The sequence below is a fragment of the Rhizophagus irregularis genome, chromosome 9 (genome assembly GCF_026210795.1).
Source record: "Rhizophagus irregularis chromosome 9, complete sequence".
Taxonomy (NCBI): Eukaryota; Fungi; Glomeromycota; class Glomeromycetes; order Glomerales; family Glomeraceae; genus Rhizophagus; species Rhizophagus irregularis.
Genome location: NC_089437.1, coordinates 1,539,413 through 1,661,308, shown reverse-complemented (window position 1 = coordinate 1,661,308; position 121,896 = coordinate 1,539,413). Strand labels below are relative to the sequence as shown.

General features: G+C 27.5%; 24 protein-coding genes across 24 annotated transcripts; 10 read left to right on the top strand and 14 right to left on the bottom strand.

Annotated features, from left to right (window-relative positions):
* Positions 1-959: 959 nt before the first annotated feature.
* Positions 960-2,428, top strand: OCT59_029399 (uncharacterized protein; the record flags this gene model as incomplete). Its single annotated transcript, XM_066143708.1, has 2 exons — positions 960-1,533; positions 1,623-2,428. 2 exons carry the CDS (start codon positions 960-962, stop codon positions 2,426-2,428), a joined length of 1,380 nt encoding a protein of 459 aa, XP_065994673.1.
* A 5,948-nt stretch (positions 2,429-8,376) lies between these two features.
* OCT59_029398 (uncharacterized protein) lies at positions 8,377-8,674 on the bottom strand (the record flags this gene model as incomplete). The annotated part of the gene is made up of 2 exons (XM_066143698.1): positions 8,377-8,558; positions 8,632-8,674. The coding sequence occupies 2 exons, from the start codon at positions 8,672-8,674 to the stop codon at positions 8,377-8,379; spliced, it is 225 nt and encodes a 74-aa protein (XP_065994672.1).
* Positions 8,675-18,389: 9,715 nt separating this feature from the next.
* On the top strand, positions 18,390-18,770 carry OCT59_029397 (uncharacterized protein; the record flags this gene model as incomplete). Its single annotated transcript, XM_066143689.1, has 1 exon — positions 18,390-18,770. One exon carries the CDS (start codon positions 18,390-18,392, stop codon positions 18,768-18,770), a length of 381 nt encoding a protein of 126 aa, XP_065994671.1.
* A 10,043-nt stretch (positions 18,771-28,813) lies between these two features.
* On the bottom strand, positions 28,814-29,485 carry OCT59_029396 (uncharacterized protein; the record flags this gene model as incomplete). Its single annotated transcript, XM_066143681.1, has 1 exon — positions 28,814-29,485. The coding sequence occupies one exon, from the start codon at positions 29,483-29,485 to the stop codon at positions 28,814-28,816; it is 672 nt and encodes a 223-aa protein (XP_065994670.1).
* A 7,520-nt stretch (positions 29,486-37,005) lies between these two features.
* OCT59_029395 (uncharacterized protein) lies at positions 37,006-37,371 on the top strand (the record flags this gene model as incomplete). Its single annotated transcript, XM_025327767.1, has 1 exon — positions 37,006-37,371. The coding sequence occupies one exon, from the start codon at positions 37,006-37,008 to the stop codon at positions 37,369-37,371; it is 366 nt and encodes a 121-aa protein (XP_025169562.1).
* A 2,892-nt stretch (positions 37,372-40,263) lies between these two features.
* OCT59_029394 (uncharacterized protein) lies at positions 40,264-40,512 on the bottom strand (the record flags this gene model as incomplete). The annotated part of the gene is made up of 1 exon (XM_066143669.1): positions 40,264-40,512. One exon carries the CDS (start codon positions 40,510-40,512, stop codon positions 40,264-40,266), a length of 249 nt encoding a protein of 82 aa, XP_065994669.1.
* A 105-nt stretch (positions 40,513-40,617) lies between these two features.
* Positions 40,618-40,899, top strand: OCT59_029393 (uncharacterized protein; the record flags this gene model as incomplete). The annotated part of the gene is made up of 1 exon (XM_066143667.1): positions 40,618-40,899. One exon carries the CDS (start codon positions 40,618-40,620, stop codon positions 40,897-40,899), a length of 282 nt encoding a protein of 93 aa, XP_065994668.1.
* Positions 40,900-43,410: 2,511 nt separating this feature from the next.
* OCT59_029392 (uncharacterized protein) lies at positions 43,411-44,956 on the bottom strand (the record flags this gene model as incomplete). Its single annotated transcript, XM_025327768.2, has 6 exons — positions 43,411-43,599; positions 43,682-43,976; positions 44,052-44,161; positions 44,251-44,381; positions 44,452-44,820; positions 44,890-44,956. The coding sequence occupies 6 exons, from the start codon at positions 44,954-44,956 to the stop codon at positions 43,411-43,413; spliced, it is 1,161 nt and encodes a 386-aa protein (XP_025169563.2).
* Positions 44,957-45,498: 542 nt separating this feature from the next.
* On the bottom strand, positions 45,499-46,991 carry OCT59_029391 (uncharacterized protein; the record flags this gene model as incomplete). Its single annotated transcript, XM_025327769.1, has 2 exons — positions 45,499-45,779; positions 45,848-46,991. The coding sequence occupies 2 exons, from the start codon at positions 46,989-46,991 to the stop codon at positions 45,499-45,501; spliced, it is 1,425 nt and encodes a 474-aa protein (XP_025169564.1).
* Positions 46,992-59,039: 12,048 nt separating this feature from the next.
* On the bottom strand, positions 59,040-59,675 carry OCT59_029390 (uncharacterized protein; the record flags this gene model as incomplete). Its single annotated transcript, XM_066143649.1, has 1 exon — positions 59,040-59,675. The coding sequence occupies one exon, from the start codon at positions 59,673-59,675 to the stop codon at positions 59,040-59,042; it is 636 nt and encodes a 211-aa protein (XP_065994667.1).
* A 328-nt stretch (positions 59,676-60,003) lies between these two features.
* OCT59_029389 (uncharacterized protein) lies at positions 60,004-60,574 on the bottom strand (the record flags this gene model as incomplete). Its single annotated transcript, XM_066143642.1, has 3 exons — positions 60,004-60,037; positions 60,124-60,237; positions 60,321-60,574. 3 exons carry the CDS (start codon positions 60,572-60,574, stop codon positions 60,004-60,006), a joined length of 402 nt encoding a protein of 133 aa, XP_065994666.1.
* A 1,235-nt stretch (positions 60,575-61,809) lies between these two features.
* OCT59_029388 (uncharacterized protein) lies at positions 61,810-63,450 on the top strand (the record flags this gene model as incomplete). The annotated part of the gene is made up of 2 exons (XM_025332623.2): positions 61,810-62,060; positions 62,131-63,450. 2 exons carry the CDS (start codon positions 61,810-61,812, stop codon positions 63,326-63,328), a joined length of 1,449 nt encoding a protein of 482 aa, XP_025169566.1. The 3' UTR covers positions 63,329-63,450.
* A 1,008-nt stretch (positions 63,451-64,458) lies between these two features.
* Positions 64,459-66,075, top strand: OCT59_029387 (uncharacterized protein; the record flags this gene model as incomplete). The annotated part of the gene is made up of 1 exon (XM_025332624.2): positions 64,459-66,075. The coding sequence occupies one exon, from the start codon at positions 64,459-64,461 to the stop codon at positions 66,073-66,075; it is 1,617 nt and encodes a 538-aa protein (XP_025169567.1).
* Positions 66,076-66,595: 520 nt separating this feature from the next.
* Positions 66,596-67,728, top strand: OCT59_029386 (uncharacterized protein; the record flags this gene model as incomplete). The annotated part of the gene is made up of 4 exons (XM_066143622.1): positions 66,596-66,742; positions 67,122-67,228; positions 67,305-67,649; positions 67,716-67,728. 4 exons carry the CDS (start codon positions 66,596-66,598, stop codon positions 67,726-67,728), a joined length of 612 nt encoding a protein of 203 aa, XP_065994665.1.
* Positions 67,729-70,359: 2,631 nt separating this feature from the next.
* Positions 70,360-71,004, bottom strand: OCT59_029385 (uncharacterized protein; the record flags this gene model as incomplete). The annotated part of the gene is made up of 1 exon (XM_066143612.1): positions 70,360-71,004. One exon carries the CDS (start codon positions 71,002-71,004, stop codon positions 70,360-70,362), a length of 645 nt encoding a protein of 214 aa, XP_065994664.1.
* Positions 71,005-71,260: 256 nt separating this feature from the next.
* On the bottom strand, positions 71,261-71,897 carry OCT59_029384 (uncharacterized protein; the record flags this gene model as incomplete). Its single annotated transcript, XM_066143608.1, has 2 exons — positions 71,261-71,564; positions 71,644-71,897. The coding sequence occupies 2 exons, from the start codon at positions 71,895-71,897 to the stop codon at positions 71,261-71,263; spliced, it is 558 nt and encodes a 185-aa protein (XP_065994663.1).
* Positions 71,898-72,320: 423 nt separating this feature from the next.
* Positions 72,321-73,824, bottom strand: OCT59_029383 (uncharacterized protein; the record flags this gene model as incomplete). Its single annotated transcript, XM_025329421.2, has 2 exons — positions 72,321-73,488; positions 73,565-73,824. 2 exons carry the CDS (start codon positions 73,822-73,824, stop codon positions 72,321-72,323), a joined length of 1,428 nt encoding a protein of 475 aa, XP_025169568.2.
* A 5,350-nt stretch (positions 73,825-79,174) lies between these two features.
* Positions 79,175-84,185, bottom strand: OCT59_029382 (uncharacterized protein; the record flags this gene model as incomplete). Its single annotated transcript, XM_025332625.2, has 10 exons — positions 79,175-80,149; positions 80,241-80,426; positions 80,507-80,587; positions 80,677-81,033; positions 81,115-81,294; positions 81,437-81,691; positions 81,795-82,901; positions 82,979-83,467; positions 83,555-83,992; positions 84,177-84,185. The coding sequence occupies 10 exons, from the start codon at positions 84,183-84,185 to the stop codon at positions 79,379-79,381; spliced, it is 3,873 nt and encodes a 1,290-aa protein (XP_025169569.1). The 3' UTR covers positions 79,175-79,378.
* A 4,570-nt stretch (positions 84,186-88,755) lies between these two features.
* OCT59_029381 (uncharacterized protein) lies at positions 88,756-90,233 on the top strand (the record flags this gene model as incomplete). The annotated part of the gene is made up of 1 exon (XM_025327770.2): positions 88,756-90,233. Exon 1 carries the CDS (start codon positions 88,779-88,781, stop codon positions 90,231-90,233), a length of 1,455 nt encoding a protein of 484 aa, XP_025169570.1. The 5' UTR covers positions 88,756-88,778.
* Positions 90,234-90,980: 747 nt separating this feature from the next.
* Positions 90,981-91,654, top strand: OCT59_029380 (uncharacterized protein; the record flags this gene model as incomplete). The annotated part of the gene is made up of 2 exons (XM_066143578.1): positions 90,981-91,206; positions 91,383-91,654. 2 exons carry the CDS (start codon positions 90,981-90,983, stop codon positions 91,652-91,654), a joined length of 498 nt encoding a protein of 165 aa, XP_065994662.1.
* Positions 91,655-93,378: 1,724 nt separating this feature from the next.
* On the top strand, positions 93,379-94,848 carry OCT59_029379 (uncharacterized protein; the record flags this gene model as incomplete). The annotated part of the gene is made up of 1 exon (XM_025327771.1): positions 93,379-94,848. The coding sequence occupies one exon, from the start codon at positions 93,379-93,381 to the stop codon at positions 94,846-94,848; it is 1,470 nt and encodes a 489-aa protein (XP_025169571.1).
* Positions 94,849-96,696: 1,848 nt separating this feature from the next.
* Positions 96,697-98,102, bottom strand: OCT59_029378 (uncharacterized protein; the record flags this gene model as incomplete). Its single annotated transcript, XM_066143563.1, has 6 exons — positions 96,697-96,703; positions 96,774-96,780; positions 96,861-97,115; positions 97,551-97,662; positions 97,738-97,954; positions 98,065-98,102. 6 exons carry the CDS (start codon positions 98,100-98,102, stop codon positions 96,697-96,699), a joined length of 636 nt encoding a protein of 211 aa, XP_065994661.1.
* A 6,629-nt stretch (positions 98,103-104,731) lies between these two features.
* On the bottom strand, positions 104,732-107,775 carry OCT59_029377 (uncharacterized protein; the record flags this gene model as incomplete). Its single annotated transcript, XM_025329422.2, has 7 exons — positions 104,732-104,862; positions 104,929-105,130; positions 105,283-106,231; positions 106,300-106,757; positions 106,841-107,286; positions 107,358-107,565; positions 107,638-107,775. The coding sequence occupies 7 exons, from the start codon at positions 107,773-107,775 to the stop codon at positions 104,732-104,734; spliced, it is 2,532 nt and encodes an 843-aa protein (XP_025169573.2).
* A 1,055-nt stretch (positions 107,776-108,830) lies between these two features.
* Positions 108,831-109,940, bottom strand: OCT59_029376 (uncharacterized protein; the record flags this gene model as incomplete). The annotated part of the gene is made up of 1 exon (XM_025330753.2): positions 108,831-109,940. The coding sequence occupies one exon, from the start codon at positions 109,938-109,940 to the stop codon at positions 108,831-108,833; it is 1,110 nt and encodes a 369-aa protein (XP_025169574.2).
* Positions 109,941-121,896: the final 11,956 nt, after the last annotated feature.

The following is a 121,896-nucleotide window of genomic DNA, read 5'->3' as shown; positions in this document are numbered from 1 at the left end:
TGACTATTTCTTTGTATTTTGCACCTATGATTATTTTTACCAATTATATTATATTTTCAAAATTTAATACTCCATTCACTTTCTATGGTCAAATTCTTTAGCTCTAAATAAAAATTGATATTAGCAAAATTAATAATAATAAAAAATTATAAAATTACGCTTACTCTTTAATTACAGTCAATAAAACAGAGAATATAATGAAGAAGTTAAGTGATTACCATCAAAAATTTATAAAATTATAATAAAAAAAAAAAATTGATAGCAAATCATTCTATTTCTGCTCGAAATAATAGGAATTTGACTAACCATACCATACCAGTTTTTCAATTTCATACCGTATAAAATTTTAAGATCTATCATTTGCAAGGAATAATGGTTATATTGCGATTAATGAGGATAAAAATCAATTATTATTCCAGGATTAAATAAGGGGTCATCTCATGAGAAGCGTTAAGAAAATGTAATTTAACTTTCTAATAAAACAACAGAAATGAAAAAATAAATAATAGTCATATTTTTTCCACTAACATGTGTTGCACAATATTAGGCTTATCATATGATTCAATATGAATAAGTTTAATACCAAGTATTCTGGAGACGGATGTAAGATTTCCCGAATTGAATATACCTTCTTCTGCCCATTTCACGAACTGTATCATTTCCTGAAACTCCAGTCTTCTGAACACCAATTTCCCGATTTCAATTTTTGGGAATAATATGAAACACCCAATTTTCCAATAACTTGAAATGTTTGAAACTGTTTATAGGGGAAGGAGTATGAATAACCAAAAGTGGGGTACGATGATCGTACAAACTAAATTTTTTGTTACACGAATAAAAATTAATACAACGTAAACATCCGAAAAATTCCGTATTTATTACACAATAAGACAATGGACAATTAATTTTTTTTTCATTTTTAAATTCTCTTGAATTTTAATTTTCTCTTTTTAAAAAAAATGGCTTGTCAAATTCCAAATGAATGTTTAAGTGAAATTCTTGAATATTTAGAAAAAGATGAACCCACTTTGTATTCATGTTTGCTAGTTAATCGTCTTTGGTGTAAAATAGCTGTTAGAATTTTGTGGAGTAATGTTTGGGATTTTAAAAGCTCCTATCAACGACGTCCAGTATCAAAAGCATCATCAATTCTTGATACATTAATTGCTTGCCTTCCCAGTGAATCAAAAGAACTTTTAATTAAAAATAAGTTTTACATTTCTGCGTCGGATCTAAAACCAACTTTATTTAATTATGTAGAATTTTGTAAAGTCCTTTCAATTAATGAGATCAATATTATAGTTGATAATGTCCTTAGAATTAAGAAATCCATTAAGCCATCAGATTTTAGAAACAGTTTAGTTGCAAATGAAGTTTGTAAGATGTTTATAAGTCAAATTTCATCTTTGAAAAAATTTACTTGTAACTATATGAGTTATTTACATAGTAATAATATTGATATTTCTAGTTTTCCACATGTTAATTGGGCTAAAGATCTTGCAGAATTATGTTGTAGTTCAAATCTTTCTTCAAGTTTTTTCTATCAACTATCTCAAATATGTCATAATTTGCAATCAATTTCTATATCATTTGTGGGGTTGATGTTTCAAATGAATTAAAAGAATTAATTTCTTCACAAAATAATTTAAAAAATATAACTTTATCAGCTTATGATGGATGTAATTGGGCATGTATTATACCTACTATAATAGAGCATTCTCACACAATAACAAAATTACAACTTTATGGTGATGATGAGAATTTACCATTTACATTTGTCAGTTCATTCACAAATTTAAAAGAATTAATATTTTCATTTGAATGTGGAATATATTTTGAAGAATTTGAAAAGTTAGAAAATGTTAATTTTTCAAAGTTAGAAATTTTAAAAATTCCTTATAAACGTCCAAAGACTGAGTATATAGTGAATTTTTTAAGAAATAATGGAAGTAACCTTAAAAAATTTTATGTGGGTGAAATGAATGCATCTTTAAATTTATCTATTGCTAATCATTGTCCAAATATCAAAAGTTTCCTTATAAGACTTGATAAAGAAATGGCTATATTAAGAGTTATATTTAATTGTTGTCCATACTTAGAAAGTATCATAATTTGGTGTGGATATGATCTTAATGAAAAGGAAGTATTAGATACTATTGTAAATTATTCACCAAATAAATTTCATGAATTAAAAATGTATATTAGATCAAATATTTGTGCTTCTCCAGAAGATTGGGAATCATTTTTTATAAGCTGGAAATATAGAACACCTAAAAAATTACTTAATTTAGTATTTCTTGGTAATTCTATAATAGATAAAGAATACTTGGAGATAATTGAAAAATATGAAAATCTAGGTATTATTAAATTTTACAATAAACGGTATGAAGAAGAACAACTGGAGGAAGGATTTTCACATTATTATTAACTTATATTAAAAGCTGGTAATAATTATAATATTATTTTAAATATTCTAGAATACTAGTATGATAGGATTTTAATAATATATTTGTAATAATTATATATTTTATTTAATAAAGTATTTATCCATTTTATTCTTGAATGTTGTATTTTGAATGAAGATTTACTAATAAAAACTGGCAGTTCAAACTGTGTCCACTCCACCCTTTATTATACAGTATAAATAACGAAATTTTAATAATATTGATGGAAGAATACTACAAGACACTCAGACAAGGCGGACAAAAGCAATCAATTAGAAGTCAAATAGTGTTTTTTTAAGAATAGGGCCTTTTATAACATAATTAACAATAACCAAGTAAAATGGAATACAAGAAGAATCTGGAACGTGGATAATATTCAAATATGAAAGTGGGTTAGACAGTTCATTAAATCAAGTATTATAACAGTTAAAATAGAAAAAGTACAATCGCACAGAGCAATCAGGAGTAATAAATTACAGAATTAGGAAGAATGAGCGAAACTTCAAGTTATACTATAATGGTTGAAAATACAGCATGGGAATATAGCTTGTTCTGGAAAGGAAAAAACTAAAAAATAATCAGAGAAAATGCTAGAGGTGCAATTAAGAAGAAATAATCTTACACGAATTTTCGAAAGTTGATCATATTGGAACAGATAACAGATTACAGCATACAAAATTATATAAAATTAAAAACTTTTTAGTTTTTAGAAATATTACCAACAATATATCAATCACATAAAAGATACTCGGATATTTATGAGAATAAGGTATGTGTCAGATGTCACGATTATTTATGTGAAATTAATTCATTTATTTAATTTTTAGATATTAAAACAGATGAAAATTAATTATACACCCAAATATAAAATGTTCTTTATTTTATTCTTAAAATATTTTACACAAGTTTCTTAAATAATTTCTCTTTTATTATAGCTTCTTATTTTACTTAGAATTATTTAAACACTAAGGTTAGAGTAGTAATATTTTACATATTTCTTAAAATAAATCTTTTTTGCCAATTATTAAACATAGGTTATCAAATTTAATTTATTTACAATATCATTAAAAGTTACAATATATATATTTGAATGAAAAAGTTTCACTATGATATCACTTAACTACTAAACAATAAAAAATGCATTAAACAAAATAGTGTAAACATATAAAACACAATGTTGAAATTTAAATAAATAAAATACATGCTAGTCAGAATTATGCGTCAATATGCTAATGATTGGCATAGTGTGATTAAGATTATTAATAAGGCATTATGTGAGCAAAAATTCATTATTTTCTATCTAACTGTACTTGGCGAGCATTCACATAGGATACACTTGGTTGGGATGAAGTTTGGAAAAAAGTGCCTCAACTAATGAGTAGAATTTTTTTAGGTACTAACGATGAAATTTATATTTTTTCCTGGTTTCTAGATCATGTTCAGATTCACTACACCTCTTTTCCTTTCATAAGTGTTAGAATACATTTCTGGCTTTATAGTCACATCACTATACTTCGTTTTGAGAAGGATCTGATCAACAAAAGCGATAATTTTTCTATTTTTAGTAGAAATAATGTCCTTCAGATGCCGGCATTTATTCTCTAACAGGTCAATGGACTTTTCAGCTGATGCAATGGTTTTTCTTGTATCAGAAATTATACTTTTAAAAAAGCTACCGAATCTGATAATTGGATGACTTTCCCATCACTCTTCTCCAAAGACCTGGTTATGACTACCTCACGAGACTTATATTGCTTTTGCAAGTCGAGAAGCTTTTCAATCTTTTTTTCCAATATCTGCTTTGATATACACAACTCCTCATTTTTTTGCCTTAATGAAATTTCACAGTTGCTAGTAATAGGCTTCATCTTCTGATGCTCCTTTTTCTTAATATAATTTTCAACTGCCTTATTTAACAAATTTTCCACTTCTGGGTGAATACTACTTGCCTGTTCTAGCAATAACAGATATTTTTGAGATGTAAGGCATCACCATATATTTATTTTGATGGAGCGAGGAAGCTGGTTAAGTTGCTTCAAGTAATATATGTGAAAAAAATGGTGTCAGTATATTATTAGTCATTTTATACAGATAATAAAAAATTCTGAAAATCTAAGAATTGTGATGAAGCATTCAGTACATTCAGTACATTCACAGAATTTGAAAAATAAATTTACGCATCAAGTTCATGAGAGATCTGCTAGAAATACAACTACAATCAAGAAAAATCACATGTGCATTACAAATTGTAATGCTAATCAATTTTGCCAGCATTAATACATGATCACATTTTTTGTGATACAGATAATAAATTTTTTACTAATTCATTTTGTGATTGCTTATCTTCCAATTTCACAATTCTGGCTTAAGCTCAATATTTTTGGCCTTAATTTTATTATTCTCAGCTAGGGATGCCAACGGTCGGTTCGGTTCGGTTTCGGTTTTAAAACTGCGGTTTTCAGCTGAAACCGAACCGACCGCAAAACCGACCGATAAAACCGAATTGCAAAACCGATCGCAAAACTACTGCAAATTGAATGAACTAATGTTAGAAAGTATTAATTATAATTTTATTTGATAATATTTCTTAAAGTTATAATTTTTTTTACGATAGTAATGTCAATTTTGCGATTTTTTTCAGCGGAACAAAAAATCACGTGATCGACGCGTAAAATATAAATTTTCTTATTATTTCAAAAACAAGAATACTATATATATATATACAACTAAATCATAATTTTTAATAGTATTCTCAATAAAATTAATAAAACAAACATTTTTTTCTTTTGAAATATATGATTAACTGATCGGTTTTTTTGTCAGTTTTTTTTATATATAAAACCGACGGTTAACCGGTCGGTCTTGGACTGAAACCGAACCGTAACCGAACTGGTAAAAACCAGTTATAATCGGTTATAACCGAAACTTTTGGCATCCCTATTCTCAGCCTCAAGCTTGCTAATGTATTGTTTTAATGTATTAGTCTCACTGGAACTATCTATTTTAGATTGCATGCTTGTGTAATGTAATATCAGTATGTTAATAATATTCAAAAATAAAAAATCATGTGATTTTGGTGAACTCAGTTTGCTGAAATTTGTCAAGAAAAAATTTTTATTAATGATAGCATGTCATACCACATGAAAATCTATAAAATTACATATATGAGATTGATTTCTATTCTATGAATTTTTTGGAGTTGAAACAGGACCCCAGAAAATACTTATATAAGTAAGGTCACAAAAATTTTTTTATTAGTAGCTCTAAGCATAAATTTTTACTATGATCACTAAGCATTGTTGATATCTAACCTTAAAAATTATATAAAAATAAGCAAATCAATCTTCTAACCTAATTAAATTTTTATTATAACACATATAATTTATAAAATATATTTATTAATTAATATATTTTATTAAATCTAATTTTAAATATGTTGTGAAGCTAAACTAAACATAATATACAAGTAGATTAACAATATTCAATTAATAAAGTTAATAAACAGTAAAAGAAAAATCCAAAATTAATACCATTACAAAAAATGTATATTTCTCCATAAGTATTATACTTACACCCATAAATATTAATATGTAGGTAGTTTCGACCTTGCTTAACAATTATCAATTAATTTAGAAAGTTGATTTCATTTGACCAAAGGGGTGTAATTACGCTCTGAAGTTGTAAACAAAGAAATGAAAAATTCGGAAGTTAGTACTGTTATGAAAAATGCACGTTTCTCCATAAGTATTATACTCACACTCATGAAAATTAATATATAGTAAGTAGTTTCGACCTTGCTGAACAACTATCAATTAATTTAGAAAGTCGATTTCATTTGACCAAAGTGGTGTAAATACGCTCTGAAGTTGTAAACGAAAAAGTGAAAATTTAAAAGTTAGCCTTATGAAAATTAAAATACAAGTAGATTTAACTTGCTGAACAACCTTACTTAAGCATAAAAGATAATTTGATATAACCAAAATGGTGAGTAGTAAAATTATATTTTAAAGTAAAACATATTTACAGTAATTTTATTTATTGCAGTTTTCAGAATTCTGTGTACATTGTAATGATTGAGTGATTATGATTGCAGGACGATTACAGGATGATTACAGGATAACATTGTACAATTTTTGTCCAGTAATCATCCTGTAATCTAATAATTTTTTTATTAGATAGTCTATAGGGGTAGCACAATTTTGAAAAGTGCAATAACAAAATAAACATGTACAATATAGTAATTTTATATTAAAAATAATATACCGAGTTTAATAAAAATTAAAAAGATACTATTGAAAGATAATTAATAAAATATTGAAAAAAAAACTGAAATTTCATCAAAAAAAATTTTTTTTATATAAAATTGTGAAATGTAGTACAAAATTAATACTTACCATTAGTGAAAATTAAAATAAAAATTAAATATATAATATTTTAAAAAGTTCTATAAATATGAAAAATAAGCAATAGTCAACACAAGTTGATTGATCTGACAATCCCATTTCATGACCAGCCTAAATTTTGGATTATAAAAACCATTTCCTCAGGAAACGATCAGTCATATGATTTTTTTGATTTGGATTATGATTTGTAATAATATACGCTTCTTCAATATCTAATCATTACCCCACATAAATAACAGTAGTTATAGATTGGTCATAATTGCTTACATTGCTATCACAAAAAAAAGAATTGCAATTACATTTATATTTTTATTACAACCATACTACATTGAATGTATGTACAGTATACACACATTAAAACAAAGGACAGATTAATAAATGCTTTATTAAGTTTTATTGTTTTTTTTTATTGATATAAAAGGCTGGCTAAAATAAATGCATCATTTATTTTGAAATAATAAAACCTAATAGACATAAATTATCATTGATTTCTCTGCTTTTCCCACAAATATAATTATTTATAATACTTTTATCCTTACTTACTTTCCATTTCTTCAAACGCAATCATTAATTGGGAATAAACATTTTTTTTTTTGTGTCCACCATGAATCATGGATAAAATTTGATTTGTAATGCAATAATCTATTGACAATCTTGACATTGAAGACATGATTGAGTAAATTATACCCATGGTCTAGTTTATAAAGCATGCTATCAACTAATGGTGCTGCCCGAAACTGGGAGGTTTTACCATGTGCTGAAACTGAAATGGTAAAACCAGTTTCGGAAAAATCAATCAAGTCCAAAATACTGAAACTCACCTGAAATATACAAAATTTTCTGAAACTTATAATCTACATCTTGATAATCAAAATTACATTTTTTACAATCAAACGAAAATATTTAAAGTTTTGTTTATTTTTATGTATAATTTCATCTTAAACAATAAAAAACAATAAAATTCTTACACCAAATTTATTTTATTTCATAATTCATATTTCATACTACATATGGCAATTGCCAGCATATAATATTCACAATTTTACAATTTATAATCATGGCAATATTTAGATTTCTAAATTCTAATACTCTTAGTTATAAATTTCATCTTCTTCCTCCTCTTCATTATTCAAAAATATTGCATTAGTCAAATCAACGTTATCCTCAATAAGCACATAAACTTCATGATTTGGTATTTGAGTTTCAAATATTTCTTCATAACCATCTTCATTATTATTATCTTCATTATAATCAACTTCATCAAAAAAGAAAGATTCATTTACCATCTTTTGGACTTCATTATCGGTATGTGTTTTCTCTGAAGAAATCAGTTTGGAATTATTCTGATAAAAATGACGAATCTTAGCCATTGTTTCAACTGTATTAATGTCCAAAGTTGTTCTTTTTTTCCCATAAAGCCATCCTAGTGCGGAAAACATTCTTTCACATGAAGCACTGTGCGGAACTACTGAAAACATCTTTAATGCCAGTTGTTTCAAATAGGGAGGTTGATCATCACATGACATCCACTATATACGTGGCGTAACATGTTTTTTAACAAAAGGTATTGCGTAAGTACCTTGTTTATCTTTGAAATTTAACATTTGAGCAATTAGGATTTCTTGATCATTAATGTCATATCCCATATTCTTCCAGATGTCTTGTGCATAAGCCAAAATTTTTGTCCACATGCCTTGTTTTAATCCCTCACCTAAATTAAATAGACAAACCATAAGTTAATGACCAAAAAAAAAAAACTTTTCTAAACTATTAAATTAACTTACCCTGATAATCAGGATGAAGAAAATAAGTTAATATGAATGGCATATTATCAAAAGATTCCCAACGCCTATTAATAGAATCTATTGCGTGATTTCAAAAGCCAACTAAACCTCGTTCAACTGGAATTTGTTTAATAGCATTTGCTAGGCGAATCAAAGCAATAAAACAATCTGCATAATTGGTATTAGATGCCTCAACAGACAAAACTGTCTTCTTTAATAGGTCTAACACTTTTAATAATAAGTTGACATCGTGAAAAAAACCTCGAGCATTAATGCTTTTCAATACACTCTTGCTGGTAATAATATTACTGTTTTCATTTGCAACCTATTAAATTATTATTATGTTAAAAAAATTAATAATTTAATAAAAATAATTTTTAAATTTTACAATAGTGTGGTACCTTTTCTAGTGCTAATTTTAGATGCCAAATAGAGTCTGCAGATTCAAACATTGTCATCCATCGCGTCTCAACCCAAGACTTTAATCCTCCGCCTTCAATTTTAAGATCTTTAGTGTATTTTTCTAATAAAGCCTTTCCTTGATGCGATTTTTTGAAAAATTTCACTATTTCATTATTTGCAATTAAAATCCGTCTTGAAAAATTGTAATCTATTTAAATGTAAAAAAACAAAAATTGAATTTACAATCATCATAATGCATATTCGGGCGTATTACTTTTAAATAAATAATACCTAGTATATCTTTAGTAATTAAATTTACACAATGTGCAACACAACGGGTATTAAATATAAAAGGATATTTTTCACTAATAATATTTCAAGCTGCAGCACAATTAGCCACATTATCTGTAACGATGGCTACAAACTTGTTAGGTCCAATATCTTTAAGTACTTTTTCAATTTCTTCAGCTATAAGTTGAGCTGTATGCTTTACAATTGAAAGATCTCGAAGTTGATAGAGAAATTCTCAACAATCATATGTCATTATTATAAAATTATAAATAGAATGGCCTGCAGGGTTCGTCCAGCCATCCAAACCTATAACAGGAATGAAAGTAAATAAGTAATATTATTTATAAATTAATAAATCCACTAAATATATAAAAAAAATTATTAATATAATTAATATAATGTATTTAATGTTACCTAACGTTAAATTTGTTGTATTTTTAAATATAGTATCGATTTTGTCTTCAATTTTGACTGCCAAATGTGAAAGCATTATTCCTGACAGTATATCACGGGAAGGTAAAGTATAACTGGGACAAGCTTTCTTAAACATCTCTATGAAAAATGGATGTTCAACAACACTAAAGGGAATACCGCAGCATACAAACATTTTAATTAAAGATTGATCCATCGAGTCTTGTCTTGGTTTTGATAATGCTTCGTTATGTTCATTATCCCAAAATTGGTAATGTTAAGCTGATCAAGTTTCTGATATTTGTTACTTTCATCATCTATGATATCATTATCGTCATCACATAAACGCAAAATATTTCTAACAAAAACCCTTCTTATTTCATCATCAACATTAAGACAATCTTTAGCAAGATGAACCTGAAGGTCTTGTGGTCATCCTCTTGGCCATTTTTTTCCACAATAAAGACATTCAGCTGCAAAATGACCAGCTGTTGCTAAAGGAGTCTGAATAAAATGTGTCCAGACAGGGTCTTGTGGGCGTCCACCTTTACTTCTGAGAACTGGTTCTGACCGTTCTATTAATGTTAATTGTATAGCTTTTCTTTTAGGTGGCATATTATTATACTATTAATCTTTTTTTAAAAAATGAACGTATAAAATAAAAAAAAGATTATCAATTTTATGACGTTAGATTTTATAATTTATACCAATTGTCTGCTAAATATGGATATATTAATTACGTTGTCACCCCCGTCTGCCACCCGGCGGTAAACAAGCTTCCCTGCTTTAATGTATATTCGTTCTCCACGAAACATTAATATTCTTGCTTGGTTTAGTTTTATTACTACTTAACTTTCAAATTGCGATAGCTCTCGCTACGATATTTCATCCATTATCTTCTTTCAAAATACGATAGTTCTCTTTACAAAAGTTTATATTTTATTCATTTCATAATTCTTGTTATGACATTAAATTCACCATGAATTTGTCCAATTAAAATTAATTAAGCGAACATTACAATAAAGTTTAGGGCGAACCTATTACCTTTAAAATAACATTACGCTTTACTAACAATTAATTAAACAAAATTACTTTTTCATCATAAGAAAATAGTAACAAAAACAATCGAAACAATTAATTTTCATATAAAGGGTATTTTATTTATTCTTCATAAAATTCACAATTAACTAATTTACTTAAAGTTTTACATCGTATCTGACGACTGTGGAATTCACTTCCCATTCCGCTCCTATTTAAACCAACTTTCTTATTCTTTCTTTTCCTAATTCTTATTTCTTTCTACTATTTCATACGTTATCTTTTATGCGCTATCTTATATGCTATTTTATATGTTATCTTTTCTAATATATTATACTATTTTAATATGCTATCTTTTCTTTAAAATAATCTTTCGCATGTTATGTCGTAAAGATATAATCCATCTTTTGTGGCTGTGCTATCTTTTCTTTAAAATAAAGTAATCTTTCAAATATTATATCGTAAAGATCCATCTTTTGTGGCTGTGCTATCTTTTCTTTAAAATAAAGTAATCTTTCAAATATTATATCGTAAAGATCCATCTTTTGTGGCTATGCTATCTTTTCTTTAAAATAAAGTAATCTTTCAAATATTATATCGTAAAGATCCATCTTTTGTGGCTGTGCTATCTTTTCTACTGCGTCTCGTCCGCTATTCTTCTACTGCGGCTGCAGTTCATCAATATTTTACATGTTCCTATTTTTTTGTTCCTTCAATTCGCTATCCTTCCTTTTTATATGATTTATCATTTGTGGCTTATGATTACTCCTCCTAATTGCTCTTATTGTTGAACTTGATAAACTGGTTACTAAGCCACATCGATCAACTCCCTACTTGATCTATTGGTTCTCCGCTAATCATTTAATAAACATTACATCATGTAGATCATTCCTTCTCCTAAAAGTTTATCCTTTCCGGTTAATTTTATCCAATCATGTGACTTTCTATTGTTTGATCTTTTATTTTATATTATTCCTCCATATTATGCGATTACTTCAGTATCTATGGCTACAGTTTGCCCCCACCTAAAATTTGAGTCCCATCAAATTCGAACTATTATTTCAAAATTTGTCCTATCAATATATTCTTTCAGTAATTCACCATTTACTGGTGTTTTCAATATCTTCCCTTCCATAGTTTTAATTCTGTATGATCCTTTAGAAATTATCTCATGTACATAATAAGGTCCTTTCCATTTTTCTTCTAACTTTCCAGACCATTGTTTCTCTTTTGCTGCGTCATAATATAGTACTTTATCTCCGATTTGTAATTTCTGCTTTATTCTATTCTTTTTATCATGGTATGATTTTTGTTTTTCCTGAGATTTCCTGACATTTTCTTTAGCTTGATTCCTAATGTTTGGTAATTCTTCGATCAACCCATTAATTCTCTCTGCCATGGTAATTTCCTTATCTTCTAAATCTAATAATGTCTTCATTTGTCTTCCATATATTAAATATCCTGGTTCCATTTTCGTTGAATCATTTCTTTTAGTTCGATACGCGAACAATACTCCTGGTACTTTTAAATCCCAATCTTCAATATTACTTAGCTTTGCTAATGATTCACATAATGTCTTATTAAATCTTTCAATCAACCCATTAGTTTTTGGATGATAAGGCATCGAAAAGTTATGTTTTATCTGAAATTCCTCCATTAATGATTTCACTAATTTATTATTGAAATGACTCCCTCTATCACTCAATATCTTCTTTGGACATCCATGCCTACATATTATATCTTCATAAATAAATCTTGCAATTTCCTTAGCATCTGCTGTTTCCAATGCCTTTGCTTCAGGCCATTTTGTAAAATAATCCATCGCTGTAACTATATATCTATTATTTCTCTTTGTTACTGGTAATGGTCCCACTACATCAATCCCAATTTGATAAAATGGTTCTATAACTTTGATTACATTCAGTTCATGTTTTCCTATTGGTTTTCCTCTTCTCTGACAATTATTACATGATTTGACATAAGCTTCCACATCTTTTCTCATCCCTTTCCAATAATATCCATCTTTGATCCTATTATACGTTGCATCTATTCCAAAATGTCCTGATAATTCATGATCGTGAGCTATGTACATTAATCCTTCAAATTCGTATTTTCTTATCACTCTTAGTCTTTTCTCATCTTTTATTTTGTAAATTAATCCTCCTATAATTTTATATTCCCGTTCGTTGTTGATATTTCTCGCTATCTTATTATATTCTTCCTCTTCCATGTCTATGTTGTAATTCTAAAAGCTAAAGGGTTGTAAAAGGTTGAAATGTTGTAAAGGGTTGAAGTGTTGTAAAAATTAAGGTGTTGTAAAAATAAAGCGTCGTGATAACTGTTCCATATATATTTTTTAATTTCTATCTCTCGATTTATTTTTGATCCTTGGTATTCCTATCCTTCTTATATATTTTTCATTTCCTATAATCAATTTAGATCGTACCCAACCTAATCCTTTTTCCATTAATCTTTCTTCTATTATCATATTGTCTTTATCTTCCATAATCAATTTCACCTTTTTCTCTTTTAGTCTTATTATAATGTGTACATCTACTAGTATGAAGTTTTCTCCCTCTTCAATCCTTAAACGGATAATTGTTTTGTTCCCTTCTTCTTTTATAGTTACTTTCCATATCTTATCGACCTTTACTCGATAGGTAAGAAAACAATTCTCATAACGATTTACTAATACCATTTTGGAAATATAATTCTAAGCTCTTTGGTGTCTTTCTAACTCCTTATATACTTTTCTCCAACTACTATCGTCGTTCCTAACTTCAATTTGACTGTATCTTTTGGTATCTTTGTATACATCCTGGTTTTCTTTAAACATTTTAACCATGTCCAAATATTCATTTTTCTTTAATGTTGGGTATGACGATTTCTCCATTTTCTTCGTTTCTCTTCCAATATAATTTTCCCAACATACATCGCCATCTTTTTCCAAAAATATCACTATTGATTCATCTATTGTTTCTTTTAATCTGAATATTTCTTTTTCCATCTCATGGTTCCCATGTGGAGTAATTAATCCTCTGTTGAAACTTTTCGTCTTCTGATAATAATATTCGCAATATGGCGATTTGTCTAGAATTATTATATCCGTATCTTCATCATATTCTAACATTCTTCTGTTTATTTGTTCTACTACTTCCTTTCTAAATTTCCATTCTGTTTCTAATTTTGATTCGTGAAATTCACCTTTGTCTTTTCTTCTCCTTTTGAATGTATTAAATCTTACTTTTAATCCTTGCTTTTCCCACTCTTTAATCAAATTTTGTACTATACTTGTTTTTCCTAATCCATCCACTCCATCGATTATAATAACTTGTGGCTTATTTTCTCTTCCCAATTTCTTTAATAATTCTTTTTCTGTCTTTTCCTCCAAATTTAAAAGTATTGCTTCTTTATCGGTAAAATATTTTTCATCATCCCATCTCCCTTTAAATCTTTTAGCATTATACCATTTATTCCTAAATTTGATATATCTCAATTTCCCCTTATTACTTTCTATTTTTGTTATTTCTTGATTCTCGTTCCTTTCTGTTTCTTTTTCTTTAAATCTCAATCTTGATAATCCATCTGCATTTTTAATTTTCTTTCCACTTCTATGTACTATTTTAAAGTCAAATTGTTGTAATTTCATTACCCATCTTGCTCTCCTTCCCGTTTGTTCCTTTCCATCTGTTAATCCTTTTAATGCTGCGTGATCTGTTATCACTATAAATTTCCTTCCTACTAAATATTTCTGAAAATGTTGTATTCCCCAAAATACCGCTAAGCATTCCAATTCTGTTGGTGGATAATTCTTCTCTGCTCCAACTGTACTCCTACTTGCGTAAGCTATTACAACCTCTTTATTTTCTTCATTCATTTGAGCTAACACTGCTCCTAATCCTATCTTAGATCCATCAGTTATCAATATAAATTCTCTACTGAAGTCCGGATATACTAAAATTGGATTTTTTGTCAATTTTGTCCTCAATACGTCAAATGCTTCTTGTTGTTCTTCTTTCCATTCAAACTTTTCATTCTTTCTTGTTAAGTTAAGCAAAGGTTTTGCTATCTTCGAAAAACCTTTTATAAATCTCCTATAATATGAACATAATCCTAAAAATGATCTTACTTCTGTAACAGTTTTCGGCCTCCTCATATTTTCTATTTTCTCAACTTTCTCTTTATCCGGTCGCAATCCATCTCTTCCTACTATATGTCCTAAGAAATTTATATTTCTCAATCCAAACTGACATTTCTTCAATTTTACAATCATATTATTCTCTCTCAATTTACTCAATACTTTATCTACATGTTCTATATGTTCCTCAAAATCTTCTGAATAAATCATTATATCATCTAAATACACTGTAACAAATTCTCCTATATATTCTTTTAATATTTTATCCATTAATCTCTGAAATGTTCCTGGTGCATTCTTCAATCCAAATGGCATAACATTGTATTCATATAATCCTTGTGAACAAATGAATGCTGTTTTCTCTTTATCTTCTTCTGCCATTTCCACTTGATGATATCCCGCTGCTAAGTCCAAACTTGTGAACCAACTTCCCTTTCTAAATTTTTCCAACAATTCGTCTATCCGGGGTAAAGGATATTCATCTGACTTTGTCACATTATTTAGCTTTCTATAATCTATACAAAATCTATAATTTCCAGTTTTCTTTCCTGCTAACGTTACTGGAGATGCCCAATTACTCCATGATTCTCTTATCTTTCCCATCTTAACAATTGTTCAATTTCTTTCTTTATAAACTTTCCTTTTTCATCAGTTTCTTTATATCTCTTTTGTGCTATTGGTCCTTGATTTTCTCCGATTATTATTTCATGTTTAACTGTATTTATCCTCCCTAGTTTCTCTTCATCATATTCAAATATATCCTCATATTTCCTTATCAATTCCTTAAATACTGTTCTCTCTTCATTGCTCATTTCTCCCAGATGTGTTTTCTCTTCAAATTTTTCTTCTTTGCTCTCATTTAGCATCTTTACCGTCTCTCCTTCATTCAGAAAACCATGACCATTCATTTTTCCTCATCTCTCTTTTCTCTATCAGTTTTTACAATCGATAACAATTCTTCTTTTTCCATCTCCTCATATTCATCTTCACCCTCTGACTCTTCACTAGAATTACTATCTATATCATCCATATTCTTTGGATCTTCATCAAATTCACCCCTATTCTCTGACTCCTCAAATTCAACATTTTTCTTTCCTCTAAAATCAATTGGTATTTCATATATTCCATTATCCCATTCTATTGTTAACAGACCTTCTTTCATATTTATTATCCCATATCTTAATAAATCAGTTCCTAATATCAAATCTTTTCTTCTCGAGTCAATTACTTCGAACTCTAAAGGTATTTCTAAATTTTCATCAATTTCTATTCTAATTTCCACTCTTCCTAATGAAGCTATGTTATTTCCATCTGCTATTGTTAATACGACATTACTTTTCTTCGTTATTGGTATATTTAATTCTTTTCTCAGTTCATTCGTTATTACTGAAGGTCCTGCTCCTGTATCAACTAATGCTCTAATCATTTTTCCTTCAATTATTATATTACATCTTGTTGCTTGTGATTTTTCTTCTTTCTGATTAATATTCTTCAATTCCCCCGAGTGTAGTCAATATCTCAAACCATTTAATAATTTCTTCCTTACTTCTGGTCTTTCATTTATCATTTGTCCCCAATTAATTGGTACGCTTGAATTTACAAATTGCTCAAATGGATCAAAATCTCCAACATTTGGTATATTTCGATTTAACTTCACTTTCTCGTTTGTACATTCTCTAGCAAAATGTCCTTGTTGTCCACAATTGTGACACCTATTATTATTCTTTCTAGTTTCATATCCTTTCTGTAATTGTTCTTTTGTAAAACCCCTCTTATTATTCCCCTGTGCTTTTTGCTGTTGTCCTTGCCATTGTGCATTTCTTCTTCTATCTCTTTCATCATTCATAACCTTGTCTTTATTTCTTTCACTCTTTCTAGGTGGTACTGGGAACATATCGTATCTTTCCTCATCTCCATAGTTATTCACTTCGTATCCATCGAATCCATTATTATAGTTATCATATCCATCACCCTCATTATATCCATCATATTCATCATTATATTCCATATTATACACATTATATCCTTCACCATAATATTCTTCATCAAAGTAATTAACTTGATTATTTTGGCTATATGACCCTTTATTATTTCCTCCATATGATCTTCTTTGACCTTCCCTACAAACTCTAGAAGTATGTCCTTTTCTTCCACATGTATAGCAAGTCATTCTATCCCAGTTCATATTATTTCTTTGGACATTATTATTTCCGATCGGTCTCCTATCATTCCCATTCCTTTGCATTACATATGCTTCATTTCTCTGCATTACATGTGCTTCCAACCTTTTCATTCCATTAATTAACTCATCCCATTCATCACTTTTAACTTCTTTATTTTGTAACTCTTTCGCAATTGGATTCATTCCTTTATACTTATTTGTCTCTTCTTTCAAAATTTCTTTCATGTTTTTCTCTTGTCCTACTCGTTTCATATCCAACCCTGTTGTTTTCATTAACAATTCATCTTTTGCTTCCTCTTCTCTTTTTGCTTCGTTAACTGCATCATTCAGATTCGTCAGATTACTTCTCCTAACATGATAACCTAGCATGGCATCTAACCCTTGAATAAAATAATTCACTTGATATAAATCATCTAATGCATGACCTCTAGTTGCAACTCTTAATATTGACCTAAATCTTCTAGTATATTCCTCAACACTTTCATTTGTTCCCTGTTTAATTCTTGTTAATTCTAACATCTTTCTTCTTTAAACATCATTCCTAGTAAATCTGTCGATTAATCTTCTTTTTAAATTCCTATCCTCATTATAATCACACCAATTCACTAAATTAGCTGCTACCCTTTCTTTTTCCTCATTATACCATTGTAATGCAATTCCTCTCAAACAAGTTATGGCTATATTTGCCTTATTTTGTCTACATGCACCTCCTCCAACATTTCCTCCTGGTCGTCCACTTACTGTAAATGCTATCTCATATTGAGTAGTATGAAAACCCCAATTCTGGCTCACTCCCACCATATAATCTAAAATACTACCACTTTATATAATCTAATTACCACCATCATATAACTTAATTACCATCATATAATCCACCTACCACTTTTACTATAATTTAACTACCACTTTATATAATCTAGTTACCACCATCATATAATTTTAATTACCACCATATAATCCACCTACCACTTTTCATATAATCTAGTTACCATCATATAGTTTTATTACCACCATACAACTCTATTACCACCACACAATCTGAAAAAATTAACCGAACAAGAAATAGGATTTCAAAGCCAACGGAGCCAAAAAAGGTAAGGAATATTAACCCATCCAGGAAACCAGCCATGGAGTCAATAGAGCGGAATAGCAAGGCAAGCAATTACCCTTATACCGAGAAAAAATGTAATTGAATAAAAGGTAGGTACCAAGTAACTATACAGATAAATAGTACATAACATGGTATATACCGCAGAAAAGTTAGCAACAATCTTCGGCTGCACAGTCTCCGATCTTATGGCTATCAATAGGGAAATCCTAAAAAGCCACCAAACCCCGTACGCAGTATCAGTAATCCCTGAACTTGTGGGCCATATCCTGGAATACATTCCAAGTAGAAATTTCGGGACACATCTTCTAGAAGTCAGCCCAATCTGGAGAGCCGAAGCTGAACGAATACTCTGGAAGCGGCATAAAGAAGCCGAGGAGGTATACGACAGGGCAGTAGAAAAGAAGGAAAAAGCAAATGATGCTCTTGGCCAATCATTGGAGGAGGAGGGTATCCTCCGTGAACTTGAATGGGAGGCATATCAAAAGGCTTGTAAAGAGAGAACAAATGCCGCAGTAAAGCATATTATAGTAAAAGAAGCTATTCGCCGTTGTAATTTACAACTATAAGTTACTTAAGGATAGAGAATACATCGGGATGAGGATGTGTTCGGTGACTCGGATGATGATGACTCAGATGGTGACGAATAGTTTAGGAAGACAGTACTAATCTGTCTCCCTTTTTTTTACCCTCATAGGGTAGGCAGACAATTAATTTTTATTTTCAGAAAAAATCTAATTGAATAAAAGAGGAGTATAAAAAGTTTACAAGATGTCAACACATCAAGCAAGAAGTGCCCAACACAGACAAGTCACCCGATCAGTTCTAGCTGAACTCAAGCAGGTACCTGTCAAGTCCATCCCATATCCCCGCTCAAATGCAAAATTGCAGGAATATGAGGATGAGATCCGCCAAATCCGTGAAGCACAAGCGGCAGTAACCAATGAAGAGATAACCCGCATGATGCAAATTGATCCAGACCCACATTATGAGGTAGTCTTTGAACGTCGTGATCAGGTACGTATAGGAAAGGAGTTAACAGACTCAAACTTTACGGCTGATATTGCTATATGAACACCTGGAAAGGAGTTAACGGACTCAAACTTTACGGCTGATATTGCTATAGGAACACCTGGAGAGCATGACTATGCTTCATTTCTTACAGCACACAGTCAAACAATCCAGAATATTCTTCAGGATGAAAGAAATCGATTGGGATCAATAAAAGTAAGAATTGGAATATTTGCCACAATAAGACGTTTAGATTCTTACCTTGAGGGATTATTCGGAGATGGTAACTTTAGTGAAGATGATGGAGTAGAGTATATCTACAGATATAACATACCATTTAAAACTCGCAATATGCCAATCCTACCATCAACAGATATTAATGGTACATTTAACTTTGCATTAGCAAGAATCATGCAGAAAGTAGAAGACTATGTAAATTACGGATCAGGTTGGGAATTCTATCGTGTAGAAAAAATATTTATAGAAATCTCGCAATTCCAACCACCCACAGGAGCAGGACATATACCACTCCCAAAAGATCTTGCCACGAAAAAGGGAGTAGTAAATCCAGCTAATGATGATGACAAATGCTTCCAGTGGGCAATCCTAGCAGCATTACATCCAGTAGAAAAGAACGCAGAAAGAATTTCCAAGTATAAGGAGTATGTAAATGAGTTAAACTTTGAAGGTATCGAATTTCCAGTACAAGCTGATGAGGTAATTCTAAGAAGATTTGAGCGACAGAATCCAACTATTGCCCTCTGCATCTGTGAATGGCGTGACCACCGCCTATGCCCAATATATGTTACTGATAGGGATGATGCAGAGGGCCGTAAAATAATAGATTTAGTACTTATCAGTAACGGGGAAAAGCAGCACTATTGCTGGATTAAGAATATGAGCCGTTTAGTAAATAAACGTACAAAAGATGGACATGCAACATTTGTCTGCCGATGGTGTATCTCCCACTTCACACATCAACAAGAAATCCATGACAAACATGTAGCAATATGTCGAGGATTAAAGAAAACCCCACAAGCAGACCGAATGCCATCAGTAAAGAAAGGAAATGATATATATGAATTCAAAAACTGGAAACGCCGCATGCAAGTTCCATATTACTTTGTTGCAGACTTTGAAGCCCTAGTAATGGACATACCACCCACAGATGAAGACAAAGATAAGAAAACCAAGAAAGTACAAGAGCAAATCCCCTGCTCATACTCGTATATTAAGGTAAGATATGATGGTGTAAGTGAATCACAGAAGATATTTACAGGAGAAAATGCAGCACAAAAATTTGTAATCGAAATGCTAAATGAGGCTGAAGCAATCCGTAATGAATTCAGAAACCCAATGGAAATGATGCCGTTAACAACCCAAGAGCAAGCAAGTTATGATAATGCAATAAACTGCTGGATATGTCGTAACCCCTTAGATGGAAATAAAGTAAGAGACCACTGCCATATTACAGGAAGGTATCGAGGTGCAGCACATAGAGGATGTAATCTTGACTTATCCATAAAACCTCGTGAAATGCATATCCCAGTAATCTTTCACAATTTATCAGGATATGATGGACACATAATTATGCAAGGAATTGGTGCAATGGAATGTGAGGATGATATTGATCCTATCCCTTATAACATGGAAAAGTATATGGCATTCAAGTTAGGTTCCCTCCGATTTATAGACAGCTTACAATTCATGAAATCAAGTCTCGACAAATTAGCATCCAATCTAGGTGCAGAAAAATGTAGAGCACAAGAATGTAGTAATTCACAACACTTATGGCGAATTGATGCAGGTAGATGCTTTGCACATCCCGAAAACTTTAAGATAACACGAAGTCAAATACCACCTGAATTACTCGAGATTTATCTTAAGAAAGGTGTCTACCCGTATGAATATATGGATGACTGGAAAAAGTTCGAGAAAACTAGTTTACCACCTAAAGGAGCATTTTATAGCAAACTTAATGAAACCCACATTAGTGATAAAGAATATGAATATGCACAGTATGTATGGGAAAAAGCAGGATGTAAAACAATGCAAGATTATCATGACATTTATCTCAAAACTGACGTCCTCCTACTAGCCGATATATTTCAGAATTTCCGAGAAATGGCCTTGAAAAAATATGGGTTAGATCCTCTCTGGTATTATTCAACACCAGGCTTCGCATGGGATGCACTATTCTTAATGACAGGGCAAAGATTGGATCTTATAACTGACCAGGACATGTACATGATGGTAGAACAAGGATTACGTGGTGGAATCTCTATGGTAAGTAAACGATATGCTCGTGCAAATAATCCAGGTATGGGAGAAGGTAAATGGACCACAGATAAGCCCAAGTCATCTATTCTATACTTAGACGCAAATAACCTATATGGATGGGCCATGTTGCAATACTTACCTACAGGTAACTTCCACTGGATAAAGGAGGAAAACGAGTTATCTAACATTCAAAGGCAAATAGAAAGTAATGAAATACCAGACAATTCTTCTGAAGGATATATCCTTAAAGTTAAACTGGAGTACCCTCAAGTCCTCCATTCACAACACACAGATTACCCCCTTGCACCAGAACGAATGAAGGTTAAGAAGGAATGGCTTAGTAAAAAGCAGCAGGAAATAATAGCACGCTCAGGACAACGATACACACCCACAGATAAGCTCATCCCTAACCTATTTGATAAGGATGAATATGTAGTTCATTATAGAAATCTCCAGTATTATGTTAGCCAGGGCTTAGTAATCAAGAAGGTCTATGAAGCTATAAAATTCGAGCAGGCTCCATGGATGAAACCATATATAGAATTTAACACCGCCGAACGTGCTAAGGCTAAGAATGATTTTGAGAAGGACTTCTATAAACTCATGAATAATAGTGTATTTGGTAAAACTATGGAAAATCTCAGGAAACGTGTACGTGTCTCAGTAGTACAACCCCAAACCCATCCCAAGAAATATAAAAAGCTTACCTCAGATCCTGCATTCAAGGGTCGTAAAATATTCTCAGAAAATCTTGTTGCAATCCACCGACGAAAAGTGGAGGTAATGCTTAACCGTCCAACATATGTGGGTATGAGTGTGCTTGACCTCTCGAAGCTCTGTATGTATCAATTCTACTATGATACTCTTAAAGTACGATATGGTGAAAAAATCCAGTTATGTTATACAGACACAGACTCACTTCTTGTACAAATCCAAACTGAGGATATTAATGCAGACCTCATAGATATGGCAGACCAATTTGACTTCAGTGATTATCCTAAAGATCATCCTGTACGAAAAGCATTAGGTGATAAGACTGACATAAATATGAAAATCCCAGGGAAATTTAAGGATGAATGTAATGGAGCAGTTATAGCAGAATTTATTGGCCTCCGTCCCAAAATGTATTCCATTCTCAAGGTAGGGGATGAGACCACCAATCCAAAACATGGTATCCGTAAGGCTAAAGGTGTCCCCTCAAAGGTAGTTAAAAAAGAGTTCCACCATGAGCGGTATAATAAGGCACTCTTTGATCCTAAACATAATGATACAGTCACCTTTAGAGCAATCCGATCTGATAGACATGCCATAAATGTTATAGAAATGTCGAAGGTAGGATTATCCCCTATGGATGATAAAAAATGGATTGCACAAGATAATATCACAATGTATGCACATGGAGATTATAGGATACCACAACTTGAAAATTAATATAATATATGAGTAGGAGGCAGCATAGTATCAGATGGCACAACTAATAATTCTTCTCAAGTAAATATTTTTTTAGGTCCATCAGATAACCTATATATAACCGGCTGCCCATCAACAACTGTGGAAGATTCAATTGTATAAACTTTAGTAGACCATATTGGATCAGTTGCACGTCTCCTACCTTGGTAATCTGAGTTATCAAGTAAGTATCTCACAAGAGAACCAGCTGGTAAACGTATTTCTTCTGCACCTACAGGTCTATCCTTCCAAATTTTTGAAGGTAGTGCATACACTTGATCTTTCTGGATTGCCTCAACTGGAGACATACCTAGTAGACGAGTATTAGAATTATTTAGCTCATTCACAATATCAGAAAGGTTCTTAACCCAGGCAGTATTCACACCTTCTGTAAGGAGTTCCTTTGCATCCTGTATTTTGAAAAGTCTCTCTGCTAAAGTTCGATTATACCGTTCAACAATAGCCTGACTCTTATGAGTAGTACCCACCCGAATACGCACACCTTTTTCATCCATTAATCGGATAACTTCATCCTTAAATTCTGATCCCCCATCTACTTGTAAAACTCTTGGCCAAATAAGCGGGCAGTCTGCTTTACCATAAATCTTTTTAAATGCCTTAGCAACACGTGCAGAGCTGCGATCTTCTAGAGGTACTGAAGCTTTATATCGGCTAGCAACATCTACAATATTCAGACAGTATTTATACAGCTTTCTATCTACAGTATCATAGGGCATATATAAGATATCTGCTTGATGATACATATTTGGTCGAGTAATCTTATTAAAAGAAACCTGTGGAACATACTTGGGTATAGGTGAGTGTATTTGCCATATAGCCTGTTTATGCAACCACTCTGTAATATCAGATATATTAAAATCATGGCCTTCAGCTTGCACTTTAGCCCAAAGTTTTTCAGGAGTACGATAATATCCACATGGATGGTAATAGATTTGTTGAAGGATATAATTTTGTTCGATTTGTTTATTAAATGTAGGGTCTATAAAAATCTGTGGAACTGGCAATGGAAGATACATCGTTAAAGACACAGATTACAAAGCTTGCACATACATTGCAATCACAAGAGCAATATATAAAATACCTGTATGGTGTAATCGAGGGTCATGAATCTGAGATAGAAGAACTTAGGCAAAAAAATGCTGAGTTGCGTGCAAAGCTTAAGAAAGCATTAGAAACGGCATCACTAAAGGAGGAAGGGCTTCAAGCATTAGAACGTCAGCTGATTGAAGTTGATACTCTAAATATTCAACTCAAAGATCGAATAAAAGAACTTGCTAATAGACAACGGAAAAACATGGCAGCAATTCCTCCTGACCCTATTACAGAAATCTTAAATAATCGGACAACTATAGCAAATAGTGTAGCTGGTATTCGTATTCACCTTGATCATACAACTATAGCAGCACACCCTCATATAAATCATTTATTTAACACTGCAAATGATAGTCTTGATGCCATTATCCGATATGCTAATGAGTTGCGAAATATTATAGAAGATCAAGATAATATGGAGGATAGACTTGAAGGTTTGTTAGATGATGCACATAACCGTGAAGAATATCTTAGACGAGAACTTAATAATACACGTGCTACTATACTAAGAACAAGACGTACCTATGAGGATGCATATGCAAATGAAGTGCGTCATCGCCAACATTGGGAAGGCCTTGCACAAAATACTCAGATCCAATTGGCTAACATCCAGGCTCAATTTGCTAACAGTCAAATCCAACTAGCTAATGTCCAGAGAGAACGTGATGAGAGTAGAAGAAATGCTCATAGATTATTACAGCGCTATAATACTGAAACAGAGCGAAGTAGAAGGCGGGCTAATGGTATCATTCAGCAAGCTCGAGCATGGAGAGGGCAATTTTTAAACTGTCGCAATCATGGTCAAAATTTGCAAAATCAGGTCAATAATTTGAATCAACAGATTCTAGCATTACAAAATAACCCTCCGGTAATACAACAACCTATAATGGCAGGATATGCACCTAAAAAATTTAGAGGAGCATCTGGTGAAGATCCAGAACTTTGGCTTCAAGAATTCAGGCAATGGTGTGAGTCTGCTGGACTTGATCCTGCTGCTAATGCTAGGACTCGTGTTAGGATTCATGGGATCTTTGAAACTTTACTTGAAGATGATGCTAGAGATTGGTATGAAACACATATCAAAGGAAAAAATTGGGAATGTGTAAATCTTCTGGATAATACTGGTGTGGCCACTCTTGCTGCTTTTAATGCTTTGAATAATGCCGCTATACAGGCTGTAGCGGCGAATCAATTTCGTGGAGGGGCTGGTGTATTACATGGACAAGCAGCTGCAGATAATACTATTACTGGTGCTAATTTTATACCTGATCATACTGTATGGGATGAAGATTGGTCAATAGTCGAGGGTCGTCCTACTGATATAGCTGTTAATAATCCTAATGCTAATAATGGAGGTACAATTGTGGCTCCTGGAATACGTATTGGACAATTAATATATCGTTTTAAGCATTACTTCCCTACTATAACATCTGAAAAGTCTAAGCTTGCATTTAATGCTATTGTTCAGGGTAGTGATACTGTAAGCCGATTCTATTCTAAATTACGAAGAATGGTTAGACTTGCATATCCAACTCTTCCAGAGGTAAATCAGAATGAATTAGTACGGCAACAGTTCTTAAATGGTCTTTCCAGTGAAAATAAGTTGGATGCGCGACGTATTGGTTTAGAAAATTCAGTTGCATCTATTCTGAATAAATTGGAAGAAGTTGAGAAATACAGGACAGATATGCCACCTACTCCTATAGTTACATACCAGGGTCCAACTTTAGCGGATATTGAGAATCTTATAAATTCTAAAATTCCTATGACTACGGCTAAATCATCTGCAGTACCAGTACCATCTTCTAGTCCATTTTCAAGTCCTCAAAATGATACATCATTTCAGAGATTACTTGCTTTAGCATATAAATTAGGTCTTCCAAGAGATATCGATATAAGTAAAGTAACCCTTAGTGATCTTGAAATATTTATTGATACAGAACTTAATAAAAATTTACCATCTGACCATATTTACCGTGGTAATCAGGTATTTGGTATAAGTTCAGGTACACGCAAACCAAAGAAATCAAAGAAATGCTCAAGTTGTGGAAAATCTGGTCATACTAAGAGTTCCTGTCCAAAATCTAAGAAGGGAAAGAGGAAAACAAATTATGCACATGACTCCTCTGATTCCTCTAACTCTTCTGACGCCTCTGACTCCTCTGACTCCTCTGATAGTGATTCAGACTCTGGACATGCCTGCTATGGATTAAAAAAAAAAGCCTACAGAAAGGAAACGTGTAGATAAAAAGCCTACTGATAAGAAAAAATCACAACTTGAAAGGCAGCGTATTATCTTTGAGGTTTTTATACAACTCTTAAAGCTTCTGGTTCAATCCTTCGTTAATGCTGTACCAAAAGAGACTGTTATATCTGCTTACAATGCTCTGAATGCTGAATTCATTAATTATAAAGAACCAGTACTCAGTCAGCTTAAAGGAGAACCCTCGATAAAAACACGTGAAAAAGTTTGGGATAATGTTAAGGACCTTTTCACATCTATCCTTCATCCTATGATTTCGGTTGTAACTAATAGTATGGCTGCAAATTTAATCCGTAAAAATGATGATGTTATATGTAATAATGACTTATGGTCTTCTATAGCGGGTATTGGAATTGTTAACCGCAAGTCTGCTAGTGATGTAGTCACTATTAAGACCAAAGTAGTCGCACCTGAGAGTGAAAAATCTTTAGTTATTCCTACGACAATTTTTGATACTGGTTCTGATAGTTCTCTGATATCTAACAATATTGTAAAGCGCCTAAATCTTGACGTTGATAGAAGTAATGCTCCTGATCTTAGTGGTGTTGCAACAAAATCTGATACTATTGGGACAGTATATGGTCTTGGTATTCTTGTATATGATGGGGAGAACTCTAAAAAAATTGAAGATGACTTCATGGTTGTTAAGAGTGATAAGGACTTTTTATTGCTAGGTGTACCTTGGATTGATCGTGCTAATGTCATTCTAGATTTCCAAAATCGACAACTGACCATCCCTCTATCATCACGTAAAAAAATTACCATTCCAATTTCTCTACATAAACGGAAAACTAACGTGACTTCCTTGCAGATGGATACTATCGACTTAAAAAAAATTCACACTCTCGAGGAAGATTAACCTGTCATCTATGTGGAGCAAGTTTTGACTTTCCCTCTAAGTTAAAGCGTCATCTTGCTAGGAAAAATCCATGTGTTTCCCAAACTTCTGCGGCAATGATGGGCAGTGGCGGGCAGTGACAGGGCAGTGCCCAAATTTTTTCGGCAGTGACGGGCAGTAACAGGGCAGTGCCCAAATTTTTTCGGTAGTGATTAGCCTTTACAAATATTACATTTGCCATGTTACTCTGATTTCTAGGTCTTTACGGGTTTCTATGAGTTTTTCAATGGCATTTCTATTTTTAAAATATCGACTATATCTGATATCTAGCTTTTGAAGGTTTGGTAATATATGCAGGATTTCACTTAGCAAATCTCTAACGTCACCTTTTCCACCATAGTATTGATAATCTATTATGCTAAGTTCCTGGATATTGGGACAAGCTTGTAGCATTTTTACAATACAAATGGGCCATAATTTTACTCCATCCATATTAAGCTTTCTGATATATTTTCCACATACTGTTCCTGGTTTTGTGAGATGTTTGTACATTTGGAACTCCTTAATATTATAGAGGTTATAAAGGTCTGTTTCACCCCATAGGAGAGAGTTTGCTACTACAGCCCATTTTCGACACACTAATGCATAATTGCAAAGATAATGCCAACGGGAGTAAGTACCTTCATATGAAGTTTTGAATATCTTTTCTAAAAGTTCGAAAGGTAAGCTATTGTTTGTCATGGTATCTCATATGAGATATTGATGAAGAAGTTTTATTTAATTAGATTTTTTCTTAGGATAAAATAATTTGAACATTTCTTTTCTATCAATAGAAAAAACCAGACATGCTTACTTTTAGTGAACTTACTCCATCTCTTACTGTTACTGAATTTAAGATCAATGTTGAAGGGCTTGATTACACCGTGCTTGGTCATAAGCTTGAACCTACTAAGGATGTTATTGCCATTAATAGCAACTTTATTCATAAAGCTTTTGAGGGTTATGAACAGTACTTGTCTAAACCAAAAGGTGAGAGGCGATGCAGACGAAGTACACCTGACAATCCATTAAATAGACGGCGACGTACAGGGGATGGTAGCACTTTTAATGCATGCATTGAGTTTGTTATCATCTTAGCTGATACTGTACATACTATTCGTTATTTTCCTAAATCTGGTAGTATACAAGTTTTCGGGTCTTTTGATCCTGTTGCTATCTTCTTACGTTACCTTTCTGAATGTTCCCTACCTGAATTTTCTTCTGTAAAACTTGTGGGTGGAAATAAGGCTCTCCTGCGCAATTATAAATTTGTGATTAATATTGGGGGTGATAAGTTTATTAATCTTTCTACCTTAGCATATGCTTTAGAATCTATAGATGGTATTCGTGAGATTCTTCCCTTTCCGATAAAGTATATTAAGAATGATGCAGGTGATATTCATTCTAAAATTGCTATAATCTTTACTTCAAAGATTCGGGTACATATCTGGCCTAAATCTGGTAAGGTTAATATATTTGGCACTAAGACTGAATTGGATGCTGATATGGTTTATAAGTTCTTACAGAAGTTGTTTTCTAATCCGAATGATTTTGGGGATTTTATTTGTGATGCACCTATTCCAGATTGTGAGAGGTAAAAAAAATGGTTTCACTGAGAACTAAAAACCCTCTATTTGTAAAATCCAGCAATCGCATTCCTGACTTCTTGTTGGCATAAGACATTCGTCACATAGAGTTATAGCCAACTCATTTTTTAGTCTATCCAGCTGACTCTCGGTGGTCGGTGCAAGATTCTGATAGTATTCATTGAATTCATTCTGCTCTACTTCATCTATGTCTTCATCTGTGTCTTCGTCCATATCTTCATCTCCTTTAATATGGTAGATGCTGAATTCATTTCTATATTCATCATTAGGATTCGTGAATATTCTTTGTATATTGTAATCTATAATGTTGAATGTTGTAGGTTTCTTTTTTGATAATATTTCTACTAAGTCTAATAATGCATATGCTAATTCTTTATCCTCTGAGAAGTTCTTAATGATATCTGAAAATCTTTCATATATTGCCATCTCATCTGGTAGAATAGAATATCTTATTCGTGATAAAAGTGATGGATGTATCCATATATCATCACCTTCTAACATCTCATCAAATATTTCTACTAGCTCTTCTAATCCAGATACTAACATACTTTCTTTGCTAAATTCGGAATCTAAAGCTTTTAAATATGCTATATCTAAATACCACATTATTTCCTTTACCCATTCTTCTATGTTGAGTTCAAACTGGCCTAGTATACGTCTTAGTAATGGTCTGTATTGTGACATCTTGTAAGTCTTTTATATGTGAATCTTTTATTCAATTACATTTTTTCTCGGTATAAGGGTAATTGCTTGCCTTGCTATTCCGCTCTATTGACTCCATGGCTGGTTTCCTGGATGGGTTAATATTCCTTACCTTTTTTGGCTCCGTTGGCTTTGAAATCCTATTTCTTGTTCGGTTAATTTTTTCAGATTGTGTGGTGGTAATAGAGTTGTATGGTGGTAATAAAACTATATGATGGTAACTAGATTATATGAAAAGTGGTAGGTGGATTATATGGTGGTAATTAAAATTATATGATGGTGGTAACTAGATTATATAAAGTGGTAGTTAAATTATAGTAAAAGTGGTAGGTGGATTATATGATGGTAATTAAGTTATATGATGGTGGTAATTAGATTATATAAAGTGGTAGTATTTTAGATTATATGGTGGGAGTGAGCCAGAATTGGGGTTTTCATACTACTTATTGTCTAATCCAATCATTAATATCTTCATCCTCTTTTCCACTAAAAGTTGGCATACCTACTATTCCCCCCATTCCTGCGGTCTGAATCCTATCCGCCAAAGTCTGTCCTGCTCCTAACGCATTATCTAATGCATTTGGTGCCAATCCCATAGCATTCTCCATTATTCTTCTTATTTGTGCTTCATTTGCCATATTTACTATATTCTCTTGAAATAATTCTTGTAAATTGTAATCAGATATTTCACTTTCTGTGTCAGAATTTTTAAAATTTAATGAACTATTCGAATCTGAATTTTGATTCGGACCAAAACCTCCTGTATTTATAACATTTTCGATTTCATTTTCAGATTCTTCTTCTTCAAAATCTTCATCACTTCCGTCCCATATTTCATATTCTTCTGGACTTAATATTTCTCCAATCTTTTCTGAATCATCCGTATTATCTTCTTCTGATTCTTCATTATCACTCTTTTCACCACTTTCTTCACTATCTATCACTCCTGCTTGTTCTTTCAACAACTTATCTAACTTTTTCTTTAGTTCTTTTTCTAACTCATTTTTATTTCTTGAAAGATTTCAATAAATTCTTTATCTAAAATTTCTCCATCTGTATATCCCATACTAGTTAATCTTAACAATTCCTCTTCAATTATCATTATTCCAATATCCTCAAAAATCTTCTGTAATCTTTTTACCCGATCATCAACTTTATCAATATCTTCTTCTTCACAATCTCTGCATACAGTTCCTCCTAATCTAAACATATCATTCATCCATCTTATTTCGCATCTTTCACACCAAGTTGTATTCTCATTTAACCACTTATGAATCTCTTTTCTTAATTCTTTATCTTCCAAATTTATCATTTCCATATATTCTTCCACAAATTCTTTAGTTATTATTATTCGATTATTTACTCCAAAACTTTTTATCCTTTGAATTTCTGATACATCTATTTCGTATCCCAATTTTTCTAAATCATCTTTTAATTCTGCTAACTCATCTTGTCCATCTTTCTGCATTTCTTTAATACATTCCCCACATTCATTATCTGTTCTGTCCATTTCGAATCTCCTATTACCACATCTTTTACATATTACTGTTTCTTTTTCTAACCATTCTCTTATCTCCAATTCTTTTTCCCTTTCATCCATTTCCTCTACCTCTTGGACTTTATCTATAAATATTTTCGTTACCAATATATCCATTTCTATCATCAACTTTATTCCTATCTTCCAAATGTATCTCAATTGATCTTCATCTATAGAACTTGTCCTTCTCTTTAATTCACTAAATTTCCATGATTTGTCTCCTATTATTATCTCTAATTCTTCCTCAGAACTATTTTCTAATTCGTAACTCGCTGGACTACCTTCACTCTCTGAATCCTCTGGTTCTTTTGTAAAGCCCCTAGTGTCTATAAATATTCTTATTATCTTTTGTATCATATTCTTATGATGTTCTTGAACATTATCTATTTCTATATTTTCATATATTATTCCTTGCATTAATCCCTTCACTTTTTCTTCACTTTCCGCTATCTTTTCTTCTTCATATAATAATTCTTTGAACTTCTCTATTGCTCCTACTTCTGCATTTACAGCTCTAATTTCTCCTAATGCGACTCTATACCATTGCCAAAATTTCTCAAATCTTCTTTCGACATCCCAACCTTCCAGGATATATTTATGTTCTACTAATTCAGGATTCCCAATTAATCTGTCAAATACTTCATTCTCTAAATTTCTTTCGATATAATCCCTTACAATTACTAGTATAATTGTCCGTAATCCTTTTTCTTTCATTTTTGGTTGTATCCTATATCTTATTGATTCCGTTATTCTATCCATTATGTCTCTACATTTTCCCTTGTGTATTGTATCTTCTCTTTCTGAATTATCCATACTTAATAAATCTATTACTCCCTTGATCGTTACATTATTATATATTATTATTGTATCTTCGAACTTAAATAATGCATCCCAAAATTTCTTGAATACCATTGGTTCATTTTCTATCGGATGACATAATTCACAATTTAAACATTCATCTAATTCTCTTGTTCTTAACTCATGTTCTTCTTTATGTGTCCTATATTCACTTTCCCATTGATGGTACCATTCCATCATATACTCCAATTAAATTATTATAAATATTCATCCAGAATTCAAATTGAAATTCCGCTCTCTTATATATCATTTTTATCGCTTCTATTTTGATCTTCTAACCATCCTTTACTATATTGTCCTTTCCTATTACCTATATTGAATGTATAATCTTTCTTTCATTATGAATATTCATTTAACAACTTATTTTTTCTAAATCTTTTACTTATTCATAATATTCTTATGTTAATCTTTCAATCTTTAAATCCTCCTTTTTTTTTTTTTTTTCACAAGTTTCTTCTGCTATTCTTATCTTTCATAATTTCATGTATATATTTTACTGCGCCATTAATTCAAAAATTATTCTAAGTCCACAATCTCCTCAAACTGCGGAGGTTTTTATTGCGCATTCTAAAAATTTCAAAAATTTTCTAAGTTTTTACTGCGCCTCAAAATTTTCTTTTATCATCAAAATTTATAATTTTCGCATTTCACGAACTTCAAAATTCTCATAACTTCTAAAGTTCGTGAATTTTTAGTTCTTTTTCATTATATATGTAATCTTTACATCTATATATTCAATATTACGCAAAATATCTTCTTTGTTTAATCTTGTACTAATTCTTATTATAACCATTATGTCGACACACAACATATTATACTTTATGTGACACACGCATTTACACTTATGCGACACACGCATTTACACTTATTTAACGGTGTTTCTTCTTATTTATTATCTTTTACAATTTAATAACCTATACTCGGCTTGCCTTTACCTTCACAATGAAGTATAGTAGTTTCGAGGTTTGCTATTCATCTTATCCATAATACTTATCTTCTTTTCATGAGTTCAGTTGCGCATTTCCCTCAATGCTTTCAGTTCCATCTGAAGAAATTATACTCACAATGGTTTCTCTTTTTGCCTTGTGAATTCAGTTACGCATTCTCAAAATGCTTTTAGTAGGGAGATGTTCCACTCACGTCTGAGTCCAATTATTTCGATTCCCATCCGAAGAAGTTATATTCACAGCCGGTGTTTTTGTAATAGGTTCCCCCATAACCCTTGTGTTTTAAATAGGTTCCCACGCAACCCTTGTGTTTTAGTAACAGGTTCCCACGTAACCCTTGAGTTTATAGCTTACTCGTCAACTTTTCGTTACAACATTGTATCCCCAGGAACTTTTGGCATCTGCAAAATACAATGGTGCCCCTCCCAGAATACAACATCTTACGAGGGCTTCCTTAATTTTTTTTGGTTTTACAATTATTAGCGCGAAAACTTCAAAGACGACAACTTTTGTGACTTACTACAATACTTTCCGGATTTTCCTGTAATAAATCTATTATTTTGAAACGAGTTCATTATATTCCATCATATCACCGCATCCTTCTTTTTATAATTCCTAAGGTAGGTGTATAATATCGCTATTTCGCCCGTTCCCATTTTAAGTTTTTCAGGTACTTACAACCTTTTTCCCCAATATTATATTTTAATTCTAACACCTCTTTTTCTGAGTTCAGATTCTTCAGAATACCACGTCAGTACCATGATCGGAACGATCTTTCCCTTCGCGAGTGATCAATTCACTTAGTTGTTAACCGTTTCCTTCTTAATACCGCATAGGTACTTGACTATATGAAGATAGTCAAAATGTTGACGCAAAGTCGACATTTCCTTTCTCGGAGCATGCACCAAATTGTCACCCCCGTCTGCCACCTGGCGGTAAACAAGCTTCCCTGCTTTAATGTATATTCGTTCTCCACGAAACATTAATATTCTTGCTTGGTTTAGTTTTATTACTACTTAACTTTCAAATTGCGATAGCTCTCGCCACGATATTTCATCCATTATCTTCTTTCAAAATACGATAGTTCTCTTTACAAAAGTTTATATTTTATTCATTTCATAATTCTTGTTATGACATTAAATTCACCATGAATTTGTCCAATTAAAATTAATTAAGCGAACATTACAATAAAGTTTAGGGCGAACCTATTACCTTTAAAATAACATTACGCTTTACTAACAATTAATTAAACAAAATTACTTTTTCATCATAAGAAAATAGTAACAAAAACAATCGAAACAATTAATTTTCATATAAAGGGTATTTTATTTATTCTTCATAAAATTCACAATTAACTAATTTACTTAAAGTTTTATATCGTATCTGACGACTGTGGAATTCACTTCCCATCACAGGTCGAAAAGTGAAAAATCAGGCATCAATCAGGCACCAATCGGTCACCAATCAGGTACCTGATTGGTGACCGATTAGTGCCTGATTGGCATTTTCGCCGTCACCAATCAGGCAGTTTGCTAACTTTTGATCCAGTGATCAGAAAAAGATGAAATATAGCTCATTGGAATCGTCTCAACAAGACGAATCTAATGGTAGTAAAATCGCATTTCTAGGATTAATACTTGATGAGAAATTAAGTAAAATATAAAAATAAAAATGTATCATTTATATTTTATTTAATTTTTTATTAACTATTAATTCTAGAGATGCGATTTTACTACCATTAGATTCGTCTTGTTGAGACGATTCCAATGAGCTATATTTCATCCTTTTCTGATTACTGGATCAAAAGTTAGCAAACTGCCTGATTGGTGACGGTATTTGGCGAAAATGCCAATCAGGCACCAATCAGTCACCAATCAGTCACCAATCAGCTACCTGATTGGTGACCGATTGGTGCCTGATTTTTCACTTTTCGACCTGTGCATTCCGCTTCTATTTAAACCAACTTTCTTATTCTTTCTTTTCCTAATTCTTATTTCTTTCTACTATTTCATACGTTATCTTTTATGCGCTATCTTATATGCTATTTTATATGTTATCTTTTCTAATATATTATACTATTTTAATATGCTATCTTTTCTTTAAAATAATCTTTCGCATGTTATGTCGTAAAGATATAATCCATCTTTTGTGGCTGTGCTATCTTTTCTTTAAAATAAAGTAATCTTTCAAATATTATATCGTAAAGATCCATCTTTTGTGGCTGTGCTATCTTTTCTTTAAAATAAAGTAATCTTTCAAATATTATATCGTAAAGATCCATCTTTTGTGGCTATGCTATCTTTTCTTTAAAATAAAGTAATCTTTCAAATATTATATCGTAAAGATCCATCTTTTGTGGCTGTGCTATCTTTTCTACTGCGTCTCGTCCGCTATTCTTCTACTGCGGCTGCAGTTCATCAATATTTTACATGTTCCTATTTTTTTGTTCCTTCAATTCGCTATCCTTCCTTTTTATATGATTTATCATTTGTGGCTTATGATTACTCCTCCTAATTGCTCTTATTGTTGAACTTGATAAACTGGTTACTAAGCCACATCGATCAACTCCCTACTTGATCTATTGGTTCTCCGCTAATCATTTAATAAACATTACATCATGTAGATCATTCCTTCTCCTAAAAGTTTATCCTTTCCGGTTAATTTTATCCAATCATGTGACTTTCTATTGTTCGATCTTTTATTCCATATTATTCCTCCATATTATGCGATTACTTCAGTATCTATGGCTACAACGTAACATTAATCACTGAACAAAAGTGCGAAATAAATTAATCTTATAATTTTTTTTTATTATTTTTGAGCAAATAAGTGAAATAATCATATTTTTTTGGTGTTTTAGAAAGATTTGGAAAGGTTTTGAGTTTTGGAAAAGTTTGGAAATTTCAGAAAAATTTAGGTATTTCAGAATAGTTTCAGTATTTTGGAAGAAGTTTCGGAACTAAACTAAAATTCGAAACAGTTTCAGAATTTGTAAACAGTTTCGGGTGGCACCATTACTATCAACTTCTTTATACATTTCCTGTTGAACATAACACATTAGATCTTTTGATATCCAAAAAGCTAACTTGCACTGTACATTTCCAGTATTCCATAATAATACTTACCATTATATATTTAAAAATTTTTACCGTTGACTTTAACTTTTTAATATAAGCCAATTTGGTAAGTACCTCAAATATTATCCCAGAAAAAATAACATAAAAGTCATTTATTAAGTCTTCTAATAACATCTGCCTATAAACGCCAGAAATTTGTAAAAAAGGGATCTTCATTTTATCCACTTGCTCCTTAGTTAAGTTTAGCCTCAAAATGTTAATTGATTTACTTTGGCAGAATGACAGCGATCCCTAATCATTTTTGCATTAATACAATGTGGTGAAAATTCCTATTTACCAAAGTTTATCCTTGAAGAACTTAAGAATCAGACGTCACATTTCTGTCCCTTTTCATAACTTGTAGATCAGCTCATAGGACAAAAAGATTCTCCTCTGTGAATAAATTTATGATTTATATATTAGCTAGAATTAAAAAACCAAAAAAGTATGCTTAGTTACCATTTGCAATTTATTCTGAGGCCTTTCCTTAATCCTTTCACAATATAAGAGCATGTCTTTATGATAATGTCTATTTCAGTGTAGCCCTCTCCACAATCTAACAAATCATCACCATCTTTTACTTTGAAAAGACTATGAAAGCAAATAAAAGACAAATCAAGATAAGCTACAAATATTAAATACAAATAAAGTAAATACATACAATTCACTGTATATCTTTCTTATTTTATAAATACAAGTATTGTTTAATGAGTTGGTATGCTTCTCAAGACAATATTTGTATGCCTCATTGGATCCTTTCTTCTGTACCATCTAGGTGCAGTAAAAATCACGTGATTCAAAAATCAGATGATTAATTAGTAGATCAATCATTATGTAATCAAATAATTTTGTAGATCTGATTAAAAGGGAAAAAAAACTCTTTCCCCTTTTTTTATTTTTGATAGTTTTCTGCAGTAATTTTGTGCAAGTTTTTTTTTTTAGTTTCTATTTGAAATGCCAAAGGGGAAGAGGCCCAAACGGGCGCCTCTGTCTTATACGAGGTTTTTTCTGTTCTTATTATTATAACCTATATCATAAAGGAATATGGCTTTTACACCTTATATCGAAATAGACTGGTCTCCCACTTCACAACAACCATATCCTCAACTCGGTGACCCAACACCACCTGAAAATGACTCAGATAAAATATTACATAATACTGAGCGTCCAACGGTACTTTCTGCTAAGGATATTCTTTCCCTTGATATTGATGATATTTATCCTTATACGTACTCAACTCTTCATCTTAAAGACGATAAAACAGAAGAATTCTATGATGATGAAGATGATTATTTTGAACAGTTAGCTAAAGCTAAAATAGAAGAAACTAGCTATGGAGGAAATGATATACCTTCAGTTTCTAGCGCTCCTATCACTTCCACACAGGACAATATTCCTTTATCGCCTTAAGACATTACATCTATCACAAAAAATTTACTCAAAGACCAGAAAAAAACTACCCTTTCAGTTTCCCTGAAAAAATTTCACGTGACTACACTAAAATGATCAGGTTATAACAAGATTTATGAAATCCACCGATCGAGAAGATTCTTTTTTGAGCTTGCTGATCACAAGCAAAATACCAATGACATTCATTTAACAATACACACAAATGATTATCATATGAATACTAAACCGATTAGTTATAATAACACAAGTCCTTTCCTCAGCCACAAACACCAGATTAGCTGTATGCTTACACATTTTTTACCTTACAAAGAGTTCTTCCTCGCTGTGTACAAGATAAATATTTTAATTTTCTCCGTAACAAATTATTGGATAGAATTAACATTATAAAATCACGTGCAATTAGCACAGCCAATAGAAATTATTCTACAAAGACATTTTTTAACTTTACTTATAAGAAACGATGCTTTTATTTTGGCATATACATTCTCTGCCCTCACATTAATGACCCTAAACACTTTCATAAAGATACATAATGTGGTATTCCTACTTCCTTTGTCATGTCACACAATAAAGCACATGCATTACTCATCAACACACTTCGCAAAAACACAGTGTTTCAATAATATTAAACAAAAAAATTTACAAAATTCAGAATCAACATTAACAGACTTTGTTAACAATAAGTCCTCCCATGCTAATTTATTATATTACAGATAGCTCAAGGGTAAAACCAAACGTATTACCTCTAGACGACTGGGTATTTCATACGATAGCAATATTCATGCTAGAGATTCTCTTTCTATCACTAAACGGGTAACAGACATATGTACCAAAAATCTTTGTCCAACTTCCGATATGAATTGAGTTCTAACTTACAGACACAAAAACAACAAGAAATACGTTTTAAATGCACCTGCTATCGTATATTTAATAAGATGCAATTACCATCTAATCGCAAAGCTAAAAATCAAGATTATTTGGCAATAGTGCGCAAATATTGTTTTTTATTTTTGAAATCTCAATATGTGAAAGCACCTATTCGATATTTATTGTACAAACAACCTTATACGATCCCAAACGCTAATGACTATCCGTTCTTGGTCCCCTTTTTTGTGGTGGATTCATATCACAAGAAATAAATCTGGACTAAATTTAGTCAAATAGATACAACACCTTCTGCACCACCTTCTGATTACAACCCGATTCCAGATGTATTCATACCTACAAAATATCATGATATTATACTAAAGGACCCAATATACGTAAATAATCGTTATGTAGTTCCTGGATTTCATGAGTGATTCACCTATATGTATAATGTTGATAAATCTTTTTATCCACTAGAAGATAAAACTGCACGCTACAATAGAAAAGGCAAATACATTGTGAGACGTCCAATATACCGTACACAATTTAGTGATGAATATATACCTACTCATATTGTAGAAAAAAACTCAACAGCAAAGAATTGAAAAATTAAAGGCGGATGCTTTAATAAAAGAGGCAACATATCATGGTACAACTCCCAAACATTACTACTCTCATACAAATACTGTCACATCTTTAACGAATGCATCAGATAGTTTTTATAGTCGCATGCCTAATTATTTGGCAAAGAGAAAAGAGAACCACGAATACAGTTTTAGCAATGCTACGCTAGATAAAAATCTTAATAAATTTCTCAAGAATAATAAATAATAATCTCCAAACTCAAGGAGCTATGTGATTTCCTACACACCCACACGCTGAGGTATCTAACGATACAGCTGAAATTGAATACCGCCCATACAAAAGGGATAATGCTCATAATGATTATCATTAGTATTTGCCATTTCTGGATCACAAAATGAAATGACTCCATCCTACACCAGTCACCACTGATGACTCCCTGGTTACAGAACCTTCAAGTTCCAAGACCGTTTAATTTATATATATCATATATATTAGTATTCGCAATATTAGGTGTACGATACCCTTATCCAGTAGATTTATCTACATTTTTGTTCTTTTTTTGTTATCATACGTATAACACAACTTAAAATAGTGTGAACCACTCCACATCTTACAGTATTCACAGGTGGCAACCTTGATTGAAAGGAAATTACGGATCATTATTTTTTTTCTAATTTTGATTGTTTTAAATAGTAGCTAGTCTCTCAGATGGTTTTTTTATGGTTCCCATTTGATTTATTAGCATAGTCCTACTTTATCTAATAGTACAGATCGAAGAGTGTGGTCTTGTAGGGATGACGAACAAAGTTCTATACACATATATTAGTTTTAAGTCTTTTTGAACTCTTTCTTCTTTTATTTGTAATAGTCTGGGTTCTACCACTCTTTTAGTAATAAAATAACTAAATAAATAAATAAAGTAGATCTGATTAACGTTTACAATTATTTTTGTTATTTATATTATTTATGTTATTTTTATTATTTTTATTATTTCTTTTATTTATTATATTTATTTTATTTATTTTATATATTTTATTTATTTTAGTTATATTATTGTCTTTATATTTTATTTTCATATAAATATCTTTTGATTTTTCTTGAGTTAAGTTAGTGTCGAATAGGTAGAAATAGAGAGATCGAAGTGTGTTAAGTTTAGTTAGTATAAGTTAGAGATTAACTTATATTACTATTCAATAAACTCTTATATTAAAAATGAACTGTGATTGTGTTATATTTTGTGTATTGTATTTTTGCATGTCTTGCTGGTATAAACTACATTATAGCTATTGTCTCCCTAATGTTTAGTTATAGTTGACAGAGTCTGAGACGAACCTGTTAACAATGTATAAAAATGGAAATTTTTGTAAGTTGAACCAACTATACATAATGCACATTTACAAATGTACCTTTTCTACATCTGCAATGAACGCATTCATCTCTTCATCTAATGCAGGAACCGTTAAGACTGCTATGTGATTTTTCATCATGTGCTGAAACAGAAAACCAATTTCGCATATGCATCAAGAGATCTATGATCTCTGACATACCATATCTCAAGGTGGATCTCTCCACTGGACTTAGTGTTTTCTTTTTTTTTAAGACTTCTGCACATTGAGATATATTTACAAAGTAAATTTCTTTAACAAAATTTCCTGAAGGTAAATCCCATTTTTGTGTATTAGTTGGCATAGAACTTAGAAAACTGTTTAAATCAGGGATTCCTCATCATCATCATCATCATCAAATGTCATTTGTGAAGAAGAAAAGCTCACTTCATCACTGTCTCTTGCTGGAATGAAATTCAGTTGTGGTGGTGGCTTTGGTAGTACTGTACCATCAGGAAGGATGCTTCCAATTTGTAAAGGAACTTTCACTTCATCACTATCACTTGGTGGAGTGAAATTCGATTGTGGTGGAGTTGATAGTGCTATATCGTCAGAAAGAATGCTTCCAATAATGCTCACTTCATCACTACCACTTGGTGGAGTGAAATTCAATTGTGATGGAGTTAGTATACATGTAATTTTGCACAAGGGGAAAGATTTTCTAAGATTGGAAAGGCAGGTTTTCAAGTAGTTTTCATATAAATACAAAAAATTGGTTTTTTGGTAAAAAAGAGCTTTTTTACATCAATAAAACTTTAAAGAAAAAAATATTAAACTAATAGTAAATATATTATTTTTAGCCATAATTTTATAAAAGAAACCAATTTTATTAAGGTAATAAAGCCAACTATCAATTATATTAATCTATCAAAAATTTTCTGTTTTTGTGCACATTTAACAAACCTTTTCTTTTTTTTTTGAAAAAAAGAGTATTGGTGTATAAAGGAGTTAAAAATGTAAAAAATTCTATTAATCATTCATGGCTATAAATATATGGAGATTTTCAGATGTACATTGTGTAACCATTTACTGTACAACAAAATTTATTTACTACGGCAACATCAACCCTATAAAAAATTTATCCATTATTTTCGTAAAAGCTCTGTAGAGATGGGCCTTTCACGGAAAATGTAAATAATTTGATAAATTCCATGATATAAGGCTATTCATTCTGGAAATATGAGCCCTTTATGGAAAAAAGATGGAATATAAAAAACGGATCAACTTTTTTTACAGGGATTAATCGTTTTTGGCGTAAAATAGCTGTTAGAATTTTATGCAGGAATATTCTGGATTTTAAAAGGTCTTATCAGCTATGTTCATTAAGGGTGGCAAGTACATTAATTGCTTGTATTCCCAATGAATCAAAAGAACTTTTATGCAAAAATGTAATTTTCATTTAACCACTTACTTAAAATTCACCATTGTTTAATTATTCAGGATTTTGCGAAGTCCTTTCAATTAATGGATTACTTTAATAACTGATGATGTCTTAAATGATAGAAATAGTTTAGTGAAATAATTATTAAGTCAAAAGTATTTTGTGAATTAAAAAAACTATAAATTGTATAATATGATAAGTATTGAAGTATTTAAATTACCGTGTCACTTTCATTGCACTAATATTAGAATCATGTTTTGTTTAGTTAGCGTTATCTGTTCATCAAATGATTTAATTTTTATAGGAATGTGAAAAGGAATATAAATTCACTCATCATACCTCGATTGCAGATGTAGTGACTAAACATGGATGCATCATGTTGTAATAGTAATAATAGGTAGGCATATGCAAGACGTTTCTAATGATGATTTTTTTTTTGTGTTAACTGTTAAGAGATAGAGGATGAATTAAGGGTTTAGAAAGTTAAAGTGATGTTGCAAATAAAAAAGTTATTATATTTTTAGAGGTAAAAATAATTAATTGACTTTATTTTTGGTTAATTTTATAGTTATATGGCTGGAAATCTATATAATTATTACATTTTTGGATTTGACCCTTATTATACTATATAATACAGTAATATACCGTGCTTTTTAATATTCAATATTTTTGTTTTAATTTAAATCGGGCTGATCAAATATTCCTAAGTGAAGGGGCGTGATAAACTGAAGTTCAATCAACTAAAATCGTGAACGGACATTTTCAAATGTGTACAAATAGGTATTACCAATTTGTTACCAGTACATTAGACTTCTCTGGCCAAATTTTTCAATGCCAGTCAACTCTTCTGGGAGCTGGGTGTAACTCTACATACGCGATAAATGTAATACAGTAAATTAGTTAATTCTAAAAATACACTTGTTGGACGGACATTAGGACAAATTAAAGTTAAACCAAGTCTTTCAAAAATCAATGGAGTATGGTGTGCTATGGATTTTTGAATTGATCACATCATTTACATGATAATTTGTATACTATTTTTTAAAAAAAACTAGAGCTGTGGTTTTAGGCCAGGCCAGCCCTTTCAAAGCGTTATAATAAAATAACACACATGAATAGAATGAGCATTTCTTTCTCTTAAAAAATTATTTTTGTGTTTCTAATCATTTTTAAAAATCAAATTACACATGGGAGAGAACGAAAATGGATTATTTATACATACATAATAATGGTTTAGTTTGATTAGGTTTTGAGATCATAAAAGATTGTGATGCAAATATGGCCAAAGAAATTTATGAATGAATACCCTATAAAAACGAAATGTGTTAAATTTATTTTAAATTCGTGTTCATGTGTAATAAATGTCTAAAAAAGCACCATTTTATCCGATTTATGTCTTATTACAAATAAACAAAAATTAAACATAATGGTGCTTTTTTAGACATTTATTACACATGAGCACAAATATAAAAAAATTTAGCACATTTCGTTTTTATAGGGATACAGTGATTTTAATGACTTTGTTTAAACAATTAATGATTTCACAGGAATTATGGATATCAATGATTTTCATGGCGCAAAAAATCACAAATTTTAACTAGGAACCATGAGATAAAAAAGAAATATTATATATTATAAATGGAATATAGAAATTAATAAAAGTTTGTGTTAATGAAGTTATAAATACTTTTTCTTTTATAATTTAAATTATTTTATACATTTAACATTTTTGTTTTTTGAAATAAAAACCTTTGTCTTCCACAGCTATTCTTAATAGATAAATCGCATATCATGTGATTGAATTTGTTTTATACTATTCTTCTAATTTTTTTCTTTTTCTTCTAATTCTTTCATGTATTTAGTGTAATCTTTTTGCAACTTTTCATATTTTTTTGCAAGAATTTCATAAATAGAACCAATAACATTTGTGATTAATATTAAAGAGCTTGTAATTAAAGTGAAAAAGGCCAAATTATCATAATCTGTTTCAATTGCCATGGCATATAGTATCTATAAAATAGAATAGACATTATTGATTATTAATATATAATAAATATATATATATATATATTTAAATATATCATAAATTTACCTGAATTAATAACTGAGGTATATCTTCAATAAAAATATTTGCAATTCCACCCCAAAATATCCAATATAATGCTTTTGGAGAAAATGGAGCATCAAATAATGAAATTCCTGCAAATTTTGAATCAAGTAAATGAAGTAATTCAACATTTCCTGAAGCAAATAATGTAATTATTCTAATAAAGATTGCATGTTCTTCAAACCAATCTTTAAATTTTGAATTCTTCGTTAATTTGAATATAAATACTTTAAAAGCTAAGAATGTATTTAGAAGTAATGGAACGACAACAAATATAATACTACAACAAACAAAAAAAAATATGAAATTAATTTAATTTTGTTAGTAGAAATTTAAAAAAAATTATAGTAAATACCTTGGAATTAAAAAACTTCGTAAATTGTATCTATTCTTTGTGACAAATGAAATATCATTTACAATATCAACAAAAATAAGAGTTATCTTAAAAAAGATAAAATTAGATCCCTATAAAAAAGTATAGTACATGTAAACATATAATATACATATTAATTTATTTCAATTTTAAAAAAATAATTATAACAACTTGAACATACCTCCTTATTCTTGAATCGACCGAAAATATATGTAGCAATCAACAGAAATATAAAAAATATTAAAAATGCTAAAAATATTCTATCTTTAATAAGCTCTTGTAAATTTATTCTAATATCGTCCCATAAGCTAGCTATTCAAAATTAAATCAAAATAAATTATTAAATCAAATACAAAAATGAATGAATGGTAATGACACTTACATGCTTCACGAGGTTTAAATTTTCTATCAATATGTTTTGTATAATCATTAGTATCCAAATATGTTTGAATATTATTATTGAAATCAAATAATTTAGTAAAATCATCAAAAACATGTTTTGCACTTTTTTTGTCAATATTATTGTTATCCGAAGGATCTATCTTAAATTTAATAAAAAGTAAATTCACTCTATCAATTTTATCATATTCAAGAAATTTACTTAAAATGTTTAATCTTAATTCATTAACAGGAATACTATGTGAAATCTCTTTGCCTATTTGTTTAATAAAAGATTCCTTTTCATCTTCATTAAGACTCTGATAATAGTTTGTACCATTAACAGTTAAATGTATAATTCCCACTAAATATTCTAAAAAAAATACATACATATATATAAATATAGTTCGAATAGATCAAAATAAATAATAAATTTACTTACTAGAATCGTCATCAGAATCGTAATTATTTGAATCCGGACCTATATAAGAAGATATATTAATAACCATAATCAAAATTAAATAGTCAACAACTTAAATATACGTGACTGTTTTTATCATCCAACTACCTTTCCTTATACCAGGAATCGTTTCACTTTCATTTTGATATCTCAGAAATTTATCATCAATTTCAACTGAATAATCAGCATTAGGGATTGGAACCGTCCAAAAAAACCTTAACCGGTTAAAAACCGGTTAACCAAGGGTCTTAACCGGTTAATAACCGGTTAATATTAAAAATATTTTAAAAACTTTTTTTACTGCAAATTGTACCAATTTTGGATTTTACTTGCATATTTAGTTATAATTTAGTTATAGGAAGACTATGTATCACTAAAATTATTATAAATAAATAGAAAAAAATTCAGCATTAAAACTTCAAGTTTAGGAACACGTGGCCGCAATTTACATGTCTCTGGGCCGCATTATATAAATCTGACTAGAATTATGGTAAATATAGTTTTAACCGGTTAACCGATTTTCAAAATCCTTTAACCGGTTAACCGTCTTAACCGGTTAATTAACCGGTTAACATTAACCGGTTCCAATCCCTAATCAGCATTTGGTGTATTAAAAGTAATATCAAGTAAATTAATGGTAAGTGAATAACCATTATCGCCTATCTCACAATATTGATCCGTACATAAAAGTGTTTGACGCAAAAAATATCTACCATCAGATTCTAGATGGATTGAGATATCAACAGCAGCTGTTAGATCAACAGTGTGAATAAATGTTAATTTAATTTTATCAGTGCCAACAGGAATCAATTCATTATCTGATGGATAAGTTTCTTTAATATGAGTATTATTGAATAAACCATATGAACCATCTATTATTAAATAAAAAGCATTAAAATATTGTTATAATTTACTGTAAATACTGTACGATTATGCTTACTTTCTTGATTTTTCTTAGGTATGGACGATCCTTTAGATAAAAAATTATACTCATTATCTTTTTTTAATATACGTACAATTGTATTATTCGGAAGCATAAAAGGGTCAATATCGATATCGTCTTGATTATTATTTACTACCGATTCTCCAAAAGCATTGTTTGGATCTCCATAATCAATATCAATATTCAATACAATATATTTGATGTATGCACGAGTTTTAACTTCTACTAAAAAGCCAATATTCGGCATGGTATAAACTTTAGCGGAATCAAAACAAATGGACTGGAATAAATTGGTTTGATTTGTTAAATTATTGTGTATATTAACCAATAATAAATCATTATAACTTGTAAATAAGCAATAATATTGAAAATTTTTATTAGCAGCACAAGCAATTTGTGATAAAATACTGGAAATTCTATCTTTATTTAATATTATGGGTGTTGGATTTTCGGTTTCAGGTGAAATAATTAAAAGCCGATAATTATAATAATCCGCATCTAATGTTTCCTTAAATATAATTCCCCATGATTTATAATCTAATGAGACGATTTGATTGATTGTCAACGATACAGGAATTTCTATACTTTTATTTATTCTTCCATCGACTATTTGTTCATTATCATTGATAGCGTATTCAATGCATAAAAGTTGTGTGGCATTTATTCCAGCTACAAAAAATCTTGTACCATTCATACTTGTACCAATAGCTTGAATTTGTGCATTTGTACTCACATTACTTAATATCTTATTCGTCCAATCCATTATCTTTACAGTTAAATTACGAGAAGTAGGAATATCTCTTGTTAATAATAGTAAATAATTTGGATTTAATGGACGTATATCAAGCAATTCATCGCAATTACATGAAACATCAATATGTTTAAATTCTCCATTTGTATTAAGGAAATGAAGCGTAATTTTAAGCTGACTAGCAAAATTAGAATTGAAGGATCTCTTCGAAAGCCCCGGTGACTTTACATCGCCAGTAGCGAATAAAATAGTTCCATCAGTGTAAGTTCCTAAAGAACTAGGAGGAACAGGTATAGGACCTTGTGGTGGTTGAGCAGAACATGGTAATAATAACTTAGAAAAAATTAGAAGTACGGTTAGTGTAACACCGAGACGAAAAATTGTACACATGGTGAATTTGAAGTTAAAAAAAATATATCCGGATTTTTTTTTTTAAAAGAGGTCAAATGAAAATTTCACGTTTATATAGAAAATTTCTTGAATATTATTTGATTATCCGTTATTAGAATCAGTACATAATGTGATGACTACCATATTTAATGGAAGTAACTATATCGGTCTTCGACCGATATAGCCCCGTTCAATATCTTTAATATCTTTATTATCGTTTAGTCATTAGACTAATGCATATTCTAAATTAATGTCGATCAAACTTAAAAAAAATGTTCAAATTCCGTACAGCCTTAATAGTCTTCTGTGCAATAATTAGGGATTGGAACCGGTTAAGGTTAACCGGTTAATTAACCGGTTAAGGCGGTTAACCGGTTAAGACCTCTCAAAAAACGGTTAACCGGTTAATTTAACCGGTTAAATTAACCGACTAATTAACCGGCTAACTTAACCGGTTAAAATACAGATCATCCTAAATTAGTAATTCCTAGCCAACTTCTAACTTTAACTTTACTAGCATTAACTTTAATTTTGCCCACCCTAATAGATTCGATGATAAACCTGCAATCTTATATTTTAATATAATATATTGCATATGATATTTATAATTTAACATTATTTATGTTAAAATATTCTAAAGTTATAACCTTGATTTATGCAGAAATCAGCATATGATCGGGTATAGTATTTTAAATAAGAAAAAATGCAAAAATTTGAATACTACAGTGGCCATCAGAATTGGAATGGAATTTCGGATAGAACTAAAAATATAATTAAAAAACTTTTCAACTTAGTGCTGATACCGGTGACCACTGCATGACTGGGTAGTAAGTAATTACAATATACTGTATGTAATTTTTTACTAATGTATACATTTTAATATAAATATTATAATACTATTTAGTTAAAAACACAAAAATTTATCTTTAAACGCGCGTTAAAATACAAAAAATAGGCCTCTAAACACACGTTAAAATATAAAATTTATATATTAACCGGTTATTAACCGGTTAGCCTCATTACAAATTAACCGGTTAATTAACCGATTAATTAACCGACTATTAACCGGTTAGACGCTTTAATTAACCGGTTATTAACCGGTTAAGCTTTTTTTTGACGGTTCCAATCCCTAGCAATAATCTCGTGACAATTTAAATAATTCATATAATAAGTATCGAAGGTTATTCTATTCTTGATCGTTGGAAACAGGAAAAAAGTTGCAAAGCCATTACAGCCTTGTTCACTTCCGATTTTCACAAAATTTATTAGCCAATTAAAATCATTTAAAAATCACGGATCAGCGGATCAAAAAATTACAATAAACTTGAAATATCCCGTTCAAAACCAGCTGTAATAGAACAATTGTGACATCGTTTAACAACAAATTTTTAAATAACTTTAATGTAATAGAGTATTATATTTACATAGAGTTTCTTTTTTCTCACTTTACTGTTAACGAATCTATAAATTCAAAAAGAAAATAAGATATTTTCAATCGTGTTGTATTACTAATTATACACTTCCTTAAATAATACGTTATTCGGATCGGAGATATTATTTAAAAAAATTAGTAACAAGATGGGAAATTATTTATAAAGATCGACTAAACAATTAAATTGAAATTTTATTTTCAAAGTTACATTAAATACATAAGTTCGAGTTAAATGTTTTTGCCAAATGTAACCGGCAATATCACTGGGAAACGTCCTTTCGGACGACCATCTCCTATCACCCGATATCCTTACAATCAAAATCTTGACGATAAACGTGAAATTACCCACCTTTACCTCATAACCTGTGGAGATTGTGCCTGCTGCTGCGCCACACAAGACTGTGTGAGCTTTGAAGCAAGTTTTTGGAGTAACTTCTTACAGTAAAACTTGTTATTATCTAAAGTATTGAATAGTCTATGGCGCACAATATGTCTAGGTCTTCCATACATATTATGTAAGATTATCATTGTACGTATTGTTGGGTATCAGGGTATGTGACATTTGATATCTGATTTACGCAAGAATTTCGTTGTAACATTTTGTAAAATAATTAAGAAAAAAAAGGAAAGTATACAGCACTACAGCACGGCGCCTTTAATGTCAACATAGTTACTGATTCTATCCATAACTGTCATCGCATCGCGAAGGAATTTCAATGTGCACTAATTATATTATAGTTCTTATTATTCTGATTAATAGTGAAAATTATTATTATTATTATTAATTCAACATATACAATTTTTATAGAGGACGACAGGACGTGTAGACATAACTAAAAAAAATTTTTTTATATTACGTCGTTTCTGTTGAGTTCATCATCACGGTATCTTCAAAGGTATTTTACGGTATTATTACGAGTCATCTGTTTTTAAATCCGAAATTTTATTTAATTCCCATTTAATAAAATATTTATTTCACTTAGACCACGTCCATCACATGATTTTAAAATTCATTCGCTGAATCAGACAATAATCATGTATAATTAGAATGACATTTCAAAGATTACATTATATCTTTATTATTATAGAAATTTTTTATGTTAAAACTTATAAAACTATAAAATTGCAAACCAGAATAGTGAGTTAATACGCAATCATTAATTTATTTAAAATAATAAAAAACTTTTAGTAAAGTTTGATTAACTAAAATAAATTAAATAAATTTAAATTTTAAACGATAAAGAATATTATAATATTACTATTAAAGTTGGTGATGACCCTTATGTAAAAATATTTCGTGCTCATATGGTCATTTTATATTGATGTTCTTATTTATAAAGAATTTTGTCGATACATGAAATAATATTCACACCTTATAATAAAATTTTCCCTTTCCTCATAATCTTCAGCATAAATAGTATCCTCAGTATCTCCTATACCCTTAAAATTGGATCTTTAGATTAATAATTAGTCCTTTCATGAATTTTTTTATATGGACGACACAAAAAAATCTAATCAGAGGTATATACAACTTCAACCACTTTGAATCATTAACCGTCCAGGCATAAGGATCAGAAATGATAATTTGAGACCTCGCTTTAATACATCATCCCTTTTGATATGAAAACAAAGATCCTCAAGTAACGAACCCTCGGTGACCACACGCCAAAACTGAACTACCAAGTAATTTAATACTTTCTTGGGAAATTTAACTATATACAACTGAAAACTTTTGATGGTCAGATTCAAAGTGTTGTTCCAGCCATTCAGTATTGATTTCGATAAAATATTCCTGAAGAAGCTCGACCAGATCTTGTCCGCTCGATGATAAGAAAGTCACTATAAAATATACCTAAATTACAATTTTATATTAAAATTATGAATAATTATTATTTGAAAATTTGAACGTTATAAATTACTTACTCGAGATGACTTGAAAATATTTATTTGATAATAATATGAACCAAAATATTCTTATACACTTTTTATTGGAAATCAAAACTCGACATAAAAAAGAATAGTAATATAAAATAATCATATGTGCTCGAAAAATTTTTACGTTCGGATTCTCACCAACTTCAATAGTAATATAATAATTTTCATTATTTTCCAAAATTTTCAATATACTTTAATTTTGAAAAAAAAAAAATTTTTTTTCGTAAATAGTCGGTAGTTTCTTGTAATGAAATTATGTAAAATCCAGGAAAAAAAAAATGTAAACGAGAGTGATGACAGAAAATACTTTAATAAATTAATATAATATGGATTGCATTTTTTCAAAGTTATCGTTAATCAATTAAAAAAAAAAGAAAAAAAAAAAAGATATAAATAGGTGAACATGATCATCATTGATCAACGTTACATCGAATGTTTTACAACATGTGATAAATTTTAACAGCTTGATCTACTACCGCAGTAAGGATATCGTTTTTTTGTCACATCAATAATTAACTATGTCGTAAACGACAATATTGTCATTGAATAAGGGATTAACGTGACCATAAAATTAACACCATTGTTCATGCAGAAATAATCCAAGAATTTCAGAAGAAAACGTTTCCCTTTACTATGTATATCGCGTAAATAATTAATAGGGCCAACAATATATAACTAATATTCAACACCAAGATTCCCACAATCTGTATCCATTCCAAGGTGAAAGAGGAATATTAAAGAGTAAAGAACGAGAAGAATGTATTATGCCTTGTCCAAAATTAAGGAAACAGACACCCATTAAGGCTGATGAACTAATGATGGTCAGAACTAATAATGATAGTGTCAGTGTCATAAATAGTGTTATTTTGTTTATAAGTTTTTTTCTTTCATTTCTCAATTCAAGATGAATCCAGTGGCCATGATGTATCTGGTGGCCATGATGAATCTGCCGACCATGATGAATCTGACAAAATTAATCTACTCAACAAAGTTAACCTTCGTTGATCAATTATTTTTTGAACTGCAAAATAAAATTAAAATTACTGTTTATATATCCATTTAAAAAGTAAACCTTTATTACTACTTTGTTTATTTGTACATACTTGAAAAAATGAATGAAAAATATGATTAATAGTAATTTGGAATACTAAATATTCCATTGCTATTTCTCTCATATGAATGGAGATGGTGAAAATAATGATAATAGAAATAGATTGGCGACACAAATTTTACTATATACAGTAATCAGGAAATTGGGTGATTTGGAACATCCAAATCTTTATGTCACACATTCGTTTCAAGTTTATTTTTTTCCGTTAGCGCGATCAATCACATTGTGAGAAAACTAATTGAAAAAACCTAACAAAGTTAATAAACTGAAATGAAAGTGAAATAAAGATAAAATCAAATTTTAAAACAACTACTAACCTTTTTGACAGGATAAAGAATATGAGACCCAATCTTTATTCCTTAAAGTTTACAAGACCGTTTCCTACAAATAAAAAAAAATATTAATAATATTCTCTAAACGGAAGTCCACTTTTTATTAATGCTCACTATCCAGCATTCCGTTTCTCAAGTTGTCTTTAAGTCGACTCTAGGAAAATACAGAGAAATATTAATAATGTTCAGAAGCTTAATATTGTTCCAAAACTGCGATTTCTGTAATGTTATAAAAAACTTACAATGTATTTTGTTTTAAGAAAATCCAAAAAAACCTAAATTTTTTAATTAATAGTAAAGATAAAGAAGATAATCACTGGATCAGAATTAGTATACTGTTACGCGAAATCTTGCTCACATGATTTCCGACGATATATGACGATCCGATATGAATACAGTACATTTGTGTACATGTCGATTTCTGATATTATGTGCCGATTTATATCGATATACAACCGGTGATTTGTGTACACCAGATTAACCTAATAGAAGATATTGATTTTATTTATTTTATTTTATTATATTTACATAAGTAGTATTATTATATTATTCATATTATTATTGTTTATATTATTTATTTTCTTTATTTGTATTGTTTATATGTATAAGATTTTATTAGAAGTTATTGTGGGGAAATTAGCAATAGTAATTAACCGTCCAAAATTATCATTTGTACTTTATTAAAGTGGCTTATAATCATATTGATATATTATGATATCTCACGATGAAACTTAACAATAGGAAATCAATAACCCATTAATAGATATCTATAGATTAGATTTCACCTTGATGACAGAAAAAGAGATGATAGTTAGCTATAAATATACCTTCTGCCAACTCTTTGATAAAGAAAATATCTCATAGTTATTTTCCGTAATTGTCTTATAGTAAAATATCTTTAAGATATATTTCCTATTCCTTTCTATCACTTTTTATCACTTTGTTGTAAAAACCCGAATTTACACTTATTTAATAAAATCGTTATATGTTGGTCAATATTACCCGTTGTTTCTAACAGTCACATAACATTTGTTATTGTAACCATTGCGTATTATTATTTATCGTATTTTGTAGTTGTTTATCTTGACGATTCTTAACGAACAATACCGGAATACCAGGATAGGTAGTATTGAGTAAGAATCCTGTTGATAATCGAGTGTTTATACAATATAATATCGCTAGTTATCCAACTCTTAATTACCGTTATTACCGGTAACAATACTTTACGTTATTCAACAATACTGACTCTTTGATATAAATCCAGAAAAAATGTGAAAATATTTAATATATAAATAATAAAGTTTTTTAAAAAATACCATTAAAATAATTTTTACTTTATGATTGGTTCATTTATGAATTTTACAATTTCACAAGTTGATTAAAGAAAAAACGTGATATTTTTTTAGTAGTTCTAAGAAAAAAATGAGAATAACACACTTGCCAATAGTCAACATGATTCTTCCCCCAAACAAAAAAAAAATAAAAAAATTCTGAAAATGATACACCACCTTAAAAGTATTGAAGGTTATTTGCTAATGCTGGCGTGGTAATTTTTTGACATTTTCATTCCTAAACATGTTAAGTTTGTAATAAAATTAAATTTTTCATTAAATTTCTGAGAAAAACTATGATAATTGATGAGATCATATTCAGATTTTTTTGTTAATAAAAACTGGTAACAGATTTTTTTCTAATAAAAACCTAACTTATAACTCGATTTTAATCTTAAGCTTATTTGAGAATATACAGTTAATATATATTGACTATGAAAAATGATATGTAAAATAAATAACAAAATAAATGATATAATTGATAATCATAATTAAAATGAAATTAATATGAAATATAAAGAATTTAGTAAAGTGCGTAATGATTACCATTTACTTTTATTATTATTTCTTTTCATTTTTAATTAGAATAAAGAAATTAGAAAGATATGCATCTTTCAATCTTTCACGGGCTTTATTCCTTCATATTGTAGGTTTACAGGAATAATTATAATCTTACTAATTAATAATTTGATTTGATTTGTTAAAAAAATACTGTAAATTGGGGATTCTTTGTTGTGAAAGTACGACCTTAATATGGAGGATAGTGACACACATATAATTACAGTAATTTACAAGTTGATATTTCATTCATATATTCATTCGAACCAAAATTATAATTTCGCACTAAGTTTCAATCTTGAACCTTATTTAGTCTAGATTCCAACTCGCTGAAATGTTTGATTTTGAGATTCGTCCCTGTATAATAAATAGATTATATAGAAGAACATCTTTTTCATTTCTTTTTTCATTTCTTTTTTTTAAAATTTTCATTTTTTTTTTCTTTTTCAGTTTTTTTTTTCAAACTGAAATTTTTTTTTTGTTTTTTCTATTTTTCCCCGTTTAGATTTGGTTTTTTTCCCCAAACCGAAAAACTATTATTATTTTTTTTTAAATAACCTTATTGTTTCGGTCTTTTAAGAAAGATTTTTTTTTATATTATTTCTTTTTTTTTGGTACTTATTTTTTTTCGGATTCCCTTTTTTTTGAAAATTTCCCTTTAAACCAATTTCTTTCTTTATCCTTTTTTTTCCCCAATTTTTTTTCTTTTTTTTCTTTTTCTTTCGAATTTTTTTGTTATTTTTTCTTGAATACATTCTTTCACCATTTAGGTTTGGATCAATGCTGCGGCGTCACGGTTATTACCTTTTTTTTATAAGTTTTAATATTTTTTAGGCTGTATCAAGCTCAATAATAGACTAATATAATTACTTATTTATTTATTTTTTGTAACAATCGATCGTTTATAATTAATATTAATAATTAATATTAGTGCAACAAGTCACTGCGACTTCGCAACACTAGTTTGATTAAAAAGAAAGATATGATTATACCTTCTGATAAATAAAATCTTGAATAATTATTTATTAATAAAAAAATTGCTATGATATAAATAATTCTTTTAAATTTTCATAAGCTAGTTAGTTTAGAGTCGCTATCCCACGATTTTTGCAAAGCTACAGTATATGGAATATGGATAGGCCGATAGGGTGGGTCGTCATGCTAAGTATCGAACGTACAGTACTGAACAAAAGATTCATATTTTGGAATTAAACACAAAATTCATTTTGTTTATAAACTAGCAGTCGTCTGTTGCTTCCAGAATGAATTATGTACATATAAATAAGTATACATAAATAATATAGTGACTATGCGTTAAAAAATTTTTTTTATTTTACAATTAAAATATTGGTTTATATAATAAATAATTTTCATTTTGTACTTTAATACTTTTTCCAGGTGTACTCCACATCGGAAATAGCGCGTTGATATATAACACTTATTTAAGGTTTTTATATATCTCTGCCGCAGAAAGATCATGTAATAATGTGATAATTTTTTATATATTGCAAAAAAAAAATATTATATTTTTTTAACGTGAATACAAATCAGGGATAAGGTTTTAAGAGGAAATTTAATTAAAATATTTTAATATTTTTTTCAAAGTAAATCACTTTCCTAGAAAAAAGTAATCTAAATTATGATTACATCATAAGCAATTGATAATAAAATAATGAATATAAATATACTGTCATGACTTTATTAGTAAACGCATCTAATATAAATAATATCTTCAGTATTTAGTACTTCCTGTTAAATAATTCTTATTTACGTACTCACTATAAATATAAGGTACATAACGTAATCCCTTATCAACTAATTTAAGACTCGTCATTCCTTCTCAATAAGATCTATTATTAAATAATTAATAAAATTAAACGAGAATATTATTAATAAAGAAATAATTTCAACTTTTTTTTATAGGGTATCTAATATTATACGGGTTCTAAATCGTGCAATCTCTGGGTATTATTACGATAGGTTAAAAAATAATGATTACTGTATCAAAAAGTTTATTATAATCGGAAATAAATATAAAATTTGTTTATCCTTATCCGACCAGATGTCTATTGTATGTACAACAATAATCAAATGATCAAATGATAAAAATCATACATCGGAATCTCAAATTGTGATTATGATCAATAGATAGGCTTGTGTTTAATACTTTGTGCGCGCCGTGACCATAACAATAAATTTTCCCATGAAATATTTTCTATAAAAGTATAAAAAATCATTTTTTCCTACACAAAATTTCTTTTACACGTATTTTTTTTTTTCAATACTTATAGTTTTTTATCTTAGTCTCTAACATTTATTAATAACTTGTAGCCTTTTTTTATTAACTCTCCATTTAGAAACATAAATATCTTATGCTTTCGGCTACTCCTACTCCTAGTCAAGCTATTTTTTTGCCTATTAGTTTATATTTAGAGATAAAAATTATTAAAATAACATATCCTAAGCAACTTCTAGTTAAAGTGGATAGCTACGGACGGTTATTCAGCATATTTTTTTTTTTCTAAAAACCGAAAAAAACGCCAAGCCTGAATAGTATTATCCTGGTAAGTGGAAATGGCTAAGCTGGGATGTATAAGGGACAAGTGCACCTAGAGTGTTTTGGTTATCCTCCTCTTCTAGAAGTTTGGTTACCTTTAATGAGAATAAAAATATCTCAAGCTATGTCGCAGACTTCTGTATGTGGGGCCCGTCCTTTTGGTGGTGGGTCTCATGTCTTATTATCAATGTGACAGTACCTCTGCACGAGTTTGATCACTCACGATATTCGTTAATGTCAGTTGATAGTAGGCATGGGGGCTTGAATCTGTCATTTCTGCAAAGCTTACTTAGAGTACTCGAGTCTTCTAACCTATTTTATTATATATTATATATTTTAGATTTTATTATCTCCTGTTGGATTCAGCTTTCGCTAGTAAGGATTGATATATTAAAAGATGGTAGTAAAATCAAAACTGTTTATTGTTATAATGATATTCGTTTATACATTGTAAGACTTAAATTAAAAAAAATTGCGATAAAATAAAAGTAGAATGTTGTTTGATTGAATTATAAGTTTACTGAATTTTATATATATAAATATTTATTATATTCCTCACTCATGATTATACTGATCATATTGATCATATGATCCTAAAAGTATGTCAATTTTTACATGTATTATATACATAATTAATTTATTAATAACGAACACTTATGGACCTGTCCTAAAACAATAGAAATTCTGACTACTCTTTTTGAAAGATACGAACGTTTATACAAATCCTTAATTTTATCACACTCCGACAATGTTACTAATGAATTGGTTACAATGTTGTCCAATTTAACCTTTATTTATTTGGACCAACAATCCCCAACGATTTTACAAGATACCCCAGATTTACATTGTTTATTTTGTTTATTACTCAATCTCGTTCCTTCGTCCATCGTGGAACCCTTCAAAAATGCTAAAATTAACAAGAAACGCATTAAATCTTTATTACTCAAATTTCTTTTCGACCTACATCATAAGATATTCGAACTACTGTGGAAAACTAGATCAGTAGCATGGAAAGAATGGAAAAACAAAACAATGTTACAAAAAAAAACTTTTACTAACGACCAAAAGAAAAGAAGAAATGATAACAACAACTCTTCACCCAACATGTCGCGATTAACGCTAGATCATATTCATGGATATACCAACCCTTTCACTAATACGCGTCGTAATCTTGACGACTCTATTTTATGGATATACCTCACAAGTTCGAACAGTCAAACTTCCTCCATAACTTACCTTGGATTAAACTCTTAATATAGACTTTTCCTCTACACCATTTGTTAATTACAATTACATCATTGTTTGCGACCTGGCACTCACCAGAAATTACAAATATTGATGCAACTCGCCATTTCTCCAAAAGAGAGAAAATATGTCATACAAGCAAAAATATTGTGACCCTGACTGCGCATTCGTTTAAATTGTAATCGAGAATACGAAGTGGTATTCCCATTACCACGATATCCGAATTGCACGGAAATGGTAATGTGGAAAGATGCTATAATTGCAAGAAATATTACTGACGAAAGTTCCGCGTCCGCGAAGCGAATGGTGTCATGAACACACTACTTCTCGGCAATGTGATTATTGCAAAGTAAGTTATTCAAAATAACTTGTCAACTGTGATGTATGGCTAATTAAGTGATGAGAATTCATCGGTTTTTTTACTTTTAGCGCCTTTGCAAGACACAATTGTTAATTTTTCCGAAAGTCTTCCCAGTGAAGCCCTAGAACAAGCATATTATCATTCCCATATCTGTGATCTTCATATCGTTTTATCTTTTACATTACCATTCTACACAAGCCGACACTCGATCTCGAGGATCAAGCTACATGACAACATTTGTAAGTTTTTTTGAGCATATACGCCATCTTCTTTTTCAATACGGATTATTTTTGTTTCAAATCCTATTTGAGTTGCATATCATTACTCAAGTACTTTCAAATGAAGTAATAAGTTTGTCCATTATATAATTCTTTTAAAGGACTATCTTCATCTTCACAACAAGCACCTTCAGGCAACCATCTAAAAAAAAAATCAATAACAATTAAACAATCCCATAGCCAGCACACCCTGATCGCCAAACCAAAATTCCAACACTATGTATAAAAATTGCTAAATTTCCGCGTTAAGGAAAAAATTGTTTGTGTAAATGTACTTTTAAATGAAAATATTTGTTTAAATAAGTTATTTTTCTAGAAAGTTCAGTGTTTAAATAAAAAAATCCAATTTTGTCGTCCACGTAAAAAGTATGTATAAAAAAAGTTTATTGTACGTAGGATTATTGAATACGATTTATGTGATATGCCAGGAGATACTGGTATTCCCTACATTTTTTTTCATGAATTTAATATCTTCTAAAGTGAACACATCATGTGATTAAAATAATCGTACAGATGATATGATAGTATTGTAAACTTTTGAGTAATTCCAATTAAGTAAGTAATTCGTTATGATACATATTAATTCATGAGAATATGTGTAATATAATTTTTGCATCAAGATCTTACATTCTCATTAAATCCTAACTGGGGAAAAATATTTTTTTTTATTATGCATTTATGCCGTTACAAATAGAAATGACAAACGATATCTACACAGCGGGCTGCTGTTATTTTATTCAAATATAATCCTGACTTGTATCAAAATTACAATACTTGATTTTATCATTTGTACTTATAAATAAAAGGAAAAAGGAAAAATAAAACTAATTGTATACAAAATTAACATTGAAAGTTCAATATTTGTAGAAATTGATGTAATCGTACTTTTATTATAAAATAAAAATTATTCAAATTAATTTCTTATTAATTTGAAAAACTTCGTACTCTTCTATAATAAATTTATCTTCAGTATCTCTTATCTTTTTCTCGTAATATTCTTGTTTACATATATTAGAATTATAACTTGATGATACACTATGTTTAACAGTAACAGATAATTTGAGATCAGAAGATCCAAATAAGGGTCCAAACCTATCATAGTGATAATATACATTATTCATATTGTTTACATGACTCAAAATTGAATCGTCTAATTTATCTTTGTTCTTAAATGAGAATATAAAACTACAAGATTGACTCAAACCACTAGAAGATTTCCATATCGAAGGATTATATCCACCTAAAATTTCCTCAGTTCCTTTAACTTTAATAAAAGTTACAGTATTAGGTTTATCATCACATAATTCATGAAATTTATAAGGAGAAAATCCATCTCGGCTCCCTCTTAGCAATAAATTGAATTTATACGGCAAATACAATTCTCTAAGATGTGCTAATTTATTGTTAATATCCACTTTATCAATCCACCTCGAAACAATTGAAACAATATTTAAATTAACAATATTTGAATCAATAATTCCGTTAATTTTTAAATTTCTAGGAAGTGGAATATTAATGTTATCTGGTTCAAAATCAGGATCCATATAAGAATTCAATAAATCTTTGTAGGTTTGATGATTTAATAGTTTTTTATATGGACTCACTTTATGTAAAAATTCTTTAGATGATAAACTAAAAAATCTAATTAAAGGTAAACAATTCTGTAAAGTATTTTCCATCATTTTGAAATCATCATCTGTCCAAGTATCAGGATCTGAAATGAGAGTTTGATTTTGTGCAAGTCCCCATTTTAACACATGTTCCCATATTTCAATTTCTTTCATTTGTAAATCATCTCTTTTAATAAGTGGAACCAAAGATTTTTCAGGTAACGAAGTAAAATCAAGTGATTTAAATATTTTTTCAGGTGATTTAGCCATGAAATCCACGCAAAATTCTTGAAGTTCTGAAAAATTATTAGATTGAAAACCAATTCGATGAGTCAGTTCAAAATGTTGTTCTATCCATTCAGTTTTGTTTTCAATTAAATACTTTTGTAAATAATCAACCATCTCATTAAGATGAAGCACATCCGCAGCAACCAAAATTTTAAAAATATCTGAAGTATCATTCTCATTCAAAGAAACAATACCGCCATAAATATATCTGTTACAAAATAAACGTTAAAATAAGATTATGGTGCGTGTATTAATATATAGTTTATAAAATTTATTACATGTACTACTTACTTTAAAATAATTTGAAAAGTATCCGGTGAAATATTTGGCAACTTAATATGAGCCAAGACATTATCATTATTCTTCTTATTTGAAGCTAAATATCTTCTTAAATATGGGGAACGGTAACATAAAATACCAGTATGTGCACGAAATATTTTTACGTTAGGGTCTTCGCCAACTTCAATTGTAATATCATAATATTCATCATCATCCAATAATTCAACAAAATTTTGACTTAATTTCGGAAAAAATTGAATAGACATTTTTTTGTAATCAATGAAAAATAAAAAAAAAATAAAAAAATGGCTAAAAATTTTGTTCAACGTTGTTCAACGTTATAACGTTGCAAACGTTGCATGATCGACTTAAAATGTCATCATGGCGCAGTAGTTCACATTAAAGGAAAACATAACTCGGAAGTAATTAAATCTTACTTCCTCTTTATACTTGAATAACGAATATAATAATTTAAATGTTTTATAAATTCTTAATTCTTATATGAAATCAATTGAAATTGCTTGGATAATTAAAAGAATTCATATTAATAATGATAATTTATTTGACCTATTTATAATTTTTTTTTACGCACGGAATCAAATTAAATCAAATTAAAGAGTTAATTTATTTTGAATTTTATCATGGTTTGTAACACTTGTCAGTCGTGTTAAGTACTTTAAAATATTCAATGTTTGATTTGAATATATTTTAATAGTCATATTTTTATAGTATTTTTTATTTTAATGTAATATTTAATTGTTATAATCTATGAAACATTTTTCAATTCTAATTTATTGAAAACTTTTTTGTATATGACGAATTTTAAATTGATATTTATAGTACTGGCAAAAATAATTGTGTCATATTTTATTAGTATTTAACAAAGTTCAAACATCATGAAATATTGAAATATGTTATTTTGGATCATTTTATTATTGAAAAGCTTCGTCGATATCCCAGAAAATTATTTATTCGCCATATATTCACTGGTCTATGTGGGTCTTACCTATTGTTGCAATATAAGTTTTAATAAAGTCTCGCGTTTACCCGATAAAATATGATAATGCAGGTAAGCCATGTACACAGTGAATTAGGGTTGCATTCATTTCACCGATAATTATTTCACCGACAGACGTTTCACCGACAGGGTCATTTCGGAGACAAATGTTTCGCCGACAATCATCTCACCGACAAAGAAATTTACGATTAAAGTTAGGGTTAGGTAAAAAATTAGGGTTAGGACTAGGTTATATTAGGTTAGGGTAAGTGGATTAGACTATCGGTGAAATAACTGTCGGTGAAATGATCCTGTCGGTGAAACATCTGTCGGCGAGATAATTGCCGGTGAAATGACAGACCCTAAAAACTGCAAATCAGATCATGCCGTAAATCCATATGCAGGTACTATTTGTGACACATCTGCAAATTTAAAAGTCGATCATGCGGTTAAAAAAATTATTTTTCTTTTTAACGTTAAAGTTGAATTATACTTAAAAAAAAAATGTCTATTCAATTTTTTTCAAAATTAAGTCATAACTATATTGAAATTTTAGAGGATAATGAATATTATGATATTACTATTGAAGTTGGTAAGGATCCTAACATAAAAATATTTCGTGCACATGTGATTATCCTATGTCACCGTTCTTCATTTTTACGGAGAACTTTAACTTCAAACAAAAAGAATAATGATGACTTAGCTCATATTAAATTATCAAATATTTCGCCGGAAACCTTTCAAATTATTTTGAGGTAAAGTAATACATATCATAATTAATTTAAAATATCAAATTTTAATACTTTATATAATCTTAATATATAGATATCTTTATGGTGGCATTTTTTCGCTAAATGGACAAGACACTTTAGATATTTTTAAAGTTTTGATTGCTGCTGATGAACTTCTACTTCATGAATTAGTTGACTATTTACAAAAGTATTTAATTGAAAACAAAACTGAGTGGATGGAACAACATTTTGAACTTATATATCGAACAAGTTTTCAATCTAATAATTTATCAGAACTTCAACAATTTTGTACAGATTTTATAACTAAATCACCCGACAAAATATTTAAATCACTTGATTTTACATCGTTACCCGAAAAATCATTAATTTCGCTTATTAAAAGGGATGATTTGCAAATGAAAGAAATTGAAGTATGGGAACATGTGTTAAAATGGGGACTTGTCCAAAATCAAACTCTAATTTCAGATCCTGATACTTGGACAGATGAAATCTTTAAAATGATGGGAAATACTTTACAAAATTGTATACCTTTAATTAGATTTTTTAGTTTATCATCTAAAGAATTTTTGCACAAAGTGAGTCCATACAAAAAACTTTTAAACCATCAGCTTTATAAAAATTTATTGGATTCTTATATGGATCCTGATGTTGAGCCAAATGATAGAAATATATCACTTCCCAGAAACTTAAAATTAAATGATGTTATTGAATCAAATATCGTTAATTTGAATATAACTTCAACTATTTCAAGATGGATTGATAAAGTGGATTGTAATGGTAAATTTTCATATGTGAGGGAATTATATTTACCATACAAATTCAAATTATTATTAAGAGGTAGTCGTGATGGATTTAGTCTTAAAAAATTTCATGAATTATGCGATGATAAACCTAATACTGTTACATTTATTAAAGTAAAGGAAACTGGTGAAATCTTAGGTGGACATAATCCTACGATATGGAAATCTTGTAATGGTAATTGGGGTCAATCTTATTGTAGTTTTATATTTTCTTTTAAGAACAAAGATGGGATTAAAGATTCAATTTTAAGTCGCATTAGAAATATAGATAAGGCGTTATGTTATTTTAAAAATAGTGGTCCCTCATTTGGTGGTTCTGATCTTATATTATCATGTAATAATGGTTTTGGAAACGAAGATCTATTTGACCTTAATATATGTAAGCAAACTAACTATGAGAAAAGAATAAGGGATACCGAAGATAAATTTTATATAGAAGATTATGAAGTATTTCAAATCACGAAAAAATAAGAGAATAGAATATTGTAAATATCCTTAAAGATCATTCATATTTTTGTTTTCACAATATAGATTTTGTTTTGTTTTTCAAAAAAAAAATAAATAAATAAATAGATGACAATTCTTAAAATTTTGATATCGTTGCCACGACTGCTCGTTTTTAGTGCCTAAAATGAAAATAAAAAGAATGAATTTTTAAAATTCAACAGAAAAAAGAAATTTGGTAATTTATTAAATTTGTAATTTTTTAAATTTAAATAATATTTATCGTTCAATTTCCTTTACCATCGAGAAATTATAAAGTTAAGTATAATTTCATATGTATAATTTATTGTGATACGTTCATTCTAATTTATGGCATGAATTTGCGAACTATATCATTTTTTGGAAATATATTGCACAAAGCGGTTATATTGAGATACTTCAAATTTGGATATGATTTCGCTATTAGCATTAGAGATTATTGTGCAATACAGGTAACGCGCGTCAGGTTATTTTTTGCCTATAATTTTTGCCCTTAAAAGATTTGAGTTTTTATATATTAACGTTAAAGCAATTAAACATAAAAGTTACAATAAAGCCACAAAACGTAAATTTATACATAGTTATCATATTTCAAATACTCAATTATGAGTTTATATCATATAATAAATTAAAAAATTAAATACAATTCCGTTTTCCGTAATTAGAATAGTGAAACTTACGTAATTGATCATCTCTAGAAACTAGTTTCGCAATTTCGATTTACAACAATTTTTGGTTTAGAAAAATTTCAACTCGAAGATGTGTCAACATAGATTTAATGTAATTGGCCAAGCTAACTTATTTTTATTCTCTTGGTTAAAAATAAAAAGTTCTCAAAAAGAATTATGTCGAGTATGTAAAGCTTTCGAAAATTCGTAATAAGTATATGGAAATCTAGTACGTTTGGATAAAATCAGGGTCATGTGATAAAATCATAAATTTGCAAATCTTATTATATCTAACCGTAAGCGCAGTATTTGTGGATCGGCAAGTTGTGGCTGCAAAAATTAGCCAAATTTTTCTACATATTTTTGTACAACTATCGGAACCATTTAATTACCAACCGACATAATATGAAACTTATAAAATTCTTCCCCTTTTTTTTCCTTCTCGTCAATATGTCATGTTCAAAATTATTTTCAGGAGATTTACCCGAATTATTAAATGAAATTATGAAATATTTGAATGATATTTCAACTTTACATTCATGTGTTTTAGTTAATAGAATATGGTGTCGTATGGCAATTCCATTATTATGGGAAGATCCATTTTCATTTCATGATTATAGTATTATTGATTATCTCTTAAATAATTTAAGTGAAGAAGATAAAATAAAATTAAAAGAATATGAAATTAATAGTAAAATATTACCATTAAATACATTATTTAATTATCCAAGTTTTATTAAAAAGTTAAATACTAAGGATATGATTTATTGTATTAAAAAATGGGTGGCAACATCTAGTACCCTAAAAAATGATAAACAAAATTTAATTTTACGTTCAAATTTTTTAAATTCAATAAGATTAATATATAAATCATTATTTAAAATATTAATTGAAAATCAAGTAAAATTACATACTTTTAAAATTAAAATTATTACAGGAGGATTTTTTAATAGTATTATTGAATTAATATTACAAAATCCAAATTTCATTTATAATATTAAAAATTTTATGATTTGTATTTCTTATAGAAGTATTAATAATTTAAAAAATATTGAAACATTTTTATCATTATTATCATTAAATAATAATTCATTTTCAACCCTTTATTTTCAATATGGTAAATTGAATAATATTATTAAACATACATCACTTATGATTTCTTTACAAAAAAATCTTAAAAAAATTATATTTCGTTCAAATGATTATCCTTTATATGATTCATTATTATCATTAAAAAATTCTAATTGTTCAAATACTTTAAAAACTATTATATTTTATCAAATTGATTTTAATAATATTTTCATTTTTAAAGAATTTTTTGAACAATTAAATGTTTTAGATTCTATTCATATGATTTATTGTCAATTTTTTAATTCTGAATTTATTCAACAAATTAATAATCTTAATAAACCATTTAAATTAAGATCTTTATATATTCAAGATGGAACTTATCATATTGATTCTATGGAATTATTATTAAAAAAATCAAATGATTATTTAGAAAATTTTGGTTTTGGACTTGAAAATCGTATATTAATTGATTTGGTTAAAAATCATTGTAAAAAAATTAAATTTTTGGAATTTCCTGAATTTGATAATATTTATTTAGCATTTGATTTAATTGAAAATATTGGTCAAAATCTTAATTATCTTAATATTTGTTTTCATGATTCTTATAATGATTATTATGATGATGAAGAATTAATTGAATTTAGTTCAACTATATTAAAAGATTTAGGTCAAATTCTTCCTTTAAGATTAGAATATTTATATTTATATCTTTATACAATTACAACAAGTGATTTTGAAATATTTTTAAAAAATTCTCAGAATACATTTATTGAAAAATTTTTAATTATTAATCATACTCAAACTAAAGATGATGATAATAATTTAACTAATTTATTAGATGAATATATTGTGAAAAAGAGAAGAGTTAGATATTTGGCATTAAAAGATCATGATATGTTTTATTTGGAAGAGAAATGTAAATTGTATGGTATTATAATTAAAGATTATAAACAATTATTTACTAGTTTTTATGATTATATAAATGAAGTGTATTAAAAAATTAGTTTATGTAGTATTATTATTCTTTGTAAAGTTATATATATTGGACATTTACTTTTATGTTTAGTTTTTTTTTCCCTTTCTTTTTTAAATAAAAAAAAATTAAAAACAATAATTATCTTTTGATATTTTGATAAAGAGAAAGTGTTCAGGTGTTAAAAAAAAACGTTACAATACATCCTAAAAAAGTGAATACTCACAATTTATTACAAAAGAAAAGAGTTAAAACAGGGAGAATCCTAAAAATACCTATAGCTGATATTAAGAAGCTTTGATAAATGATTTGTTACCATTAGAATAAATTCTTTTATTAGACTTTTCTTCTAGTACTTTAAAAATTGAAAATATAAATTAACATTATTAATTTATTATGTAAATTGAAATACTCAAAATATCAGCTATTCTTACCAATAGTTAAATCATCTTGCAGATCCAAATTGTAAACTATGATAACAATTAAGCATATTGATTAAAAATAATTTAATATTTCTAGAGTTGTCATTCGAACAGGCACACAATGAGTGTTAGAAGATTAAGTGAACCGAGCTCACCACCAACATCACAAGAGGCGTCTTCAAAACCCTCAACAATTTCTACTCCGAAAATAGTAGCAGTTGAACAACCTGAGCATCCCGGCAGCTGTTTTCATATTATTCAGGACAAAGTAAAATTTTGAACCCGACATCCGATCCAGTATGTCAGACATCAGATTGTCACGTGAATCAAGATTTACTTTGAACAACTATCCTTATATATGAGTTTTGGAATAAGATTATTCATTTCTTGATCATCTACATTGATTATATAACTATCGGACTAACCTTTGTGGTCGGTTTCAAAGATAATTATATTTGTTTTCTTTGTTGTTTTGATTTAATATTTGTATGATGCAGCTTCTGTATATGTTAACAAAATCTAAACTCTCAGGAACTTTCTTATAGTGGGTACATTAGCTTTAAACCATGCAAGAAAGACATATTTTTACGGCATAAAAGAAATGAATCGGATACTTTTTACAATATTTATGGAATAAATCCATCAAGTCTTTCAGATATCATTGCAATGTGGCGCAAAGCATATATGATGGTCCTACAATATGTGCAAAGGATCAAACGAAGGCTACAGAATTAATTGAAGTTTGTAGACAGCGGTAAAAATGATTGAATGTGTACTGATACTATAATTCCAACAACAATGACAATAGAAGAACTTCATAATAAAATTAGCCGTCTTAAAAAAGCAACATATATTACTATTTATGCTCTTACATTTATAGGTTCCTATCAGCTCTACATTAGAAGGTATCTAAGTTGGGTGTTCACGTTGTCTGACATTATCTTGAAGGCTTGTGTTCCTGGAATACCACCAATTGTAATTGAAGTTAATCCATCAGGCAAAACGGAAAAAGTAGAAATTAACATGCATGATAACAATTTAATTATGAGAGAATTAAATCATGCGGGGCTATGGCAATTGGATTATATTTTGATGGTGCTATTCATGATCGGAATTGGTTTGGAGAAGTTTATAGCAAGGATCCAGCATTTACTTATGAACTTGCGCTTAAAAAGGTATTCGAGATTTAAAATAAAAAAATTAAAAATAACAATAAATTAAATTTTTTATTTATTTATTAGAATACTTCAATAAGGCAACACAAATTCAATTTTTCGGTTCACGTAACATTGAAATTTAAAATCGACAAGGAAACCCGGGGTTTATTGTTTATTATTAAAAAAAATTTTATATATAAAAATTGTGGTTGACTTTTAAAGGGGAGGGTCATTAAAGAATCTATTTTCGCTCCAGAAAGTTCTCAGCCACGTGATAAACTTACCCGCCAATAAAATTACGTCCCGATCACGTGATAAACTATATATATAAACTTTTTTGAAATTTGAAAAAGTGACCCGGCCGGGTGAAGTGAACCGAAAAATCGAATTTGTGTGGCCTAACATTAAAAAAAATTACATCCTCTGTTGAAAAAAAATACACATATATTTACCATATATCTATTATTATAAAAAAAAATATCTCTCTAATTACTAATATGAAAAAAAAATCCCCCAAAAATCAATTATAACAATCTATTGTTACGAAAAAAAAAAATATTCACCAGAAAAATTAATTATAACGATTTATTGTCATGAAAAAACAATTTCCCATAAAATTTACTATACCGATCTATTGTTACAAAAAATAAATAAGTGAATTATATGTCAGTCTATTATTGAGTCTAAAAAATAATTAGGGAAAATATTAATAATAATAATAATAATAATAATAATCGGGAAAAAAGGCAATTACCGTGGTGCCGCAGCGCCAATCCGATAACCGATCCAAATCTAAATGGTTTAAGAATGTGGTTCGGGAAAAAAAAATTTGATTTGAAAAAAAAAAAGCCAGACCGAATAAAGAAAAGTGAAAAAGAATTTTCGGATTGGAAAAAAAACCAACTCGAAAAAGAAAAAGGTTTAAAGAATTCGAAAAAAAATGACAATAAAGAAAATTGAAAAAAAAGAAAAATAAATTTGGAGAAAAGAAAAAGGATAAAGAAAGAAATCGGTTTAAAAAAGGGAAATATTCGAAAAAAAAGGAATCCGTAAAAAAAATAAGTACCGAAAAAAATTCTGAAAAAAGGACCCCAAAAAGACTGAAAAAAAAATTAATAATATGGTCTTAAAAAAAGACCGAAAAAAATAATAATATAAAAAAATCAAAGACCAAAACAATAGGATAATTTATAAAAAAAAAAAATTTTCAGTTTGGGAAAAAAACCAAACCTAAAAAAACCAAAAAAATTCTCGTGGAAAAAAAACCAACCCGAAAAAGAAAGAGGAAAAAAAAAACGAAAATTTTTTAAAAAAAGGAAAAAAAAATGGAAAAGAAAAGGAAAAAGGTGGTTCGAAAGAGAAAGAGGAAAGAACCGAAAGTAAAAGATCGGTTTAAGAAAAAAAAGAGAAAATTAAAAAAAAGGGAACTGAAAGAATTCAAATCGGATCGAAAGAAAAGGAAAAATTTAAAAATAGGTTTAAAAAAAAAATGAAAAAAATAAATATTTGAAAAAAAAAATAAATCGGTAATCTAATAAAAAAAAAAATATTCTGATTAAAATTTCATTAACCGGAATTGGATGATTATATATACATGACTTTGCTGATCAAGCGGGTCTTAGCTATAAAGAATACGGGTCAGCTAATCTAAACGTTACGGTTACACATTGTATTTTTTTAGTTATATAGATATCTTGCAAAGAAATGCAAAAAAAAGGCTTAAACTTATTATTTAAAAAATTTAGTGATTTTTAATGATTTTTATTTATTGTAAATAAAATCATACGAAATTTGGTAATTGCGATTAAGAAAAAAAAAGTGAACATTCAATAGATTATTATTATTTTTTAATTTTGACAATTTGCATTGTATTATAAAACGTACTATTAAAAAAAATTATTTTTGCCTTTTTGATTATTAATAATAACCACTTGAATATTTATTTATCACTATATTTTAATTGTATTAAATTTTTAAAATTCATTATTAATTAATCATATAATGAATTTAATATCTTGTAAAGTGGACATATTGTGTGAGATCCGAAAAATATTAAAATTAGTAAAGATCCAGCCAAAAAAAATTTTTTTTCAGGGCCGGAATTATAATATTGTCAGTCAGTTACTAAAACAGATTCTGGCCAACATTATAAAAAATTGTCTAAAAAAGGAAAGATTCACATGATATTCTACGCATTTGTTCTCCTACCTATTTCTCCGGGCCTATTGTGTGATCAAAATAATCATACATTTATCTCATTTCTCAGCAGTATTAATCCCGATTCTAATATTGTAGACTTTTGAATAATTTCAATGAGGTAATCTGTTAGATATAATAGATGTAAAATTGTTTAAGTATATTTATAAATTAAGATTTTACATTCTCTTTAATTATTAACTGGGAGGGTAAATTTTTTTATTATGTTGTTTTTAATTGAAATAACGAATTTAATTATTTAAACTTTATTTATATAACCGCTGAAATATACTATTATTTTATTATGCAAATATCATTCTGTATCACTAGTTTATTTGTCAATATGATATTAACAACACATACTTTATTTGATTTTATCGCCTATTATATCAGTTTTAAAAAAAAACAAGAAATGAAAGAAAAAAATAAAGAATTCAGTAAATTTTATATAACATAAAATATAAATTAATTTTTTGATTTGATATTTGTAGTAATTTATGTAACCGTAATCCGTAATCCTAAAAGTAATAAGTTATTCTAATAGATTTCTTATAATTTGAAACACTTCGTACTCTTCTATGTAAAACATATTTTCAATATCTCTTATCTTTTTCTCATAATATTCTTGTTTACATACATTATAATTAAAATGATTTGATGATTTTGAACCAATCCGAATAGCAACAGCTAATTTGAGATCAGAGTATCCAAATGAGGGTCCACGCCAATCAGAGTAATATAATGCATTATTCATATTGTTTACATGACTCAAAATTGAATCGTCTGGTCTATTTTTGTTCTTAAATGAGAATATAAAACTACAAGATTGATCGTAATCACCAGAAGATTTCCATATCGAAGGATTATATCCACCTAAAATTTCCTCAGTTTCTCTAACTTTAATAAAAGTTACAGTATTAGGTTTATTATCACATAATTCATGAAATTTTTTAGGAGAAAATCCATCTCGGCTCCCTCTTAGCAATAAATTGAATTTATACGGCAAATACAATTCTCTAAGATGTGCTAATTTATTGTTAATATCCACTTTATCAATCCACCTTGAAACAATTGAAGCAATATTTAAATTAACAATATTTGAATCAATAATCCCGTCAATTTTTAAATTTCTAGGAAGTGGAATATTACTGTTATCTGGTTTAAAATCAGGATCCATATAAGAATTCAATAAATCTTTATAGATTTGATTTCCTAAAAGTTTTTTATATGGACTCACTTTATGTAAAAATTCTTTAGATGATAAACTAAAAAATCTAATTAAAGGTAAACAATTTTGTAAAGTATTTTCCATCATTTTGAAATCATCATCTGTCCAAGTATCAGGATCTGAAATTAGAGTTTGATTTTGTGCAAGTCCCCATTTTAACACATGATCCCATACTTCAATTTCTTTCATTTGTAAATCATCTCTTTTAATAAGTGAAGTCAGATTTTTCGGGTAACGAAGTAAAATCAAGTGATTTAAATATTTTTTCAGGTGATTTAGCCATGAAATCTATACAAAATTGTTGAAGTTCTGAAATATTATTAGATTGAAAACTAATTCGATGAATAAGTTCAAAATGTTGTTCCATCCATTCAGTTTTGTTTTCAATTAAATACTTTTGTAAATAATCAACCATTTCATTAAGATGAAGCATATCCGCAGCAACCAAAATTTTAAAAATATCTGAAGTATCATTCTCATTTAAAGATAAAATGCCACCATAAATATATCTATCACAAAATTAACATTAAAATAAGATTATCGTATATTAATATCTAATAATAAATTTATTACATATATACTACTTACTTTAAAATAATTTGAAAAGCATCCGATGAGATATTTGGCAACTTAATATGAGCCAAGACATTATCATTATTCTTCTTATTTGAAGCTAAATATCTTCTTAAATATGGGGAACGGTAACATAAAATACCAGTATGTGCACGAAATATTTTTACGTTAGGGTCTTCACCAACTTCAATTGTAATATCATAATATTCATCATCTTCCAATAATTCAATAAAATTTTGACTTAATTTCGGAAAAAATTGAATAGACATTTTATAAATTTATAAAAAGAAAAAAAGAAGAAAGAAAAAAAAAGTTTGTTCAACGTTACGTTTACATGATCGACTGTCTACATAAAAATGTCATTATGGCGCAGTATTTATAACAATTATCCCAATTCCGTCTTCTAACGATTGAACTTGAAGAATATTACTAATTTTATGTGTTAACCATCCGACTTATCAGCCAATTTTAAATCAATTGGAAATTCCGAATCAAGAATGAGAAATGAATAATGTTTGTGGAGTATTTTAATTAAAAAATGCACCGATACAACTTTCAGACATACTGAAATTATTAGTATTTTATTTTATTTTATTAAATTACATTGAAAATTATTAAAAAATAAAGAACCTATCAATTTATTTATAGAAATTATATAATTATGTGACATACAGTATATTAAGTAAAATTTACTACCTTCTTATTAATTGAAACACTTCATAATCTTCTATATAAAATTTATTATCATCTCTAATCTTTTTCTCATAATATTCTTGTTTACATATATTAAGATCGTAAGGATTTGATGATTTTACACCATATCGAATAGTAACAGATAATTTAAGATCAGAGGAACCAAATGAAGGACCACATAAATCAGAAAAATATAATGCTTTATCCGTATTTTTTACATAACTTAATGTTGAATTTTTAATATTATCTTTAAAAGAAAATATAAAACTATCTAAAGATTGAGTCCAATCACCATAATATTTCCATATTGAAGGATTATATCCACCTAAAATTTCTTCAGATCCTTTGACTTTAATAAAAATTATAGTATTAGGTTTATCATCACATAATTCATGAAATTTTATAGGAGTAAAACCATCTTGACTTCCTCTTAATAACAATTTAAATTTGTATGGAAAATACATTTCTCTTAAATATGAAAAATTATTATTAACATCCACTTTATCAACCCATCTTGAAATCATGGAAATAATATTCAAATTAACGATTTTTGAATCAATAATTCCATCAATTTTAATACTTTTAGGAAGTGATATATTATCATCATTTGGTTCACTTTCAGAATCAATATAAGAATTTAATAAATCTTTATAAAGTTGATGACTTAAAAGCTTTTTGTATGGATCAACATCACGAAAGAATTCTTTAGATGATAAACTAAAAAATCTAATTAAAGGTAAACAATTTTGTAAAGTATTTTTCATTACATTGAAATCGTTATCTGACCAAGTATCAGGATCTGGATTTAGAGTAGGATTTTGTTCAAGACCCCATTTTAATACACATTTCCAAACTTCAGATTCTTTCATTTGCAGATCATCTCTCTTAATAATAGAAACTAAAGATTCTTCTGGAAGTGAGACGAATTCAGGTGAATTAAATATATTCTCAGGAGAATTAACGTTATCCAATAAATTATTAGATTGAATACTTGTTTGATTAGTAAGTTCAAAATGTTCTTTCGTCCATTCAGGTTTATTTTCGATAATATGTTTTTGTAAATGATCAACTAATTCTTGAAGTTGAAATAATTCAGCAACTTCCGATATCTTTGTTGGTTGCAAAGTAATATTTTCGTTCAATGAAAAAATTCCACCATAAATATACCTATATTATTGATTAAACCGATATTTTTTTTTTAATTTATTAAATTATTATATTACAGTATTAATAAATTACTTACTTTAAAATTATTTGAAAGATTTCTGGTGATATACTTTGTAATTTAATATGAAACAAGTCATTATAATTTCTATTCTTTTTATTTTTCGAAGCTATTATTTCTCTAAAATAAGAAGAACGGTAACACAAAATGCTCATATGAGCACGGAATATTTTCACATAAGGATCTTCACCAACTTCAATCGTAATATCATAATATTCATCATCCTCCAATAATTCAATAAAATTTTGACTTAATTTCAAAAAAAATTGAGTAGACATTTTTAATTTTATAAATTATGGGAAAAAAAAACTTATATTAAAAAATGAAAAAAAAGAATAAATAAATAATAAATAAATGTAATTTAATAGGTTCCAAAATGAGTTTACTTAATTAGTATTTTATAACTAAAAATGAAGTCAGCGGTTTTTGCATTTAGAATTTATTTTGTTTATCTACAAATATTTTGTCATACAGCCCACACCACGGCTGATATATGTGTAACTTCCCAGATAGTGTTACAATATTTATTCATTACTTAAAATAGAACTTCATTGTAATCCTAACGTAAGTCGTGACGAACTTTTCTTTAAATGAATTTCAATACTCTGCATAACGTGATATTTAACCAATCAAATACGATAAATCAGCTCTCCATATTCTTCGTTATAATCATAACAAAGCGAAAAACCGAAGGTTTCGTTAATTATGTGCTAGATAATATATGTGTTTTATTTAAAATATCATAAATGTTCATTTATTCATTTATTCATTTGTTCTTTTACCATAAATGTTACCTTTAATATAATTTGACACTGCTTTAACTGGAATACTGGATTAACATATTGAAATAAGAAACTGAAAAAAATTGGTATATTCATAATTTATTGACTTTTGTAAAATAACATTATTTTTACGTCACAATACGCACTAAATACCAAAGACAAATTCGATTGTAATCTAAATTAGTTTTCTTTTTCGTAAGGTTTCTAGTTCGCGAGAAAGTAATATTCCTATATTAATTTCGTACTAAAAAAGAAATATTAATAATTGTAATCTATCATATTAAATTATTTAAGTAGTCATTTTTTTTGATATTTTTTAATTAGTTTACGTAATAAATTTTCGTACACCATAATTCGGTGTTTAAAATTTAAAATATTCTCCAACGACCTTAAATAGTATAAAAGGACATTTTTTTTTGAAAAAAAAAATTACTGGCATTATACTGATATAAGTAAGGATTCTGCCGAATGAAATATTCATTTTACTTTGGTGGAACTTTCAACTCTGGAATATTATATAATGCCACAGTAAGAATTTCTAGCGTAAAAATGTCATAAAATAACGCAAATACCCAAATAATACCAAAAAATGCCAAAATATGGAGATTGGAGAGTACAAACTATAAAAGATAATTATCGTTAGATCAAAGTATTATATTACGACATTATGACAAAAAAAACTCTTGTATTAACAATCAATATTTTTGACGAAATTATTTAAGCAATATAAAATTAAAAATCAATAATTACTAAAGAGATTTTTTTTTTTTTTTTTTGAAAATTTAAATACAAACTTGTTGAATAATTTTGTCTAAATAAATATGTTACGATGTAGTTTATACCTTGATTTCTAGTAATTAGCCGTCCATAACTTTGACAATTTGAAGTATTCAAATAAGTAATCGCTTAAATACTACATTATCACTAGTTTTCTGCAACAGAGACTTGCAAAATACTTTTACTCGTGAATTTTATCAATTTCTATCCTGGCGTATTTTCACGTGATATTAGTAAAAAATATTTATCGCGCATTGCCACACCCTCTACTTTAAGTATTCTGGGGATTATTATCGTGATGGAAGATACGAAAGAAAAGTTTCACCCACGAGCCCGAGGTATATGCTTAAGAAATACTCAAGGATCATGTGGACCGTCATCTGAAATGCGCAGTACGATAATTCCTGAGCCATTTTTAGCCACTTTCTGGAAATGAGTATCGAACTGCTTTTCCCTTTCAAGTTTCATCTGTATTTTTTAGGAGTAGACGCCCTTCAGATACTGCGAGACATCAGGGCAGAGAGTGGCAGACAGAGAAATTTCTTACCGACACTAGTTGTGTCACCAGATGGAAAATAGAACTAGACTTAGAAAAGCTAAATAAAATTTACAGTTTTAAAACAGATGATTCGTATAATATCGTTATAATACCTTTGAAGAATCGACAATTTGATGAATTCTAATTGGATCATTTCGTGATGTTGATTTTTAATGAAGAAATTTTCGGTAATTAGTACAATTAACTTGTTCAACAGAAGCGACCGTAAAATAAAATTTTTTTTTTTTTAGTTATGTCTACACGTCCTGTATAAAAGATAACTATTTAAATTTAAATAAATTGTATATGTTTAATATAATAATACACAATTAATGAGAGCGCACATGAAACTCTTAAAATGTTACGCGACGCGTCGACGCGATGATTAATTATTGACAAATATAGATAGATTGATCACATCAGTGATATCAGTGATCACATCAAAGGCGCAAAGGCGCAGTGCTGTAGTGCTGTAATGAGTCATTGTAAACAAAATATACTATTGCTATTACATAATTTATAAAAAAATTGTACAACAATAAAACATATAAAATGACCTTATTTCCTTTTTTTTTCTTACAAAAATTTTTTAAATACACAAACCATACAAAAATTTTTTTTCTTACCAATAAATACACAAACCATCAAAGAAAATATAATAGAAATTTTTGCGAAATCAAAAATTTTTTAAGCGTTACATACCTAACAATACGCTTTAAAGTTTTTTACATGATGATATGTTTATACTTAGACACGAACTTAAAACCCACTATCACTATGTCTCCAATATGAATAAAAGGCTAATAATAATGTTGTTTCCGAGTTCTAAACTCTTCTAACAAAAAAAAGATGACGGGACGGCCCATACGAACAACAAAACTCGGTCAAGAATAAACAACTACTTTGCTTTCTTGTGTGGCGCAGTAACAGTAACTTACGAAATCATCTCCAGGTAGAGAGGGTAGGTAATTTCACTATCATCAGACTTTGGATGACTGTAAGGGTTACCTGCTTAACGAGTGCACTAATCTTTTTGTACATTTTTGTACTTAAGCATTTCTGATCAAGCCAACATTAGTAGTCATTAGTTGGTGAAAAAAAGAAATAATGAAATTTCATTAGATCTTTCACCCGAATAGAAAATCAAGTGGAACAAGAAAATGAGGTCTTAAATTCACAAGTGAGTGTGTTATTTTTATCTGTTCATGTCTGGTTGTCTTCAATTATAGGATACATGGGTAGTATCTCTGAGGTCAATACACAAACATGATAGTATCCGGTGAGGCCTACAGCGTTTAGTGAGGAGAAATAGGGTTTACCATTATTTTCGAAACGCCTTTTACCATTAATTTCGCCGAACACCCCTATGCTGAGGATATTATCTCCACGTGCTTTAATCCTAATAATTGTTGGCTTCTGGTTGTGTTTATACCTGGTTGTCTTCAATTATAGGATACACGGGTAGTACTTTGAGGTCAATACACAAACATGATAATGTCTGGTGAGGCCTACAGCATTAAATAGGGTTTTTTACCATTATTTTCGAACGCCTTTTACCATTAATTTCGCCGAACACCCCTATGCTGAGGATATTATCCTTTAATCCTTAATTGTTGGCTTCTGGTCGTTAGATGTTAATGCTCTATACTTGCTTAACCGAGTGTACATAGGTTAACAATTTTCTCTATTTCAGTTTTATAGGTCAATTATGAAATAAATACAAAGACTACTGAAGCAAAATTTTTAAATTTCGGACAGTATCTAGTACCTTCTAATTAGTTATAGACACGTGCTAGTAAGTATTTGCATGTTTTATTTGCTTAAAGGTTATTCATAATAGTACAATTCCATTGACTCTGCAATCTCTGCTTTTATTTACCTAAATTTTTGATAAGGCTTTGTTTAGAATCATTCGTATTAAAATATATTTATGAAAATTTTTGTATCAATGTATAAATTTTTTTCTTAATTAATCTATCTATTAAAAAAAATGGTGTTTGTGTCCGCTTGATCGGCAAGTCATGTTGTACATCTAGTTCAATTCCGGTTAATGAAATTTTCAAATATTTATTTTTTTTAACCAAATGGTTCGTTCTTTTTTTTTTCAAATTTCCCCTTTTCTCTTTCGAAACACCTTTTTCTTTCCCTTTTTTTTCTTTTTTTAAAAATTTTAATTCGGTCTTTTTTTTAGACCATATTACTAACGGTCTTTTTGGACCAAATTATTGTCCTTTTTTTCAGAATTTTTTTCAGTACTTATTTTTTTTTAAACCGATTTATTTTTTTATCCTTTTTCTTTCGATTTTTTTTTATTTTTCTTTCTTTTTCCTTTTCAATTTCTTTTTTCAACCCGATTTTTCTCTTTATTCCTCCTCACGAATTTTTTTTTCGTTTTTTTTTCCGATTGGCTTTTTTTCCAATCCGAAAATTTTTTCCCCTTTTCCTTTAATCCTTTCCCGGTTTGGCTTTTTTTCTTTCAAACCGAATTTTTTTTTCCCGAATACATTCTTTCACCCTTTAGGTTTGGATCTCGATGTTGCGGCTTCACGCCAATTTCCTTTTTTCCCAATTCTTATTATTAATAATATTATTATTTTTTTTGTATCAAACTCAATAATAGACTAACTTTTAAAATAAAAAAAAAAATGATTTTTTTTGTAACAATGTGACAATAAACTACTTATACAAAATCGTTTTTGTAATGAATTTGTAAATTTCAATGTACTGCAAAATTTGTTTCGTGTGATAAATAAAGAAATTTCCACTTAATAATAATATTTCATATACTGTATTGTAACACTTGCATACAATTCATTGTTATTTGTATTGTGTAATTTATTACATTTATTTCCTACTAATGCCATCATAATAATAGTAAAAAACTAGACCTATTTATACTGCATGGCAAATGAAATACAAGTGTGTTATTAAGTGTCATCCCCGGCGCAATGCGACGGGTTGCGCCTAGCTTTTATTATAAAATAATGTTCACCAAAGATGATATGCGAATTTGCGTAAGATTTTTTACAATGCAGGACATACGTATGAAAAGGCGTGCTAAAACATTTAAAAAAAATAAGAGATAACGAAAGGGGAAACATCACTGGACAAAGGAATAATTACGAAATAAAATATTCTTTATTAGAAGAATTTGTAAAGTTCTTTAAAATAGGTGTAACTAATAAATGCATAGGTTCATATTGACAATTATCAACAATTTAAGCTTTAATATATAGTTGTACGCTACTAAACCTTATAATATTCTTTTCTTTTTTAGATCTATCTTCTCTCTGTCTAGGTCTTCTCTTTATTAGGTCTTCTTAGGCCCTTTCTTTATTTAAGTATTCCTTTAAATATTGTAATAAATTGTCATAATACGAAAAAATATTGATAAGTAGTCAGATACCATAATTCTGAAAATCTTATTTCAAAGTTGAAAATATTATGATAATAATACTTAGATGAAATTTTGTTTAAAATTAAAAAACCGTAAACGTTATCTGTTATAGTTTTTTTTTTTTTTTTTTGGTAACCGTATTTAGTCATTTTAATAGTAAATATAACGCATCATAATACATAATAATCATAACATTAATACATTGAAATTCAAAGTCTTTCAACGATGATCTGTTATAGTTTTTATTTTTTAAGATATGATGCAAATTTATATACAGTATGTTTTATGACAAAAGTATACGTTAAATAATTATGTTTTAATATTTATTGCTATTTCTACTATTTCTGATTCATTTCTTTTTGACGTTTTTCTCTCCCATTAACAATCCATTCAATAACACCATTATCATCTACCCTCCGCCTTTTTCTTTTACTATTGTCGACAACGGGATCTTTTTCTTGTAAATCATGTACATCTTGTACATGTTTTTTCACCATATGAAGAAATTCTAATCCTTCACTTATTTTTTTATTTGCAAATATTTCTATGTCATCAGGATCAAGCATTTCATCGGTCGTAATGACTATTAATTTAGATTTTGCTCTACTTAATGCTACATTCCATCTATTCATTTCAAATAAAAATTTTGATTCTTTAGATGTTTTATTTATATTAAAAAATCCAAAACATGCTATCACGATATCTGCTTCTTGTCCTTGTATTTTATCTACTGTATTGATTTGTAAATTTTCATTCTTTATATAATGTTCTAGTCGTGATTTAATTTCAAGTCGTTGTCGACGAAATGGTGTTACTATAAGTAATTTTTGTTTTTCTTTTACTTTTGTTAGTTTAAAATAAGATGACGTAATTTGTTTTACAACTTCTGCTTCAGTCTTAGTTTGATCTGACAATATAGTATCAGAATTGACCAATTCACTGTTTTTAATTATCACTAAAGTAATTGCTGAATCTGGAGACAAAATTTTTCGAATTAGAGGATTCACTTGTGATAATTTATTATCGTTTAAAGCAAGTTTTAGATTTGGATTTTTGGAAATATAGTTTTTGCCATAAATCTTTTGAAAAAATTTATTTAATTCTTCATTCTGTAATATAGAAGTTAAAGAAAAAAAAAAATAAGCTCGTTAACTTCAGTTATATAAGATTAATTATTATGTAGGAAAATAAAGAACGTACCATTCTCCAATTTTCTTTAAGTTGCGTAGTAAGATGTCCAAAATCATATTTCTGTTCTTTTAAGTCTTCTTCGTGCATAATAGAACCGTCTTTTCTGCGCATTAAGCATTGTTGTATTGATCCAAATATGAGAGGATGATCATATGGAAATTTAGGATAAGAATTTTTAATAATTGGTCCTAATTGCTAATGATAAAAAAAAATTCTTAATAAATAATTTCATAGTATTTTAAAATTATCAAAATTCTTAACTTCGTTTATCATACCATATGATCACCAGCAACAATTAGTTTTCCGGTTCTTGGATTTAAACATTCAATTGCAAGTATGGCATCTGAGACCAATAACTATTAAGAAATAAAAATTATATATCTTAGCAATTTAATAAAATAAGATGTTAATTATAAATTTTAATTTTTTATTTTTTTTTACTTACTTGGGAACCCTCATCTATCATCATAATATCGCATTTAACAGTTTTTCTCAATTTATACCAATCCCAAACAGTACCACCAATTACAACAGGACCTTTATATCTTGCAATCTTTTTAGATAAATCTTCTCCTTTACATACTTTTATATCGTCTCCTTTCATATTTTCGATCATACTAAAAATAGTGAATCTATTATAATATTTTCTCGTGCAGGAAATCCTTTCCAATAAATTTGCAATAGCTTCCTTAGTGAAAGCTGTTACTCCGATCACATATTTCCTATTAGTATCTGTTAACTTTGGTAACATACTTAAGTACCATGTAATAAATAATGCAAGAAATTGTGTTTTACCGGAACCCTGTTAAATAGAAATAAATATTATTTTATAAAACTTCGCTAAATTATATATTAAAACATAGTAGGTATGAATTATACTTACAGGTGGCCCCCAAACGATTTGAAGTCTTTTTTTTAATAAATCTTCTGATATTTCTTTTTGCGATGGAGACATACAAAAAGTTTCTAGACTCGAAGTTGAAGTTGTACTTTTGATTTTTTTAAACTGTCGTTCTTCGATTGAAGAACCAGAACCCCATGCATTGGGATCTTTCAGAAGATCCTAAATAAATATTAAATTAAGACGCAAAGATTCAAATTTATTAGTAAAAAATTTTTTTATTTTAGGACAAAAGATGAACGTCCAAGGCACCCAAGATTTGAAGAAAATCTTTACAAATTACTTCGTAAAGAAAGACACTAACCATAGACACTGACTTGTTATCATCATTTCGTTCATCTATTTCAGCAAAGGTCGTTAATACTTTATTAAGATTAAAATCAAAATAACGTTTGTAAAGGCGACAATTTGTAATTTTTGTCAAGTCCATTTTAAAAGTTCCTTTCAAATAAATTGTCCTATTCTCAACTTTTTCTAAACATACAATAGCCAAAGAAAGTACAGAAGGGTTTTTATTGCGATATTCCATATCTGAAAATTTAATTGCTTCCCGAAGACCCTTTTCATCATTATTATTATTGTAAATAAAGAAAAATTATTAAAATTCCTGAATTTCGTGATAATTTAAATAGGAATAGAATACGCATAAATTATTTACATACCTTCGGACTATCTTCAACCAGAATAAATGTTTTAAATGAACTAGGTTCTAATAGACTAGCATCTTTTTCGTTATTTATAATAGTGAATTTCACTATCCATTCATTATTTACTTTATTAATAAAACGTTCATATCGTAATTGAACTCCGCGTATTGATTCATCTTGTGTAAAATCTTTTATTCTCTTAGATCTAATTCTCATGCACTCAGTTATAGCTTCATATTGTTTAAAAAAATATAATTTTCCTAAATAATGATTATTAAATGACTTAATTTCTGTAAAAGTAAAAATTGGTGGTGTAAATATCAATATAGAAGCAATATCATTATCTGTCGATTCTTTTAGAAGCTTGTAATAAGCTTTCATTACGGCATTCACAAATTTAATTCTTAATAAATGGGCTTCTTGAATTTTTTGTTGCGCAGAACTTTGTTCAGAAACCCATGAAGTATAAATATTTTCTAAATCAATTTTCGTAATGTGTTGCTCTAATGAATTTAATAATTCTTGATCATTTGATAGCGTTGGCTTTACCAACTGCTGCCAAATATCAATGAAACGGTAAAATCCTGGTACATAAATTGCAATATTTTCTTTTATCGCGTGTTCTAAAATAATCAATCTTGGAAATTCTCGCCATTCATTCCGACTATCAGGAATTTCCATAATATTATCATCCTTACTTCCAGAAGCTGTTATTAATGACGAATCTTCAAATAAATTAAACAAACATCTTGTAGCTGCATGTTGTAGTGTACATGAAACGGTATTATCATCCGTGGTAATAATTTCCAACAAAGCATCCTGAATAGTTGTTTTTTCTCGTTCAGAGTAAACAAAGATACAAGCACGAGATTTAACTTGTGATAAATATTCAAAGCACTTCGTTAGCATAGTTACAAATTCATCCATCAAAGGGACAAATTTTTTTTGAGATTCCTTCGAAAATGATTCAGCGCGTCTATATTTCTGCAAAATTTCTCCATCACCAGTAAAAAGACATATTCCCCATCCGAAAGGATGTGACAAGAAAGGATCTAAAGACATTGTTATTAACAAATTATGATCCGTTTTTTGGGGAAAATTTGCAACTGGTAATCCTACAAACTTTTCGTGACGTTGACGTTAATATATTATATATGCCGATCAAAAAAAAAAAAAAAAAAAAAAAATACGGAAAATACCTGTGCTCGTTTGGTCTTTTTGGCTCTCAAATACGGTGATCTTTTTGATTTCTTATCATATTTGATAATTTGTTTAATCATTAATTTGTCGCTTTTTTTAACATCATTATCTTCGTTAACAACAATCTTTGTTAAGTCTTCGATATCAACTACATCATTTCGTGATGACACAAAAGTTCTCAAAGACTCAGCATTCTCAGGTGATAAATGAGGAATCATTGAAATAGAGCCTTTAGCATCTTCTCTACAAGTATGTACAAAATCACAAGTTCTACATCTTGTATTATAGTACCAAAAAGGTTCTTTTGTTCTTATAATTTTTGGTAAATCTTTACGAAAGAATTTATCTATCCTTTGAAGCAACAAATCGATATTAAAAGTTTGTAAAGGCAAATGAGGTAAACGAATTCCGATAGTATGCGAAATCGATAGTGCTGGAAAATCTTGAATTATATATTTAAGAAGATAAACATAAGAAGCTGCTTGGAACTAAAAAAAAGAGAAGAAAAATATTAGAGTTCATTCGCCACAAGCTATATTTCAAATAAATATTTTTATATTATATTATTTATATACCTGATGTGAGATTCGAGTACTTTTTGAAGATTTTACATCCCAAACCATCAATTTTGTCTCACCATCTTCTCTTATGACTTCAATAAAGTCTGGTATAAAACTTTTTAATTTAATGATATCTTTTATATTCGCATTATAAACATTTTCAGGTACATCGAATTTCATTTGATAAAAAGTTTGACCGACATGAACATTTCTTAATAAATCTTTGTATGATTTATATTGACAATCTACTACATTATTTAATTTATTTTTAATTTCTAATTCAAATTCATTTCCACGTTTTTTTGACGCTTCAATTAAATTATCTGTTTTATTCTTCTTGTTTTCGTTTTCGTTTGTTGATTTTGGTTTTTTGGAAACAATTTTTTGTACTAATTTTTCACAATTGAATTGGTAATATTTCGATAAATCGGATATCGAAATTGAAGGTACACCCTTTTATCAAGTAATAATAGGTTTCGGAGATTAAAATAAAAGAAGAAATAAAATAAGATAAAATGTTAATAATTATTTTCTAATAATAGTAATTATTAGAAATTGATTTTACGTGTATCGGAAAAAGAGAAAAAAAGAACAATTCTATATATTAAGAGTTAATGACACGTTTGTTTTTATTTACCTGAGACATTTTTATAATTTTTCAAGGTGAATTAAGATAAGACGAAGAAAAAATATTAGGGAAAAAAAAATACGTACAGTATATATATGTAAAATCAATTGGTAACTCAAACTCGACCATATCCCAAGAAGCGACTATAAACCAAACCAGATTCGGTTAGACATTCGAAAGACCAGGTTTGAGGTATGGACCATATGGTAGAGTTTCGGATATTCAATAATTAATTATGTAATACAAATTTATCACGGAATTTACGGAATATACGAAATAAAATGATTGGAAATAATAGGCTGACAATTTAACCGGAATTTACTTAACTCCAATAAAATTGATTCTTGCATATTTGCACACCGGAGCATTTTTCCGCGTAGCCAATTAATCTTTATTTGGGCATACAAGGACCATAAGATTTTCGTTTATAGGGTTCCTTGTAATTTTAAACAACTTACACAAATTTAAAATTCAGTGCATCATCTAATCTTATTCAAGTTAAATGCTTAGTTACACCAATGATCATTGCCATTTAAATTATTTGAGGAAATTTGTTTTTGATGAATTTCTATAATTAATGAAACATTCATCTCCTGATCATCATAGTTTGTGTACCCATAGGTTTCAAAGAAACTCCTTGTTAAAAATAAAACGTTCGAATTGTTCTTTTGGAACCTTACGTAATAAACACACTAAACGTAATGTTTTGTTTCAATCGAGTGATCTACAAATATTATAATATCTTAATTGTAGTAAATTCCAGAAAATTATCAATTTGGTGTAATTATCCCAAAAATAGTACATTATGCAGATTTTTTATTCGAATGATTATACCATGTATATAAAATAATAAAAAAAAATTTATTACCATAAATCCGCAATATTTTGAATTATAATTCTTGTACTTGCGTTCTCGCAAATCTATTTTTTTGATAAATTCTCAAACTTTAATTCTAATCCTGCATAAATCTTTTATCATACTAATCTAGTTTAAATACGCCAGATGGTGAACGCCAGCCTCATAATGTTTAAGGGACTAGCTAGAATTAATTATCTGAAACGGCTGACGCTCTATTATTTGCTTTTAAAGGAATTTGCAACTATACAATTCATACAGTCACGTCGGAAAGTAACGCCCGATTTGAAATTGAACAAAAGTAAAAATATATATATTTTTTCGCTAGTTTGTATATTGATAAAAAATTTATATCTAACTTGCTTGCTTCTTTATATTAAATTTTAATAACGCCGATGCAGCAGCAGCCTTCTCAAAAGCGGAATTATTCTTTCCTTTAGTGCAGTTTCAAGTTCGCCTACAGCCCTTAGGAGGGCAATACACTTCTGGGTAATTTATTGAATATCCCTTCTTTTATTAAATATGTTAATCATATTCTTCTCTTATTTTGGAGATTTGTTTCAGTACATAACTAAATTATTGTATGAAATCTTAAAAGAACAATTAAGAATAAATGTTTCCATAAACATACACAAAAAAAATGAAAGAATAGAAATAAATGAGGCATTGTAACATAAGCAATCGGACATTGCTTTCCGACGTGACCGTACATATTCTAATTTTATGCTTAAAGTTTAATTTAGTTAGAGTGGAAATTAGTAGCTAAAATTAACTTGTGTGAGTTATTAAGCTTAATTTTTTAGACTTAAATTTATTTGTTGATTTTGCCAGAACCAATGAAGCATAAACATTTTTTAAATCAATATCCGTAATATCGTTTAAACGATTTAAATTTAACAACTTATTTCTACATTTTTCTATGTATTAAAATTACGGTCGTGAAAATTGTTAACGACCATAGAAAGATGCAACAAGAAGAAGTGGAACGGCTTCCTTACGAATTGAGAAATGTGGAGAAGATATGGAGTGGGGCGCAATAGAGAAAGATGTGGAATGTGGATGTTGCGGTGCAAGGACTTGAGGAGTTTATTGATTTCCAACCTCTTCAAAACAAGAGTCATTGAAGCGGCAGAATCACATGATGCGACAAAGATATACGACGCTGAATAGTGACTTCACAAAACGTATTAAGGAAGAGAACATTAACGAGAAAAGAGCGACTAAGAGTTTGGAGTGGAATTTTATAAATAGGTGGCGAGTAGAGGACAAATAAATTATCTATTACTCATAGTTGAAGTCACGTGATACTCATTATAGGTTAATAGATATAGTTTATAGTTTAGTGTTTTTCTTTTTTTTTAAAAAAATAAAAATAAAAAATAAAGTTTTTCTTTTTGTTTTGTATTTGTATTTATTTTTGTTTTATTTTAATTTAGATACCTTTATTGATGTGATGCTACTGCGTCAAAATTGTAATTGATTAGTGATTACGTTGTAATTTTTTGCAATACTAATAAAAGGGGAAATCAAAAAAAAAAAAATGTATTAAAATTAGTAAAAAAATGCGTGTTACTAACAAAAAAAAAAAAAAAATTCTATGCCGCAGATAAATAATAACTTTTAACTTTACAATTATTACTCTAGCTTTAATATTTAACACATAATATATCTCTTACAAATATTGACCAATCATTTTCTTTTTAGATAGCATAACGAATTTTGAGATATTTACATGAACAAATTTTTATTTTACATATAATTAATTATCTGGGACAAATTTCTAACCCATTCATTTTTCTTCCTTACGACATCTCAAATTTCTTTTTGGATGATCCTTACCCCTGCTTTCTTTCCGTTTTGATTGTAATAAATTTTTAAACACGATAATTTTTTACGGTTTCTGTTTTCCTATTAATACTTCGTTAACATGAAGAAAAAACTTTATGATTAATACAATTTTACATGTTTTTTAGGAAAAAGAAACGTATAATTTTTTATTTTTAGTGTTTTCAATTTTAGCCTTCCACACTTTTGTATTATCATAGCGACCTCGTTTCTCTATGAATACTTGTATTTTAATATCCTATTATTTAAATCAAGCGGCGTAGTTATACTCAACCAAAGCCCTATTTGAATATAATCTAATGATAGTATTTTACTTTAAAATAATTATTTATTTTCATAGTAAAGTTAGTATTTATTTATTTATTTTTTTTTAAAAAAAAAAGAAAAATATTTTGTAACTAATGTTTAAAATTAGGGTTTAACTTCGGGTGATTTAAATGGTACTAATACAAGAATATTTATAAATAAGAAATTAAGAAAGTCACAAAATGTTTCTCAACTCTCGGATTTTAATAATAAACTTTTTTAAAATCAATGATAAAATTTTAATTATTATTTAATTTACTTTAATAAATTATGATATATACAAAAAGTGACCAAGTTTTTTTCTAAGGTTCTAAATTCTTACAATTACTTACAACTTTATTGCACAAATAGTTGCTAGCTATATTTAATATATTTAATTTTAACCAAGGTGAGGTGGCGAGGTCGACCTCATATGATTTTTTTTTAATTTACGGTGATAATACCATCACGACTTACGATCCATTATTTCTATCTTTAAAAATTCTACTGTTTTATTCGACTTTTTTGATTAGCTTTATTAACGCAAAGAAGGATTGAACGGTGCATACAATATTTAATGAATTTATAATAGTGTTAGAAGTCAGTTCTTATAAGCTTAAAAATAAGCTATACATTAAAAAATGTTTATATTTAATAAAGCAGAAGGTAATTTTAAGGATCAACGTATATGTTAAAATCAATCCAATCAGATGCGAATAGAGTATCGCTTCACACTGGCGCATACAATCAGACACAAATAAGGGAAGGCAGATTAACCATATAAAACCAAACTTAAAATTAAGGTGTATATTAAAGGGTAAACATTTTATTAATTAAATTCTTCACACATGTTCCTATATTAAAATTCAGGTCTAATTACAGGTCTATATATACATAAATTTCCAAACTAAAAATGTTTAACATATGCTACATATACTATATATCCTATATATCCTATATATTCTATATATACTATATGTTCCATATATACTACATGTTCTATATATCCCATATATGCTACATGTTCTATATATTCTATATATTCTATATATCGGACATATGCAACATATCGAACATGTCAAACATATTCGACATTGATCGGCATCACGGGTCCAGTTATATCACATGATTGCTGCGCAACATTTTACTGCGTAACAATAGATAAACTAGAATAGTAGTATCTAATTCCTCTCGTATCCTGGAACAGACTTATTTACTCATTATTACTGTTCATCAATAGTAACAGGACAAAATAATCGAGACACTTTCAAAAAGATACTAGAATATTTCTCGAACGTTTAACAAAATGCGTGGTTTACGTATCGAGACACGCTCAAAAATAAAAAATGAGAGTTTTTTAATGAGTAGTAAATCCACTTATTCCAACTACTTAATTTTTTAATTTAGATTTTAAATTTTTTTTTTATTTTTAAGCATTTTAAATTGAAAAATAATTTAAAAATTATTTTATCTTCTATTACTGTCACGTGATATCACGATCACAAAAGTACGATATGTGGTACAATAGCGTGTTGTCAGGGGTCGTGTGACAATCTGCGACATGCATGATATAAATATTATAAATATTGAGTCATTTGAACGATTTTACGCCAACAATCTTAACCATGTGCAAATTAAACAGGGATATTCTTTACTTAATTTTCAAAGAATTACAAGATGATAAGAAAACTCTTATTTCATGCCTTACAGTTAATAAAATTTGGTGTGAAACAACCGTTCCAATTTTATGGAAGAATCCTTGGAAATTCTTAAAAGGGAAAAAATTACTATTAAACGTCATCATTTCACATTTATCAGATGAGTCAAGAAATAGTTTATCAATTAATTATTTGATAAATTATCAAAAACCTTTTTTTAATTATATTAGATTTTGTAGACATTTAAATATAAATAATTTAAATGAAATAATCGATACTATTGAACTTGATGATGTTGATGATTATTCAACTATTAGAAAAGAAATATTTGGTCTTTTTATCAACGAAAATACAAGATTAACACATCTTTATATACCTTATCAATTTGATTATCAAATAAACCTTATTTCTGGGGCAAAACACTGCTTTTCAGATCTTGAATTTCTAAGCTGTAATGCTTGTATTAATGATAGCGTCTTGTCCGAATTAACAGAAATATGTAAATCAATTAAAGAATTAGAACTATTTATTGAAAAGGATAATAACAATTATGGAATTATTAAACTTGTTGAGAGTCTTAAAAAATTATATAATGTACGTTTGTTAACCAAGAGATCTTTAAATAGTGATGAATCATTTTGTAGAAGTCTTGAAAATTCGTTGATCAAACATGCAGATACTATACAAAATTTTAAGATAATTAAGCAACCTGCTACAAGCATTCTCTCATCATTAGTAAATTTAAATAGATTAGAATTGGGTGGCAATCCTGTTGAAAGAATGTCATGGAATTGTTTAAAAAATGTTTCTCTACCTTTCTTACAAATCTTAAAAGCTAAAGGAATCCCAATCAAAGCTTTAACAAATTTAATTGAAAATACAAATGGGGGTCTTACTGAGATAAAAATTGATTGTGTACTTCATAATGATATTGATAATGAAAAAATTATTCAAATTATTTATAGAAAATGTTCAAATCTCAAATATCTTAAACTAATGTTTAAAAACAAAAATATTTTAGAATTAAAAAAATTATTGATTAATTGTAAAAATTTAAATGGTTTATATATTATTATTGATAATACAACTTATTGGGTTGATGGTGACATGGTATTTAATTGGGACTACCTATTTGAAATTTTGGTTAGTTCATCTTCACCTAATTTGTTTAAGTTCAAATTCTATTTTTATGAAGCACCAAAATTAGAATCTTTAAAATTATTTCTTGATAATTGGAAAGGTAGACGTTCTATATTATTACAAACAATTCAAGATAATAGTTGGGGACTTGGTCTTGAAATTGGAATGAAATATTTTGAGTTAATGGAAGAATACAAAATGCAAGGAATTGTTAAAAAGTATAATCATGTTCTAAATGAAAGTACTTTTGAAGATTTTGAATGGCTTCAAGAAAACATTTAATTTACGAATTATTCTTTATATCAATAAAAACAATTTATAATTACATTATCTTTATTAATATTTTTATACATTTACCATAATAAATAACTTGATTTAATGAATTCATAAAATATTTAGGCGGGCTCATAAAATACAATATAAATATAAATTAATTAATTGTACAATATTCAAATTAACAAAGTCAATAATATTCGGTGAACCCAGGTAATAAACAAGTAATATATACCAAATTATATATAATTATCTGGGGTCCTATAAGGACCGTCAGTGAAACTAAAAAGACTTTTGATTTTGGGCTATTAAATAATATTTCTCTGTTTCAATAAATCTACTATTTAAAAACCTGGACCAAATAAATTTGCTTTCAATTATTCGGTTAAATCTTCCAAAAAAAACTATTAGTTACACTACACAGTGCGTCCGTATGAGGAAAACATGCATCAAAATTTCAATGTAATTTTAGTTAGGAAAATATGCAAGAATTTGCAAATCAATTGATCGAATTGATTCCAGTACTTAGGCGCAGGCCAGTCAATTAACAGGATTTTTTATTTAACAAGAGTTTTTATTGAAAAAAGAGAGGGAGGAACGAGACAAAAATAATTTACGATAGACAAGCGGGGAACTCTTTCCGACGATCTTTCGTACCAAAATTATAACGGAAGAAATATTTCACAAAATATATACGAAATACAAAATAGCTAATCCAATCCTAAAAAATAATTTTACTATAAACTATATACAAATATGACAACAAACATGTTTATAGCGCCGGCAAACAACTTTTTAAAAGAGTTCTATCAGGAGTTCGAAGGGATAGAGGAGCAACACTTTTATGATGTTCAGATGAATAATGAATTTTGGGTTCTAGATAGCGTGTACGATACGTTACCGGAAAGAATATTTCAAGCAGACTTTCGTCACTGTCGTCCACCAGCGTTTTTCACTGAAATGTTTATAATAAGATGGAGTGGTAAATATTGAAGCGAAGGTTGCTACAGTTTCTCGAAAAAAATTTTTATTCGTCTAGCAAGCGCAGCAACAGTTCAATATCACGTGGCTGGAAGAGAAGATAACCAAATTGGTAGAAACTGAGGTAACATCTAAGGAACGAATACGCGAGTTGGAAGAAAAAAATACTCAAATTAGATATCGAACTACAAGAGGAAACAATTATTAGTCTACAAGAAAAGATAAAGGATTTAGAATCTGATGTAACCGCAAAGGAACGAATAATAATAAAGAAATATGAGGACATCAACGCACTGAAGTTAGAACAGCAACCGCAAACGAGTTGTGCGAATAAATTTAGTTTTACTCAACAAAGAAAAAATCAGCCCATAACAGATAAGAAACGTAACACTAATCGGAAAAATCGACGTCACACAACCGGAAAAAATCAGATTGGAAAAGATCGCTGAGGTTCCGGTTAAAACAATTTCCGATAGCAATTATTTGGATAAACATTTTTGCCGAAGTGTCACGTGACTTAAGATTTAATGATCTCCCGGCGTATTGGAAGATGAAGTGATGAAACAAGCAGGCTACTTAGAAAGATTAACGGTCAAACGAAATTACAAATATAAAACCCGTCCAAACCAAAATTCGCTTAACAAACGATATGGACCGAATTTTTCTAAAGGGTGGATCTAACATAACAATAACGAAAAACGGACGTTTATATTTTTGAGAATATTTGACGCTATGATTTCATCCAGTGATATTAAGAAAAGATATAGTTATCAAGCGGTTAAAAAATTAAGCGATCAAGAAATCGAGAAAAATAAATACAATATTATTAAGGATTATTAAAGACATATGCTAAAATCATTAACAGAGTGAAGTATATTTTAATGTAATTTAATAATGAACAAGATTTATTCAAGGCCACATATGATTCAGTTATAAATATATATATATATATATATATATATATATATTGAAGATTTAGGCAATGAACTCCAGATAAAAGAACAAAACGAAATAATAGGAAAAGATGGAAGTTTTACGAAACCGAGATATCGACAGACGTCCACAAATAACGCACTTACTCTTTTGGAGGACGAACAATTTGTAGACGCGTTAACGCGTCCTACGATATCTAAGGTGCCGAGTAAAGAGATAGTCGAAAATTTAATAAATTAAATGCAAAGAAAAGACGTAGATTCAGCAACTGCACTATTGAACGAAACCAAGAAACGAATAGTGACAGTTCAGGGACAAAGAGAAGACTCTAAATAAAAACTTATTATGTACAAATTATAAAAATAAAATTAAAATAAATAAATTAAAATTAATCGCGATAGCGAATAGACGTTCAATACGTTCAATAAAGTTTCAACAAATCATAGTAAAATTTTAGTTTTAGATAGACAAGATTGTTTTAATTAGAACTAGAATGATAAAGCAGGGATCGAGTTTAGTTTCATAGCTAAATATATTATTTACATCCGATTTGGGTACCTTTAACACTGCATAGAGATTAAGCTCTTTAGGGATTCGCTGTTGATTTTTGGGTTAATTAATTTTATACATATCTGGAAGGGTAAGTTGTTTGTTTTTTGTTTTACTAGATAGATACTTTATTTGACGGATGTTCTAGAAACGTCTACATTGTAATAAATTATATAGCATAAAATTACAATATTAATACAATATTAATAAAGTTTAAAATTTTTTAAAGAGATAAATTTACAAAATTTTTTATTAAAATTTTGAAATTATGAGGGAGGGGAAGGAAAAAAAAATAGATTTCCATGAGGGGGAATATTTATATAAAAAAATTTTTTTATAAGAAACCAAAATTTTTGAGGGGGAGGTGAGGAGGGATTGGTCCGGCACCTGCGGAATTTTTGGAAATTTGATCAACTGTATCGTAATTGGTTTATCAGATTCAGTCGTGCATTACTGAATTTCCAAAATACCATTCTAAAATTTAAATTATAAATGTCCAAATTTCCTTCCAAAATAACTTTGAATAAACTTAGATCTTTTTGGACACGTAATATGGTCGATCATTTGTCTTTATGATCTTTCTGTACAACATGAAACAAATAAATATAGTCACTATTTGCTCATTTGCGCCAAAAGCCCAAAAAACTTTTTATACGTACATTTTTTTTTCCTAAAAAAAAAAATAATAATAATGTTCAAATTAAATGGAGATATTCTTTATCTTATTTTCAAAGAATTACAAAATGATAAAAAAACCTTTCTTTCATGCCTTCCAGTTAATAAAACTTGGTGTGAAATAACCATTCCGATTTTATGGAAAAATCCTTGGAAATATTTGATTGAAGAGTTATTATTAATACTATTAAATGTTGTCATTTCACATTTGTCAGATGAGTCAAGAAGTAATTTGAAGAATAAAGGGGTTCAATTTTTGACAACTGTTTATCAAAAACCTTTATTTAATTACATTAGTTTTTGTAGATATTTAAATATAAATGATTTGGATAAAATGATCAACGTTATTATTATTGATCCTTATGATATTGACGTATTTTTAAATTTTAGAAAAGAAATAATTAGTCTTTTTATTAATGAAAATACAAGATTAACACACCTATATATACCCAAAAAATTTGATTATCAAATAAACCTTTTTCCTGGAGCCAAGCGCTGTTTTTCAGAGCTTGAATTTCTCAGCTGTAATACTTGCATCAATGATAATGTTTTAATTGGATTAACAGAAATATGCAATTCAGTTAAAAAATTAGAACTTCTTATTGAGAAGCATAATAACAATTATGGAATTAATAAATTAATTGAAAGTCCCAAAAAATTATTTAATGTTTGTTTGATAACCAAGGAATTTTTTAAAAATGATATATTTTGTAAGGTTCTTGAAAATTCGTTAGTTAAACATGCGAATACTCTACTACATTTTAAGACAAATATACAACCTACCACAAATATCCTTTCATCTTTTGTAAATTTAAATAGATTAGAATTAAGTGGTGAATATGTTGAAAGAATGTCAGAGTTGAAGAATATATCTTTACCATTCCTACAAATTTTGAAAGCTAAAAATGTCTTAATCAAGGTATTAACGAGTCTAATTAATAATACAAATGGACATCTTATTGAAATAAGTATTGATCACATATTCCGTAATGAGATTGATAATGAAAAAATTATTCAAGTTATTTATCAAAGTTGTCCAAATCTTACATACCTTAAACTAATGTTTAGAAATCGGAATATTTTAGAATTAGAAAATTTATTAAATAATTGTCAATATTTAAATGGATTATACATTTTGGTTGATAATGATATTTGGGATAGTAATAATGACTATGAATTTAATTGGGATTTGTTATTTGAAGTTTTGACTAGGTCATCACCAATTAATTTGTTTAAATTTAAATTCTATTTTTATGAGACACCTAAATTAAAATCTTTAAAATTATTCCTTGATAATTGGATAGGCAAACATTCTATGCTATTACAAACTATTCAAGATATTTATTGGGTGTCTAAAATAATTGGAGCCAAATACTTTGATTTAATAGAAGAATATAAAACACAAGGAATTGTTAAAATGTATAATCATAGTGTTCCGAATGATAATATTTTTGAAGATTTTGAATGGATTCAAGAAAATATTTAATTATAAATTGTTCTTTATGATTGTTTTCATTTATAATATATATTTTGTTAAAATCTTGAATAAATAGCATTATTAAATATATTCACTATCTTTACTATTTATATGATATCTGATATTTATTATATTCACTACAATAATTGTAAAAATTTTAATTTGAATATTCAGCTTTACAGTGTGGACGATTAATACAATCTAACCTTTCGAATAAAGTTTATGCACCTGTTTTGAACTAAACTAACTAAACTGTACCAAACAGGGAACCAATTAATTTTCTTTCGATTATTTAGTTAAATTTTTTTTAATAATGTATATATTTTAAACTAACATTTCACACCAAATTAAGTATAAAAAATTTAACTAGTATAAATGTACGTAATTATTATATAAATTTGTAAATAATAGAATTAAATAATTAACTTACTTCCTATAAATAATTTGTTAAATAATGACAAAATTTATTTTTTATAAACTTGAAAATAAACAAAGTGTCAAAATTTGTTACTTTCCTAAGTTCACTACTGGTAAAAGACTGGATTATGATGCCACAAGTTTTAAGGCGCAATCACTGTTATTTTTCCAAATATTCCAAAGACTGGCCCAGCAGTACGAAGTGGGACTGACGGGATCGCAAGACCATCTTTATTTATATATGAATGAAAAACTAAACATATTAGATTTTACATTAATTTATAAATAGTCTTTTAGGGATCAATGGTATTTTTTGTAGGAACCTTTGTTCATATATTCAGTTTGTTCAATAAATTGATTGGACAACAGTATGTTAACGAATGAATATCAATATTAAACTTCGGTTAATACAATAAATATAAAAAGTGTTTAAAAATAAATATACAAACCAACTGCATTTCCTTTTGGTCTTTGCTTCCTTCAATAATGTACCAATTTGCTAATAATTTTAAAATTTGAAGTGAGGACATGTTAACCGAAAACCATTACAATGCTTATCAAACTCTTGTACTATCCTTTGAGCTACCCAGAAAATTACGTTTAACACATTTAGTATATTTTTTAAGATTGTTAAAGTTAATAACTGATGCGCAGTAAAAAATCCCAGCCCATGCAAAATCCATGTGAAACTCACGTGCAGTTCATACATAGATAAAAAAACCCCACGCAGTTATTTTTTGTTTGTAATTTAATAGTATATTCACTTCTAATGAAATTTGATCATTTTTTACTTAATAAATTTGTAATAATATAATTAGCAAATCACTCAAAACTAATCTAACATTAATGTAAACGTGACATATTCATTAGAAAGAGAATTTTCAAAAATGAAAAAATTTAAATTTTAATATAATAATTATAAATTATGTGATACAGTAAAATTCAGGTGAATTTCACCTCTGGTGAGCGTTAAAATGATACTAAAAATAAAAGTCAACAATATATATTATTCAATTAGCTATTGAAATGAATATAAAAAATTTTACATTATTTATTTTTATTTTATTCATTGGAAATAGTTTATATACTTATATTATTATTTTGATAATTTATAGTTAATAATTGGAAAAGTTAAAAAAAAAAAGTTTTATTTAAATTACAAACTAAGAAACTTGTAAAATATTTACCACTCTAGTCTTAGTGTTTAAATAATTCTAAGTAAAACAAAAGAGAATATAAATATTTAAACTTGGATATGCTATAAAAAAAGGAATTATTTAAATTGCAAACTAAGAATCTTGTAAAATATTTTACTACTCTAGCCTTAGTGTTTAAATAAATCTAAGCAACAATTTCTGTTAAATGCATGGCATCAGATATCACTTAAAAAAAACTATAAATTCTTATAAAACCACAAATAATTAGTTATTTTTATCTGTTTTAATATCTAAATAATTAAATAAATATAATTAATAATTTGCAAAATAGTAATTCTTTTTATATACTATATTACATACCTAATTACTTCAAATTAACTATACAATCATCTAAATCTTTACTTACTGACATTTCATTCACTTTTACACTAGCTTGTGAATCTTCACTTTCAAGAATTTCATTCAATTGTTTACTAGTAAAATCAAGTAAGCGACTTGTATAACATGCTTTAGGGTGAGATTTAGTAGTAACAAGATTTTTATGCTCAATTGGTGCATTTATAAATTCCATAATGTTGCTTTTTATTTCTTCACTAACTTCATCATTATAAGGACGGAAAATCCAATCTTCAATAATACCATTCACTTCTGATGTAGATGGTCTTTTTAATGGATCTTCATTCCAACATTTTTTCATTAAGTCTGCATAACATTGTGGAGTATTTTCAATAATTTCAGGACGTTCACCTTTGCAAATACTTATACTAAGTTGAAAATCATGTGCTCTATTACTAAATGGTGGTATCCCAGATGTAAATTCCCACATAATTATAGAAAAACTATACATATCACTAGCTGGAGTATAGGATTTGCCTCTTAAAACTTCAGGTGCCATAAATGGTATAACACCACAAATATCATATTCTTTCAAAAATGATTTTACAGGTTTACATAATCCTAAATCACTAATATAAATTTTACTCTCATTATGATTTAAAATATTACCATCATGAAAATCACAATGAACAAGATCTTGGCTATGTATAAAATTAAGTCCAGAAATAATTTTATATAACATATATAATTTTTGATTCCAATCACTTTTAATTATTCTTGTTAAGTTTCCTCTTAAATTACCTTTGTTTGCATAATCCATTACCGCCATATATTTCAAAGTATCTGGATCTTTTGTAAACCCATAAAAATAAATAATATCATCTGAATTTAAACAACTTTCATGATATTTCCACTATAAAATAATAATAATATTTTAGTATAAATAAATTATAATTTAAATTAAAAAGAAAATAATATATTATCATACTTCGTTTAAAAATTCATTTAAATTTTCACTTAAATTATCATAACATTTAAGAATTATTTCATTATCTTTACCATCATAAAACCAAATAGCTTTGTATATAGTACCAAATCCTCCTTTATCAAAATATTCAACATTTCTAAGTTTATCATAAGGTATCCATTTTAATTTTTTTTCCAAAATAAAATCATCTATAATTGCATTTCCACTTTTTCCAAACCTATAAATTTAAATAATTAAAATTATTATGGAAGTTTATATCAAAAATTACACTAAAATTTAAGATTAAAATCAACACTTACTCTAAATTTAATAGAAATTTAATATAACATATGTCTTAGTTTCGTAGTTTTTGTACAAACATACATAATAATAATCTATATTTCACAACTTACCAACTAAAATAACAGAAATTTCATATGAAAAAATTCAATTAACAAATAAATATTTGACAATAGAAATAACAAATAACTTACAAGCTATATTATTAGATAATTTTTATAAATAAAGAATTTAGTTAGTTTAAATTATATGTAAATATTATATAAATAAGTAATAATAGAATTAAATAAATAACTTATAACTTACCAACTAAAAGAAATTATAAAATTAATTTTTTAAATAAAGAATTTATTATATGTAAATATTATATAAATAATAGAATTAAATAAATAACTTACACCCTATATTATTAAATAATTTTTTAAATAAAGAGTTTAATTAGTTTAAATTATATGCAAATATCATATAAATAAGTAATAATAGAATTAAATAAATAACTTACACCCTATATTATTAAATAATTTTTAAATAAAGAATTAAGTTAGTAAAATTATATGTAAATATCATATAAATAAGTAATAATAGAATTAAATAAATAACTTATAACTTACCAACTAAAAGAAATTATAAAATAATTTTTTAAATAAAGAATTTAGTTAGTTTAAATTATATGTAAATATTATATAAATAATAGAATTAAATAAATAACTTACGCTCTATATTATTAAATAATTTTTTAAATAACGAATTTAGTTAGTTTAAATTATATGAAGATATTATATAAATAAGTAACAATAGAATTAAATAATTAACTTACTCCCTATATTATTAAATAATTTTTTAAATAAAGAATTTAGTTAGTTTAAATTATATGTAAATATCATATAAATAAGTAATAATAGAATTAAATAAATAACTTATAACTTACCAACTAAAAGAAATTATAAAATAATTTTTTAAATAAAGAATTTAGTTAGTTTAAATTATATGAAGATATTATATAAATAAGTAACAATAGAATTAAATAATTAACTTACTCCCTATATTATTAAATAATTTTTTAAATAAAGAATTTAGTTAGTTTAAATTATATGTAAATATCATATAAATAAGTAATAATAGAATTAAATAAATAACTTATAACTTACCAACTAAAAGAAATTATAAAATAATTTTTTAAATAAAGAATTTAGTTAGTTTAAATTATATGAAGATATTATATAAATAAGTAATAATAGAATTAAATAAATAACTTACACCCTATATTATTAAATAATTTTTTAAATAAAGAATTTAGTTAGTTTAAATTATATGTAAATATCATATAAATAAGTAATAATAGAATTAAATAAATAACTTATAACTTACGATCTATTTAAATAATTTAGTTAGTTTAAATTATATGTAAATATTATATAAATAATAGAATTAAATAAATAACTTACACCCTATATTATTAAATAATTTTTTAAATAACGAATTTAGTTAGTTTAAATTATATGAAGATATTATATAAATAAGTAACAATAGAATTAAATAATTAACTTACTCCCTATATTATTAAATAATTTTTTAAATAAAGAATTTAGTTAGTTTAAATTATATGTAAATATCATATAAATAAGTAATAATAGAATTAAATAAATAACTTATAACTTACCAACTAAAAGAAATTATAAAATAATTTTTTAAATAAAGAATTTAGTTAGTTTAAATTATATGTAAATATTATATAAATAATAGAATTAAATAAATAACTTACGCCCTATATTATTAAATAATTTTTTAAATAAAGAATTTAGTTAGTTTAAATTATATGTAAATATCATATAAATAAAAAACAATAGAATTAAATAAATAACTTACGCCCTATATTATTAAATAATTTTTTAAATAAAGAATTTAGTTAGTTTAAATTATATGTAAATATCATATAAATAAGTAATAATAGAACTAAATAAATAACTTACACTCTTATAGTATTAAATAATATTTTAAATAAAGAATTTAGTTAGTTTAAATTATATGTAAATATTATATAAATAAGTAACAATAGAATTAAATAAATAACTTATAACTTACCAACTAAAAGAAATTATAAAATAATTTTTTAAATAAAGAATTTAGTTAGTTTAAATTATGTAAATATCATATAAATAAGTAATAATAGAATTAAATAAATAACTTATAACTTACCAACTAAAAGAAATTATAAAATAATTTTTTAAATAAAGAATTTAGTTAGTTTAAATTATATGTAAATATCATATAAATAAGTAATAATAGAATTAAATAAATAACTTACACCCTATATTATTAAATAATTTTTTAAATAAAGAATTTAGTTAGTTTAAATTATATGAAGATATCATATAAATAAGTAATAATAGAATTAAATAAATAACTTATAACTTACGATCTATTTAAATAATTTAGTTAGTTTAAATTATATGTAAATATTATATAAATAATAGAATTAAAAAAATAACTTACGCCCTATATTATTAAATAATTTTTTAAATAAAGAATTTAGTTAGTTTAAATTATATGTAAATATTATATAAATAAGTAATAATAGAACAATAAATAACTTACCCTCTTATAGTATTAAATAATATTTTAAATAAAGAATTTAGTTAGTTTAAATTATATGTAAATATTATATAAATAAGTAATAATAGAATTAAATAAATATTAAATAACTTTTACCATCTAAAAGAAATTATAAAATAATTTTTAAATAAAGAATTAAGTTAGTTTAAATTATATGTAAATATCATATAAATAAGTAATAATGGAATTAAATAAATAACTTATAACTTACCAACTAAAAGAAATTATAAAATAATATTTTAAATAAAGAATTTAGTTAGTTTAAATTATATGTAAATATCATATAAATAAGTAATAATGGAATTAAATAAATAATTTATAACTTACGATCTATTTAAATAATTTGGATTAGTTTAAATTATATGTAAATATTATATAAGTAAGTAATAATAGAATTAAATAAATATTAAATAACTTTTACCATCTAAAAGAAATTATAAAATAATTTTTAAATAAAGAATTAAGTTAGTTTAAATTATATGTAAATATCATATAAATAAGTAATAATGGAATTAATAAATAACTTACCCTCTATAGTATTAAATAATATTTTAAATAAAGAATTTAGTTAGTTTAAATTATATATAAAACATTATATAAATAATAGAATTAAATAAATAACTTATAACTTCAACTAAAAGAAATTATAAAATAATATTTTAAATAAAGAATTTAGTTAGTTTAAATTATATGTAAATATCATATAAATAAGTAATAATGGAATTAAATAAATAACTTACACCCTATATTATAAAATAATATTTTAAATAAAGAATTTAGTTAGTTTAAATTATATGTAAATATTATATAAGTAAGTAATAATAGAATTAAATAAATATTAAATAACTTTTACCATCTAAAAGAAATTATAAAATAATTTTTAAATAAAGAATTAAGTTAGTTTAAATTATATGTAAATATCATATAAATAAGTAATAATGGAATTAAATAAATAACTTACCCTCTATAGTATTAAATAATATTTTAAATAAAGAATTTAGTTAGTTTAAATTATATGTAAATATTATATAAATAATAGAATTAAATAAATAACTTATAACTTACCAACTAAAAGAAATTATAAAATAATATTTTAAATAAAGAATTTGGATTAGTTTAAATTATATGTAAATATCTTAAATAAGTATAGTAAGATTAAATAAATAACTTACACCCTATATTATAAAATAATATTTTAAATAAAAATTTAGTTAGTTTAAATTATATGTAAATATTATATAAGTAAGTAATAATAATTAAATAAATATTAAATAACTTTTACCATCTAAAAGAAATTATAAAATAATTTTTAAATAAAGAATTAAGTTAGGTTAGAATTATATGTAAATATCATATAAATAAGTAATAATGGAATTAAATAAATAACTTACCCTCTATAATTGTTAAATAATATTTTAAATAAAGAATTTGGTTAGTTTAAATTATATGTAAATATTATATAAATAATAAATTAAATAAATAACTTATAACTTACCAACTAAAAGAAATTATAAAATAATATTTTAAATAAAGAATTTAGTTAGTTTAAATTATATGTAAATATCATATAAATAAGTAATAATGGAATTAAATAAATAACTTACACCCTATATTATAAAATAATATTTTAAATAAAGAATTTAGTTAGTTTAAATTATATGTAAATATTATATAAATAATAGAAATTAAATAAATAACTTATAACTTACCAACTAAAAGAGAAATTATAAAATAATATTTTAAATAAAGAATTTAGTTAGTTTAAATTATATGTTAAATATCATATAAATAAGTAATAATGGAATTAAATAAAGTAACTTACACCCTATATTATAAAATAATATTTTAAATAAAGAATTTAGTTAAGTTTAAATTATATGTAAATATATTATAAATAAGTAATAATGGAATTAAATAAATAACTTACACCCTATATTATAAAAATAATATTTTAAATAAAAATTTAGTTAGTTTAAATTATATGTAAATATTATATAAGTAAGTAATAATAGAATTAAGAAATGCGTGATATTAAATAACTTTTTACCATCTAAAGAAATTATAAAATAATTTTTAAATAAAGAATTAAGTTAGTTTAAATTATATGTAAATATCATATAAATAGTAGCAATGATTAAATAAATAACTTACCCTCTATAGTATTAAATAATATTTTAAATAAAGAATTTAGTTAGTTTAAATTATAATAATAATATTATATAAATAAACGTAAATTAAATAAATAACTTATAAGCTTTACCAACTAAAAATTATAAAATAATATTTTAAATAAAATTTAGTTAGTTTCGTATATGTAAATATCATATAAATAAGTAATAATGGAATTAAATAAATAACTTACACTATATTATAAAATAATTTTTTAAATAAGAAATTTAGTTAGTTTAAATTATATGTAAATATCATATAAATAAGTAATAATAGAATTAAATAAATAACTTACACCCTATATTATTAAATAATTTTTTAAATAAAGAATTTAGTTAGTTTAAATTATATGTAAATATCATATAAATAAGTAATAATAGAATTAAATAAATAACACACCCTATATTAGTAAATAATTTTTAAATAAAGAATTTAGTTAGTTTAAATTATATGTAAATATCATATAAATAAGTAATAATAGAATTAAATAAATAACTTACACCCTATATTATTAAATAATTTTTTAAATAAAGAATTTAGTTAGTTTAAATTATATGTAAATATTATATAAATAATAGAATTAAATAAATAACTTACTCCCTATATTATTAAATAATTTTTTAAATAAAGAATTTAGTTACTAGTTTAAATTATATGTAAATATTATATAAATAATAGAATTAAGTAAATAACTTACGCACTATATTATTAAATAATTTTTTAAATAAAGAAATTAGTTAGTTTAATTATATGTATATATTATATTAATACTAGATAATAATAGGATTAAATAAATAACTTACACCCTATATTATTAAATAATTTTTTAAATAAAGAATTTAGTTAGTTTAAATTATATGTAAATATTACATAAATAAGTAATAATAGAATTAAATAAATAACTTATAACTTACAAACTAAAAAAAATTACAAAATAAATTTTAAATAAAGAATTTAATTAGTTTAAATAATATGTAAATATACTATAAATAAGCAATAATAGGATTAAAGAAATAACTTACCCCCTATATTATTAAATAATTTTTTAAATAAAAATTTAGTTGGTTTATCAATTATTAATTAGTTAGATATAACAGAAAAGTATTTACTATAGTAAATTAATGTATTCACTTACAATCTAATTATTTAAATTAAAAATATAATTAGTTAAATTATGTAAAATATTAAACAAATAAATATACTAATATATATATTGTAACTTACCATCTGTAATATAATTAATTATTAAATAGTTATTTAAACAAAGAATTCAGTAATTTGAATATTATGTAAAATAAATAAAATAATAAAGTAAAAAAACTAAAAATTTAAATAACTGATAACTTACTAACTAGTATTATTAATCATTAATAAATTATTTGGTTACAATAGAATATAATAAAAATAATAATTAATTTCATTAATTTATTTAATATAATTTTTATACAATATAGTTAGTTTATATTTGCAAAATTGTTTAAAATTTTGACAGGGTAATTCTAATTTTATATTATATATTTATGCTGTATGATTACCTTTATCAATACATTGATCCATTACTATATCAAATTCTTCCTAATTGGAAAGTAAAGTAAATATCTTTTTTTTTATTATTTATATTAAACGGTATAATATTTATGCAAAACGCATTGTATACAAATGTTGATCAAGTACATGTATGACAAACAAATTTTGCATGTCAATCATCTCATGAGCATAGTTAAAAATCCATTTATTGGTTCGATTTCACGTGCCGATCAACATTAAGCAGCCAATAAAAAATAAAAAAAAATTACACGTGATAACATACATCAAATTCTAAAACCAAACGTAACACAATTTTTTATTGTTCATTTAACTTTAAAATATTTTCGTTTACATCTATTTTCACCAGCTGAAAGGTGAATTATAATATTTGCATATTTGGTATGTATCATGTTTGTTCTTGATAACAATTGGTAATAGTTTTTAAAGGCTTTTGTGATTTTTTTTGTTTTTTGACCGTAGAGGTTTTATTTTTATTAATTGGTTGGAAAATATCCAATGGCTTATTCTCGATAAAATCTTTTAATATATATTTAGTATTTAAATATTTTTTAGATTTATAAAATAATAAAATAATTAAAATACCTCTTAAAGTTTTATGAAGACATTTGTCCAACTTATCTCCAAGTGATATTGTTTCTGGTATATTTGTATCATCCTCTTCAATTGTTTCGTCTTGTGGTGAGTCAAATTCATCACCAATGTTGCCATCCATTTCTAATCGTTCATTATACAATGCAGCTAAATCCTGAATTGAATTTTCTAGATAAATATAACAATGCTTACACTGAAAATTAGTAGATATTAAACAATTTATATGATAACCGTGGCCACAAGGAAATACAGCATCGATATTTGTTTGTGAGTTTTTACATTCATTATAATCACAACCAGTTTTGCAAGGAATTTGTTTAGTATGGTATCCTAATGGCAAAGCACCTTTAATAAATCCTTTTGCAATTCCTGGAAATACCAATAAGGTTTTTTAATTTTCTTGCCTTCTGATCTAATTTCAACAGTTCCAAGATTATTCCACAAATTATTAAAAAATTTTAATAGAAAAATAGCTGTTTGTTTCACCAAAACATCAATATTTTTCTTAGAATATGGATATGACTTCTTTTCTGCAAAGGACTGTGCAAAGTTATTATCATGGCGAAGGTAATCAACAAAAATTCCATCACGGCGCAACCATTCTGGACTCAAAACTTTAGCAGTAGTATGTCTTCGAACAAGACTATGGAAATTCTCAACTGGATATTCATCAAAGTAGTTAAGGTGAGATTTTAGTATTTGAAGTATAGGATGGTTAATCTGAGTCCAATAGTGAATATCAGATAAAAATGCAAGCATTATTTTATTATAATTTTTTCTTTGAAATCGACACATTACAGCCCAAAGTCTAAATATAGTCTCAACATATTCTTCAAAATGATTACCCCAAAATAGTACTGCATAAATATCAAGAGTGGATGGGACTAATGTATCTAATAGGTCTACAAAGGTACAGTAACCCAGATCTTTATTTTGTCCAAATCGTTGAAATACATGATTTCTTACTATTTTCCATCCTGCATGTGCCATATAAAGTAATAGATTAATCCGCCATGGTTTTGGTTTCGCAGCTAAATTTCTTTTACTTTGAAAGGTTGCCTTAAACATTTCATTAAAGAACGCCCAAAATGTAAGAAAAACACTTTCTTTAGTATTTAAAGCTACATGTAATGGTCCAAGAAATGGTACTAGATGTGTTATTTCGTTAGGTATTGTAGAACACTCTTGGAGTTTAAGCTTTTGGACAATTGCTCTTCTGATATAAAGCTGACCGGGAAAATCAGCAGGAATAGGTATTAAATAAGTTTCAAGATATTTCTGAATTTCAGGAATTCTAAATTATGATCTTATTATTAGAAAACAGAATATTATTAAATTAAAACATTGTTAATTAAATAGTACCTGAAAAATTCGCCAAGTGATTTTAAATAATCATTAGTATTTTTTAGATCTTGGGGAAGGAATTCAATCAATTTAGTTGAATTAAATGAGCGTTTTGAGTGTTTTTCCGTCAAATAAGCATCATAAGAATGAAGAACAAGAGAGTCAATTAGATTATCTTCATCTATTGTGGTCAAATCTTTTACAAAATTCCATTTAGTTTTTCTTTGGTAATAACTTTCACTTATAATGTTCATGTATTTTTTATTTAGCCATTGATTAAGTAAACCTGCGTCCACGCCATTAATATTATGCACATTGAATTCGGAATTAAAATTATAAGAAACAGGTGAAGTTTTTATATAGTTAATTAATATTGTTGCCATATGAGATACTTGTGATATTGAAGTGGTGCTTGGTATTCGTGATTGATGTAAATTATGATAATCATCGATATTTAAAATAAAAAGATTATTTGACTAGTAAAATTACACAATTATATTAATTATATTAAAATATTATTCAATGAAAAAAAGAACAAAAAAAAAATATTGATAATTACATTTTCTTGAATATAATTGCAGACCGATGTATTGTGATTGTTCAAAATATCCTTAATTTGGTTATAAACAGTTTGATATGTTGAACTTAATCCCATTCCAGCAATTGAATTAATCCCAGTAACTGACGTCCCAGAGCCAGCCAAAAATATTCCTATTGAATTTTTGACTGAACTAACATGTTTATTTCGTAAAGTTGCCATTTGGTAACAAAGAAGCATTACCTTTTGCTTTAAAGACTGTATTGTTTTATGACTTTTTCCTGCTGGGTTCATTGCTTTAAATATTGTATTAAAAAAGCTTTTAAGTTTTGAATCTCGACTTTCAATTAACTTGATAAACTCTTGAACGTCAAGAATAACTGGCTTGCCATCGCGCTGATAGTCATAAAGAATCTTTGTCATCCGTGATATTTGATCATCAAAAAATTGACAAAATCGAAGTGGTTCTATTTTCACGACAATTCTTTAATACTTGTTAATTAATTAAATTAATTTAAGAGTAAAATATAACAAATACCGCTAATTTGAGCCTCCTTTATCATAATATCATAGTCATTTAGTTCTGATTTTAATTGTTCTATTTGCTGCTGAAGCTGTTCTATGGTTACTTCTTTGTTAATAAGTTGTTCATATGTATTTTGTGATAAGCACACTCTTTTTTGTGATCCTCCACTCTTGTGATATGCTAAATCTCTGCTTTCTTTGCGTTTGTTACTGGACTTTGTCTTATTTCACGTGTATACTACAAATTGATTATAGTGTTGCTGACAAAGTTGGTCATTAATTTTAATAGTAACTGGTAAAAGGTGCGCTTCAGGTCCTTTATATGCTTCAGCTAAAGTATTTGTATTTAATTTTCGATATATTTCTGTTGTATTCTCACAACCACAAATTTTACACGGACCTATATTTTCCTTCTTTTTTCCACGCGTCATTACTATTATAGAAGACTAACCTATATTATGATCTCAAAAAACTATTTCGTGATCTTTAAAGTAGCACTATAGAAGAGTGTTTGGACAAAGTTTTGAAGAAAGTTATGATGAAGTGTTGCGCCAGTTTATTAAGGGGTTATTTTTTGTTTTTTTAAAGTACATATCGTGTATAATTGCCGATCACTAATTTTACTATTTAATTGATTTTGTACTACTATCATCAGCCAATAAACGCGATATTTAACTATGCTCATCTCATGTACAAAATAGAGAAATTTTCATAATACATATTATATAAATTTTTTAAAAGTCATTAAGATTATGTTTGGCTACTTTGCAGTGAAAAAATAATTATCAACAAAAATTGATTAATTTTTTAGAAGTATTTTCAAAAAAAACTTTTATATTATGAAAATACTACAAGTATTTTTATTAATTAAATAGTAGATTATAAATTTTATAATTACTATTTCTTATTATTTTATATTACGTCAATCTTAAAAAACTTATAACCAACTTAGGCCACACAAATTCGAATTTTCAGTTCACTTCACCCGGCCGGGTCACTTTTTCAATTTTATTTTATTTTTTATTTTTAAATCCACGTGAACTAGATTACAGAAAGATAAACAAGAACAAAAGATAAAACAAAAGTCAAACGCTATCTAATACTATGCTATAATCAAACCGCCTGAGGACGGCATCACTCTGGTACAAAAAACGAAACAAGGGTGGGTTCCAATTGCAATACCAATCCAAAGAAACCAAAGAACAGACAATCTAAACTAAGGAGAAAAGAAAAGATCCGTATTTTTCTTTCGGTCATAAAAGACCGCCACCTGTCAATACTGTAATAGGTGGAGTGGTTCACACTATTCTAATTGTTGTACGTTGTTATAAAATTGTGTACGTGGGGGTTACCCAAAAAAAAAGATGTAATAAAATACAAGTCGAAAAAAAATAAAAAGTAGCAAAAAATAATGTAAGTCTATAACTATCAGCGTGCTACTAAAAAAAAAGAAAAAAAAAAAGCTGATAGGTGTATCCAAAAGGAGTTAAAGTGAAGTGAAGACTTTAAAGTCTTCTGGAGACTGCGAAATATCTAGTCTCAATTTCTTGACGTGAGTATTAGATCTATCTATATCCGTGATCAAGATAGGAGGACGTTTATGTGGTCTGAGTTCAAGTTGTTTTGTGTCATCTGACGTGTGTCCTTTGTAACGATAGTGAGGTGCGTTGTCGTCCATGACTGAAAAATAGTCAATTTGGGAAAAACCTAATTCCTGTTCTAATTGGAGTAATTGTTTGTTAGATTTATAAACGTTTTTTCCTTGTTTGATTCTGTTCTCTAGAACAGCACAACGCTCAATCAGAGGCGTGATTTTCTTGTGATAATGTTCTTGAAAGTTGGTGAGATCTTTCGTCATATCTTCACGATATTCTATACGGTTGGAGGAGGTACCCCAGAGCTTAGCTCTGGCAGAAAGTTCTTTTTCGTAAGCAAGACGTGCAATTTCACTTGCCTCTCGATCTTTTTGTTGTCGCAAAGCTAGTTCATGAGCTTCTTTACGTTTTCTAATACCATTTAACCAGTACACACTGCCTGGTACATGTTGTTGACCTTTGAGTTTTGCCTGTCTTTTAGAAATGTAAACCGGTTCGTCGTTTACGTAAGCAAAGAGGTCGTTAGGAATCCAAATGCCCAACTTATCATGCCAAATGTTCTCATCTTTGACGAGAACGGGTTGTGAGTTATTGGCAGGCGAGCTAGTATTTGATGTTCTAATTGAATCATTTCCTGGACAAAGTCGAAGGGGCGGGTCAAGATTAGTTAAGGTAGCTACTGCACCTTGAGTCTTAATAATGGGATCTGGAGGTATATAGAAATTGTAATGTTTCTCATCTCTGAGCACTACTTTCTTGTGATATTTCAAATGTTGTATAGGTTTGTTAATATGTTGTGAAGGTAAAAATAAAAATCGATGTTGTTTAGCACAGCGAAGTTTTTCTTCAAGACTATCCACACGTTTCTGTGATTTCTTGTTATTACCACGATTGTAGAAAACAGATCTACATGCCCGCTGAAAGTGGGTTTTTTGTTTTTTACTCCTTTTACTGCTGTCGGAGTGGTGTGAACGGAAATTATCCAATCGTTTATGGTACATACGACAGTCCTTGTAGATGTGAAAAGATTTATATCCATTTGCTAAATATGAGACATCATAGGAAATGCCTAGACGATTTGAGTAAATGTGTTTTGTGACGCTGTTGTGCCATCGGAAATAAGTACGGTTTGCATGAAACCGTTTGTTGTTGATAATGTTATTATTCGATACCGGCGTGTGTTTCTTGATATTATGAAAAATATCTAAATTTTTTTGATGAGAAACACAAGCTCGTCTATTGTGAGACATAATGAAAGGGGAGGGGACACTACACAACTGTGTGTGTTCAGTTCCAAAATTGTAAGTGTGGAAAAATTACATGGTGTAAAGATACCAAAATGAAAACGATAACGTTTATAAGAAAAGTTAAAGAAAGTTTTTGTGCGGGAATTTCTTTGTGTGACACTGTCAGCACGTGATTTGATAACGAAATATCTATCAAGTAATTTAGAACGAATAAGATTAAAATATCTCTTTTGAATGGAGCGTGGGATGACTTTTTGATGAGAAAAAAAATGTTGTAACATCTTACTAATCTGATATTTCAGATTAGGAAAGCTACAGGTGGAAGAGTAGCTAATAGGGGTTGATTTCATGTGATAATCATTTGTGTGTATTTTAAGATGAATATCATTGGTGTTTGCTGAAAGATCAGCTAACTCAAAAAAGAAACTTTTTGATCTTCTGATTTCGTAAATCTTGTTACATCCAGCCCGATTGGGTCTAGTCACGTGAAATTTATGGAATGAGACGTCAAAAGAAAATTTTCCCAAGGGAATAGGTTTAAAAAGAGTAGAAACCATATTTTTCAATATGTTTTGTAAATATAAAGAAAAAATATTATAAAAACTTCTTTCAGAGGTCGGGTGATGAGGAGAAGAACCTTTCCATAAGAGGCCACCCAGTGGTCCTCTTTCTTCTCGAGCGTTAAAAAACGTAAAAAGGGTGTAAATTAAAAACAGTATCTAACTGCGGATTTCTATGTGAAAAAATGGAAAGGGGAAAGAGTTTTTTTTCTGGGTCACTTTTTCAAATTTCAATAGAAAAAAGTTTATATATAAAAAGTTTATCACGTGATCAGGACGTAATTTTATTGGCGGGTAAGTTTATCACGCGGCTGAGAACGAAAATAAATTCCTCCCTTTTAAAAGTCAACCAATCAAATGTCACGATTTTATATATAAATTTTTTTTACTAATAAACAATAAACCCTGGGTCCCCGGGTCGATTTTAAATTTCAATGTTACGTGAACCGAAAAATTGAATTTGTGTGGCCTTAGGAAAAATATTTGAACAATTAAATGTATTAGAATCTGTTCATTTCATTTATTATTATTCTTTTGATACTCATTTTACTCGATAAATTATTAATTTAACTAAACCATTTTGAATTAAAATCTTTATTCAAAAATCTGATGATTATTTAGAGAATTTCGGATATGGATTTGGTTATAATAATCTATTATTAAATCAACAATTTCTTCAATTAATTAATCATAAAATATTGTAAACATATCAATTTTTTTTTGATTTTTATGAAGTTGAAAATCAAACTGTTTAATCATCTTTTCTATCAACGTCAGTCAATTTTCCTGTATGTTATATTGTTTTTTTTAAAAAAATAATAATTTTGTAAATATATTTAATACAGTATAATATTTTATTTCTTTATTAAAAAAAATTGAAAAAAAAGAAAAAAAAATTAAAAGAATTTGGGAGGAAAGAAAAAGGATAAAGGAAGAAATCGGTTTAAAAAACTGAAGGTAAATTTCTGAAAAAAAAAGGAATCTGAAAAAAAATAAGCACCGAAAAAAAATGTCAAAAAAAATTTCATTGGATTAGTTGATCGGAATGCACACAGATCGAATAGTTTTTGACCATAAATAGATCAGGTGGAGGCATGTCATGGGTTTTAATTATATGGCATGAGATTTCAAGTTACACAATTCAAATTATTTATGTGGAGACTAATCCAAACGTCAGAAAAATTTTTTTAGTTAAAACAATAAAAAGATATTATTGGGCGTTTTTTATAAAACTAGTAACGATTTTGTTGATCATTTGTTGATCATTTATTTTATAAATTTTGTCACGAGATTTTCTATGGAAATCATTTCTCAATTTGTTATTAAAACACCTGCTGAATTGCCTCGAAATTGAAAATCATTTCCCTTTTTATAAAAAAATTTCCTTTTTGGTAAAAAACTCTCAGATTAATCTTATATAACTTTATGTCAATGTCAATGTCAATGTCAATGTCAGTGACAATGTCAATGTCAATGTCAATGTCAATGTCAATGTCAATGACAATGACAATGAAAAAAACTTCTAATGCCAACTTTTCGCAAAAACTCTTCCTGTGCCACTAAAAGTCCCTGTTAAATTGTTGCATCATTCAATATTTGCATAATTTCATTTTTTTGTTGATCATTAAAATTTCATAAAATATTGCAAAAGAATAAAAAAATTGTAAAAAAAACGTTTCAGCATTTTTTCATATAATATTATTAAAAAAAATGCCAAAAACTTTTTTTTTTGCATTACTATTAAGAAAAAAACGTTTTGGCATTTTTCCATATAAAATTATAAAAAAAATAACGCAAAAATGTTTTTTTTTCATTTTTTATTTTATTAACAAAAAATTTCAAGACTGACGTTTTTAATTAAAAAAAACCAATATTTTTTTGATTTTTAATCACAAAAACGTCAAGTCTGACGTTTTTAATTAAAAAAATCATTTTTTTGATTTTTTAATTACAAAAACGTCGAGTCTGACGTTTTTTATTAAAAAATCATTTTTTTTGATTTTTTAATTACAAAAACGTCAAGTCTGACATTTTTAACTAAAAAAATCAATTTTTTTGATTTTTAATTACAAAATTGTCAAATCTAACGTAAAAAATGATTTTTTGAATCATAAAAATGTCAAATCTGACGTTTTTAATCAAAAAAATCATTTTTTTATTTTTAATCACAAAAATGTCATACGTTTTTTAACTGAAAAAGTCATTTTTTTTTGATTTTTTAATTACAAAAACGTCAAGTCTGACGTTTTTTAACTAAAAAAGTCATTTTTTTTGATTTTTTAATTACAAAAACGTCAAGCCTGACGTTTTTTAACTAAAAAAGTCATTTTTTTGATTTTTTTAATTACAAAAACGTCAAGCCTGACATTTTTTAACTAAAAAAGTCATTTTTTTGATTTTTTTAATTACAAAAACGTCAAGCCTGACATTTTTTAACTAAAAAAGTCATTTTTTTGATTTTTTAATTACAAAAACGTCAAGCCTGACGTTTTTTAACTAAAAAAGTCATTTTTTTGATTTTTTAATTACAAAAACGTCAAGCCTGACATTTTTTAACTAAAAAAGTCATTTTTTTGATTTTTTAATTACAAAAACGTCAAGCCTGACGTTTTTTAACTAAAAAAGTCATTTTTTTGATTTTTTAATTACAAAAACGTCAAGCCTGACGTTTTTTAACTAAAAAAGTCATTTTTTTGATTTTTTAATTACAAAAACGTCAAGCCTGACGTTTTTTAACTAAAAAAGTCATTTTTTTGATTTTTTAATTACAAAAACGTCAAGCCTGACGTTTTTTAACTAAAAAAGTCATTTTTTTGATTTTTTAATTACAAAAACGTCGAGTCTGACATTTTTAATTAATAAAATCATTTTTTTTTTGATTTTTTAATTACAAAAACGCCAAGTCTTACGTTTTTAACCAAAAAAATCAATTTTTTTGATTTTTAATCAAATCTAACGTAAAAAATGATTTTTTAATTATAAAAACGTTTGATGACCCGACCCAAAATTTTCGAGTCAATCTGACAGTATAATGATTATAACTCACTAATAATTACCAAGTTACTCTAGTTATATAGTTGATAGATTTTTTAGTTATATAGATTTATCAAAAAATTTATTATAGATTTAATTACAAAATTATTAATATTGTTATGTGTCTTTTTAATTAAAAACAATTTCACTAAAAAAAAATTCATTAATATCAAAAAAAAATTTCATGAGAATTTATTAGTCAGAAACAATATCCATTGACTAAAAAAAATCTTGAAAAGACGTAGGATATAGTTCTAATCTGATTATAGTCTTGACCCAAACTAAAAAAGAATAAACAATATTTTTTGGGTTAAAAAAAAAAATTCCAAAAATTGATAAATTTCCGATTAAAAAAAAATCTCCTAAAAATTCAATAAAAATAACCAAAATTTTTTTTTATTCTTTTTTTTTTTATTTTAAGAAACAATAATAAAAAGGTGGATAAAAAAATTAATAAAAAAAAAGACTAAAAAGATAGTTTTGGTCTTTACGGTAAAAACTGAAAAAAAAAAAAATTATTATTATAGAAATGGTTACTAAGAGAGCTGAAATGACCGCAAATAAAATGCAATTAATAACTTTTTTTTTAAATACGGACGCAAGAATATCACACTTTTCAATGTTACACAATTCAAATTATTTATACAGGGTAACCTACGGATTTTATTTATACTGCGGATTTTAATAACTTACACGACAAATCATAAAGTACTACATATATAATAAACCCAAGTATTTTTCTTAAATAATTTCAGGAATATTTTGAACATTTCAATTTATCAAAGTGGATAAATCGCCTTAAGTCTTTTTTCCTTTTACTGATACTTTTAATAAATATATTAAACTAAATTAAATTTAAACTCGCGTTCTTTGAAGGTTATACTATACCAATAATAATGCCCTAATTTGCAAAGTTTTAAGTGAAACGATGATTCCTACAAAGAAATTAATGTCTAACTTTATTAAAAATAACTATTTTTAAACTATTTAACATCACATAGAAACTTTTTTATAATACATCACCAGATTCAAAAGGAATGTTCGTCTTAAGCTTCTTTTTTGAATTTAATACTTGTAAGACCATAAAATTATATTCATTAGATTTGAGAAATAATTAAATAGTCGAATTTAGAGATTCCAAATAAGTGATTTATCTGGAATTTCTTGATTATACAATAAATTAAACTTTATTAAGCTTTTTTTTACATCTAAATTATTTTATTTCTTCTAGTTGTAATATTTTTATTTTTTATTTATTTATTTCTTTCTTTTTTATACTTAAATAAGTTCATTTAAATCACTTAAAATTCACACAATATATATATATTTATTTATTACTAACCCTTTTAACCCTTTAAAAAGAAAAAATAGGGTTTCATGAATGTTTTATACGAGATAGTAAAATACCATTTTATGTTTTGTTTTTTAAAAAAAATTATAACTAATTGAATAATGAAGTAAGTTATGCAATTTAAAATCTTAAGCATCATGTAATTAGTCATCGTCTATTAAATATATAATGTATTAAAATTAAAAAATAATGAAAAAAAACAATATAAAGTAATTATTATAAGCCATTAATCTTTAATTTGATGATTCATTGTTTGTTGTCGCATTGTTTCAATTTCGAGTATCTAAAAAAAAATTAAATCATTTAATATTAATAAAATTAATAAAATTATAATAAAATTGACATACTTTTAATTACTTGCCATTTTTTGAGCTTCTTTTAAATATGTTGGTTAATCTTTTGCCTAAATAATCTTAAATATAAGTTATTCGTTCATTTCAAAATAATTAAATATATTATTATTTAATTACCTTTAAATATGCTACTTATTATTTTTGAGATACTATTGTTTTTACTACTTAAATTATTAAAATCATCGACTAAAAAAAGCAAATATAAGTCAATGAGTAACGCTTCATTATATAATATTTACATAAATGTAATTGCACTTACTATTATTAGGAATGTGAAAATCATATGATTTATTACTATGAAATGCTATAAAAAAATTAACAATGTTATCATTAATTTTATAAATTAAAATTATATAATTTATTTAATTTATACCTTCTTGTTCTTCTATTATAATATTTAAATTAAAAAAAAAATTAATACATTAATACACTCTTTAAGCAATTAACAAAAAGCAATAAGTACCTTCTGTTGCATTTCTTGGTTCAGGAAGATTATCAAATTGATGAAGTTTGCTTGTAAATAGTTTGCTACTGCTAGTATAATTTTCCATTTCAAAATTATTATTTTCTTCTGGTTGAGTTAATGATTCATTTGATTTACTTTGATAAAATAAATTAACTTCTTTCATTTTTTTCCTAAGTGTAACAATGTCAGGTCTTTTTGATGCATCAGCATCCCAACATTGTTTCATTTAATTTTCATATTCTAAAGGAGTTCCTGGTACAATTTTTGGTCTCATACCATTAACAATATTCATTGCAAGATCATAATCATGTTCATAATTATTAAATGGTGGTTGTCCCGATGAAATTTCCCACATAAGCATTGAAATACTATAAATATCAGATTTAAAATTCTGTTCTTTTCCAATAATAACCTCAGGTGCTATATAAGAAAGATTTCCATATATACTTTTTAATGGTTTATCTACAGGTCCACAAAATCCAAGGTCACTAATACGGAATGCATTACCAAAATTATATAATATATTTCCAGAATGCAAATCTCTATGAATTGCATTTTCTTCATGAATTCTTCGAAGTGCAAGAATTATATCAGTAATAATTTGTATTCTTTCTTTCCATGTAAGATTATTATGATTTTGTTGTAAATATTTTCTTAAATCTATATCCAACATATTCATTACAAGCATATAATTTCCATTTGATGGATCTTGTGTTAATCCATAACATTGGACAACATCAGTCCATTTATTGCTTATAATTAAATGTGATTTAGCCTATAAAATAAACCATTATAAAATTTTCAACAAAAAAATTAATTTGTCAACTATTTTAATATTTAAATTACAAACCTCTTCAATCCAATTTTGATTTGCATTTTCAACATTTTCTAATCTTTTAAGTACTACATAAAAATCTCCAAATCTTTTTAATTGTTGCCATTCAGAATCCCATTCATTAAAATTCCCATTAACCCATATTGCCGTATAAATTTCTGAAAATCCACCTTTTGTTAGGTATTCAATATTTTGTAGATTATTATATGGAATCCATTCTGGTATTAGTCCTGGGTAAATTGTCTTCATTTGACATTCTCGTATTAAATTATCAATAATAACATTTCCAGATGTCCAATTTGAAAATTTTACTTTTAAATAATTTCGAATACAATATTCACAATATGTCGTAGCTAAAGATTCTTGGTTACAAATTTCACAAATTCTTTTTGTTCCTTTATTAAAAGTAAGTTTAGCAAGATCATAAAGTTTAGTTATCAGTCTTATTGCTTCAGATTTTTCATTTTCCGTAAGTGATTCATCATCAAGAATTAATTGTTTTCTAAATTCAAATTTTTTGTGTACATTATTATGAATACTGTAATCTATTAATGCATACGATCTATTAAGTGCATTATTAATTGATTTATTTTCACTAAATGGCATAATAAAATTTCTTTTATAATAATATTTTATTGATTTTTTAAGTAAAGGAAGAAACCGGTCCGAACTTATGCATTAAAAATAGTAAAGTGTAACCAAAACGAAGGTTACAAAAAAGAAGCATTGTACTACCTAAATTTATATGCACGTTACAGTCGTTACATTCGTTACATTCGTTACATGTACGACTTTATCTAATGATGTTATTAATTTTGAGGCGCGGTATTGCATTTAATTTAACCGTACAAAATTTTACTTAAACTAGTGATTGGTTAACTTTATTTGAACGACTGCGGTTAGAAACAACCTTAAACTATTGGATGATTTATAACCGCGATCCGGAATGACGTTAAACTAAATTTTATTGGGTGATTCATTTATTAGGTGGTGATCTGCTAATTTCTGCGGACAAATTCAAGAAATTTTACTATGAGGGGAACGATCCATTTGGTGACGGGGAACAGAACAAACTTTAGAATAATTAGAAATTTTAATTTTTATAATTATTGAAATTTTGTTATCATGTGTTTCTGAATTATTTAATTAGTTCCACAAAGAGGAAACTTTTATTTTATTGATTATTTAATTCCATTTAAATAGGATTTGATTTTTATTTTTCATAACTTAAAAATTCTTTCTTTCTTGAGTTTTTCATTTTTATTATTAATTTTTATTTTCGTCTTTTGAAACATGGGAACATATATTTTATTTACTAAATAATAAAAACTCTTTCTGCATACCACCTGTGTGGCAATTAATGCACGTAAAGGTGCGGGGTAGTTCTACAGTACAAAAGAAATATAATTTACTGTTTCGGTAGCTTAAAATCTTTTTTTTAAATTTCTCTCATTATTGAAAATCACAAAGCAAATGCTACACTTCTCAATGATATAAAGTAAAAAAGACAAACAATAAAGCATTAATTACATCACGAACTAATATAAAATTTCCAACCTATAATAAGTATTGCCATCCTTTCAGAAAAAGTACCACAGTTATAAATAAAAATCTTCCACTTGACAATAAATTTTTTTTGGAATATTAACCGTTCTTGAGAATGTTAAAGGAATTAGGTAGTACTACGAAGTCGAAGTATTATAAGATCAACAGACACTTATATGACATTTTGTGCTATGTTTCTCTTATTTCGAAGACTTAATCGATTGTACAAGAAATTCTCAACATTTGATTAATTTATCTAACAATTGCATAAATGAAACAAACAATAATTGACAATGGTTAAAATAAAATATTTTTCCTCAGAAACTATTTGTATACCGTATATATCTGATAAAATAAGCGAAACAGGTAATTAAATTTGCAAAATAAATAAATTAGCATTATTATCATTATTTATTCCAAGAAATACTGCAGAATTCCTGACGATTATATTAGTAGATGGCACAAAGAGCCAATCTAATATAATTTAAATCTCAGCTACTATTCTCCATGAAAATATGAGATTACGTGAGAAAAATTATGATAAAGGTGACGTCATGAGTGCGTAAGGATTATTATAAAAATTCTTAAACCGGAATTTTTTAACCATTAATTTTTCATTATTTATTTCTTTATATCAAAAATTATTTTAAAAAGCTATTTAATTTTAGTGATTGATTATCGTACTGAGAACAGATTATCGTTGATCGTTTTAACCGTTGATCATATAATAATTATGGAAAGCCGCCATGGTCAAAAGTGCGTAGCAAAACATAGCGTGTATACGCTATGTTTTGTAGCGCGTATACATTATATTTCATGGCGGGTTACCCCTGTTCTGTCTGTTTCAGGGGTAACCTGTTGCAAAAAATAACGTTTAATACGCTATATTTCTATGGAAAGCTGCCATGGTCAAAAGTGCGTAGCAAAACATAGCGTGTATACGCTATGTTTTGTAGCGCGTATACGTTATATTTCACGGTGGGTTACCCCTGTTCTGTCTGTTTCAGGGGTAACCTGTTGCAAAAAATAACGTTTAATACGCTATATTTCATAGCGTTATATACGTTATATGTTATGACGGGTACCCGTTATAAGAAACGGCGGGTACCTGTTATAAGAAACGGCGGGTACCCGTTATAAGAACTGGCAGTCAGCATATTAACTTCTGATAAACATCAATAATGATAATTATTTATTTAATGAAATTTTATTTGACAAATATTAAAATTTAAGTTACAAATTTACGATTTTAAAGAAAAAAATCACCATATTTACAATAACAATAAATAAAAAAGATAAGTAAATTACAATGATCAAGGAGAAAGATGCTAATAAAAAAATGAAATAACAGTGGAGTAGTGGAAAGTAATAGAAGATGAAAGGGAGTAAAAAAGAGTAATGAGAAGTGATAGGAAACAAAAAGGAGAAATAGGACATAATGAGAGATGAAAAAGAGTGATGGTAGACGAAGAGGAGTGATGGGAGACGAAAAGGAGCGATGGGAGATGAAAGGAAGTGATGGGAAGATGAAGAGAAGTAAAAATTTATAAAATTGTAAATTTTTAATAAAAAATTTTCCAATAAATTTTCAATCAATTTTTTATAAAAAAAAAGATCTCTAATGAAATTCTTTATTAAAAAAAATTTTCAAGCCAAAATTCTCAATACACTTATTAAAAAAAACTATTTTCAATAAAATTTTCTATTAAGATTTCTAAACAAAATTCTCCATCAAAAAAATAAAAAAATTTTTCAACAAACAATTCTCTAATGAATTCTCAATCAAAAAAAATATCCCGATTAAAGAAAAATTCAAAGATTCTTACCACCTATTAAAAAAAATTCTCAAAAGAATTTCTATACCAAAAAAAAAACTCCTCTCCTATTAAAAAAAAAAATCTTTACCGAAATTCTCTATCAAAAAAAATCTCCCTGTTAAAAAAATTTACACTAACGAAATTATCTATCAAAAAAAAATTCTATGATGAAATTTCTATCAAAAAAAAAATATTCTCAGCGAAATCTATTTAAGAAAATTCTTTAATGAAATTCTCTATCAAAAACAATCCCCCTATTAAAAAAAAATTCTCTAATAAAATTCTCCGTCAAAAAATACTTTCACCTATTAAAAAAATTCCCAAAAGAAATTCTTTATTAAGGAAAACTCCTTCAATTAAAAAAAAATTCGTAACAAAATTCTCTATCAAAAAAAATTTCACTTGTTAAAAAATTTTCTAACGAAATTATCTATCAAAAAAAAAATCTTCTCTATTAAAAAAATTCTTCAAATAAGTTTCTACAAAAAAAAAAAATCTCAAATAATTCTCTATCAAAAAAATCTCTCCTGTTAAAAAAAATTGCTCCAACAAATTAAGTATACGTCAAAAAAAAAAAAAATCTTATTAAAAAAAATTCTTCAATGAAATTTCTATCAAATAAAAGTTTTTAATGAAATTATCCATCAAAAAAAAAAACTCAGAAATGTCCCTATCAATGAAAAAAATTTTCTAACGAAATTTTTTATCAAAAAAAATCTTCTTATTAAAAAAATTCCCAATGAAATTCTATCAAACAAAGCCTTTGCCTATATTAAAAATAAAAATTCTCTACAAAATTTGTTTATAAAAAAAAGCCAAGAAAAAAAAAAATTTTTTTAAAAAAAAATTAAATGGCGGGTACCCGATATGTGAAGCGGCGGGTACCTGATATGTGAAGCGGCGGGTATTCAATCCCTTGAAAATTTTAAAATTTGGTCCAAAATAAATTAATAAACTGTTATAATATAAAGCGTATACACGTTAAATTATGTAGCGTATACACACTGTATACACGCTGTTTTTTATGGCGGGTTACCCCTGAAATTGACAGGTTAATCCAATAGAACAGGGGTAACCCGCCGTAAAAGATAACGTGTATACGCTATGTTTTGTAGCGTGTACACGCTATGTTTTGCTACGCACTTTTGACCACTACCGCTTGCCATATATTTTATAGCGTTATATACGTTATATGTTATGACGGGTACCCGTTATAAGAAACGGCGGGTACCTGTTATAAGAAACGGCGGGTACCCGCTATAAGAAACGGTGGGTACCCGTTATAAGAAATGGCAGGTACCCGCTATAAGAAACGGCGGGTACCTGTTATAAGAAATGGCGGGTACCTGTTATAACAACTGGCAGTCAGCATATTAACTTCTGATAAACATCAATAATGATAATTATTTATTTAATGAAATTTTATTTGACAAATATTAAAATTTAAGTCACACATTTACGATTTTAAAGAAAAAAATCACCATATTTACAATAACAATAAATAAAAAAGATAAGTAAATTACAATGATCAAGGAGAAAGATGCTAATAAAAAAATGAAATAACAGTGGAGTAGTGGAAAGTAATAGAAGATGAAAGGGAGTAAAAAAGAGTAATGAGAAGTGATAGGAAACAAAAAGGAGAAATAGGACATAATGAGAGATGAAAAAGAGTGATGGTAGACGAAGAGGAGTGATGGGAGACGAAAAGGAGCGATGGGAGATGAAAGGAAGTGATGGAAAGATGAAGAGA